The sequence below is a fragment of the Coregonus lavaretus genome, assembly GCF_964263955.1.
Source record: "Coregonus lavaretus genome assembly, chromosome: 17".
NCBI classification, from domain to species: domain Eukaryota; kingdom Metazoa; phylum Chordata; class Actinopteri; order Salmoniformes; family Salmonidae; genus Coregonus; species Coregonus lavaretus.
Genome location: NC_140004.1, coordinates 35,309,301 through 35,435,856, shown reverse-complemented (window position 1 = coordinate 35,435,856; position 126,556 = coordinate 35,309,301). Strand labels below are relative to the sequence as shown.

General features: G+C 43.4%; 3 protein-coding genes and 1 pseudogene across 7 annotated transcripts; 1 reads left to right on the top strand and 3 right to left on the bottom strand.

The window, feature by feature from the left end:
• Positions 1 to 10,845: 10,845 nt before the first annotated feature.
• On the bottom strand, positions 10,846 to 29,493 carry elovl7a (ELOVL fatty acid elongase 7a). Of its 3 annotated transcripts, XM_084180250.1 has the most exons (9): positions 29,346 to 29,439; positions 28,545 to 28,623; positions 14,984 to 15,072; positions 14,422 to 14,612; positions 14,025 to 14,105; positions 13,481 to 13,537; positions 13,180 to 13,285; positions 12,823 to 12,959; positions 10,846 to 12,653 (listed from the first exon to the last, which is right to left on the bottom strand). In XM_084180250.1, the coding sequence occupies exons 3-9, from the start codon at positions 15,045 to 15,047 to the stop codon at positions 12,378 to 12,380; spliced, it is 912 nt and encodes a 303-aa protein (XP_084036376.1). In that variant the 5' UTR covers positions 15,048 to 15,072; positions 28,545 to 28,623; positions 29,346 to 29,439; the 3' UTR covers positions 10,846 to 12,377. The 3 variants fall into 3 exon arrangements, with proteins under 3 accessions (XP_084036376.1, XP_084036378.1, XP_084036377.1); XM_084180252.1 differs by lacking the exon at positions 28,545 to 28,623 and having other exon boundaries at positions 29,346 to 29,493; XM_084180251.1 differs by lacking the exon at positions 29,346 to 29,439 and having other exon boundaries at positions 28,545 to 28,749.
• Positions 29,494 to 33,879: 4,386 nt separating this feature from the next.
• Positions 33,880 to 45,022, bottom strand: ercc8 (excision repair cross-complementation group 8). 2 transcript variants are annotated; one of them, XM_084180222.1, is made up of 12 exons: positions 44,644 to 45,022; positions 44,071 to 44,166; positions 43,714 to 43,815; positions 43,356 to 43,479; positions 42,729 to 42,810; positions 41,472 to 41,540; positions 41,151 to 41,217; positions 40,192 to 40,295; positions 38,830 to 38,954; positions 37,532 to 37,729; positions 35,270 to 35,362; positions 33,880 to 34,512 (listed from the first exon to the last, which is right to left on the bottom strand). In XM_084180222.1, the coding sequence occupies exons 1-12, from the start codon at positions 44,718 to 44,720 to the stop codon at positions 34,450 to 34,452; spliced, it is 1,200 nt and encodes a 399-aa protein (XP_084036348.1). In that variant the 5' UTR covers positions 44,721 to 45,022; the 3' UTR covers positions 33,880 to 34,449. The 2 variants fall into 2 exon arrangements, with proteins under 2 accessions (XP_084036348.1, XP_084036349.1); XM_084180223.1 differs by lacking the exon at positions 37,532 to 37,729 and having other exon boundaries at positions 33,881 to 34,512.
• A 170-nt stretch (positions 45,023 to 45,192) lies between these two features.
• On the top strand, positions 45,193 to 89,682 carry LOC311144466 (NADH dehydrogenase [ubiquinone] 1 alpha subcomplex assembly factor 2-like; annotated as a pseudogene). The gene is made up of 4 exons (XR_014615579.1): positions 45,193 to 45,333; positions 85,916 to 86,005; positions 86,840 to 86,880; positions 88,391 to 89,682. The product of XR_014615579.1 is annotated as an NADH dehydrogenase [ubiquinone] 1 alpha subcomplex assembly factor 2-like (transcript).
• Positions 89,683 to 89,775: 93 nt separating this feature from the next.
• On the bottom strand, positions 89,776 to 91,486 carry LOC311144467 (small integral membrane protein 15-like). The gene is made up of 2 exons (XM_084180492.1): positions 91,265 to 91,486; positions 89,776 to 90,419 (listed from the first exon to the last, which is right to left on the bottom strand). Exon 2 carries the CDS (start codon positions 90,385 to 90,387, stop codon positions 90,163 to 90,165), a length of 225 nt encoding a protein of 74 aa, XP_084036618.1. The 5' UTR covers positions 90,388 to 90,419; positions 91,265 to 91,486; the 3' UTR covers positions 89,776 to 90,162.
• Positions 91,487 to 126,556: the final 35,070 nt, after the last annotated feature.

Below are 126,556 nucleotides of genomic sequence, written 5' to 3'. Positions count from 1 at the left end.
AGAGTAAACACATGTTAATATAGACACATTTTTGTATGGAGTGTAAATAAATTGTTATGTAGTGTAAATAAATTGTTATGGAGTGTAAGAGCGAAAAACCTGTCTGGCAGCTTTCATTCCAAATATCCATCAATCAATCAAAACAGGAAAATTCTCTCACGGCCCCTCTGCCCCAGGCGACCACCTAAGTACTCCAGATCAATTCATAAATCTTTATCAATGCATTTTAAACTATGATGCAATTGAATACAGATGAAAACCTCAGAAAACAAAATACAATCAAAAATGTCCACATTCAGGCTGGTCGACCCATCGGACCCTCCTGTGGATTCTCTCTGTCCCTGCCTAGACCCAATATCCCTAAGCTTCAACGAAATAAACAAAAACATCTGAGGTCCCCACATGTACCCAACAACAGAAAACATCATTCTTCAAAAATTAATACAGAAAGAATAGAACACTGGAATGTAGTCCACTACACTGCAGCTCCTCCACTGTGTCGACTTTCAATGCAACGTCGATGATGGAATCTGAACATTTCCACATCTTTCTTGTTCCACTTCCTCCAGTCCATTCATATTGTCCATGTTTGAGTATTTGAATCCCCTCTACACATTCCCTCATATGCTTCTGGAAGAAAAGAAAAGACCAAACAGTATCTTTTGCAAAACAACACATTCAAATTAAAACATCAATATCAACTAAAAATTATATATAAAATTATATATAAAATGAATCGCATTCCATTTCCCCCTTCGATTCATAAGAAAATACTAAATATCACAATAATATAATTATCCCACAATCAGATAATCAAAATTTCCTTGAGTTATTTCAACCCTAGTTTTCATAACATTTTAGTCTGACTTTTTTTCCCTTTTTTTTTTTTTCAAAAACCATTTCACTGATTTATCCACAAAACTCTTTCCCATTTTCTGAGGATATTAAATCGGGAAATTCCCCACCTGCTTATGACTTCTTTACACAAGAACTTTGCAACCGACTGAGCATCTTTTAGCTTAGTTGGACATCTTATGCACCTCTTGGTGTAGGAATGTAACCAAGAATAACAGTCACACCCCTGCAAACATTATTTTTCAGACAGATTGTCCACCTGCCTATGACATAGTCAATCTGTTCAAGCAAATATGGTGCCCAAAAACCATACTCCTTTGTGATCTTTCTCCTAACCTCCCCTCTTGCAACATGAGCTAACCCATGTGCTTCCTGAATCATCAGACCTAATAGGTCTAGAGGCGCTACTATCAACCCCTCATGGTTTCTCCAAAGGCAACAAAGGATTGTTACTCTGAGGATTTTTTTTTTTCTTCAAACACTTGCTTTCGGAAGTCCTTCAATTTGTGGTTCAATCCCTTGGATTGCTTCATCTTTCAATGGATACTGATTCTTCTAAGGAGATCTGGCTCCTGGTCGAAGTTCAACTTACACAATACATCTCTTCCCAACAATGCAATAGGTGTATGTTCTGATACCAGTATGGGTATTGTAATTTTCTGATTTTCATAGCAGAGCTCAATTGGTTCCGTAAGAGGAATCAGCTGTTTCACTCCCTCAAATCCGATTGTCCTAATTAGTTGATTGGACATAGGGAGATGTGTAGCATCTTCAGGCCGAACACAGGTAAAAGCAGCTCCGCTATCCGCCATCACTTCCAATGGTCGTTTGTTTACTTTCACCTCTTTTTCCGGTCCTGATGCTACCAGCTGACACCCCCCTTTCGGATCTTCTGGGCACCTCTAGAATCCTTGCTCCGGGCCCCTATAAGGGTTCACCGGTCCTCCAGATGATCTTGACTGGCCCCTGTATCTTCCTCTGAAATTCCCTCTGGTGTTTCCTCCTGGCCCATTACACTCACGGGCAAAGTGACCAACCTGTCCACAATTATAACACACTTCTGAAGATTGCTGGAAGTATGGCTTAAATTTTCCTCCTCTTCCTCTTCCTAAGCCTTCTCGTCCTCTTCCTCTCCAATTCTGTCTCTGTCCAGAAACTGGCTGTGGATATGAAACAACTGGTACCGCTATTGGTGGCTGGTACAATTGCGGTTGGAACTGGTTCGGTTGAAGCTGTGGCAGTGATTGTTGATTTGGTGCACACTGATTCTGCATAACCAAAGCTTGTTTCTTCTCCTTCTTATTCTCCACCAGTTGTATTTGATTGAGTTTTCTGAGAGTTTCTTGGTCCTGTTCTTTCTGGTTGTGTTCCTTTTTCCGGTACAGATCCACTTGATGGGCTATATGATCTGTATAGACACCTTTTGTCATGCTTCCAAGTCCAACCACCTCTGCCAGTTTGCTCCTTACTGGTGAGGGCAGTCCCATCTGTAGTTTAGCTCTCAAAAATTGACTGCTCAATTTGACTCATATCTGGATCATTTCCGGTAATATTTCTCCACACTTGATGAACTCTTGACACATAGGCTCTCGGATTTTCTTGTTGTCCTAGTGGGTCAATCAGAATGTTGTCAGGATGCACATTTGTTGGAAACGTATCTTTCAGTGCTCTCCACAGCCGATTTCTACTTGCAGCTAACAATTCAGGGTCATTCACCGCAGTCCCCACATATCGATGAAGTCTAGCTCTCTGAAAAATTTCTTCCATACCTGGAATCCCAAGGAGATTAGCCAGAAGTCTCTTAATGTCTCCTATGGCAGACTGTGTTCCCACCGTAATTTCTTCCAATTTTGAAATCCAAGGATATGCTCCATCTTGAAGAGTAGGCAGCTTCTCAAGTATATCTGACATATCGGTATTCTGCAAAGGCTTACACTCCAGGTTCTGTCCTCGAATTATCACTGGCATCATCTTCTTACTTGTGCTCCCTTGTCTTGGCCTCAATGTATACTTCTTCTCCAATTCTTGGGATCCTTTTTTCAGCAGTTTTTTCTTCTGTATCTTCAGCTTCTTGAGTTGTTCTTCCAGTTCTCTTACTTCTTCTAAATTATTGGCCTTATCCAGGCATGATATGCATCAATCTATATATTTTTCTATTTCTTCTGTGCTAGTCATTGTAGGATAAAATCCTCTTGAATATGAAGCACCTTTAATCTCCAAATCTTCATCGCTGTCTCCATCTTCACTTTCATCAGAACTCGAATCTCTTGTATTCTTCTTCTTCCAACTTCCATCACCCCTTCTTTCCGCTCTGGCCAACCTCTGTCTGATCACAGGGTCATATCCACCCATGATCTCTTCTGAATCACTCTGATCATCATCATCATCATCATCATCTTCAAGTTCCATCCTCCTGAACCTCACTCCACCCTTAGATTCCAGACATCTCGTTTTCTTCTTACTTTTGGATTTTGGATTCATCTTTATGGTCGTTTCTGCTTGTCCTCTCTCTATTATTCGTTCATCTTCATCTCTGATGCAATAATCACCCTCCTGAATGATCACTGGAAGCTGAGGATAGATGTCCTTAAACTCTACTTCTTCCTCGTAAGGTGGGGGTCTTTTTGCTGAATCCATATGTGAGAAAGGTGTATTGACCTCTGCCATTAATTTTTCTGTTACCTTCACCTCTTTTGCCATTTTCTCTATACCTCTGTCTCTTTTATCTTTTCTATCTTTTATCAGTTTTTGTCCTTCATTTTCAAACAGCTTAAGAACACCCAGCTCTCTTTGTCTCTTTTCTTTACGTTGTTCCCCTTTTTTCCCCTTCTTTTGATCTCCCTTATACGTGGATACAAGCACTTGCATTATCTTGATGACGTCTGGGTTAAGAGTCCCTTCCACTGGCCATGGTTGTTCAATGTCAGGCCAACGTTTATTCCATTTTCCAGATAACCTTGCAATACCATTAACTAGAGGATTACTATTTTGTACTACATCATCAGGAGTAATTACTTTTGTAGTTTTGATGTCCTTTTTTCCCATTGTAACAACTCTTTTATATGTTTCCCTCCTCTTTTTTTTTGGGATTAAAATTAATTAATTAATCAATATATCCATTTATTTTACCAAATTATTGATTAGTGGCAATCTTACCACATCCGGTTGTCACGCCCTGGCTCTGGGGACTCTTGAATGTTGAGCCAGGGTGTGGACTTGTTATGTTTAGTTTTCATTGGGTCTGTTCTAGATCGTTCATATCTATGTTGGCCAGGGTGGTTCCCAATCGGAGACAGCTGTAGCTCGTTGTCTCTGATTGGGGACCATACTTAGGCAGCCTTTTGGCACTTTAGTATTACATTTACATTTTAGTCATTTAGCAGACGCTCTTATCCAGAGCGACTTACAGGAGCAATTAGGGTTAAGTGCCTTGCTCAAGGGCACATCGACAGATTTTTCACCTAGTCAGCTCGGGGATTAGAACCAGCGACCTTTCGGGTACTGGCACAACGCTCTTAACCACTAAGCTACCTGCCGCAGTATGGTGGGATCTTGTGCCGTAAGGTTTGTTTTGGTGTGTTAACCTAGGACTTCACGTATCGTTTGGTTTGTTGTTTTGTTAGTGTTGTGTACGAAATAAAAGATGTACGCATATCACGCTGCGCCTTGGTCCGCTTCATCTTATGACGATCGTGACACCGGTCAGGAAAAGTAAAGGAAAGTAGTCAACTTCAGAGCAATCCAAAAAAGAAAGACCTGTAATCCAGCAACACTACAGCACTCACAAACCAATTGCTTAATAATCACCCAATTACCTTAATTTTACAGAATAATGTCAGTGCTGGATTTCCAACACAACTCTAATCAAAACAACTCATTCACAAAAACCCTAATGTGGAATTATCAATTACATCAATTCATCAGTCTGTTGCCAAGTTCCTGTGAAATGGTCACAACATGAAATATTCTATGCATACACAATGTATCTATTATATCCTGTAAGGGAAAGTAGGTTTTGTGGATAGAACAGTACTGGCCTTAATTTGACTTGATCCGTTGCAGCACACACTGTAGCGTGACGCACTTGTCAGCACCTCCTCTCTCTCTCTCTCTCTCTCCTCCTTCTCGTCTCTCACATGACAGAAGAACAAAGGAAACAGACAACAATTTAGTATTTTATGCATACCTATGTTCACATTGGCGCTAAGAAATAAGCAAACAGCTTAACTCAGGAATATTATAAATAGCGCAATAACAATTTTTTTTTTTTTTTTTTTTTAAATCCGTCAACATATCTCTCATTTATCAATTCAATAGATCTCAATCAAATAGTTTCATCGTTAAGCAACAGCCGATTTAACAAACAGAATACTTTAATCGTATGTAAGTCTCCCCCTTTCTACTCTGTCTGCATGTCACAGCAGCTCAGTGCAGGCAGGGGAGTGGCATATTTGCTCTACGTAACTCTAAACTCATAAAATCTCACGCATGCGTAGTTCATTCACCAGTGCGATTTCAGAGCGAAAGGAGCTCTCCCAAGCAGCTCCCCCCAAGCCAAACAACAGAAAGCAGACAGAGCAGCTGTCCCTCCATTTCCAACACAGACAAACAGTAACACTTAACAGAGCTCACAAACCAACACAAAACATAGAACACAAATCCTACTTTGAAGTTTCTTAACTTCACTTATCCTAATCTGCAGATTTATAGTTATTTTCTTATCCATTACAAAACATCTATATACACTCTTAAAAACTCCTCCCTGTAGGATCATGATATTCTAATAGTTAGTAAACGTTCTCTTTTTATAGAGAGTCATAATATTTTTAACCTTAACGTCCTTCCAGGGGGCTCATATATAGTTAACAATTATTAACGTTCTCACCAACGGAGACTCATAAGATTTTTTAACCTTAACTTACATATTTCCTTATAAAAACAAAAAAAACCTGTTCTTAACCAAAACATATATATGTATATATCTCTAACATAAATTGAGTGGCGCAGTGGTCTAAGGCACTGCATCGCAGTGCTAACTGTGCCACTAGAGATCCTGGTTCGAATCCAGGCTCTGTAGCAGTCGGCCACGACCGGGAGACTCATGGGCGGCGCACAATTGGCCCAGCGTCGTCCAGGGTAGAGGAGGGAATGGCCGGCAGGGATGTAGCTCAGTTGATAGAGCATGGCATTTGCAACGCCAGGGTTGTGGGTTCGATTCCCACGGGGGGCCAGTATAAAAAAAAAAATTATTCACTAACTGTAAGTCGCTCTGGATAAGAGCGTCTGCTAAACGACTAAAATGTAAATGTAATAAATCTTATCCTAACATGAGTCGACACACAGTTTAAACACAACAGAGACGTCTTTATTTTATTATTTATACAGTTTAAATTATACAGTTTAAACAAGAATGCATCCGTTCATACAATACACTAAGCATGCTACCGTCGCTCCTTATTTCTCATTGTTCCTTCCTAAATTTGTGCTACCTCGAGTTGCAGATATTCAAATGAGAGGTTACTTCGAACATATACTTCGTCAACTATATTCCGAGAGGTAACGTGCAATTGAATGTATCTTCCACAAACTCACAGTTCCCAGAACTGACCCGAAAGTCAATCTAATGACTCTCCTAGGATTTATGGCCCATCTTAATGATCGCCTCGTTTGAGGGCTTCCTTAAATCAGCGACGTCCTAAAAGTATACTTTTTCCTTATTTCCTGGCCTTATTCCTTCATGCTATTCCTGGACACTCCTTTTAATTTTATTCAAGCCAAATACCGGTGTGCCCAGTGTTAATAATTCCTATAGACACTCCCCCCTGTTTGCGTTGTTTCCAACGCAAACAAATTTAGAAATTTAGAACGGATTCCCATCACACAGCAAATAACAGCAAAGCGCACACACAAGTCCTTTGACGGTACATCTGAACGCACACACATACACAAGCACACGAACCGACCAGCGCCCAAAGCTGTGAGAAATCTCACCTTATTAGCCGGCGTCTTGAGCGGGAGTCACTTCGTAGCCCATGAATGGAATGCTGAGAAAAGACGCAATACGCCCCAAATCTTCGTCGCCATTCTGTGGTGTCTGAGACAACGATGCTGATCATGCTATGATGATAAGAATTCCGCTGACGCTGTACTTTGATTATAAAGGTTTATTATCAAAGATCCCAGTATCAATTTACAGACATCTGCAGATATCTGGAGAATAACCGGACCCAAATCTCTGATATGTTATTTCTCCCCGTCCTTTGTTCAAAACATGGTATTTATCCTATGTAACATAAGATGGGTGGTTTTTGACAGACCAATCCCCGGCTTCCACATATCTCCAAATGTCCTCTATTCCAAGAAGCCTATGTAGTAATGCTTTCCAGATGTTTCAGCAAAGCAGAGTAAAGTTCATCTATTACACCATTTGCAAATGTCAGCAAAATCATAGACCTTCAGACACTACATTGCTAATTAGCTAAAATGCTAAAGTTGTCTGTGATGAGATTCAAACATGCAACCTTTGGGGTTGCTAACTTTAGGGTTAGGAGGAGTGTTAGGACTTAGGTAAATGTTTTGCCTAAATATATTTAAAGATGTGTAACGTACACAATGATGTACCAAATCTTGATTTAGTGCATTATTAAAGGGTAAGCATTAGAATAAGCCTCCTCAATATTTGTAGCCATTGGTGATAATATCGCTCTACGAGCTGGTCCGTCTTCAGTATTGTGGAATAATTCTAAAGTTAAGGTAAGATTTGAAAGGGAAAACGCTGATCCGAGTGCAGCACTGCCTTTCTTTCGATCCTATCAGTATCGACACGTGCCTCAACGAAGCACTTACCGAACGTTCTCTCTGTGTGGTGTTTTGGGATACGCATGTTACATGTTAGGCGGTTGTAGGAAAGATGCATCGTTAAAACCAGGCACAGACACAGACAGGGCTCTACCTATGCCCCTTTTCCCTTCCAGTCTCCAAAATGTTATATATATATATATATATATGTATAAATTTTTTGTCGTTGTTGTGAACTCAAGTCGTCCTTTAATGTTCATCAATGCAAAAAGTTTCGCATCTTGATTGTTAACCAAAGACCTGCATATCGAGATTAGTGACCAGAAAGAACTTGGTTCATTTCTTCCAGTTTTGCCTGGCAAAAACAGAGTAGGCCTGTGTTTATCTGCCATATAAAATACAGTTTAGTAATCTGACTCATCTTTGGCAATTTGATTGATACTTTTCATATTTCCGATAGGCCTAGTTTGGGTGGCTACTGGCTATATGTGTAAAGATAGGCAGCTGTGAGATCGCACTGCCTTTTAATATTATGTAGCCACCCAAACTAGGCCTAGTAGGTTGTATGATTTTGCTTGGTCTGGGCCAAAGAATGTGTGTGGAGCCGAATTGGAGCGAAGCACGCTCAATTTGACTGGAGCGCGGAGCGAGATTCCCAAAGGGTGGAGCGTCAGCCTTCTCCGCAGCTCCAATTTCGCTCCAGTAGTGCTCACTTCACGAGCTCAGGGCATGCCTGGCCCAGCATGCATTTGTAGTCTACTTGTGTGCTGCTATAGCCCCTTGCTATAGCTACTGTCATAGAGTTCGCTAAATATTTTCATAAAAAACTGATAAAACACACAGGTGCGAAATCAAGGTGACTTACAATGATGAGGACCAAGAGAGAGAGAGTGCAGTGATGTAGTGTCCACAACTAAATAATCATTGTGGAATCTGAAAAGACACATATCCTGAAAGCATGATGGTGTACTTACTATGTGCACATGCTAAAAGAAAGAAATGAGGTGGGTAGCTAAAATGCATCACTGTTTATGGCTGTAATGACTGACTACATTTGCGCAGCGATTGTGCGAGCATGTTCGCGTGTGCACACGTGTATGTGCGTGCGTCGCAAGTTTCAGAGGACTGGAGTTGCCCATCCAATAATCAACTAATCATGATCTTCAGTTTAAAATGCAGCTAGTTTAATCAGCTGTGTTTGCTAGGGATGGGAAAAGGGGTAACACCACTCCGGCTAGTAAAGCAGCTAATAGTGCCAAATATGTTTTATAACTAACCCAAGATAGACCACAGCCCGTCGTTTCCAATGGGAACAAATGAGTCATAGTGGGCAGAACCAAGCACAAGCTAGCGAGATCATATTGGCGCGTTCTAGCAAACATTTGCATTTTTCCATTAGGGAACGCCTACCCTGAAGTGCACGTGTGCAATACCGAAATTCGCTTTTGCACTACTTCTAAACAATGCGATTTTGTAAAACTCTGGCAACAAGTCTACAAAACTTAGTCCACTCTGTTCATAACAGATTATAGTTTTAAGAACAGAAAACTGTGTTGAGATCAAATGTTTAATCATTGAGAAAATGTGCATAATGTTGGATATAATTGGCCACCCTGTCTGTCACGCGCTGTCTGACAGCGCCCTTAGTTCCATCACTATCAGGAAACCAGCCCAGGTCTGGACACTGTGTCAACTTGGACACCAGAGACTTGGGACACTGTCTACTAGGCTCCTCCCAGCCTACAATAATATTACTGATATAATACCATTTAATTTAATGGATTTTAAAAAATAGTTCCATTTTTAAAGAGTTTCATTCAATTCATTGATAGTGGATATAATTGAACCAATGTCCTATGCAGGGTCTAAATCTATGAATTCAATGTGCAAGGTTTCTTCAAGCCCTTTCATCATTTCTTTGCATTAAAGCTCAGGCTTTGAACAATTTGAGTTAAGAAATGTTGTGTTTGTAAGACGTAATTCAGATTAATTAAAAACATGAACAAAAACCATGATTGAAATAATTATAGTGAAGTTAGACCACAGCGTAAAACACTGCACTAGCAAAACATACCGTTTCATAGCACCACCCCGTGGACAAAATGCCATATCCTGAATGTGCTGCAGAGGGCAGCTGTGCTGCTTTTTCCTTCTCCTAATTCCTGTGTCTAGCAGGTGCTTTTATGGCCTTGCTATACTACATCCAAAGATTTTTATAACTAAGCCAAGATAGACCAGCCTGTCGTTTCCAATGGGAGCAAATTAATCATAGTGGGAAGCAGTGGAGGCTGCTGAGGGGAGGACGGCTCATAAAAATGGCTGGAACGGAGTTAATGGAATGGCATCAAACACAGGGAAACCATGTGTTTGGTGTATTTAATATAATTCTGCAACAGCCATTACCACGAACCCGTCCTCCCCAATTAAGGTGCCACCAACCTCCTGTGGTGGGCAGAGACAAGCACGAGCTAGCAAGAGCCTATTGGTGTGTTCTAGCAGTGTATTTGCATATTTCCGTTAGGGAATGGCTACTCTGTGAAGTGCAAAGGGTAAAGTCTACAAAATGTGTCCTCTGTCCGTAACATATTCTAGTTTTAGAAACAGAAAACTGTATTGAGATCAAATGTTTCATTGATGAGAAAATTAGCAGAATATTGGCCAAAATCCATCTCGCTCCATCTTCTCCCACTGTAGGCAACTGGGCTTCCTCTCACCACCATCTTTGGTAGTGAGTGGAAACTGCAACTTTATACATCCAGTGAAATATCAGTCTCATTGTTCTATCTGTGCTACAGCCATCAGCCATTGAGAGAACACTCCTTTTGAAATCAGTGAAAGCTTCCCGCGTTGCGTCACGTCCAATGGCAGTGTCCAAACTCAAGGATCGCCGAGGTTAAATTCTCGATGGCTGACGCGCCTTTTCATTCAATCTTGTGAATTGTGTGGTCAATGGTGTGGCAGGTAGAACGTCACATTGACAATGCTGACGGCAACGCGTGTAGTGTAGCTTACTTGTAAGAGGTCAAGCTTCACCCATTTTAATGAGTTCTTACTACTACCACCACTAATATCTGGTCCGATTAATGAATGAATGACAAACAGTTAAATATGCTCAAGCAAATCCTTGAAGGGAATGTATATCCTTGCTAGGAATTATGCCCAAAGAATAGAAAAACAATCACACAGGTGATGTATAATAACAGTATAAAGAGCATTTATTTTTATCATAAATACACAAAAATATTACATTTACACGACTGTTTTTATACAGAATTATTGTGGCATCATGTCTGGAGGACACTCATAACTACATCAAGGAGCTGGAGGGGCTCAGACCAAGGCACTGAATGGTAGGTAACCCATGTGGATTACACGCTCTAGAGCTAACATCAGTGAATAAATTACAGATCAGCTAGATCACTGTTGCTTATTGGACTCAGCCTGCACCCAAGGCACTGGGGTTTTACTACACCTGTGGAGGCCTATCCCACACTCAGCTAATGCCATGTCCTCAATCACCAGTGGAGCAGAGCTCTGAGGGGAGCACCAAATGTGAACACACTCAATGAGAAAGCCTACTTTTAACAGTCGTAAGCATGGCATAACAAGTCATAAGAACTGAACTCAATTTGGAACAGAAGATTTATAACGAATATGCATGCAGTGGTAAACAATGGCTACTCTTTTTAAAATGTTGTGCAATGCTTGTGACAGAGCTAAAGCTAAACTTGTGCTCTGCTCCAGTTCCTGCAAGAACAGCGCTGCACTACCCCCTTTCCCATCTGGCTTCAAAGTCACACCGTAATTTCTGTTTGACATAAATACAGAAAGTAGGCCAACAGCTTTTTAACAGTAGGAGCAGGTTGGCGTTCAAGATTTCTCAGCACCAGTAGTGGCTGTGACTCAAACCAGAGCGAAATGGGTGAGGAATTTACGAAAGAAGGGGTCAGCACATATACACTCCACTCAGTATACATGTAAACATCATTACAGGTGTACTATGGGTATGGCCCAGAGTTTTCCCAGCCATGTGACCAGATCCAGGAAATAATTCAGGCCCATGTACTCACAGACAAAATCCTCCTTAAGGCTAGACTTTCAGTAGCAGAATTACAGAATATGTACATTTTTATAATTAAATGTACAAAATGTATTAAAAGTATAAAAAGTACAGGTATTGAAAGCTAGAAACAAGCTGAAACAAGGTCACATCAAGCTGAATCTTACAGTCAAACCTAGAGAGGTTCAGCACCAATTCTAAATAGCAGAGGAGAACAGGTCATAGGAAGTGTGTGTTATTTGGGCTGGTGGGACAGAACTAGACAAAGCTACTGAACTGCCTCACCATTGGCTAACCTACTATACTACACATATCTAACATTAAAAATCTGTTTATTAAAAACACAGAGTCCACTTGTGCTTTCACCCTGAACAGACAAGAAAAGCACAGGTATAACAATATGTAATACAAAAGTACAGTACAGCTTTGGGTCATAACTTTGAGAGATTGCCTTAGCAGAGAGAAAGGAAGTGATCGGAAGGTCCAGAGGGTTGAGGTTAATTCTCTTTGAATTCAAAAGTGCACTGACTTTTATATTGGAAAACAAAACTCCTGCATACCTAACCAGTAATCTAAATTCTAAGTTCCATGTCTAATTTCAGTTGCTGAATAGGCTGATATTCAAATGAGATCTACCCCCAATCCTGATTTGCTGAACACCCTGTCACTCATCCTTGTTGTGATGGAAACCATTCCCGTTAGTTATTTCACTGTTGTTTTGGCCATTGGTTTTGTTGTAGGGGTGGGCCCAGGTTTTGGCCTGAAGGACCTTGGGCAGCCTCTTGCCCTTGGTGTAGGCGTGGTACCAGAAGTTGAGGAAGAGGAGGAGGAAGACCAGGCCGTAGAGGCCGATGATGTAGATGAAGATGGGGAACTGGTAGGGACAGTCCTTCATGAAGAAGTACTGCCAGATGTGGGTGGTCACGATCACAAACTGGATCTGAGGACAGACAGAGGAAGGTCATATATTACTTGTTTTGAACATATGAGACCATCCCAAGTGGCCCAGTAGAATCATATCCTTGTCCATAAAAACGTATGGGTGGCTTTCTCTTGTATTGGTTCAAATTCAACTCCCCGCTAGTGAAGTAGTGAAGTGCAGTATGTACCAGCTGAATGGTGGTGAGGTACTTCTTCCACCAGAGGTACTTCTGGTAGGCGGGGCCCAGGGCAGACAGGCCATAATAGGAGTACATGATGACATGGACCACACAGTTCAACAGGGCATGGAATGTCCCCTGGCCACCTAGAGGACGAGACAAGCAATTAGCAGTTATGATTTGCTGTTCTATAGGGCAACGCTATCCCTAAATGGGCAGGTTTCTTTGTTCCACTTCCTATAAAAGCTTCTATGGAATAAAGACATTTTTCTGGTACAGACCATCATTACATACATCTGGTAATATGCCCATTTGTGAGTAGTTTAATACAGTGATGGGAGTAACTCAAGTTGTTGTCTACTGTACCTGCAGCGAACCGGACCCCAAACCACCAGGTAAAGGGCATGATGGAGTGATGGTAGACATGGAGGAAAGTAATCTGTCCGTTCTTCTTCCTCAGAACAAAGAAAATCTGACAGGAGGGAGTATTCAGCCATTTAACACTGAACAGAACAACAGTGAAACTGACAGAACTGGGAAGGGGATACCTAGTCAGTTGCATAACTGAATGCATTCAACCAAAATGTGTATTTCGCATTTAACCCAACCCCTCTGAACAAGCGAGACACAGATAGTCAGAAAGTTGTACTCAAGAGAACCAACTTACTGTGTCCAACATCTCTATGAACTTTGACAAGTAGTAGAGCCAACACGTCCCGGCCATCTAAGGAGAGAGAGAGATGAGAGAGGTTATTAGTAACACAGGAATAATTACAATACTTACAGATAAGCAAAACGCGTACCTCTGTATTACTTCTGTCACAGCACTGACCTTTTAAAGTAAAACAAACAATTATTTTCCTGTTTTATATGCATTTCCACAATATGAGGTTGGAATAATATTGTGAAAATTATTATAATGCCCTTTTAGTGTAAGAGCTGTTTAAAAAGACTGCCGGAATACTCAGCCTGTTTTGGTGGGATGGCGGCGACCTAACAGGCCTCACCACACAACTCATGATATTATGCAACACAGGAAACGTGGCCTATGGAATGACCTGCTCTCAATGCTTCTTTGTTCCAACAGCTTGTTAGCATTCTAGAGTCAGTGGCGGATTCCACAGGTGAATTGTTGTTAATGAGAAGAGGGGAACGGCCAGTAGTAGTTCTCTACCTGTCTGTAGCAGGTAGTCACATTCCACAGCTCTTACCCTCACTGCCTGCGGCGAGTCTGAGTAGTCCACTAGGTCACAGTGGAACGTGTAGCCCGTCCCCCAGCCTGACATCACATACTACAGGAAGAGGCAATGAATTAAAAACATACTCCAAATCACAACACACTCGTCGTTGAAAAACATCTCATGCAAATACAAAAGGCTCTGACTATTTTGCGATTATGGTTGTGTTACCGCTGAAAATGTAATGACCAGAAGAAAGTAATTAAGTATGAAATTATGCATCATTGTGATCCTGAAGCATAGCCTTCTTCATATTAACTTGAGAAATCCCAATTGCTTTTTTTTGCCGCTTGCCTCACAAACTGTCCTGCTTGACGAGGCAGTATGAAACTCTAGAGCCTGTCAGAAGTCCATTGAGAAAGAGACCCACCTCATAGCACATGTAGAGGGACAAGGCGACCACGCTGAAGTTGTAGATGATGAGAACTTCTTTGAGGTGGAAGGCCTTGCGTTTCTCCATGAGCCTGGGCCCCAGCCGCGTCACAAAGTAGATGTACGCCACGATTACAATGGTCTGGGGGAGTGGCGATGACATGAGAAACCAGTCTTCGGTCCTGGGGTCTTGACAGCAGAGAAGGGTTGAGTGTATGATTCAATAAAATAAATCAATACATCATGCCATCTAGCCAAGCATTCAACTAAGATGCACCGACAATATGAACATGTTTAAGAGGGTAGGTTAGAGTTGATTCTCATGGCTTGTAATGATGATCAGCGCTATTTCATCAACCCCAGAAGACCAACCTCATCTAGATACACAGCCAGTATCTGTCCGCTTCCACCAAGGAACACATAGGAAGAGAATGTTGCATAATGCTTTCATGCGTTATCCTCTGGCTTCTACTGAAAAAGTATGCTTGCACATTTGCCTTTTTAATACCAAAACTCAAAATATCATCGTTGTTGAACAGCAGTTAGTGATGGATCCTCACCTGCATTTTTCATGAAGTTTTCATACCAGAGTCCGACCCTGGTCATTAGATTCCTGAACTCCATGTATCCCGGAGCTCCTGTAGCTGTCCTGGAATAAACACACAGTTCAGAGGTTAAAGGCCCAATGCAGCAGTTTTTTTTTTTTATCGCAATATGAAATAATTTCTGGGTAACAGAAAACACAGTAAGGTAAACCGTTAACTTGCTGTGTTTTCAATTAAAATAGTCAAAAATAAACAAAAATTGAGATAAATAGGTTCTCATTGTACCAGGACATATTTACAAAAGTAAAGAAAACACTGCTGATATATCACATAATTAACTCACAAGCAGAAAAGTATGTAAGCAAATTATGAGATGAAATTAAGCATTTTGACAACCACCCGGAGCCTGTCTCTTGCAAAACAGTCATCCACTCAGTAGCACTTTGCCCAAGCGTGTCCGACATCGCACAATCATGTCCGACATCGCTCTACCACCACCTCCTGATTTTACTTTTTCTTTTAAACATTTTTAGTCATTTAGCAGACACTCTTATCCAGAGCGACTTACAGGAGCAATTAGGGTTAAGTGCCTTGCTCAAGGGCACAGACAGATTTTTCACCTAGTCGGCTCCGGGATTAGAACCAACAACCTTTCGGTTACTGGCATAATGCTCTTAACCACTAAGCTACCTGCCGCCCCTGATGAGGACGAACACCCTTGTCTGTATCTAAAATAAAAGTTGTATTTTCTCGGAATGAACGATTCATCCTACCGGATGAAATGTCTTATGTTTACCAAAAGTTCAGGAAATACTAGCATTCAAGAACTCGCCTTTGAACCTAAAAAAAAAAACACATTGAGGTAAGCCTACTGTTAGCATGCTAGCTAACATTAGCTAACCTAGCTAGCCCACATATGCTAATGCAACAAGCAGTGTTAGTTGATGCTAGCTAATCCTATATACCTAAATAGTTCACTAGCTAGTAGCTACCTACTTTAGCTGGCTAAAATGTGCCCAGATTTGGAAGCTTTGTTAGCTAACGCAATATAACTAAACTGACACGAGCTAACTAGCTAGCTTGTTACCAAGCTAGCTAACTAGTAGTTTCCGAATCTGGGCACATTTTAGTCAGCTAATGTTAGTCTACCCAAATACCTTTCCTCTAAACACCTGGTCAAGCTAGCTAGCTAACTAATGTTAGCTTTCGGGTGTTAGCTAGCCATTTTATTCCTTGTGTTAGTTGATAGTTGTTCTTACCTAGCTAATTACTGTAGACTTAAGTTATTGACGTAACCTACTAGCTAGATCAATTAACATAGTTCTCTCTCACTTAACTAATGTTTATAGCTTTAAAATTAGGATCCTATAACTTAAGTATTTGGTGATGGTAGTTATGTAGCTAAGTCAGTCTCTCTTTTCCTTTTCTTCATATTTCAGAGAAAGCATGTACACCATCTTAAGAAGTATGGAGAACTGACAGCAAACACACTGAAGAGAAAACATGCCCCTAAAACTCCCTCCACCATCAAGCAGAGCACATTACTGAAGACAGTGTTTCAAAAATCCATCAACAAAGCTGTGGTGAAGTATGTGGTCCAAGGGCTCCAACCATTCGCTGTTGGAGAGTTTGTCCAGGATCTTCAGCCTAACTCAAAGATCTTATCAAGGCCCACACTGCGCTCCAGGATTGATGAAGCCTATGTCTAGACTGCTGGTCTGCAAGAAGATAGAGCTTCATTGGTGTTACAGCTCACTGAATAGACCCTGACAGTCTCAACAGATGCTCTGCAGCCCTGGCCTGTAAACGGTTGAGAGGATTGCACACCTTTGATGTGTTGGCAAACGTCCTAAATGACATCCATTCGGAGTTTGAAATCCGGGGTAAGATTGTGAGAACAACAGACAACGGCTCTAACTTCTTGAAAGCTTTCCACATTTTTGGAGAAGATGAAAACAACGAGGCAGTGGAAGCAGTGGGTGGTGAAGCAGCTCAGCCAACGAGGCAGTGGAAGCAGTGGGTGGTGAAGCAGCTCAGCCAACGAGGCAGTGGAAGCAGTGGGTGGTGAAGCAGCTCAGCCAGGACAGGAAGATGGTGAAGAGGAACAAGCGGAGTGTGAAGAAGTGGAGTTTGTTGATGTGGCAACGATCCTGAATGAAGATTATGGTTTTGAGTACCAGCTGCCGAAGCACCAGCGCTGTGCTTGCCACCTACTCAACTTAGTATCTACAGTCGATGCCCTGAAAGCAACATCCAGTGAGGCTTACAAAAAAGTGTCCCGTTCAACATTGCCAAGCACTCTGGAACAAATGCGGAAGATCCACACTTTCAGCCGAAACGGTTGAAGATGCTTGCAACCTCCTGCTGCTGCGCCCGAATGCTACAAGGTTCATGTAGAAAGACTCCTGAGGATCGTCAAAGACAAAGGAGAGGCGGCCGTCAAGAGTTCTCTGCACAGACTTCGAGGTTCCAATGTAAGTAAGGAATACGTATTATTTTGTCATAATTTAAGGTCTTGAATGTTGTCTAAATCTGTTGCAGTGTTTCCTGACCCTTTGCTTGGGGACTAATAACTGTTTCACATGTAGCCATACACTATCATTGATCCATTTAGTCAACTACTCATCCAGCCATTGATTACTGTAGTTAAATCAGGTGAAATGATTAGTGGTCCCTTTGTATAGGGTTAGGAAATAGTTTTATTATTTTTTTCATATGTTCAATCCAGCTGAACTCGCCTTCCTCACAGAGTATGCTCCCACCATGAGCCCAGATGCAAAGGCCATCAACATCCTGCAGGCAGAAACCAATGTCCAGATGGGGTGGCTACTTCCAACTATCAACCTGCTGTACTGTAAGCCTCCGGTGGATGCGCTACAACTGGGACTGAAGAAGCGCTTCAGCCACGTTTCACGACCCTGAGCTGATCGCAGCTGCAATCCTTCTCCCCAAATTCAAAACAACGTGGACAAAGGATGACGCCACCATTAACCACAAGACAATGTGGTTAATTAACAGTATTTTATTATTCATAAACAACTGTGTATAGTGGACATTGACACTTCATAGATTTGAGAACCACCCATTTAAACTACAATCCTGACTTTGTGGTTCAGTCCAATGGGTAGCCTACTTTGCCCTGTTGCTTGGTTCACATGGGATGGGGATGGATTAATGTAGGCTCATAACGGCATGATTTATATTGTCATCTTCCTTGTATTTCAGGAATGGACTACATCAAGGACCACCTCAAAGAACCCTTGCTGCAGCTAGGTGATGGCACCAATTCATCAGATGAGGACTTCTTCTCTGTGATGAAGACGTCTCAAGCAAAAGAAAGCTCCAAAACAGCTGGACGGATACCTGGCCTGTTCAGCTGATCATATGGAGTTGCTCAAGTCCTTCCCGGCAGTCTGTAAGCTGTCTCTGAGGCTAAACACACCCTTACCTGCATCAGCTGCATGTGAAAGGCTGTTCAGCATTGCAGGACTTGTTTTCAGCCCCAGGAGAGCAAGGCTGGATTCCAGAAACGTTGAAAACCAGCTTTTACTGAAGATGAAACATAAATTCTTCAACTTCAAGTAATGACATGGATGCCTTATGCGTTTTGTTAATTTATGTTTAAAATTCACAAGTTATAGGGGTCCTTATTACAAAGGCATGACCTGACACACTGATTTCAACTACAGTTCTATCAGTGGTGATATGGTATCCACAAGTTCATCTGACTCTGGGGAAGTAGATAAAGGGCCTCATTTAAACTGTCATCAAATGGACATCATGTCCTAGATAATCCATTTGCCTCTAATATACACTGCCCTTCAAAAGTTTGGGGTCACTTAGACATTTCCTTGTTTTTGAAAGAAAATCCTTTTTTTTGTCCATTATAATAACATCACATTTATCAGAAATACAGTGTATACATTGTTAATGTTGTAAATGGCTATTGTAGCTGGAAATGGCTGATTTGTAATGGAATATCTACATAGGCGTACAGAGGCCCATTATCAGCAACCATCAGTCCTGTGCTCCAATGGCACGTTGTGTTTGCTAATCTAAGTTTATGATTTTAAAAGGCTAATTGAACATTAGAAAACCCTTTTGCAATTATGTTAGCACAGCTGAAAACTGTTGTGCTGATTAAAGAAGCAATAAACTGGCCTTCATGAGACTAGTTGAGTATCTGGAGCATCAGCAATTGTGGGTTCGATTACAGGCTCAAAATGGCCAGAAACAAATAACTTTCTTCTGAAACTCGTCAGTCTATTCTTGTTCTGAGAAATTAAGGCTATTCTATGCGTGAAATTGCCAACGCTGTGTACTACTCCCTTCACAGAACAGCGCAAACTGGCTCTAACCAGAAAAGAAAGAGGAGTGGGAGGCCCCGGTGCACAACTTAGCAAGAGGACAAATACATTCAAGTGTCTAGTTTGAGAAACAGCCTCACAGGTCCTCAACTGGCAGCTTCATTAAATAATACCCGCAAAACACCAGTCTCAACGTCAACAGTGAAGAGGCGACTCCGGGATGCTGACCTTCTAGGCAGAGTTGCAAAGAAAAAGCCATATCTCAGACTGCCCATCTTTATCTTTTATTTTTATTGGCCCTACCTTCAAAGTGCCTCTTGCTTGACATCATGTGAAAATCAAAAGAAAATCAGCCAAGACCTCAGAAAAACAATTGTAGACCTCCACAAGTCTGGTTCATCCTTGGGAGCAATTTCCAAACGCCTGAAGGTACCACGTTCATCTGTACAAACAATAGTACGCAAGCATAAACACCATGGGACCACGCATCCGTCATACCGCTCAGGAAGGAGACTCGTTCTGTCTCCTAGAGATGAACGTACTTTGGTGCGAAAAGTGCAAATCAATACCAGAACAACAGCAAAGGACCTTGTGAAGATGCTGGAGGAAACAGTTACAAAAGTATCTATATCCACAGTAAAACGATTCCTATATATATCGACATAACCTGAAAGGCCGCTCAGCAAGGAAGAAGCCACTGCTCCAAAACCGCCATAAAAAAGCCAGACTACGGTTTGCAATTGCACATGGGGACAAAGATCATACTTTTTGGAGAAATGTCCTCTGGTGTGATGAAACAAAAATATAACTGTTTAGCCATAATGACCATCGTTATGTTTGGAGGAAAAAGGTGGTATCTTGCAAGCCGAAGAACACCATCCCAACCGTGAAGCACGGGGGTGGCAGCATCATGCTGTGTGGGTGCTTTGCTGCAGGAGGGACTGGTGCACATCACAAAATAGATGGCATCATGAGGAAGGTAAATTAGGTGGATATATTAGTCAGGAAGTTAAAGCTTGGTCACAAATGAGTCTTCCAAATGGACAATGACCCCAAGCATACTTCCAAAGTTGTGGCAAAATGGCTTAAGGACAACAAAGTCAAGGTATTGGAGTGGCCATCACAAAGCCCTGACCTCAATCCTATAGAAAATGTGTGGGCAGAACTGAAAAAGCGTGTGCGAGCAAGGAGGCCTACAAACCTGACTCAGTTACACCAGCTCTGTCAGGAGGAATGGGCCAAAATTCACCCAACTTATTGTGGGAAGCTTGTGGAAGTCTACCTGAAACGTTTGACCCAAGTTAAACAATTTAAAGGCAATGCTACCAAATACTAATTGAGTCTATGTAAACTTCTGACCCACTGGGAATGTGATGAAATAAATAAAAGCTGAAATAAAATCATTCCCTCTACTATTATTCATTCTTAAAATAAAGTGGTGATCCTAACTGACCTAAGACAGGGACTTTTTAGTAGGATTAAATGTCAGGAATTGTGAAAAACTGAGTTTAAATGTATTTGGCTAAGGTGTATGTAAACTTCCGACTTCAACTGTATTTCCACTCAACATTTTGTCTTCTCATTCAAGATGGCCTGCTTTCTAAATATCAATATACCATTCCCAAGACAACATGCCTGTTGCTAGGTGGGAGGGAAAGGTTACACACATTAGATTTTAGATATTTAGCAAACGCTCTTATCCAGACAGACTTTTCACCTAGTTGGCTCTGGGATTCAAACCAGCTACCTTTCGGTTACTGGCTCACCGCTCTTAACCACTAGGCTACAGACCATAAGGACCAAAACTGGATCGGTCAATTAAAATTGTATTGGTCGCGTACAAATATTTTGCAGATGTTATTGCGGGTGTGGCAAAATGCTTATGTTCTTAGCTCCAACAGTGCAGTAATACCTAACAATACACGCAAATCCCAAGAATGTAATGAAAGGAATTAAGAAATATTAGAACGAGCAATGTCTGAGTATAAATATGTATATGATGGTGTGTATAGACAGTATATTAATAAAAAAAAAGGTGTGTACAGCAGTAGTTCTATAGGATGAGCCTTGACTAGAATCCAGTATATACATATGAAGTGGGTAAATCAAGGATAGGTCCCTCCCGGTTACATGCATTTACAGAGATAACAGCTACATGCGGCGAGCATTACTATCCTGTCACCATCTCTCCATTCAATAAAACCACAGCCTGAAGAAACAGAATGCCAAGCCAGGGAACAAAGCTGCATTGTATAACAATTAGGCCAACACTCAACACAACTGGATTGACATGTACACCAAACAGTCTACTGCAAACTAAACGAGTAGATAGCTAAGCCATCATGCCATACATCTCAAGCAGGAGAGGATGGTTCATTTTATAAACCATGAGATACAATGCTCTTCAAGATTCAGCATAACATGTAGTAGGCCTAAGTAATAGATAATACAACAAGCCAACATTTAGACAACCACGTGAAGCGGTCACTTTAAATTCCTAGAGGGGGAGGGATTTTTGAATAGGAACTTCAGTATTCTTGATATTCCCTAGTACGGGAAATTCCTTCCAGGCCATTCAAATTAATCTGATTTGTGCAAATAAGAGGTGCATCACTGTGTCAATAAGAGAAGACAAACTGAACCCATCACTGGGGACACCAAGAAACCTAACAATTCTAAAGAGCCACACAATGCAAGATCACCAAATCAGCCTGAAACTACACATTCAGTCCTTTGGAAGTATTTGACTTAAAAGTATTCCAAAATACCAACAAACACTCAACTCATTTACTGAATACAGTATTGTGCGCTGCATGTACAGAAGAGACTTATCTCCAACTCAAACCTGTAAATCAACATCACAGTATACAAGGTGGTTATGAAATCTTGGATACACAGTGTTATCTGGCAAAGCCTACCGTGTGAAACTTCACTAAGATAAAGTAAGCTTTAACAATCAAATGCTGTCTGACTGGTTTAAGGGAACAATGTAGAAAAAGGGGAAAGGGCGCAGCTCATAACCCAGGGCCTTCTCACCCAAGCAAGGGGATGCGTGGAACATTCAAAACTAGATTTCCCTTGATAACTTAGATCAGAGTACAAGTAAGTCTACAGGATATGCCTGAACTGGCTTTAAGTGTTCAAGCACCGAGTTTACCTGTATAAAACTCAAATCATTGGAGTTGAGCGGAGGGCAAATAATGTTACTACCGCAAACAGAATAGATCCGAACGCTGAACACACAATATGTAAATCATTACCTAAATGGCAAAAGATCTTAACATAATCAAATACACGACATGACCATAAGTATGTGGAGCATTAATATGGAGTTGGTCCCCCTCTTTGCTGCTATAACAGACTCCGCTCTTTTGGGAGAGGGCCACTAGATGTTGGAACATTGCTGCGGGGACTTGCTTCCATTCAGCCACAAGAGCATTAGAGGTTGGGCACTGATGTTGGGCGATTAGGCCTGCCTCGCAGTCGGCGTTCCAATTCATGCCAAAGATGTTCGATAGGGTTGAGGTCAAGGCTCTGTGCTGGCCAGTCAAGTTCTTCCACACCGATCTCGACAAACCATTTCTGTATGGACCTCACTTTGTGCACGGGGGCATTGTCATGCTGAAACAGGAAAGGGCCTTCCCTAAACTGTTGCCCAAAGTTGGAAGCACAGAATCGTCTAGAATGTCATTTTTTGCTATAGCGTTACGATTTCCCTTCACTGGAACTGAACCATGAAAAACAGCCCCAGGCCATTGTTCCTCCTCCACCAAACTTTACAGTTGGCACTATGCATTGGGGCAGGTAGCGTTCTCCTGGCATCCACCAAAACCAGATTCATCCGTCGGACTGCCAGATGGTGAAGCGTGATTCATCACTCCAGAGAACGAGTTTCCACTGCTACAGAGTCCAATATCGGTGAGCTTTACACCACTCCAGCCGAAGCTTGGCATTGCGCATGGTGATCTTAGGCTTTTGCGGCTGCTCGGCCATGAAAACATGAAGCTCCCGGCGAACAGTTCTTGTGCTGACGTAGCTTCCATTGGCAGTTTGGAACTCGGTAGTGAGTGTTGCGACTGAGGACAGACAATTTTTACACACTACGCGCTTCAGCACTCGGCGATCCCATTCTGTGAGTTTGTGTGGCCTACCACATTGCGGCTGAGCCGTTGTTGCTCCTAGACGTTTCTACTTCACAATAACAGCACTTACAGTTGACCGGGGCAGCTCTAGCAGGGCAGACATTTGACAAACTGACTTGTTGGAAAGGTGGCATCCTGTGCCACGTTGAAAGTCACTGAGCTTTAAGTAAGACCATTCTACTGCCAATGTTTGTCTATGGAGATTGCATGGCGGTGTGCTCGATTTTATACACCCGTCAGCAACAGGTGTGGCTGAAATAGCCGAATGCACTAATTTGAAGGGGTGTCCACATACTTTAGTATATACAGTGCATTCGGAAAGTATTCAGACCCCTTGACTTTTTCCACATTTTATGTTACAGCCTTATTCTAAAATTGATTTTTGTATGTCCTCAATCTACAAACAATACCCCATAATGACAAAGCAAAAACTGGTTTTTAGATATTTTGGCAAATGTTTAAAATAAAATGGAAATATTATATTTACATAAGTATTCAGACCCTTTACTCAGTACTTTGTTGAAGCACCTTTGGCAGCGATTCCAGCCTTGAGTCTTCTTGGGTATGACGCTACAAGCTTGGCACACCTTCTTCTCTGCAGATCCTCTCAAGCTCTGTCAGGTTGGATGGGGAGCGTCGCTGCACAGCTATTTTCAGGTCTCCCAGAGATGTTCGATAGGGTTCAAGTCTGGGCTCTGGCTGGGCCACTCAGAGACTTGTACCGAAGCCACTCCTGCATTGTCTTGGCTGTGTGCTTAGGGTCGTTGTCCTGTTGGAAGGTGAACCTTCACCCCAGTCTGAGGTCCTGAGCGCTCTGGAGTAGGTTTTCATCAAGGATCTCTCTGTACTTCGCTCTGTTCATATTTCCCTCGATCCTGACTAGTCTCCCAGTCCCTGCCGTTGAAAAACATCCCCACAGCATGATGCTGCCACCACCATGCTTCACCGTAGGGATGGTGCCAGGTTTCCTCCAGATGTGACGCTTGGCATTCAGGCTAAAGAGTTCAATCTTGGTTTCATCAGACCAGAGAATCTTGTTTCTCATGGTCTGAGTCCTTTAGGTGCCTTTTTGGCAAACTCCAAGCGGGCTGTCATGTGCCTTTTACTGAGGAGTGGCTTCCATTTGGCCACTCTACCATAAAGGCCTGATTGGTGGAGTGCTGCAGAGATGGTTGTCCTTCTGGAAGGTTCTCCCATCTCCACAGAGGAACTCTGGAGTTCTGTCAGAGTGACCATCGGGTTCCTGATCACCTCCCTGACCAAGGCCCTTCTCCACCGATTGCTCAGTTTGGCCGGGTGGCCAGCTCTAGGAAGAGTCTTGGTGGTTCCAAACGTCTTCTATTTAAGAATGATGGAGGCCACTGTGTTCTTGGGGACCTTCAATGTTGCAGAAATGTTTGGTACCCTTCCCCAGATCTGTGCCTCAACAAAATTGTGTCTCAGAGCTCTACGGACAATTCCTTCGACCACATGGCTTGGTTTTTGCTCTGACGTGCACTGTCGACTGTGGGAACTTATATAGACGTGTGTGCCTTTCCAAATCTTGTCCAATCAATTGAATTTACCACAGGTGGACTCCAATCAAGTTGTAGAAACATCTCAAGGATGATCAAGGGAAACAGGATGTACCCGAGTTCAATTTCGAGTCTCATAGCAAAGGGTCTGAATACTTATGTAAATAAGGTTTAAAAAAAAAAATGTTTTCGCTTTGTCATTATGGGGTACTGTGTGTAGATTTGAGGGTTATTTATTTAATCAATTTTAGAATAAGGCTGTAACGTAACAAAATGTGGAAAAAGTCAAGGGGTCTGAATACTTTTCCGAATGCACTGTAGTAGGTGATTACTTGACATAAGACACCATGCCTTATTAAAGGGAAATGTGCATGACCTGACTTGTAAAGTGCCATGTGTAGATCCACATAGTGCATTGACACCACACAATAGGATAGCACTAAAGTCTGAGTCATTCAAAACCTTGGTTGACATGGTGACACCATTAGACGCACACATACACACGCTTTGACATGTTCGTTTCAGTTTATGCAACTCTGACACACCTTTCCTGTCTGACAGCTCCCACACTGATGAAGCCATCAAACGTACCCAATTAAACTACAGTAGTTCAAATACACAAATGACTACGTCATGGCTGAGAAACACCTTGACTTCTACTGAGCGAAGAAGTTGAAGACCACTCAGAACAGATTTACCATGAGTGCGAGATCTGAATACAGGACTGGGTTGGTGAAAGGGGGAACACTTACTTTCACCTCTCCAGACATGTAAAATCAGTGATTACCTCAAGGGAGAATGCATTTCTTAAGTATTACAATTGGGCCCAGAAGAGCCCATAAATTAGGCTACACAGAAAGGAATTCGGTCAGTCATCCCGGTAGTAACTCATCAGTCAAGACTCAGCGCACATCACCCCCCCCCCCCCCCCCCCCAGTTCACGAGGCGCGCAACAGGTTCGACAAGGTAAAGGTCACCTCCACAATTATTGCCACCCTTGATAAAGATGAGCAACAAATACTGTATAAAATACAAATATTGCGCTATAGTGTATGCTCACAAAAATTGAAAATTGTATTCTTTTATACTAATACAATTGCTCAGAGAACTATTTTTTTAAACAAGTAATATATATATTTCCTTAAAAAGATAGGTGTCAATTATTGGCACCCCGAAAGATTCTTATTAATACAATCAAACAAAATAAAATCTGCATTAACATTCTACTTTAAGTTCTTCTCAGCTTAAAGGAAAATCCCACTCAAAAACTACACTACACAATCATAGGCATTAATATGAAGTTGGTCCCCCCCTTTGCTGCTATAACAGCCTCCACTCTTCTGGGAATGCTTTCCACTAGATGTTGGAACATTGCTGTGGGGACTTGCTTCCATTCAGCCAGAAGAGCATTATTGAGCTCGGACACTGATGTTGGGCGATTAGGCCTGGCTCGCAGTCGGCGTTCCAATTCATCCCAAAGGTGTTCGATGGGGTTGGGGTTGAGGTCAGGGCTCTGTGCCGGCCAGTCAAGTTCTTCCACATCGATCTCGACAAACCATTTCTCTATGGACCTCGCTTTGTGCACGGGGGCATTGTCATGCTGAAACAGGAAAGGGCCTTCCCCAAACTGTTGCCACAAAGTTGGAAGCACAGAATCGTCTAGAATGTCATTGTATGCTGTAGGGTTAAGATTTCCCTTCACTGGAACTAAGGGACCTAGCCCAAACCATGAAAAACAACCCCAGACCATTATTCCTCCTCCACCAAACTTTACAGTTGGCACTATGCATTGGGGCAAGTAGCGTTCTCCTGGCATCCGCCAAAACCAGAATTGTCCGTCGGACTGCCAGATGGTGAAGCGTGATTCATCACTCCAGAGAACGAGTTTCCACTGCTCCAGAGTCCAATGGCGGCGAGCTTTACACCACTCCAGCCGACGCTTGGCATTGCACATGGTGATCTTAGGCTTGTGTGCGGCTGCTCTGCCATGGAAACCCATTTCATGTAGCTCCCGATGAACAGTTCTTGTGCTGACGTTGCTTCCACTACTCTGTAGTGAGTATTGCAACCGAGGACAGACGATTTTACACGCTACGCACTTAAGCACTCGGTGGTCCCGTTCTGTGAGCTTGTGTGGCCTAACACTTTACGGCTGAGCCGTTGTTGCTCCTAGACGTTTGAGGCAGCTCTAGCAGGGCAGAACTGACTTGTTGGAAAGGTGGCATCCTATGACGTGCCACGTTGAAAGTCACTGAGCTCTTCAGTACGGGCCATTCTACTGCCAATGTTTGTCTATGGCGATTGCATGGCTGTGTGCTAGATTTGATACACCTGTTAGCATGGGTGTGGTTGAAATAGCCAAATCCACTAATTTGAAGGTCTGTCCACATACTTTTGGCGATGTAGTGTAGCACGGCTAACAGCTGTATCCAGGCACTCCGCATTGCGTCGTGCTTAAGAACAGCCCTTAGCCATGGTATATTGGCCATATACCACACCCCCTCGTGCCTTATTTCTTAAATATACCACTTACCAATTAATACGTTTAAAACCACTGGAACAGCGGTAAACTTGCCTGGTAGAGGACAAGTGTATCTTGTCCCCACGCACATTGAGGAAGATGGTTCCGAAGGAAAATACAATTCCAAGGGACACAGTTGGAGAATCACAGAACTTGGTCACATCTTGGGGTAACCAAATATGTTAATCTACAATTAGATGCCACCTGCCAATAGGCTCTTTGGAAAGGTTGCCAGAAAAAAAGCCTTTGTTGAGAGGAACCAACAAAGGTAAACGCATGTAGTTTGTTAAACAGCATTGGCACTTGAATTGGAACCAGGTGCTATGGACATATGAGACTAAAATATAGGTATTTGGGGGTAATATCATCCATAAACTGAAGGATATCAAGAATCTGGGAAGATTCTGTATGGAGGAACGGTATTATATATGACCCATCCGAATGTGTTCTCCAATATCATAACATATTATAGAAAAAGGCTGTGCCATTTCCCTTACAAGGGGAGGGTGCACAAAATATTTAAAAATAAACAGGGCTACCAAGAATTGACACCCATCTTTTTGGGAGAAAATGATTACTTTAAAATAGTTCTCTGAACATTTGTATTAGTAAGTCTATAAAATAATTGTCATTGTTTGGAGCATACAATATAGCTCGGCATTTCTATTATAAGCCTACAGTCTTTTTGCTAATCTTTATCAAGGGTGCCAATAATTTGAGGTGACTCCTCTGGAGGATACATTTCAGTGGTAGTCATAACAAAGTAGCTAAAGGGCGGATATATAGTCTCCATTTGTTTCTGCACTAGACATTTAAAAAAATGCGCGTCAAGCAACTAGTCACTAGACAGTAAGGTAAAACTAACAACAGGCGCAACACCTGAATTATAAAATTGACCGGTCGGTTCAGGGAGAAAATAGCAATATAAAAGGCCCACCACTGATCATTTTGAATAACCTTAACGTTTATCAAGCTCCTAATTTCCCTAAAGTACCACAGCAATGTGTTGTGATGTGAGAATTACGAGAAATACTCTCGACATTCCATATCAAAGAAGTTAGGGAAGCGAGATTATAAAAGTATTTAACTTACTTGTAAAATAAGTGTTCTCCCTTATCGCCGGCCCCTGAAGACCAGGTTTGATTCAACAGCCGATTCAAAGGCACGAGACCTGATGAAAACAGGAATCTTTCAGCAGCACAGAATAGGCATCGTAACAGTTGAAAACAGAACACGGACTTCAAACAAATCCCTTCAACCTCAGTTTACACTTGAGAGAAAATGCCGGACAACGTGTGACAACCACATCAAAAAAAAAGGGAGGCGTTTAGCCTACGTTTATATATTTTTTATTTGTATTTATTTAACTAGGCAAGTCAGTTAAGAACAAATTCTTATTTACAATGACTACCAAAAGACAAAAAGGCCTCCTGCGGGGACGGGGGCTGGGATTTAAAAAATATAAATATAGGACTAAACACACATCACCATAAAGAGAGACCTAAGACAACAACATAGCATGGTAGCAACACACGACAACACAGTAAGGTAACAACCCAACATGAAAACAACATGGTACGTTAGCAACACATGGTAGCAGTACAAGACATGGTACACACATTATTGGGCACAGACAACAGCACATAGGGCAAGAAGGTAGAGACAACAATACATCACGCGAATCAGCCACAACTGTCAGTAAGTGTCTCCATGATTGAGTCTTTGAATGAAGAGATGGAGATAAAACTGTCCAGTTTGAGTGTTTTTTGCAGCTTGTTAATGACACTTTTATCCTGCTGAGACTGCGTAGACAAGGCAGAAGTTATTATTCAGTGTATGAATAATCTAGCAACACATAATGTGGTATAGGCTACCGTAACATAATTCACAAACCTCCAATATTGTGAGAGAAGTATCCTAATACTCGGTCTTACGTTACTCCTCCGCCTCGCCTGTGGCGCAGCTGTAAGCAATTGACGAAAGGTGTGTCAAACTCAATTTGCAGAGTCCCGAAGTCCCTTCCCTACTGTGCAACTGCCGTGCAATGAGGGAGCTCTGTTAACCTGAACCGCGGGGCACCGGTCTATGGCCCTTGACGTGAACGGGCAAAAGCAGTGAGGGAGGAACGCTCTTTTGCGCCGCTCGGTCATATTGTCAAGATGGCAGCATAGTGCATATCGTCCAGAAACATAAAACATCAATTTTCCATAAAATGTGTTTGAATTTTCTAATTCGTTTTCATTGGGAGGCAGATCAAGCGTGTTCATCAAAAGCAATGGCTTTTGTATGTGAAAACAGAATTCTACATATTACTCCAAGTGTTTAATATCGTAGACTACGTCACTTTTGTTTTGAGTCGACTTCGCCATTAGCCAGAACAAGAAAGACGACTCATGCCCGGGAGGCAGCCCAGTTCCAAAACAAATGCAATCACTTTCACCCGTTGTAAACTCCTCTCTTCGGGGTAAACTTGGCCAGATAATCGAATCCCTTCATTGATTGGAAAGGAGGGCGGAGACTCAGGTCCAAGAAAAAGGAAGAATACATTCAAACTAGACGTTATCAATGAGAGGATTCTTAATCTGGCACGAGCTCCTGGGTAGGCGACGTTTGCACCAGGTGAAAAGTGATTTAGGAACCGGTCTGCCTCCTAGGCATGAGCTGGGTGTCTCGTTCTGTCTGACGGCGAAATTGGCTAAAATCAAAATATATTTGAGATTCTTCAAATAGCCACCCTTTGCCTTGATGACAGCTTTGCACACTCTTGGCATTCTCTCAACCAGCTTCATGAGGTAGTCACCTGGAATGCATTTCAATTAACAGGTGTGCCTTCTTAAAAGTTAGTTTGTGGAATTTCTTAACTTCTTAATGTGTTTGAGCCAATCAGTTGTGTTGTGACAAGGTAGACAGAAGATAGCCCTATTTGGTAAAAGACCAACTCCATATTATGGCAAGAACAGCTCAAATAAGCAAAGAGAAATGACAGTCCATCATTACTTTAAGACATGAAGGTCAGTCAATACGGAACATTTCAAGAACTTTGAACGTTTCTTCAAGTGCAGTCGCAAAAACTATCAAGCGCTATGATGAAACTGGCTCTCATGAGGACCGCCACAGAAATGGAAGACCCAGAGTTACCTCTGCTGCAGAGGATAAGTTCATTAGATTTACCAGCCTCAGAAATTGCAGCCCAAATAAATGCTTCACAGAGTTCAAGTAACAGACACATCTCAACATCAACTGTTCAGAGGGGACTGTGTGAATCAGGCCTTCATGGTCGAATTGCTGCAAAGAAACCACTACTAAAGGACACCAATAATAAGAAGAGACCTGCTTGGGCCAAGAAACACAAGCAATGGACATGGTGGAAATTTGTCCTTTGGTCTGGAGTCCAAATTATACATTTTTGGTTCCAACCGTGTGAATGGATGATCTCCGCATGTGTGGTTCCCACCGTAAAGCATGGAGGAGGAGGTGTTATGGTGTTGGGGTACTTTGCTGGTGACAATGTCTGTGATTTATTTAGAATTCAAGGCACACTTAACCAGCATGGCTACCACAGAATTCTGCAGCGATAAGCCATCCCATCTGGTTTGGGTTTAGTGGGACTATCATTTGTTTTTCAACAGGACAATGACCCAACACACCTCCAGGCTGTGTAAGGGCTATTTTACCAAGAAGGAGAGTGATGGAGTGCTGCATCAGATGACCTGGCCTCCACAATCCCCTGACCTCAACCCAATTGAGATGGTTTGGGATGAGTCGGACCGCAGAGTGAAGGAAAAGCAGCCAACAAGTGCTCCGCATATGTGGGAACTTCTTCAAGACTGTTGGAAAAGCATTCCAGGTGAAGCTGATTGAGAGAATGCCAAGAGTGTGCAAAGCTGTTGAGGCAAAGGGTAGCTACTTTGAAGAATCTCAAATCTCAAATATATTTTGATTTGTTTAACCCATTTTTAGTTACTACATGATTCCATATTCATAGTTTTGATGTCTTCACTATTATTCTACAATGTAAAAATAAAGAAAAACCTTTGAATGAGTAGGTGTGTCCAAACTTTTGACTGGTTATGTATGTACAGTTGAAGTCGGAAGTTTACATACACATTAGCCAAATACATTTAAACTCAGTTTTTCACAATTCCTGACATTTAATCCTAGTAAAAATTCCCTGTCTTAGGTCAGTTAGGATCACCATTTTATTTTAAGAATGTGAAATGTCAGAATAATAGTAGAGAGAATGATTTATTTCAGCTTTTATTTATTTCATCACATTCCCAGTGGGTCAGAAGTTTACTTACACTCAATTAGTATTTGGTAGCATTGCCTTTAAATTGTTTAACTTGGGTCAAACGTTTCGGGTAGCCTTCCACAAGCTTCCCACAATAAGTTGATTGAATTTTGGCCCATTCCTCCTGACAGAGCTGGTGTAACTGAGTCAGGTTTGTAGGCCTCCTTGCTCGCACACGCTTTTTCAGTTCTGCACACAAATGTTCTATAGGTTTGAGGTCAGGGCTTTGTGATGGCCACTCCAATACATTGACTATGTTGTCCTTAAGCCATTTTTCCACAACTTTGGAAGTACAGTGGGGAAAAAAAGTATTTAGTCAGCCACCAATTGTGCAAGTTCTCCCACTTAAAAAGATGAGAGAGGCCTGTAATTTTCATCATAGGTACACGTCAACTATGACAGACAAATTGAGGAAAAAAATCCAGAAAATCACATTGTAGGATTTTTAATGAATTTATTTGCAAATTATGGTGGAAAATAAGTATTTGGTCAATAACAAAAGTTTCTCAATACTTTGTTATATACCCTGTTGGCAATGACACAGGTCAAACGTTTTCTGTAAGTCTTCACAAGGTTTTCACACACTGTTGCTGGTATTTTGGCCCATTCCTCCATGCAGATCTCCTCTAGAGCAGTGATGTTTTGGGGCTGTCGCTGGGCAACACGGACTTTCAACTCCCTCCAAAGATTTTCTATGGGGTTGAGATCTGGAGACTGGCTAGGCCACTCCAGGACCTTGAAATGCTTCTTACGAAGCCACTCCTTCGTTGCCCGGGCGGTGTGTTTGGGATCATTGTCATGCTGAAAGACCCAGCCACGTTTCATCTTCAATGCCCTTGCTGATGGAAGGAGGTTTTCACTCAAAATCTCACGATACATGGCCCCATTCATTCTTTCCTTTACACGGATCAGTCGTCCTGGTCCCTTTGCAGAAAAACAGCCCCAACACATGATGTTTCCACCCCCATGCTTCACAGTAGGTATGGTGTTCTTTGGATGCAACTCAGCATTCTTTGTCCTCCAAACACAACGAGTTGAGTTTTTACCAAAAAGTTCTATTTTGGTTTTATCTGACCATATGACATTCTCCCAATCCTCTTCTGGATCATCCAAATGCACTCTAGCAAACTTCAGACGGGCCTGGACATGTACTGGCTTAAGCAGGGGGACACGTCTGGCACTGCAGGATTTGAGTCCCTGGCGGCGTAGTGTGTTACCTGATGGTAGGCTTTGTTACTTTGGTCCCAGCTCTCTGCAGGTCATTCACTAGGTCCCCCCGTGTGGTTCTGGGATTTTTGCTCACCGTTCTTGTGATCATTTTGACCCCACGGGGTGAGATCTTGCGTGGAGCCCCAGATCGAGGGAGATAATCAGTGTCTTCCATTTCCTAATAATTGCTCCCACAGTTGATTTCTTCAAACCAAGCTGCTTACCTATTGCAGATTCAGTCTTCCCAGCCTGGTGCAGGTCTACAATTTTGTTTCTAATGTCCTTTGACAGCTCTTTGGTCTTGGCCATAGTGGAGTTTGGAGTGTGACTGTTTGAGGTTGTGGACAGGTGTCTTTTATACTGATAACAAGTTCAAACAGGTGCCATTAATACAGGTAACGAGTGGAGGACAGAGGAGCCTCTTAAAGAAGAAGTTACAGGTCTGTCAGAGCCAGAAATCTTGCTTGTTTGTAGGTGACCAAATACTTATTTTCCACCATAATTTGCAAATAAATTCATTAAAAATCCTACAATGTGATTTTCTGGAGAAAAAAAAACTCAATTTGTCTGTCATAGTTGACGTGTACCTATGATGAAAATTACAGGCCTCTCTCATCTTTTTAAGTGGGAGAACTTGCACAATTGGTGGCTGACTAAATACTTTTTTTCCCCACTGTAGTGTTCTTCAACAAACACCTCTGGGTGTGTCTCAAGCAGTGAAATGATATTATACATGCATGAGGAAAAAAATGTCAAATGTTCTACATAGAAGAGCATACCAAATCCCAGGACAGTGTTTACAATACTGTAATAAGCTTACATAATTGCTGTCACAAACTCCAAACAGTTGTCACTGACTGGTTGGATATTCATATTCATTTCCTAGTGAGCAAACCATTTCTGTACTTACAGCATTCATATAAATTTAGGTTGATGGATGTTTTTTTTATTGACACGTCAATATAAAACCGTTTATGTCAAATTGTTTACATTTACAGTCATTTAGCAGACGCTCTTATCCAGAGCGACTTACAGTTAGTGAGTGCATACATTATTTTATTTTTTTCATACTGGCCCCCCGTGGGAATCGAACCCACAACCCTGGCGTTGCAAACGCCATGCTCTACCAATTGAGCTACATCCCTGCCGGCCATTCCCGCCCCTACCCTGGACGACGCTGGGCCAATTGTGCGCCGCTGGGTTTTCACACTCAACAGTTTCCCATGTGTATCAAGAATGGTCCACCACCCAAAGGACATCCAACCAACTTGACAACTGTGGGTTGGAGTCAACATGGGCCAGCATCCCTGTGGAACGCTTTCGCCACCTTGTAGAGTCCACGTCCCGACGAATTTAGGCTGTTCTGAGGGCAAAAGGTGGTGCAACTCAATATTAGGAAAGTGTTCCTAATGTTTCGTACACTTAGCTTTTTATACAAAATGGAAATATACACTATGTCCGATGGAGTAGGGCTGTACAGGTGGTTGTGTTTATGCATCAGTCCTCATCACTGCTCCATGCGTCTTCAAAAGCATGGTTCACCATAGCCTGGCTCCCACCCTGGGATGGAGAAACACATTCAGTAAAATACTCTCTACTCTCGTGTTGTTTTGAGTTAAAGCGATTAAGTAATCAGGAAAGCATTACAAACATTTCCCAAGTGCAAGCAAGCAATTATTATTCTGTTTCCAAAACTAAATATAACTGGTGACACTGCATTGGGAGCTGGCTGAAGATGCCTATAGACATAATTTCATCAGCACCTGGGGAATGTAGCCAAGTTGAGGCTGTGTGTGTGTGTGTGTGTGTGTACCGAGTTACCCTAGTAAGGTGCTGCATAAGCCACAACCCCTATGATCTAATTTCTGTGTGCACAAAGGCGAAGTTTGTTTGCATTGTCGTGACTGGTCCCAGAGCCGACTAGGTGAAACATCTGCCGATGTGCCCTTGAGCAAGGCACTTACCCCTAATTGTTCCTGTAAGTCGCTCTGGATAAGAGCATCTGCTAAATGACTAAAATGTAAATGGACTGGTATCAAATAATAAGGTCCTACTAGATGCCTGTCTATTAGTCTGGCTAATGTGACAGCATTTTAGAATGAGAACAGGGACCTGCGTATTATTACATTTACATTTTAGTCATTTAGCAGACGCTCTTATCCAGAGTGACTTACAGTTAGTGAGTGCATATATTTTTCATAATGGCCCCCCGTGGGAATCGAACCCACAACACTGGCGTTGCAAGCGCCATGCTCTACCAACTGAGCTACAGGAGGGCCGAGCATTCTTTCATTTTTCCTGCTGTGTAGCCTCCTACCTTGGCGGCTGTCCCTTCTCCTTCCATGTCTGGGGGTCGTAGAACAGGAACCCAGGCTAGGATGTTACAGTCTTTACCTCCGCTGTACAGCTCCTGGAAACACGCAGAAGAGAGGAGTGCTTTAGCCTGGGTCTCAATACTCTGTGCTCTTTACGTCCCGGCCAGAGCCATATATTTATCTAAATATATGGCTCTGGTCCTGGCTGCTCTTGTACCCATTTTGTCTGCACCTCAACTCCCATTTGGTTTAATCTCTGTGTCCCATATACACATGTTAGCATTTGGTCCTAAATTAGCCAAGTTTGTCAAGTGGAAAGAAACATGTTGGGGAAGTATCCTGTCCAGAGTTATTACAGCAGTGTCTACCTTATGAAACACTAGACTCAAAACAATGACATAATCATCATCCAGGAAAACAACCAATAGAAGTTCATCAAGTCCAAACCTGCCAATCATTTGAAGAGGTGTATTTGTGGGTGGCAGGTAGCTAGCGGTTAAGAGTGTTGGGCCAGTAACCGAAAGGTCGCTTGTTTGAATCCCTAAGTCGACTAGGTGAAAAATCGGTCGATCTGCCCTTGAGCAAGGCACTCAACCCTAATTGCTCCTTTAAGTCACTCTGGATAAAAGTATCTGGTAAATGACTAAAATGTAAAATGTGGCATTAGCCTACTTCAACTAAAAAAGACAAGAAGCAAAAAATAAATTCCAGAACTATGTGTTCTTTCCAAATAAACAAACACTAGTTGCTCCGCCACATTCTTACAGCTTTAGTAAGTAGGACGTTAGGCGGATATACTCTGACACCATAACTAATGTCTAACACAAATACTACTGTGATGAGATATGAAATGTGATGTGCATGAGTAGGATATGCATAACACTGAGATACTAAGGAAACTGTATAATCATGTATACTGCCCTACCAAGCAAAAAGACTAACTGCAAATTTGGTCCAAAATGAGTTAATGTCATTTTTGCTACATTAAATACATGCTTAATCATGTGGACAAGTATCCTGCCTCTATTGTATTGTGTTTTGGAGAAAATGGGGGTCATGTTAGCAGTAACTGCATAAGGTTACTGTGAAACCAAGGTAAATAAAAGCCGTTTTCCTCAGTTCCACGCTATGAGCAGTTACTGCCTTTTTGCTTGGTAGGGCAGTATAAGGGAATTTATGCGCCATTACGTGGTATAGCAGTTGGAGTAAAGAAAGGAAAGACATGCCTTGGCAAAAGGAGATGTTATCGGATGATATGACATAGCACTACCCCGTTCTTCAACAAACCTCCCATTGCAGTACTTTGACAAGTAAACAAAACTCTCCATAAAAGAGAACAAACTGATTTCTGGCCTTCACCTTTATAATATAATAATAATATGCCATTTAGCAGACGCTTTTATCCAAAGCGACTTACAGTCATGTGCGCATACATTTTTACGTATGGGTGGTCCCGGGGATCGAACCCACTACCCTGGCGTTACAAGCGCCATGCTCTACCAATTAAGCTACAGAGGACCACCTTTATAATCATTAAGGCCCAATTGTTTTTCATACCCCTGTGACTAGGCCATGGCTAATGGCTTTACATGAGGATGTTGACTTTAATATGTAATCTATTCAAGGGTAAGTTACCTACTGTAGCCTACCTCAAACACTCCCCCACTACACCTCACAGATCTTGTCCTGCTAACCTTAACCATTAACAGGAAAATGCAAAAGAGGTGAGGCCGTCTCAATTCAGTATTTTCTCTGATTAACATTAGTGAATGGCCACAGTGTTCCGTACCTTCCATGGCAGGTTATCATATCATCTGTGACGACTGTACCATAACAAACTGACAATGCGTCAGCTATCTACGCGCAGGATCCTGATAATGTGGGTAGAATATGAATTTGTTATGATTCTCTGTGAGGTACAGGAGGCCTTCAAGGCCTCTGGTCTGCTAGGGTTGTATTCATTAGGAACCAAACAGAAGCAAATGGGTAGAAACAGGGAGGGACCTACCAGGTTTTCCAATGCAAAACATTTTGCTATGGTTTGCTCCAGTGTGCACTAATGAATATGACCCACGTCTCAGAGACCTTGGCTCAACTTAGGAACAATATGATGGCACATGAGCTGATTTACATGAACATGCGTAAGGTATTGATAATGAACAAACATAATGACGTTAATAACACTGTCATTTCTTATTAGTCTATAGCCATAAAGGATGGACAGATGCACCGACAGACAGACAGGCAGACAGTCAGTCAGTCACCTGGTAGTCGGGGTGGAACTGGCAGCAGTCCACGTTGTTGTAGTGTCCCCTCAGCATGGTCACAAGTTCCCCGGTGTGTAGAGCGTACACAACCACCGAGCTGCCACAAGGTACAAACACAAACTCCGGGCTGCAGCCACGAGACACCGTGATCTTTAACCCCTTACGGCTTTCGTTACTCACCTTCCCATAGTTCACCTGAGAGACAGAGAGCAGTTGGGAAGGTCAGTTGGATGGATGACCAAGCTAACAGTAGAACAGCACTTCAACTATCAAACTGCTACAGTACATTATGTAGAGTGGTCATAAGCATGGAGGAATTCAGAAACCAGGTTAAATATAGACCTCAACATGTGTTGTACTGATACGGACTACGCCAGCTAAAGTGGGCTTCCCTCGGATTCGTCGAGTTCAATGTTTAAAGATGTACTGTATAACCCATTTCAGACAGAAGATGTGGTATGTTACCTGTAAAAAATAAGGCAATGTTTATATGACCCCCTTTCATACAGCCCCTTACTTACCACTTATTTCAGTGGGTAACTGTCTAATTGGGGAGGGATGGGGGGTGTTGTTAAACCATGGAGGCTGTTTGCAGTTCAAATTAGGGAGGTGTTAAACAATGGAAGTGTTAATGAATTTACCTGCAAAAAGCAGAGCACCATTCACACAGACCTGATTCCTGTATTTTGGTTACAGGGTCTGTGAAAATACAGGAATCATGACTAGGTCTTTAGGTGGCTTTTATTCAATTTTTCCATGTTTTACCCCCTACCCCTTTCAGATATACGAAAAAGCTGGTATAAAAATGCAGGCATGGTATATTAGTGGGATTTTGGTCTGTGTATGAAAGGGATATATGTCTTCAAGTCATCATGCAGGCAACCTGTTTCTCCTAACCTAAAGCAGCACAGGACCTTTATGTGAAGGCTTGAGGCCTTCACCTGCAGACCCAGTTAGTGAGGGGAAGTTTATGTATGGGAGGTAATGGGGTTAGAGGCACAAGGCACACTGATGTCCCTTAGTGCCGAGGCCGCTGTCGCAGAGAGGGATGGCTACTGATCATTTAGGGTAAGGCCTGGAAGAGCCACACGCGCTATGTAATGTGTTACAGACAAGGCCTCCAGGGATGGGCAGGAAACGTGCACGCACGCACGCACACAAACACACACAGGGCATCAGGGGTAGAGCCTTGTCCTCACCCTCATCCATTGGATCCCCGCCAGACAACTTTTCCACCCTCTCTTTCTTTCTCTCTCTCTCTCTCTGTATCTCTCACACACACACACATAACCTACCAGTGTGTTCTTTCCATTGGCGCTGTTCCACAGTCTCATGCGGTCGTCTGTTCCCGTGGTGAGAAGGTAGAGGCCGTCCACCGTGAAGCAGAGGCCATTTACCCTTCCATTATGGGCTGTGTTCACTGGCAAACACACACGCGTCATTAAACGCCAATGAGATAATGTAACTATTATTTAAGGGGAAAGGACACAGTTTTATCTGGGAAGAGCGTTTGGTAATCATGTCACTCAACCCTTTATCGCTTCTCTTTACCCCATTAAATTATTTTATTTTTTTTTTATTTTTTTTCACCAGGTAAGCCAGTTGAGAACAAGTTCTCATTTACAACTGCGACCTGGCCAAGATAAAGCAAAGCAGTGCGATAAAAACAACACAGAGTTACATATGGGGTAAAAAACATAAAGTCAAAAATACAACAGAAAATATATATACAGTGTGTGCAAATGTAGCAAGTTATGGAGGTAAGGCAATAAATAGGCTATAGTGCAAAATAATTACAATAGTATTAACACTGGAATGCTAGATGTGCAAGAGATTATGTGCAAATAGAGATACTGGGGTGCAAAAGAGCAAAATAAATAACAATATAGGGATGAGGTAGTTGGGTGGGCTAATTTCAGATGGGCTGTGTACAGGTGCAGTGATCGGTAAGGTGCTCTGACAACTGATGCTTAAAGTTAGTGAGGGAGATAAGAGTCTCCAGCTTCAGAGATTTTTGCAATTCGTTCCAGTCATTGGCAGCAGAGAACTGGAAGGAATGGCGGCCAAAGGAGGTGTTGTCACCACTCTTTCACTATCACGTAGACATCTCTCCATCCAGCTCTTTTCTCTCTACCCATCTCTCACCCTTAAATGGTTTCTCTCTCTTTGTATCAGTTTTCTTTCCATCAATAGCAAACAGCAATCAGCAAGCAAAAGCATTTGCTCCCGGGCTAGTAGAGTAGAAACTGGTTTCCCCCCATAGCTAGGAGCTGTTCTCTCATAGCCAGGGGGTCAGGGAGCAGGGAGAGGACAGACAGACATCTCGAGAATGTAGCCTACAGCTCGCCTCCAGTGAGACACCTTGTTATTACAACTAAGCTTTGCTGATGACAAATGGATAAGTGAATTTTGTGAATTTCACAATGTTGCATCAGATAGATGCACTGGCTATGCAGGTCTGTTCAGTGTGTGTGTGTGTGTGTGTGTGTGTGTGTGTGTGTGTGCGCAGTACTAATAGGTGTCATAACACCAGCATTGTTCCAATGAGGTAAACTGGAGGTGTATACATTAGTGGTCCTCTGCTTGAGATGTCTGATGTGTTGTGTGGCTGTGGGGGGAGTCAGGGAGAGGGGGGAAGTGTGACAGTTTGTTCCTACCTGCGTCTGACGAGGTCTTGGACTTGTCCCCGTTGTGTTGGTCCAGAGAGAACAGACTCCCTGAGGCCCGACGCACATCCCATACCAACACCCTGCTGTCAGTACTGAGAGAGAAAGACAGAGACAGAGCGAGAGAGAGAGACAGAGCAACAGAGAGAGAGAGAAATAGAGAGACAGCAACAGAGAGAGAGAGATAGAGAAATAGAGAGACAGAGCAACAGAAAGAGAGTGAGAGAGAGAGAGAGAGAGAGAGAGAGACATGAGAACCCTAAATCAACAGCCTTCCATCCCTCACCTATCCCTCAGGGGACATGTGTCAGCCCCTTAGGGCCCTATAGGGATATAATGTAGAAATGTCCCCTAACTGGTCTGCAGATGAAGGTTCACATCACTGGGCATCAACAACGTAACACTACAACAAGGCAACACAGTCCCTTAAATTGTCCAGCTATAGTGCCTCACATTTCCTCAAAACAGCCCTCCGTATAAAAAAAGAATCTCACTCCATACAACATTTCCAAAGACAGTGTGCTTCACTGTCCAATTGCCCATGTTATCAGTAGCAGTTGAAATGCTGCTCAGTTGTTTTTCAAATCACTTACAGCCCAAAGGGACAGTGATTTGATCCCAATGGTTTAATTAGCTGATCTAATTTGGCGTAAACCAGCGGAGTACTCTCTCCCTGCCATATGCTGCGTTGTTATTCCCAGGGAATAGAGGCTGGTACAGTCTCTCTGTGTGCCAATGCTTCCAGATAGCAATGAGCTCAGGTAAATCCCTTTCACACTTTCACTAGCTACATTGGCATTTCTATGATACTTGGGCGTGAAATGAGGGAGGGACATTTATCTAAAGGCCCTTTAAGGTAGTTGTATCTGTGGTTGTATCAATAAAATATTGATATTGACCAATACAATTTGATTTGATCATCTCTCCAGGTGTGGTGTAAGTTGGCCTACCTGGCTGTAGCTAAAATGTGCTCATATCTTGGCGACCACCGGACAGATAGGACCTCACCTCTGTGACCTGTGGGATAGAAAGGACAGTCAGTGGAAGTGTGTATGTGTGTACACGTTTTACTATATTTGTGAGTACCAGAAGTCCTCACAAGTATAGTAGACTAAAATTCTGAGAAGTGAGGACATTTTGCCAGTTTTAGGCTTAGGGGTTAAGTTTAGGGAAAATAGGATTTTGAATGGGAATCAATTGTTGGTCCCCAAAAAGTCCTCACAAGTATAGTAAGACATAGGGGTGGGTGGGTGGGTGGGTGTGGCTCTCACCCTGCAGAACCTGGATGCGTGAGCCAGACTTCAGGTCACAGAGCTGTACTTTCTGGTCTTTGGTACCCACTGAGAACACACAGATCAAGGGATTAATTGAGAGGTTACATACAGTACATGACTAAGACAAAGAAAAACATCTACTTTCACTGTGTGTGTTAACGCTTCGTGACAGAGGAGAAACTGAAGGCCCTGGTTCTCTCAGATGAGATAGGAGTGTATATAAAGAGAGCAGTTCTACTCTTGGATAAACATGAGCTAATAACACACATAATTCACATAGGGGATGAGAGCTGTCAGGGAGCTAGTGTTGACAGGGATGGACACAAAATAACCAGGGTTGGGTCCATCTGTTTGAAACCCGTTAGAAATAAAATGATAATTCTGGTCCGCCTGTCAAATTCTGATAATTCTAGCACCACCAGAACTTTCCAGAAAAAGGTTGATTGCTCCATCAGTAAAATGTGTAATTGAAAGACTTCATGGCATTTTGTTTTGAGTTCGGGGAAAATCTCAGAGAGACAAAGAACAACAGAGCGAGAGAGAGCAGTGTGGGCATTGGGAAGGTATGTGTACCCAGTCTGTCCTGCTCTGTCAGCAGGGAGGCAGAGCCTGGATTCCTGTCATGTCTCCAGAACAGCACGTCTCTCTAAACTGTTCCTGAGTCAGTTTCAACCCCTGACACCCCTAGGGGCATACACTCTGTACCACACAGCTGTTTCACAATCAACATTTTATTTTATTTTGTTTGATTTACTGAGGCCTCATATGTTCATTCTTAGATTATATCAGTAAGACATAGACAGTAAATAATATTTTAAGCGCATGACACACAAACACACATACACAAACAAGTCAGTATTCGACGTCCATCCATGTCTGAGGACGTCGGGAGATGATGTGGAAACCGGCCACTAGGGGCAACAGTGAGCGCTGTTACCTTCAAGTAGGTTTCGGTTTTGCTAGGGCATTCTGGACTGAGATGAGGGATGGTGGATGGGCGTAAGCATCTGCCTCTAGTGCCAAAGGTTGCATGTTCGAAATCCAGCGATAGAAAGTAGTTTTTTTAGATGTTTATTTTAAGCCAAACCTTAACCCTTACCTTAGGCATTAACTCAAAATAGTTAACCATAAACACTTAAAAATGTGACTTTTGGAACAACTTTGAAATTTGATGTTTAAGAAACATGGATGAACGTCTAATTCTGACGTGAGACTGTGAGAGCTTGTTGCACACACACACACTATCACACACACCTGCGATGAGGCTGTGTTTCATGGCAATGGGGGACATGTGGTGACTGTAGACGTTTCCTTCAAACTGGAACACTTCAGCGGGCTACAGACACACAGGAAGGAGAGGGAACTATCAGCTTTAGTTCAACCTGAACATAAACTTGATATCTCTGTGCTGTAGAGAGACAACACTACCAGATGGGAAGAGCAAAAATGTATAGAAAACCACTGTTCAGTCAGTCGGTCAGCCGGCCAGTCAGCCAGTACAATTGGAAAGAACACTCGTGACTGACTGACTCAATGGGACCAGGAGACAGAAATGAGGGATACAGCTGTGAGACTGGGAGAGGAATGGAGGGGGGTGGAGGAGAGAAATGGAGGGGAATGGAGGAGAGGAATGGAGGGGAGTGGAGGAGAGCAGAGAAGGACATGGCAGTGTGGGAGAGCAGGGCATGGGACTAGGAAGCTGGAGGAGGGGATTAGAGCGACAGTTACAATGCAAATCCCTCTGCAAACAAGTGTTGGTGTCTCCTAGCTGACTCTGAGGTAACCATGGCACAGCGTAATTCTAGCTCATCACAGAGAGCACCATATGGGCATATGAGGCAGAGAGAGAGAGAGACAAAGAGTAAGGTATGTAAGGTATACCTTTAGTGTTTCAGTGTCCCAGATCTTCATGGTTTTGTCAAAGGAGCTGGAGACAAACATGCCTGTGTCGTGCGGGTACCACTGCACTGTCTCTACACTGAACCTGTGGACATACCGACTGGACCTGCAACATAAACACACTCACAGTGACCACCAGAGCTATTATCTCTCTCTCTCACACACACACACACACACACACACACACACAAGAGCCTTTCTCTCTCACACACACACACACACACACACAGCACACCAGAGCCTTTCTCTCTCACACACACGTCCACAAATATTTTGTGAAGTACACTATCATAGTGATACTGCCATCTAGTGGATGCTACCAGGTATGTGAGCCACACACCTGCCTACAGTGCAGACTGCTTTACAGGTGTACTGGGGTTTCCTGCTGTTGTTCTCCAGGTCATACACCACAATCACACCATCTGCTCCTCCAGATAGCATGCTACAGAACAGACACGAGGAGAGGGTTATCTCCCAATGAAATAGCACCAGAAGGATTCTAAAGATGTGCTATATAGGCAACACATGTCTATGTTGAGTTGTAGGAGGTTGCTCATGTATCAAGTTATGTTGAACTCAGGTGATGACGGAAGTATGCAGCATTAGGTTACATGTTATAGGCCTAGGCTATATGGTAATCATAACAAATAATGTCCTCAATTGACATATTGTCAGACCTACTACCAATGATACTTACTATCTGCCCTCAATGACTTCAATGTCTATGGTGTTTATGCCGTTGCTATGGATTCGAGCCACATCTCTGTCATGATTCAGCTCTAAATTGAGGACCCTTAAGAGAAAACAAAGGAGACAGAGTCATGACGTCAGGTCGGAAAGTAGGATATGCCCGAAAGATACCCGAGTTCCCAACATGGAATTCTAAGTAGGATGATCGTGCAAAACGATTTTTCCCAGTCGGAGCTCGTTTATTTACCGAGTTCTTAGTTGCCATGAACGCACTAAAGTCGGAGATTTCCGAGTTCCCAGTTGTTTTGAATGCGGCATAAGCCCCACACCCCAACAGGGAAACCTAGTTAATTACCACAGCCAGTCACAAACCCCGCCTTTTTATACAATGTATCTTCATAAAATGTGACTTTAAACCTAGCCACACTGTTAACCTTATGCCTAACCTTAAATTAAGTCCAAAAAGCAAATTGTTGTTTTCATGAATTTGTACCATATGGCCAATTTTGACTGTGACAACGACAAACAATGGTAACAATAGTGTTCCCATGCATGATATGGCCAACATTCCCTCACTCACCTCCGTGTTGACTCTGCCCGTCTCAGACGAAGTGGGTCGTCAAGTCCAGCCTGTCTTGCTGTTAGAAAACCCAACATCTTCCCACAATAAATTAATCTTTAAATTACTTAGCTAGCTAGTCTTGCTGGAATGTTTATGGTTGTTCTCAAGCTAGCATAGCTAGCTAATTGTTAGCTAGCGGGTTGGTTACCCATCTACACGTTCAATATCGTTAGCCACTAAACTAGCTTTGCAAACGCTTTGTGTGTACAATACATATTTGTGATCTGGGATTGATACAAATCCGATCGAATAATTTTATGTCATTATTTAACACCCTTTAGCTAGCTAGCTAACATCCAGTCAACAAGGGATGTGTGGGTGGCCATATTGTTACGTCAGGATTTTTGGAACCGCTCTGGGATAACAAGCGCACTCATTGGTTACTCTGATTCAGTCATCTAATCAAAAAATATCTTACTGTTATCTATTTTTAGATTGCATAAACAACAAATCCAATTGAACATGAGTTGATAGGTCTGGTTGTATGGTGAAGTATACGAGCACGATAGCTGCCTATATCATATTTTCTCAATATGAGCAGGATCGGAGGTCTATTACGCCGGACCTTTGGGGTGATAAAAGAACATGTGGGCAGCGACCATTTAGGAAATAAATACTACTGGCAGCCAGAGCAAAAGACTTGGACGGGTAAGTGGCTAACGTTACCTCATCCCCTCTATAAACTTTGACCTAGACGGACACCTCTGTCTTGTCCTACATAGCTACTTGTAGCTACGCAGGTATCTTCTAGAACTGTGCGATTTTATTACTGTAACGAGAAGCTATGCATTTTCGCTACGTAGCTAAGGTTACAGTAAATGTGTGCAGACTGTACAGAGCAATATTTGGTATAGGCTACAGTATCATATGTAACAGTAGCTAGCTAATATGAATTTCAATATTATAAATATAGTTAAAACTGTGACCAAACGTCCTATACAATTATGTTTTTAATCGGGATGATCACATTAGTTGTATTTTGAATTCTGATCTGTTTGTTACAACGTTATTGAGATCTTGGCTGTCACTTTTTGCTTTGTAAGATATGACCACTAGATGGAGTGCATGTACCTGTTTTGATATAATATACACTACATGCCCAAAAGTATGTGGACACCCCTTCAAATGAGTGGATTTGGCTATTTCAGCCACACCCGTTGCTGACAGGTGTATAAAATCGAGGACACCGCCATGCAATCTCCATAGACAAACATTGGCAGTAGAATGGCACGTACTGAAGGGCTCAGTGACTTTCAATGTGGCACTGTCATAGAATGCCACCTTTCTAACAAATCAGTTCCTCAAATTTCTGCCCTGCTAGAGCTGCCCCAGTCAACTGTAAGTGCTGTTATTGTGAAGTGGAAACGTCTAGGAGCAACAACGGCTCAGCAGCGAAGTGGTAGGCCACACAAGCTCACAGAACAGGACCACTGAAGCGCGTAGCGCATAAAAATAGTCTGTCCTCGGTTGCAACACTCACTACCAAGTTCCAAACTGCCTCTGGAAGCAATGTCAGCACAATAACTGTTAGTCGGGAGCTTTGTGAAATGGGTTTCCATGGCCGAGCAGACACACACAAGCCTAAGATCACCATGCGCAATGCCAAGCGTCGGCTGGAGTGGAACTACCTGCCCGTATGCATAGTGCCAACTGTAAAGTTTGGTGGAGGAGGAGTAATGGTCTGGGGCTGATTTACATGGTTCAGGCTAGTCCCCCTAGTTCCAGTGAAGGGAAATCTTAACGATACAGCATACAATTACATTCTAGACAATTCTGTGCTTCCAACTTGGTGGCAACAGTTTGGGGAAGGCCCTTTCCTGTTTCAGCATGACAATGCCCCCGTGTACAAAGCGAGGTCCATCCCGAAATGGTTTGTCGAGATCGGTGTGGAAGAACTTGACTGGCCTGCACAGAGCCCTGACCTCAACCCCATCGAACACCTTTGGGATGAATTGGAACCCCAACTGAGAGCCAGGCCTAATCGCCCAACATCAGTGCCCGACCTCACTAATGCTCTTATGGCTGAATGGATGTTCCAACATCTAGTGGAAAGCCTTCCCAAAAGAGTGGAGGCTGTTATAGCAGCAAAGGGGAGACAAACTCCATATTAATGCCCATGATTCTGGAGTGAGATGTTCGACAAGTAAGTGTCCACATACTTTTGGCCATGTAGTGTATCTAACAAACTACATCAGCTTCTTCAACAAATGTCTCACTCTCCACTTCCTTGTCTGTTAATTGCAGCATATTTGACACGTCAAAGCTCACTGAAGCCCATCTCTGTTTAAACATCTCATTCAAGCCATTATATAATATGACACTGCAACCATGTCACATAATTACAATCAGTTAATCTCCCTCTACTCTTCAGACACACACATTCCATTCAACCTGTGTATGAGGATGTAGAACGAGGTCAGATCTCCCCAGTTGAGACATGAAGAAGATCTCAATTGCATCCTCTTGCCCAGTGGTGTAGTGGTCCCTGGAGAAGTGGGTATACTCTCAGTATTCACCTTTTTTTTTTTTAAGTAGTCCAGAAAAAAGCCCTGTTTTAGAAACAGTGACATGTAAGACTATGATTTAGTTTACCCAAAAATATGTAATTTCTACTTGCACACTATTATAAAATGATCATGACTTGATTAGGAGCAGTTTGTAGTTACTACTGGTCACAAGAGCAGCCTGGATGAATGTAAAATGTATTTATCATGAGGCAAACAGGAAATGGTGTTTCGATTATTTTTTGCACATTTATTTAAATAAAATACTTCAAATCTGAAGGTGACAATGCATCCTTGTTCATATTGCTATATGCTTTGTTTTGAACATGTTCATTTACCGGTAAATCATTCAACAAAATATGTTACAACAATATTTAGTTAACAATTAACAAAAATATATGCATTAACAACACATCAACAGTGATATACTCTCTCAACCCAGCACTGGGTTTCTGACCTTTGCTCATACTACAGTATATTCCAGACAAATTTGCTTTCTGCAGGAGCTTTCACACTGCACTGTCTAGAACGCACCGAAGAGGCAGCACGATGGCTCTTCAACCAGGTCCTTGTATATTTTCTAGGATCAAACTTGGAAGTTGGTGGGCCGTTGATATTAATCATCATCAAGTTTGATATGTTTGAGATCAGAAGGACAGCCCTCTTGTCTGAGCTTATATTGTTCATAAGGCTAAAATTCCTCTCACACTCTGCTGTACCGACAGGGAATGTTTTCATACAGTTCATAAGTGGTTTTAGGTCCTTGGGCTCACTACTGGGCTCTTCCAGTAGGTCCCGCATCCCATTCAGTGCTTGGTCTGTGCACAAGTTAAATCGCTTGCACAGTCGCTTAACTTGTTCTTCACCATGGCGGATGCTGGGCTTTGATGGCCACTTACTCTGATCAAGGATGCTGAGGTCCATGATGGTCTCATCTTCAAAAGACAAGCGTTTCTCCAGATTGTTCACAAGGCTTTGTAAGAACTGGCCTGGATTGATAGACTTCAGCTTTGCATTTGTTTTCAGGGCTATAGACCGATACTCCCCAGTCTGTTTTGCTTCTAAAGCCTCACTATATTTCTCACCTGGACTCTCTTTGAATGACTGGATCACTCTGATTGAGCGTTTCAGCAGATGCTCTGCTCTGAGGAGCGTTATAGAACGAGACTGAAGCTCCTGTGACAGGAGACTTAGTTCATGGAGAGTGTCGTACATGAGGCCAAGGTCACAAATGAATTCTGGACTTTGAACACGGTCTAACAAACCTCTGTACATCTGCCTCTCTTTGGTGGACCTCATCTCATCACTGCAAGCATTTTTAAAGTGCTGCACAAGAGCTCCCAGGGATGTCCAAACAGCACGAACAGTCCGAAAGCTACTGGCCACCCAGCGTACATCCAAGATTCTGCCAATGCGAAGAAGTTGTGAGCCTACTTCAGCTGCTGCATTAACAAGTTCACGTTCATTTTTGTTTGACACACTATACAGAGAGTATAGCTTCTGGATAAAAGTTTTAAAGTGATTGACAGAGTTTACCTCATCAACTGCATCTGACACAGCAAGTTCAAGTCTATGGTTCATGCAGTGCCATACAAAAAGCTTTGGGAATCTCAAAGTCAGTCTGGTTGCTACTCCTGACTTCTTTCCTAGCATGACACTGGCTCCATCAGATAAAAATGTTACCCAGTTTTCATGAAGCCACTCTTCTGTAAAGCCAGCATTAGTTAAACAGGTGAGTAACGCCTGTAATATGCCATCTGCTCTCTGATTTTCCAGTTCAACAAGTTCCAGGAATATGAACTCAGGGCTTTCTTCTTGAATTGATGCTTTAATAGAAACTGTCATGACAGCTTTGTGACTTAAAGAAGATGCCTCGTCAATTAGGACAGCTAACTTACTGGATGATGCTATAATGCTACTGATGATTTTGCTCTGCATCTCACTAGCAACATGTTGTATTATTTGTGTTGCACTGTAACGTGAATGAAGTATTGAGCCCATTTTTACACCATTCAGTTCCTGCAGCTCAATGAGGCTCTCATGGTCAGAAAAGGGTCGGTTCTTTTTGGCCAGATGGTAGGCTGTTCGAAACACAGCTTCAGTTTCCTTCATGTAGGACTCAGTCATAGTCTCCACTGCATTCTCAATGGCAGCTTCTTTCTGTTGCTCTGCCACCTTCACAGCCTGAGTGTGGGCCTTGGACAACGCATGTTTCCTCACCTTATTTCTCAAGATTGACAAACTTGTTGTTCTACTTCCCTGGCCAGACACTTGAATTTCAAAGTTCATCCATTCTCTTGAGAGCGATACACCTTGTCCTTGCTCCTTGTCGATCCCAATGGAGTTCACACTGCTACAGACCAGACATCCTGCGAAGCATAAACAAACAATGTAACTACTCCTGTATCCACAGCTGTACGTGTGCATGGTCCTTTACACACACACACACACACACACACACACACACACAAAGTTATCTGTGCCCACTGTTTCAGAAGTTACCCAAACTAGCAATCTACCTAAACTTACCCAATTTTTTGTTTTTGGATCCCAACCAGGGGTTCTTGGATTTGAAGTCTTCTGTTTGTTTAGCACTCCACAGGTCTGGCCAGTCATTATTGATGTCTACAGACAACAACAAAACTAATTATGCATCTCCCTGTCTCTCTCTCTCTCACACACTTACACACACACACACACACACACACACACACACACTACTGTGATCACAATAGTCATCAGCAAGACATGGGTCCCCCTCTTTACATTAACAATCTGCATAACCAAGTGGAAATATTTTCAGCAAGTGAAGCTGAAGCATACAGGAGATTAGTGAGTGAAATACTTGGGAGAGTTTATTTAACAAAAAAACAACAAATTTAACACAAAATGTACAAAATGTTATATAACAGTAGCATTGTAAAAAACAAACATGGATACAGACAAAATAAATAGAAGGGCAATAAAATAAATAACATCACACAGAAATTCAAAATGAGGCTTAATCTGTCAAAATCACCTTTTGTTACAGTGTGAGGCTTCACTTTTCAATAAACTGGAGATGCAATTTACTGCCTGTGTGTTCTGACCTGGTGGTGGTAGACTGGATCCTTCTCTATGCTCACACTGACTTGCCTGGCTAGCTCCCGGTTGAGAGCTGCCAGGGCTGCTGGTTTTAGGGGTGGGGTCTGCCTGGGCCTGATCTGGGCCTGATTTGTGCCTCTTTACAAAAAAGTCTGCAATATCTCCCTTCCTTTTCATGGTTACCTGTCCCTATACAAAATAAGACAGCCTGATTAGACCTCAATATTGTTTTAGGCTGAATCTTAAACTATTTGTCCCCATTCTTGTGTTTTAACTTACTTAAAAATCAACTACCAGCTTAGCTACTATGCAATTAAACTAGATCATATAGGTTAGTTAGGGCTAAGTAACTTGGCTAATGTTATAATTTAGGGCTTAGTAACTTGGCTAACGTTATAATTTAGACCTTTACAATAATAAACAAGCTTCATAAACATTGAGATAATCAGTTTCATCAGTCTGGTATGAAATTCTTATGAACTGGGTTGATTAAACACTTACTGAAAACCAACAATGCCCCGGTTTCCCCACATTATCCCAATCTACGTAGCTAGCTTCATAACGTTAGCCGACTCGCACTAACTATTGGCGGCAACATCTCTTCTCCTCTAAATGTGCAGTCACTGGCAATTTGCCAGTAGTTTAAAATAATGATTCATTTGGAAACCACCTTAAAACTTACCTCAGAATGATGTCTTCCATCAACTGGGGTGGCACACCGCCGCTTGTGTCCTTTCTTCATCCGTTGTTTGGTCTGCTGCCGTTATCGTAGTCAAGTGGCACCGGCACCTGAGTTTTTTTTTTTTTTTTTTTCACTGGCACCTGAGGTATTAGCGATATTTTCCTCGGCATGACCCGCCCTACTCTGCCTCTGATTGGCTCATCAGTCCTCATGCCTAAAGTTAACCAATCTAATCAGTGAAAGCAGCGAGTACCAGCCAATTAGAGGCAGAGGAGGGTGGGTCATGGCTTCACTATCCCCGAGGAAGAAAATAGGCAATCTGACTCACAGATATTACTGAATGATGCGCATCAGGGGGGATTTAGAAGTGGGTATACGCAATGCTGACTGAAAAATAAGTAGGTATACGCCGTATACCAGCGTATACCCTGGACTACACCTCTGCTCTTGCCTCTCTCCTCGTCTCCTTTTCAAAAACCCATTGGATCTTTCGGGCATATCCTACTTTCCGACCTGACGTCATGACTCTGTCTCCTTTGTTTTCTCTTAAGGGTCCTCAATTTAGAGCTGAATCATGACAGAGATGTGGCTCGAATCCATAGCAACGGTATGTAACATAACGTATCAGCCAGGCCTCGGATATGAGTCAGCAGGCTAATCCGTGGTGAGTAGGCACTGTTGTCATTTAACAAGGTCGAGGACATACAGGCTGTTCACCTGTAGACTGAATTAGCTTCTTTACCTCGTCTCCTCTCCTTCACATGACCAATGACTTGACACGGCTCCTTGTCAGAGGTCAGGGGTCATATGCCAAAGGGTGAGGAGGACTCCGCCCCTGGACATGACACTGTTAGTTAACCTGCCATATTCTGTTGGATAGCACAAGGACACAAAGAAATAGGCCTACATGACTGGATATATTTAGACCAGATTCAAGTGGTTTGACTAGGACTGCATTATCAGTCTATAAAACCATATTAGCTTTATTCATTTACCAGATAATCTCCCTCTCGTGGTGTAGGATTTAGCGAGGAGATATTGGCCTGTTACCCGTTCACTTACTAACTGTACTGAGACTGATGTTGTTGATGTCATTGTCATCTGCATGTTTCTTTGGGAGACCTCTGCCCACCTCATACTCATTACTAATGTCAGGTTACCGTTCAGCTGTTTCTAAGCATGTAGGTGGCTGGGTATTCAAACATCACAGAGGCCTGTGTTCAGCACAATATACTGTAGGTCTAGGCCTAGGCTACTGCGCAGTGCTGCTGCTGCTGCTACCAGTATTGGGACCTCCTTTGTTATTCATTAATTAGGCCTATGTGATTTCTCGATAGGACCTTCCGTGCATTAATAGGCTAGGCATCAATTTCCAGTCAATCAATCTTACATGCACACTTATGCCATCACATATTTGGCTGTGTAATGGCACCGGTCATAATGGTCGTTTTTTCCCACTCACTCTTCCTCAGGAAGGCCAGAGCTTTCATCAGCTACGCACGCTCTCTCTTTCTCCTCTTTCTTTCTATCTTTCTCTCACGCCAACCTAGTGAAAATGAAGGGGATGTATTATTCAGTCCATATGTCTTGCTTAAGTGAGCTCTTTTTCATCTTAAACTGATTGGCCAAACGTGGGCTGAGGCCCTGAGGCACAGACAGACTGCAGGCTGGCTCTCTACAACAGCAGCACAGGTGGGGGAGGTAACAAGAGAAAGCTGTTCTCTCTCTCTCTCTCTCTCTCTCTCTCTTTCTCTCTCTCTCTCTGTCTCTCTGTCTCTCTATCTCTCTCACTCTCTCTCTCTCTCTCTCTCTGTCTCTCTGTCTCTCTGTCTCTCTCTCTCTCTCTGTCTCTCTGTCTCTCTCTCTCTCTCTCTCTCTCTCTCTCTGTCTCTCTCTGTCTCCCTCTCTCTCTCTCTCTGTCTCTCTCTCTGTCTCTCTGTCTCTCTCTCTCTCTCTCTCTCTCTCTCTCTCTCTCTAGTAGATGCATAGGTAGCTCTCTCTCTCTTTCTCTCCCTCTCTCAACAATCTATCTGCCCAATCTATTCATCTGCCCTATATTGGGCTATACCTTTTTTGTGCTTTACTGCTCCTATTTTCTATCCCTCTCAATCTGTTGCGCTGTAGAAAACTGGAGCGTAAGTAGAAAACTGGGGCGTAAGTAATGATGTGTGTTGTGTTCGGTTCGGTTGCCCAGGACAGAATTGGTTGCTAAGCTCTAATGGACAAAAGCAGAGGGAAAAGTATTCCAGTGTTGTTATTTTGTTCAAGCTATCTCTATCCTCTCCCTTCTATCTCTATCCTCTCCCTTCTATCTCTATCCTCTCCCTTCATTCGCAGGAGAAAGAGACAGAGATATCGTGGACGTAAGTCGGGGTGCCTCGTAAGGATCCGACGGCGAGCGAGTAAACTGCCTCTTCCATCATTCCTATTAACCAATGTTAAATCATTTGAGAATAAATTAGATGACCTAAGAGTACGATTATCCTACCAACGGGACATTAAAAACTGTAATATCTTATGTTTCACTGAGTCGTGGCTGAACGACGACATGGACAACATACAGCTAGCGGGCTATACGCTACATCGGCAGTATAGAACGGCTGACTCCGGTAAGACCACGGGTGGCGGTCTGTGTATATTTGTAAACAACAGCTGGTGCACAAAATCAAATACTAAGGAAGTCTTATGATAAGCTGTAGACCACACTATTTACCAAGAGAGTTTTCATCTGTATTTTTCATAGCTGTCTATTTACCACCACAAACCAATGCTGGCATTAAGATTGCACTCAATGAGCTGTATAAGGCCATAACTAAACAGGAAAAGCTCATCCAGAGGCAGCGCTCCTAGTGGCCGGGGACTTTAATGCAGGGAAACTCAAATCCGTTCTACCTAATTTCTACCAGCATGTTAAATGTGCAACCAGAGGAAAAAATACTCTAGACCACCTTTACTCCACACACAGAGACGCATACAAAGCTCTCCCTCGCCCTCCATTTGGCAAATCTGACCATAACTCTATCCTCCTGATTTCTGCTTATAAGCAAAAACTAAAGCAGGAAGCACCAGTGACTCGGTTAATAACAAAGTGGTCAGATGACGCAGATGCTAAGCTACAGGACTGTTTTGCTAGCACAGACTGGAACATGTTCCGGGATTCTTCAGATAGCATTGAGGAGTACACCACATCAGTCACTGGCTTCATCAATAAGGGCATCGATGACATCGTCCCCACAGTGACCGTACGTACATACCCCAACCAGAAGCCATGGATTACAGGCAACATCCGCACTGAGCTAAAGGGTAGAGCTTCTGCTTTCAAGAAGCGGGACTCTAACCCGTACGCTTATAAGAAATCCCGCTATGCCCTCCGACAAACCATCAAACAGGCAAAGCGTCAATACAGGACTAAGATTGAATCGTACTACACTGACTATGATGCTCGTTGGATGTGGCAGGGCTTGAAAACTATTACAGACTACAAAGGGAAGCACAGCCGCGAGCTGCCCAGTGACACAAGCCACTTCTATGCTCACTTCGAGGCAAGCAACACTGAAGCATGCATGAGAGCACCAGCTGTTCCGGATGACTATGTGATCACGCTCTCCGTAGCCGATGTGAGTAAGACTTTTAAGCAGGTCAACATTCACAAGGCTGCAGGGCCAGACGGATTGCCAGGACGTGTACTCCGAGCATGTGCTGACCAACTGGCAAGTGTCTTCACCGACATTTTCAACATGTCCTTGACTGAGACTGTAATACCAACATGTTTCAAGCAGACCACCATAGTCCCCGTGCCCAAGGACACTAAGATAACCTGCCTAAATGACTACCGACCCGTAGCACTGACGTCTATAGCCATGAAGTGGTTTGAAAGGCTGGTCATGGCTCACATCAACACCATTATCCCAGAAACCCTAGACCCACTCCAATTTGCATACCACCCCAACAGATCCACAGATGATGCAATCTCTATTGCACTCCACACTGCCCTTTCCCACCTGGACAACAGGAACACCTACATGAGAATGCTATTCATTGACTACAGCTCAGCGTTCAACACCATAGTGCCCTCAAAGCTCATCACTAAGCTAAGGATCCTGGGACTAAACACCTCCCTCTGCAATTGGATCCTGGACTTCCTGACGGGCCGCCCCCAGGTGGTAAGGATAGGTAACAACACATCTGCCACGCTGATCCTCAACACGGTGGCCCCTCAGGGGTGCGTGCTCAGTCCCCTCCTGTACTCCCTGTTCACCCATGACTGCATGGCCAGGCACGACTCCAACACCATCATTAAGTTTGCCGACGACACAACAGTGGTAGGCCTGATCACCGACAATGATGAGAAAGCCTATAGGGAGGAGGTCAGAGACCTGGCCATGTGGTGCCAGGATAACATCCTCTCCCTCAACGTGACAAAGACAAAGGAGATGATTGTGGACTACAGGAAAGAAAAGAGGACTGAGCACGCCCCCATTCTCATCGACGGGGCTGTAGTAGAACAGGTTGAGAGCTTCAAGTTCCTTGGTGTCCACATCACCAACGAACTATCATGGTCCAAACACACCAAGACAGTCGTGAAGAGGGCATGACAAAGCCTATTCCCCCTCAGGAGACTGAAAATATTTGGCATGGGTCCTCAGATCCTCAGTGCGTACGGCCCAGTACATCACTGGGGCCAAGCTTCCTGCCATCCAGGACCTCTATACCAGGCGGTGTCAGAGGAAGGCCCTCAAAATTGTCAAAGACTCCAGCCACCCTAGTCATAGACTGTTCTCTCTGCTACCGCACGGCAAGTGGTACTTTTTATCTCCCTCCCTCTTCCTTCCTCAGCTGCACTGTCGGGTGCAATGTCAAACAAGCCCAATTTTGGTCCCCATAATGCAACACACTTTGAAAGGCGGCAATCAACGATGGTCACCAACTTGACAAACGTAATCCGCTCGAACACACCCAATGGGCCGTGTTCGAGAGCATCAAATCCATGATGCATTGTGGGTAAATGGTGACTGACTAACTGATCTACAAATAATAATGAGTAGTTATTAATGATGCAAGTTGATTTGTAGATCAGCAAGCAGTGGTGGAAAAAGTATCCAATTGTCATACTTGAGTAAAAGTAAAGATATCTTAATAGAAAATGACTTAAGTGAAAGTCACCCAGTAAAATACTACTTCAGTCTAAAAGTATTTGGTTTTAAATATACTTAAGTATCAAAAGTAAAAGTATAAATCATTTCAAATTCCTTATATTAAGAAAACCAGACGGCACAACTTTCATTTTTTTTTTTTTTTTTTACAGATAGCCAGGGGCACACTCCAACACATAATACAAACTAAGCATTTGTGTTTAGTTAGTCCACCAGATCAGACGCAGTAAAGATGACCAGGGATGTTCTCTTGATAAGTGTATGAATTTGACAATTTTCCTGTCCTGCTAAGCATTGAAAATGTAACGAGTACTTTTGGGTGTCAGGGGAAATGTATGGAGTTAAAAGTACATTATTTTCTTTAGGAATGTAGTGAAGTAAAAGTTGTCAAAAATATAAATAGGAAAGTACAGATACCCTCAAACTACTTAAATTGTACTTTCAAGTATTTTTACTTAAGTACTTTACACCACTGCACGTCCTCCATCTCTTTCCTTTCTCTGTACTCCAGCTCTTTTTGAAGCCTGTCCAGAGCTGTGTAGAATATCAGAGTGGTTGTGTTACTGTGTGAAAGGCTGGGTCCAGCAGCATATTACAGTACTCTGCCCTGCCCTGCTGCTGGGGATCCTGCCTCTGCCTGTACACTACAGAAAGCCTTTTAGCCTGGTTGCCAGTCCAATCTAGCTTTAGCTAACTCCTTTGCCATATTCATACTAAAGGAGAAACATACTGGCTATCTGAGAAACATAATGAGTACACAGAACCTCTATCTATGCCTTAGAAATGAATAGAAGGCCTACCTCCATGCCCCTAGCCTGGACTGCCTGGTGGTTACTGGTTAGCCAGATCTGTTTCCAAACATGACAATGACAAAGGAGTTGGCTGAAGGCAAACTTAGCCTAGATCTGGCTACCAGGCTACAATGCCTCTGTCAATATGAACACAGAGCCTATAAGCCTATGCCTCTCTGTGTCTCTCTGTGTCTCTCTGTGTGTCTCTGTGTGCCTCTCTGTGCCTCCCTGTGCCTCCCTGTGCCTGTCTGTGTCTCTCTGTGATTATGTGTGCCCCTCTGTGTCTCTCTGTGTCTCTGTGTGTCCCCAGACTGGTTCAGCCTCACACCGCCAGGACGCCTTATCACACTGCCTGGATGAAAGCAAGGCATTCTGGGGATTGGCCCATTTGTCTTAATGGCAGGGCTGCAGCACTGACACCTTCCCCTTCTTTCATTTAGGGAGAGGAGAGCTGACATTATCGCCCGCTGCAGGCGGATTGTAAAATAATTGCCTGTATGATTGCTCTTTTTTTCTTGCCTCTTTGAGGAGGTGTAGCTTTTGTCTTGGAATCAATGGCTGCTCAATAGTGGACAGGGGAAAGGCAGCCTCCTTTCATGTGGCAGTGAAAATGATGTATTTTTAGTGCTCTTCACTTAGCGCTGTATGCTATTCAGTTGTAATCTATTGGTCCCTGCGCTGTGTGAGGAGGAATCCGATCTGGAATACCTCACCATCAAATGCCGACCGCATTACCTCCCAAGATCATTTTCTTCGGTTATAGTCACTGCCGTGTACATCCCTCCACAAGCCGACACCGCGACGGCTCTCAAGGAACTACACTGGACTTTGTGCAAACTGTAAACTGCAGATCCTGAGGCCGCATTTATTGTAGATGTGGACTTTAATAAAGGAAATTGGAGTAAAACGCTCCCAAAATTCAATCAGCTTTCTCCTTTGCTACTCACGGCAAAAACATTCTTTACCATTGCTACTCTCCCTTCCGGGACGGCTACAAGGCCCTCCATCCCCCTCCCTTCAGGAAATCTAACCACACCTCCATCCTGATCCTCCTCGCCCATAGGCAGAAACTTAAAAGGTGCACTATGCAGAAATCGCTCCGCCATTTCCTGGTTGCTAAAATTATAATAGGTTGCCTAATTTCAGTTTATGTGACAAAACATGCAACTATAGTGTAGAGAATGGTTGTACCATCTAAACCACTGTGAATTATTTTTTCCATAACGGAAAATATTTTCAGCTGTTTGAAGCTGGTGTACAAAACCGAAAGTGAAAGACGCAAAAACAAAACTTAAGATAGGAAGCATAGAAATAGTGCACATAGAACACTTCTTAGACTTTCTTTTAATGAGAATGACAGATATATAACTCACATTTCTATGCGAATTTGGTCGGGTCACCCAAAAAGTTACATATTGCAGCTTTAAGCAGGAAGCACCCATGGTATGGACTGTTCAATGTTGGTCTGACCAATCGGTATCTATGCTTCTAGATTGTTTTGATCACGCGGACTGGGATATGTTCCAGGTCGGTTCTGGGAATAATATCGACGTATACACTGGATCGGTGACTGGGTTCATCAGGAAGTGCATAGGGGACGTTGTTCCTACTGTGACGGTTAGAAACCATGGATAGATGGCAGCCTTCGCGCAAAACTGAAAGCGCGAACCACTGCATTTAAACGTGGTGACTGGGAACATGGATGTGTACAAACAGAACAACTATGACCTCCATAAGGCAATCAGTGGAGTTGCAATTCAACGGCTTAGATACGAGACAGATTATAAAGGGAAAGCCAGCCACATCGAGGACACCGATGCCTCACTTCCGGACAAGCTAAACACCTTTGCCCGCTTTGAGGAAAGCGACACCAAGCCACCGACGTGGGCCCCCGCTCACGAGGACTGTGTTCTCCAGGTCTCCGTGGCTGACGTGAGTAAAACATTTAAGCGTGTTAACCCTTGCAAGGCTGCCGGCCTAGACAACATCCCAAGCCGCATCCTCAGAGCATAAACTGACCAGCTGTCTGGAGTGTTTACAGACATATTCAATGTCTCACTATCCCAGTCTGTTGTCCCAACTTGCTTCAAGATGTCCACCATCGATCATGCACCCAATAAATCGAAGGTAACTGAACTAAATGACTATCGCCCCGGAGCATTCGCTTCTGTAATCATGAAGTGCTTTGAGAGGCTAGTTAAGGTCCTTATTTTTACCTGACACCCTAGACCCACTACAATTTGCATAACGCCCCAACAGATCCACAGACGACACAATTGCCTTTGCACTGCACACTGCCCTATCCCAACTGGACAAGTGGAATACCTATGTAAGAATGATGTTCATCGATTACAGCTCAGCGTTTTTACATTTTAGTCATTTTAGCAGATGCTTATCCAGAGCGATTTACAGTAGTGACTGCATACATTTTTGTACTGGTCCCTCGTGGGAATTTAACCCACAACCCTGGCGTTGCAAGCGCTATGCTCTACCAACTGAGCCACATGGGAACTTCAACACCATAGTGCCCTCCGAGCTCATAACTAAGCCCTGGGTCTGAACCCCTCCCTGTCCTGGAATTCCTGACGGTCCTCAACATGGGGGACCCACAGGGGTGCGTGGTCAGCCCCCTCCTGTACTCCCTGTTCACCCATGACTGCATGGCCACGCATGTCTTCAACTCAATCATCAAGTTTGCTGACGACACAACAGTAGTAGGCCTGATTACCAACAACAACAAGACGGCCTACAGGGAGGAGGTGAGTGCCTTGGCGGAGTGGAGCCAGGAAAATAACCTCTCCTTCAACGTCAACAAAACGAAAGAGCTGATCGTGGACTACAGGAGACAGCAGATGGAGCACACCCCCATCCACATAGACGGGGACGCAGAGGGTCAAAAGCTTGAAGTTCTTCAGAATGCACATAACTTACGACCTGAAATGGTCCCTTCACACAGACAGCGTGGTGAAGAAGGCGCAACAGCGCCTCTTCAACCTCAGGAGGCTAAATACATTTGGCTTGGCCCCTAAGACCCTCACAAACTTTTACAGTTGCACCACTGAGAGCATCTTGTCGGGCTGAATCACCACCTGGTACGGCAATTGCATCGTCCGCAACCGCAGGGCTCTCCAGAGGGTGATGCGGTAAGCCCAACATGTCATTGGGGGTACACTGCCTGCCCTCCAGGACTCTACAGCACCCAGTGTCACAGGAAGGCCAAGAAGATCATCAAGGACCCCAGCCACCCAAGCCACGACCTGTTCACCCCGCTACCATTTGGAAGGCGGAGACAGTACAAGTGCATCAAAGCTAGGACCGAGAGACTGATAAAAATCTTACATCTCCAGGCCATCAGACTGTTAAACAGTCACCACTAAATTACAGCTAGACAAGATGGCGTATTGAATAGAAAGCGGTACAAACCACCTCAAGATAAAAACATAATATTCAAAATCAGTAAGTTAGACTATTTCATATATTCGCAGTAAATAAAATTCAATCTGGATAATAACACAAAACAAATCATAAGGCTAGAGAAATATATCGACAAATATTACAACAACACGCAACACCCAAACATGTCGGAAGATAAACGAGGAGAACCAATCCCCAAGAGAAAACGCGACTCGTCGACTGATACAGATGATATATGCTTTTCATCACTGGGTCTGGTAAGTGTAGAAAGCGACCTGTTGAAGTCGATAAATGACAAATTGGGCATACTAGAATTGGTCAGTAAGGACGTAAAAGAGTTGAAAGCGAGTCTTGAAATTAGTGACGGAAAAGCAGCGATAATGGAAACAGAAACCAAAAAATTAAAAGTGACAATAACTAAGATGGAAACGGACGTTAGGGAACTTAAAAAGGAGAACAACCTACTGAGAGAAGCCTTACTAGACATCAAAACTAGATCGATGAGAGAAAATCTAGTACTTACGGGTATTCAGGAAAAGGAGGGAGAAATAACCGAGAATATTATGAAGGATTTCCTGCTTACAGCGCTTCAAATACCACTCGAGGCTGTCGATAAAATCCAACTCGAACATGTACACCGTTTCGGACAAAGAGGACATAAATATGATCACCCAATCGTTGCCAAATTTGCATTTGTTAAGGATAAAGCTATGGTTAAAAGCCTAGGAAAAATACTTGCTGGCACGAAAATAGGCAAGAATGATCAGTTCCCGATGGAGATTGCAGAAAGGCGCAAAGTTCTGTATCCAATCTTCAAGGAAAATAGATTAAAAGGGAAACGTGTGGCACTTGTGGTCGATAAACTATATATTGACAACCAAATGTTCAGAGACACAAAGACTACTCCATGGCTATTCTAAAAGTTGTAATAGAGGAGTTGAATAATGGAACACCCAATACTAGCAATGATGGGATTGGAATATTAAATAACATTTATAGTAAGTATAGTATTTAAAAAAGGATAAAACTTTATAACAAGAAAAGATAACAAGCAGAATAATACATCTTCAAATACAACTAATTAGAACATGGCTTTTTTGGCGGGCAATTGTTGTTTTGGTGGACGGTTGTTGGGGTTGGTCCTGTGTTCTCCCTGGCGTCCTTTCCCCCTTGCTGCAGGTGTGGGATGTGGGTGCGTTTGCACGCTCGGCCCATTTCCTTCGCAGTCAACCATGTGGTGTGCATTTTTGTGTTTGGAAAGGTGCGGTGTTAATTGAGTGAGAGGGGAAATGGTTGCATATCCTAGAGCCGACGGGTGTCTATGAGCAGGGGTAGTGAGAAAGAGCTTTCAATTTTGTGTAGATGAGGGATATACATTTTTAAATATAGTATACATCTAATCTAATTTTTTATTGTCCTATCATGATGGAAAGATCCCCAACCCTATATTCTGGACACCCACCTGAGTGACCCATACACCAAAGAGAAGTTCCCATCTCTTTTATGGACCTGCTGTGAGTATGCAGCCTAAACAGAGAAATAAATGAGACCTACTTGAGCAGCACCGCCCCCTCAAGATTCTGAGCCTGCCTGGCAGGGTTGGTCCTACAAAGCCAGAGCCCCCTGATGGGAGAGCATTATATACAAGTAAATTCTCAAAGCTGCTAATGAGAACCTTGACGACCTTTTACCTAGCCGGTGGGGATTCCGGTGGGGTACCCCCACCCAGGTAGTGGCAGTGCTGGCAACACTGACTGCAGTAACCCATGGGGAGGGGGTCACACTCGGACAATCAGAGAGGGGGTTTATCATTGTGGCCAAGGTGGCACAAAATAATCAAAGGTCTGACTGCACGGAGATGTTTGGGAAAAATGGTTACAACGGGGGACCAGAGTGTTTGTGTCTCAGGTGAAGAGGGTGGATCTGATCTCCATCACCTAGGACTTGACATAGATTAAGTAGATTAATCAAATCTGACATTGTTGTCAATTTCTCCTCAATCTTGCATGCTTTCTCAATCAGCTGTAACTGTATGTGCACTCGTAAATCAGGTCCTTTCTTGAGTTGGGCTCTGGGATATAACAACTGTTGAGTATCTGATTTTATGGTGGATTGTGGAGGAGGGGGGATGAGTGTGTTGGAGTATGTGAGTATGTGCGTGTGTGTTTGTCCGGCATCTGTTGTGGGGGGGTGGGGATGTATGGGATGGACCACAGTAATTATTTGCTAGGATAATAATTGCTTGTCAATAAATGTAATGTAATACCGCAATCCGGGTTATATGTTAAAATCCTACGTATGAACTGCCAACATTATTACGCATATTAATTGATAATGATGGAAAATAAGATATGCAAGATATTTGAATAGATATATATTTTTAAAATAGTTATATATAGAGGTGACAGCATTGGAAATGCTTTTGGCAGTTAATCTGCTTCTGTTTTGTGCGTGGCACTGTGTGCTGTTTTCGATGGATGGGTCCTGGCCTCTCGGGGCCCTAGGGATCCGGAGGGATGTGGGTGGGATGCCGATCACTGGGATGACAGCTCAACTTCGGATGGGGAGGGGCTTTAGCAGGGGAATTAGTGGAGAACAATTGAAGGGATACGTAGTAGCAATGCAAATATCATGGTACAGCTATATGGACACTCAATCATTACGGTATTTTTTAATGGTAAATTTACAAACATATATAATGATAAATAGACTTGAAACTTGTATCTCATTATGGTGTATGGTGAAATAAGTATAGCCAGTTATAATTGTAATGGCTTAGCTGATAATAACAAAAGAAGAACAATATTTACATGTCTCAAAGAGAAGGAATATAATATCTATTATATACAGGAAACTCATTCAACAATTCTAGATGAAGTTGCGTGTAAAAAGGAATGGGGGGGCGAAATATACTTCTCCCATGGGCAAAAAAATTCAAAAGGGGTGATGATATTAATTAATAGTAATTTCGATCCGAATGTGCAAATTGTCCAAATAGATACGCAAGGTAGATGGATTATTTTAAATATGTTATTGGACAATAAACAGATATGGCTCATTAACATTTACGGACCAAATAATGATGATCCACACTTCTTTGACAATATATATAATAAATTATCAACCCTGCAAGCAATTCAAGACAATATTATTATGGTGGGGGATTATAATACTGTTTTAAATAGCTCAATGGACCGTAAAGGAAATCACACCACAAACAATCACCCACATGCTCTTAAGGAAATCGTGAATGTCATGGATACATTAGAACTAGTAGATACAGTGGGGAAAAAAAGTATTTAGTCAGCCACCAATTGTGCAAGTTCTCCCACTTAAAAAGATGAGAGAGGCCTGTAATTTTCATCATAGGTACACGTCAACTATGACAGAAAAAAGGAGGGAAAAAAATCCAGAAAATCACATTGTAGGATTTTTAATGAATTTATTTGCAAATTATGGTGGAAAATAAGGATTTGGTCAATAACAAACGTTTCTCAATACTTTGTTATATACCCTTTGTTGGCAATGACACAGGTCAAACGTTTTCTGTAAGTCTTCACAAGGTTTTCACACACTGTTGCTGGTATTTTGGCCCATTCCTCCATGCAGATCTCCTCTAGAGCAGTGATGTTTTGGGGCTATCGCTGGGCAACACGGACTTTCAACTCCCTCCAAAGATTTTCTATGGGGTTGAGATCTGGAGACTGGCTAGGCCACTCCAGGACCTTGAAATGCTTCTTATGAAGCCACTCCTTCGTTGCCCGGGCGGTGTGTTTGGGATCATTGTCATGCTGAAAGACCCAGCCACGTTTCATCTTCAATGCCCTTGCTGATGGAAGGAGGTTTTCACTCAAAATCTCACGATACATGGCCCCATTCATTCTTTCCTTTACACGGATCAGTCGTCCTGGTCCCTTTGCAGAAAAACAGCCCCAAAGCATGATGTTTCCACCCCCATGCTTCACAGTAGGTATGGTGTTCTTTGGATGCAACTCAGCATTCTTTGTCCTCCAAACACGACGAGTTGAGTTTTTACCAAAAAGTTATATTTTGGTTTCATCTGACCATATGACATTCTCCCAATCCTCTTCTGGATCATCCAAATGCACTCTAGCAAACTTCAGACGGGCCTGGACATGTACTGGCTTAAGCAGGGGGACATGTCTGGCACTGCAGGATTTGAGTCCCTGGCGGCGTAGTGTGTTACTGATGGTAGGCTTTGTTACTTTGGTCCCAGCTCTCTGCAGGCTATTCACTAGGTCCCCCCGTGTGGTTCTGGGATTTTTGCTCACCGTTCTTGTGATCATTTTGACCCCACGGGGTGAGATCTTGCGTGGAGCCCCAGATCGAGGGAGATTATCAGTGGTCTTGTATGTCTTCCATTTCCTAATAATTGCTCCCACAGTTGATTTCTTCAAACCAAGCTGCTTACCTATTGCAGATTCAGTCTTCCCAGCCTGGTGCAGGTCTACAATTTTGTTTCTGGTGTCCTTTGACAGCTCTTTGGTCTTGGCCATAGTGGAGTTTGGAGTGTGACTGTTTGAGGTTGTGGACAGGTGTCTTTTATACTGATAACAAGTTCAAACAGGTGCCATTAATTCAGGTAACGAGTGGAGGACAGAGGAGCCTCTTAAAGAAGAAGTTACAGGTCTGTGAGAGCCAGAAATCTTGCTTGTTTGTAGGTGACCAAATACTTATTTTCCACCATAATTTGCAAATAAATTCATAAAAAATCCTACAATGTGATTTTCTGGAGAAAAAAATTCTCAATTTGTCTGTCATAGTTGACGTGTACCTATGATGAAAATTACAGGCCTCTCTCATCTTTTTAAGTGGGAGAACTTGCACAATTGGTGGCTGACTAAATACTTTTTTCCCCCACTGTATATGGAGGCTTAAATATCCTGATCTAGTGAGATATACATGGCGGAGACTCAATCAAGCTAGTCGTCTTGACTTCTTTCTTATCTCATTCTCGTTGGCACCAAAAGTTTAAAAAGTGTTGATAGGGGACAGAATGCGGTCGGACCATCATATAATTGGCATATACATTACCCTTACTGAATTTCCACGTGGGCGAGGATATTGGAAATGTAATCAAAGCCTATTGGATGATAATTTATTTTTAACTAGGACAAAGGAATTTATTACTGACTTTTTCAGACATAACATAGGTACAGCAAATCCCCTTATTGTATGGGACACCTTTAAATGTGCATTTAGAGGCCGTGCAATTCAGTACTCATCTCGAAAACAAAAGCAATTTAGGTCAAAAGAGTTTATACTAACAAAGGAAATAGAAAGTCTAACAGAACAGATAGATGGCAATAAAAACTGTAACATAGAGGCTCAGAATAAATGAGAGGAAAAACAAAAAGAAATGGAGAAACTTATTCAAGAAAGATCAAGTGTAATATATTATAAAAATAAAGCAAACTGGATGGAATATGGGGAAAAATGCACCAAATTCTTTTTTAATCTTCAACATAGGAATGCTACCAAAAATAATTTAATGAAACTGGTTACAATTGATGGAGTAACCCATGATTCACCAAATGATATTTTGAAGGAGGATATGTTTTCATTTCAGTCGCCTCCATCTCCTCTAACTGAAGCTAATTGTAGAGATTTTTTTTCTATTGATAATGTAAAATTAACAGCCAAACAGAAAGACTCATGTGAAGGTCAAATTACAGAGGAGGAACTTCTGTATGCAATTAAAGACTTTAAGTCTGGGAAAACTCCAGGGTTGGATGGCATACCAGTCGAAGTATACCAAACCTTTTTTGATATACTAAGAGGACCGTTATTAGCATGTTTGAACCACTCCTATGTAAATGGTAGATTATCTGACACTCAAGAAGTTCTGATCTCATTATTACTGAAACAGGATACAAGTGGAAAATATAAAGATCCAGTCCATTTAAAAAATTGGAGGCCCCTTACACTTCAGTGTTGTGATGCAAATATTCTAGCAAAATGTATAGCGCATAGAATTAAAAAGGTATTGTCGGATATTATTCATTCTAATCAGACAGGTTTTTTACATGGAAGATACATTGGAGATAATACAAGGCAAGTATTGGAAACAATAGAACATTATGGAAAATCGGAGAAACCAGGCCTGCTATTCATAGCAGACTTCAAAAAGGCATTTGATAAAGTACGACTGGGGTTTATATATAAATGCCTGGAGCATTTCAATTTTGGTGAATCTCTTATAAAATGGGTCAAAATCATGTAGAGTAACCCTAGGTGTAAAATAGTAAATAATGGCTATTTCTCAGAAAGTTTTAAACAGTCAAGAGGAGTGAAACAAGGTTGTCCACTATCGGCATATCTATTTATTGTGGCCATCGAGATGTTAGCTATTAAAATCAGATCCAACAATAATATCAGGGGATTAGAAATCCAGGGCTTAAAAACAAAGGTGTCATTGTACGCTGATGATTCATGTTTTAGAATCACTCCACAGCCTCATAGAGGATCTAGATACATTTTCTAACCTCTCTGGATTACAACCAAATTATGACAAATGTACTATATTACGTATTGGATCAATAAAAAATACAATTTTTACATTGCCATGTAGTTTACCAATAAAATGGTCTGATGGTGATGTGGATATACTCGGAATACATATCCCAAAGGAAATAAATGATCTCACTTCAATAAATTATAATAGAAAGTTAGCAAAAATAGATAAGATCTTGCTAACATGGAAAGGTGGGTGCCTGTCAATTTGTGGAAATATCACCCTGATTAACTCTTTAGTATTATCCCAGTTGACCTATTTGCTTATGGTCTTGCCTACGCCTAGCGAACAGTTTTTTAAAATTATATGAGAAAAAAATATTCCATTTTATTTTGAACGGCAAGCCAGACAAAATTAAACAGGCCTATTTATATAATGAATATGAATTCGGAGGACAGAAATGATTAAATATTAAAGCATTAGACCTATCACTAAAAGCTTCAGTCATACAAAAGTTATACTTACATCCAAACTGGTTCACTAGCAAATTAGTAAGATTGTCTCACCCAATGTTCAAGAATGGCCTTTTTCCCTTTATTCAGATTACAACCACTCACTTTCAGTTATTTGAAAAGGAAATCATCTCCCAGATATCACAATTTCTAAAACAAGCCATAGAAAGTTGGTTGCAATTTCAATTTAATCCTCCAGAAACGACAGAACAAATAATGCAACAAATATTGTGGTTAAACTCAAATATACTAATTGACAAAAAAACTTGTTTTTTTTGACAAAATTTTAAAAAAAGGTATAATCTTTGTAAATGATATCATCGGTAGGACTGGTGGAGTTATGTCGCACATGCAGCTAACAAAAACATATGGAAATGTCTGCTCTACCCAAAATTACAACCAAATAATTGCAGCCTTACCGCAAAAATGGAAGAGGAAAGTGGAAGGAGGAGAAAGTAAGGAACTTGGTTAAGGAAAACTGTGATAAATAAAAAAGTATATCAGTTTCATTTAAGGACCAAAGGATTGACAGCCGTCCCATATAGATTGCAAAATAGTTGGGTAGAGATTTTTGACGTACCGATCCCATGGCATAGTGTTTATGAACTGATATGCAAAACGACACCGGATTCAAAACTTAGAATCTTTCAATTTAAATTATTATATAAAATTCTTGCTACCAATAGAATGTTATTTATATGGGGGATACAATCTTCCCAGCTCTGCATATTTTGCTGCGAAGAGACAGAATCATTAGATCATTTGTTTTGGTACTGTCCATTTGTAGCCTGTTTTTGGACACAGGTCCAGGAATGGCTAAAGGATTGCAATATTTACCTGGAGCTAACCCTGCAGATAGCACTACTAGGTGATCTGAAAAGTCATAGTTAATCGATCAATAACATAATAATACTATTAGCAAAAATGTTTATTTTCAATTCACAATATGTAGAAACAATGAGAATAGAAAGGTTCAGAACTTTTGTAAGACATCACAGTACAGTTGAAAAATATATGGCAAATAGAAATCCTATATGGATGGTGTTAAAAAATAGATGGGAGGTGTTGAATGGAATTGAAAGATGGGACTAATAACAACTAACAACAAACAATAACAAGATAACTAATAATGTAGGCACGCTGTGTCCATAATAACTGTATGGGTTGTAGGTTGGGAGCTTTTGTGAAGGAGCACAGTTAGAAAGATATGGCATATAGAAGCAAACCGGATGGACATCATGAAAATGATCGGAGAGGTTGAGAGTAGAAGAAGTTCAGGAGAAAGAACAAACAAAATGTAATTACTGTAAAATTGACTGTGTCCATAAAATGTAGATAGTGGGTATGGGCTGGAAGTAGAGGCCTAGGCGTTGTTGTTCACTAGTTTACTCCAAGTGGGGAAAGGGTGGCGGGGTTGGAAAGTAATAAAGGGGAATATATATATGTTTTAAAAGGATATGTATGTATGTATGTATGTGTGTGTGTATGTGTGTATATGTGTATGTATGTGTGTATGTGTATATATATACATATATGTATATGTATGTATGTGTGTATGTATATATATATATATATATATATATATATATATATATATAAACATGGGGGATTGGAAGTGATGCAGACAATTACATTGATGGAAGTTACAATCTATCTGCAATATTAAGCTGATCTACCCCCTCCAAAAAATTAAAATAAAATAAAAACAGTCACCACTAGCTCAGACACTGTCACTAGCCGGCTACCACCCGGTACTCTACCCTGCACCTTAGAGACCGCTGCCCTATGTACATAGTCATTGAACACTGGTCACTTACATACTGTTTTACCTATGTATATACTGTATTCTAGTCATGGCTCATCCTATATAACTACTGCTATACACACCTTTTCTATTCACATACTGTCCATACTGTCTATACACACTATTTACATACATATTATTTATATTCTCAGGTCCGAAAGCTAATTTAATGCAATTCTATCCATTTTGCTAAGGGGTTTATACTGTGTATTTATATACTGGATTCTTGACATGGCTCACTCTAATATATCTACTGCTGTACATATCATTCCTAGTATATCTTGTGTAAATTCATCCGGTGTAGATACGTATAGATTGCATTTGGATTACTGTTACAGTGCTATTTGGGTTGTTAATTGGATTACTGTTACAGTGCTATTTGGGTTGTTAATTGGATTCTTTCCGACATTTCTTGTTGTTCTTTCAGTTTTTTGTTTTTTTAATTGATTATTTGTGTACCTGTTTGACATTTCACTGCAGTGTTAGGAGCTTATAAAATAAGCATTTCGCTGCACTATAACATCTGCTAAACTGTGTACGCGACCAATAAACTTTGATTTGGATCTGAGGGCTTGAGGTATTGACTTGTCGTCCTATCACGATCCTCCTCTCCCTTTGTCTCTCTATTATTTATTTGATTCTGAGGCCCTGTTCCAGGAAGTAAGTGTGTGTTTTATGCTTCCAGTTGTGATATTCTTTGGTTGTTGTTGTGTGACTGTGTGTGCGTGCGTGCAAACGAGAAAGCGAGCTAGTGAATTCTCAACACTTCATGCCTTAGCACACTTAACACAACAACAGATGGCTGTGTGTCATCAGAGCATTCATTCAGGCTGCACATACAGTATGCATGGAAGAAGTCACAGCAGAGAGAGGCTGTTTACTCCACGACAAGCTGTCCCTAGGGGTAGATGAAGGAAGATGTAGGCCTCTTTTCAGCACTGGGTTTATCATGGAGGCCTATGGCCAGAGCTGCCTGGCTGCTGGGACATTAAATCATCTTTATTGATTAGCAACGTTGCCATGCATGGGCTTTCAATTAAGGTTGTTTACCCAATACCCATCATCATGCCAAGTTCAATCGAGTACAGGCTTAACTGAATGAACAACAAAGATGAAATATGACATTTTATTAAATCGTTTGGGGAATGGCCTCGTCCCCAAGGGAAGATCCTCGGAGCCAGATGATGTGATGGCAGGTAGCCCTATGCAGGGCTGCTGGTATCGAAACCCCCCCACTGGGGGAAAAGAGTTCCAATGACGGGCCTTAAGGTTATTATAGCTGGTGGTGGTGGGGAGGTGGATGGTTGTCAAAAACTGTTGCTGAAAAACAGCAAGTGAGAGAACGAGGGTAAGTTGACATATGAATACATCTCAAGATGTACATAAAAAATTGTGTATTATTAGCTAGCTTGCTACAGAAACTTAGTGTGCAGGCTAACTCAAATGAGCTCCTAAGATAATGTTTGCTACTGTAGTTAGCTAACTTTACATACTGTTTAACTAGCTAAGTGAATTAAATATCACCAGCTCGCTAACTTCATATTATCTAGTTAGCTAGCTATCTTGATGTATTTATCATTGTAACTAAATGCATTTGTAGCTAGGTAGGTCGCTAGCTAACAACCATGGAAGATGGTGAAAGGATTAGCTAGCAGTTCCAGCTGTCAGAGAAGGGAGAGTAGGCTACTCTGGATAGAGCAGGTACCTTTGTGGGAGGGCATTATGAAAATATTCTCCAGTTCCAGTCCCTAGCGAGAAAAACTGAGGACAGAGAGATATAGCAACATAATATTCAGTGCTGTCCACTTTTAGTATAATGCAGCCTGTTTCTTTGTGATGTTTTCTGTCCTCAGATAGAGAGCCGTGAAACCCTGTCTGCAGATGAAGAGGTCCCATTGAATGTCCCAAGAAAATAAGGGTACATCCTTGTATACCATGGATTATATGTGTACCTATGTTGGCAAATTTTGTGAACAAAAATACAGTTTAAAAGTCACACAATGTATAAACCTATTACAACTGGAGCAGGCCACCCCTGCTTTGTGTGCAGGCTTCTGTTCCAGCCCAGCACTAACACACCTGATTCAATGTATCAAACCTAATTAGTTAATAATCAAGTGTGCTACAGTGCCTTGCAAAAGTATTCATCCCCCTTGGCATTTTTCCTATATTGTTGCATTACAACCTGTAATTTAAATGGATTTTTATTTGGATTTCATGTAATGGACACACACAAAATAGTCAAAATTGGTGAAGTGAAATTAAAAAAATAACTTGTTTCAAGAAAATCAAAAAAATACATTACGGAAAAGTGGTGCGTGCATATGTATTCACCCCCTTTGCTATGAAGCCCCTAAATAAGATCTGGTGCAACCAATTACCTTCAGAAGTCACATAAGTAGTTAAATAAAGTCCACCTGTGTGCAATCTAAGTGTCACATGATCTGTCACATGATCTCAGTATATATACACCTGTTCTGAAAGGCCCCAGAGTCTGCAACACCATTAAGCAAGGGGCACCACCAAGCAAGCGGCACCATGAAGACCAAGGAGCTCTCCAAACAGGTCAGGGACAAAGTTGTGGAGAAGTACAAATCAGGGTTGGGTTATAAAAAAATATCCGACACTTTGAACATCCCACGGAGCACCATTAAATCCATTATTAAAAAATGGAAAGAATATGGCACCACAACAAACCTGCCAAGAGAGGGCTGCCCACCAAAACTCACAGACCAGGCAAGGAGGGCATTAATCAGAGAGGCAACAAAGAGACCAAAGATAACCCTGAAGGAGCTGCAAAGCTCAACAGCAGAGATTGGAGTATCTGTCTATAGGACCACTTTAAGCCATACACTCCACAGAGCTCGGCTTTACGGAAGAGTGGCCAGAAAAAAGCCATGGCTTAAAGAAAAAAATAAGCAAAAAGGTTTGGTGTTCACCAAAAGGCATGTGGGAGACTCCCCAAACATATGGAAGAAGGTACTCTGGTCAGATGAGACTAAAATTGAGCTTTTTGGCCATCAAGGAAAATGCTATGTCTGGCGCAAACCCAACACCTCTCATCACCCCGAGAACACCATCCCCACAGTGAAGCATGGTGTTGGCAGCATCATGCTGTGGGGATGTTTTTCATCAGCACGGACTGGGAAACTGGTCAGAATTTAAGGAATGATGGATGGCGCTAAATACAGGGAAATTCTTGAGGGAAACCTGTTTCAGTCTTCCAGAGATTTGAGACTGGGACGGAGGTTCACCTTCCAGCAGGACAATGACCCTAAGCATACTGCTAAAGCAACACTCGAGTGGTTTAAGGGGAAACATTAAAATTTCTTGGAATGGCTTAGTCAAAGCCCAGACCTCAATCCAATTGAGAATCTGTGGTATGACTTAAAGATTGCTGTACACCAGCGGAACCCATCCAACTTGAAGGAGCTGGAGCAGATCTGCCTTGAAGAATGGGCAAAAATCCCAGTGGCTAGATGTGCCAAGCTTATAGAGACATACCCCAAGAGACTTGCAGCTGTAATTGCTGCAAAAGGTGGCTCTACAAAGTATTGACTTTGGGGGGAGGGTGAATAGTTATGCACGCTCCAGTTTTCACAAGAAAAAATATTTTGCATCTTCAAAGTGGTAGGCATATTGTGTAAATCAAATGATACAAACCCCCGCAAAATCCATTTTAATTCCAGGTTGTAAGGCAACAAAATAGGAAAAATGCCAAGGGGGGTGAATACTTTCGCAAGCCACTGTATTGCTGGGCTGGAATGGAAGTCTGCTTACCCAGTAGATCAGGGATCAGTGGAGCGAGGTTGGCCACCTCTGGTATTTACTTTTTTTTTGTTCTCCTGAAATGATGCTTTAGTAGTAATAGCCTACTTGTTACTAAAATGTTTAACCTTTACATATGAGTTAACTTACTTGTACACTTTGAAATGACATGAAATAGGGTTGATTCTTTGTGTTTAAACTTGTTTTAATTGTTAACTTAACTATTATTCAAGATGAACTAGTGTCGATGTTGATTAATCACAGATCACAATCCTGCAATAAAGAGGGGAAGGGAATCTGTCTCTAATTTGTCTGTGTTTCTGTGTTGTATTCTCAATTGAACATTATCCTTTTGTTCAGTCATAAGCTGTCTAATTCGTTTTATTTGATTGTCACTATTTTTTCAGGATATCAGCCATGTGAACCCATTTTGCAGCTGATAATGGCATGCAACGCCAATGCAGCCATAGGCCTACAGCAGTGGTTCCCAACTCCAGTCCTCCAGTACCCCCAACAGCAAAATAAATTGTTGTAGCCCCGGACAAACATACCTGATTCAACTCATTGAGGGCCTGATGATTAGTTAAGAAGTTGAATCAGTTGTGTGTTTGTCCGGGGCTACAATAAACTGTACTGTTGGCGGTACTCTAGGACCGGAGTTGGGAACCACTGGCCTACAGTATGATGGCATTAGCCTTATGGGCATTTGCAATGCACCCCTTGACATTGTGCATCTGAAGCAGAGAATAGCTTAACTCACACATTGTTTACATTGTTCAGCTATATGTCCTCAATTTATAAACGATACCAGTAGACAATGTATGAGGCTAATCATTATACTCGATTTTGTACATGCCATGTGCTGACATTAAATTGTTTAGTGCAAATCCAACCCTTGTAATCTAGGTGGTGAAATGTCTGGAAGCAGGAGATGATGGGGTCCTTAGCTTAAAACAAACAACTACTACTACCAAGTTCAATGCCAGATACTTTTTTTCCCAGATGGTCTGAGTGGCACTTGGAGGTGCTACTGTGATAATGAAGATGGTTTGCTTAAAACTACCACAACAATTACATTGTCTATGCTAAATGTGTTTAAATTGTAAAAGAAAGACAATAGTGGGCTATAATAAATACTTTTTATTCAATGGGGCTAGGCAAAGCAGAGATTACAAAATACTTTTCATTTCACCCATACTACAATATAGCCTATTATTAAAGGACAGTATGTTTACAATATCAACAATAGTCTTTTACACGTTCCAAATTACATTATATATATTCATACAGTTTAAGGGGGCACTTTTGTCATGATGACAAGGTGACGGTGCTCTCTACGTAAATGGCACAACAATATCTAAAGCACAGCATATGACAACCATATCTGGAAAAGGACAAAGTAGAAGTAGAAACTGATGCTGCTGCAGCATTGCTCATCTTCACAGTGGGAATCCAGTCAACATGGGTGTCTTGATAGAGGTCAGCTGGTGAACCTACAGTACATAAACAAATGAGATGCACACCTGATGTTAGAATATCCCTTCTTCAGGTCACCTATACCATCAGGGCTCTTAAGTGTTTGGTTGTGTTTTAATCCATTCAGGTGTTTTAGTGTCATATAAAGATTAAATCTATTGTTGGGCTGGAACAACCATTAGTCAACACATCAAGTTGTCCTACCCCATTGAGGCCTTTGTCCTATGCTGTAATGTCCATACATTTCCCCTTCTCTTATGAATAAAGTTATCAAATTATCATTGGGTTGGATTTTTTTTTTGACAATAATGTCCTCCAGGCTATATGGACGTCATATTGTACAATTTGCATCTCCCCTTTTCATGGTCATTGCTAGAAGGAATCCAGCTTTTGTCAAATTAACTTAATATTTGACATTTCATAGCAGATTAGGAGAATTTACGCAGCAGGTTAGGAGAATTAGGTTAAGGTTAGGAAAAAAGTTAGTGTTAGCTTAAATACAAAAATAAAAACGTTTTACGTTAATTTGACAAAAGCTGGATCCCTTTTAGCCAGGACCCCTTTTCCTAGATTACATGGTTGCTTTCAAGACGAGGTCGTTTTTATTGATTTGTTGTCATTGTCTGTAGAATAGGCCTAGACTACCATCGTATAAAAAAATATTCTGCTAATGTCTCCAGTCATATAAAGTGTAGTAGAATTGCATGAAATGTTTATCGAAGGCCATATTTTTCCTGTGCAAAGGAAAGAAACGTCTCTGATATAGCCTATAAACCTATGCCACTACACGCTTATTAATAGCCTAAATTATCACTATCCAATCTACTCATCACATTAGTGATAGTAGGCTTACATTAGTCAGCAAATGCTATGTTAGAGGCATACAATAATTTGTTATAAAGGGGAATTTTTATGGTGAAGAAATTGCTTCCCAAAATTTGAAACTCACGCAACACTTGCTAAAATAGCTAGACTACAAGCTATCGAGCTAGCTAATTTAGGCTAATTTAGTGTTGTTGTTAACGCCTGGTTAGCATAACCGCGAAACTAAACTCGAAATCGATCAGACTTGACTTACCAGTGATGAAATGATCATAGCAAACCCTGTATTGACAGCTGCCTGGGTTCAGGTCTTGACGGGCAAAATGTTTATTCGCTTTTCTGACAGTTTTTGAGTCTTATCTCATTGGTGTCACCAATGGTGTTTCATTATTGCGGGGAATCTGTAAACATATTTTCCCCCCGTTGTATTTCCTGCCTTGTTAGAGCAGCCAAATACACCACAGAAAATGACTGTGGTGATGTATCAACTAGTTTTAGGCACTGTTATCATGCAGCTTGGGGTAGCCAATCGGCTGTTGTTGTCAGAAGAATTAATGCGGTGGTCTTCCAACATGGCCGCCAGGAGGCGTCCTACGTCAACTGCAAGCCCTCTATAGGTTAAACAGCAAGCGTCAGGAATGTGCATTATTGTGCGGTGCTTATAGGTTATGAGGTAAATAGGAAAGAGGAGAAGAAACAAGACGCTATGCTGACGATGATCCGTTTGTATTCAGTCCAACTATGTCCGTAAGTGTTATTTTATAGGAACTGGCTCTGAGTTAATAACTTGTCTGTATTAGAAATGCATAAGGAGTAGGCCTACATTATGACCATAGAAGTAGAATGGAGTTAATATATTTGACTGAACCTTGTGTATTTCCTGTGAAGCCAGTTCTGATGAGCATCTCTCATTGGTTTGCCCTCCCCTTTGGTCCTGTGCCAAAAGGACATGATTGACAGAACAGAGCTATATTAGCCAGGCCTGTGTGAGTGTGGCTCAGTAGAGGTGGTAGCATGTAGGCTACGTAGGCTATGCTGTAGGCTGGCCTTAATGGTTATTTCTTTTCACCCCTAGGCATGACCTAGTCTAACCCAGGAGTACACTATTTCAACGGGGGATCGAAGATGGAGAGATGTTTGTGTGGAAGAGAGAAGAAAGCAAAGAAGGCTATTTAGATTATGTTTGCTGCATGGAGCTGGCTGGCTTCACTCTGTTGTCAGTTCAATTAGTGCTGGACTGATAGGGCTTTACGCTTCTGTCTGTCAGAATAGGTCAGACGGAAAAGACAGACAGCCTCCTCCCCTCCTCAAACCTCTGCTTATTGAATTCACAGTATTCTCATAAAACAGACGGGCTGAGAGATTCAGGGAGGGAGATACACAGGGAATTCTAACAGAGAGGGTGAAATGAGACGGTAGGGGGAGAGAGGGAGGATTACTGACAGAAAGGATGAAATTATGATGTGGGGGAAGAGAGGGAGAGGGAGAAATAGAGAGAAGGGGGGATACTGACAGAAAGAGGGTGAAATAAGAGGTTGGAGGACACGGATGAGTACAGAGAGAGAGGGGGCATGCTGACAGATAGAGAGGTGGAGGAAGCAGAAAGAGAGGGGTTAGTTGAATGGTGTGATGGATGGAGGAGAACAGAAAGGGGTGGACAGCTCTCTTCATGGACATCATTTGCTGGGAGGGAGAAGCAACATACAGCTCAGAGAGAGAAAGAGGTCAGCAACCATACAAAGACTGGCTTCACTACCTGCTGTATAGCCTATGTTCCACAACAACATAACAGTAAGATGCAGTGGTTTGAGGGGTGAATGATACCGACAGCCCTTTAGAGTTTGTTATTAGGTGGTGGCCAAGCTTGAAATGAACGTCTAGAACAATGACACTACAGGTTGCTCTGAGTGGAGCTCACTGCTACAGATTACATGGGAAGGTTACATCATAATCTAGGCTATTTATCTGACTGAAAAGTATGTGTGTGTGCTTCCTTGTAAACCATGTCTTAAACACTTATACGCCAATGATGAGTGTGCAAGCAGTAGTGTCTGTGCGTTTGTGCTTTTCTGACATTCTCTAGCCTCGTGAAACCAGCCTGAGGTCACGATAGTTTACACCGTGAGTTCAAATATGAACACAGACAGCGGTCAGTCTGCTTGACCAAGCTAATCATTCTCTAGTCATAAAACTGACCTACCTCTAAAAACAATGTCTTATTTTCCCTGCTTTTCATTGTTGTCCTGATCACATCACTGTTACAATTGATGCAAAAGAGTCTGGAGGATTTCCATCAAAAACTCATCCTGTCAGGGCAAAGCGGTAACCATGGCAACTGCCCCTTGTAGCATCTTTTTCCAGGGAGGTTATTGAGGGGAAGGTGTGGGTAGGGTAGGGTACTAGGGAGTAGGGTAGGGTACACTATACTACACTACACTAGCTGGCAGGCTGGGCGGGTGAGGTGGGGCGGCACCCGTATCTCTTCTCCTTATCAGATCACTGTCTTCATAAAGCTGTCCATTGCCATGCAGAGGGTTTAGACAGGACAGGACTACAGCTAAGCACACAGCTAAGGCAGGAGAAAGGTCCTGGTCAAGGTTTCTGAATGTTATTTTTTTTAAATAAACATTTGGTGACAATTTTTGTGTCTTTAAAATTCTAGATTTGGAGTGCTGCCTGGATGGATGGATAGATGTTAATAATAAAAATTATAATAATTGGGAACTCAGTTGGGGTCTCAAATAACTGTTAGGAGTTAGAATAGTAGGATATACAAGGTGCAATTTAGAAATGTTGTTTTGCTATCTAAACTTTGTAGTAATCATGGCCGAGTACCGACCGGGCACGCAGGGCACTTGCCCAGGAAAGAATGGCGCTGGAATGGATAGCTGCCGTTATACTGGCTTCTGACCAATTCTGATATTTTGTGTTTTTTTACACCGATCTTAGCTTTTTTTGTAGATAATGTTTCCGCCATCGTTTCCTATGGCCGAACATTTGGATGAAGATTTCTACTTCGAGTCGGCGGCGCAGGACATACTGCTCAACCCGGACCAGGCCCTAATCTCAGAGACTTGAAAGAGACAGTGCAAGAGAGGCCGTCGTGCCCTCAGCTGCCATTCCTACTGCCACAGCAACCCCTCATCCATCCGTTCCCCTCCTCCCTCCTCCCCTCTGCTCCTCCCTCCTCCCCCTGGTCTCATCGCAGCCTGGCAGATGAATCGCTCAGACAGGTGAGATGGCTCATCAATATTCATGAGGAGGGATTTCATCTGACTGTACGTGGCCCCTCCCCCTCTCCTCTCTTCTCCGCTGCGCTGCGTTCGTCCTTCATGGTGAGCAGCACTGTGTCCTCCCTCCCATCCTGCAGGTTAATCTGGGCCTTTAGCTGTGTGTGTGTGATGGGTGACTGTGTGCCCCCCTGGTGAGTGAGGGTGAGGTAGGCCTGTCATAGGGTCCCGCTGAGAGAATGAGCCCCTCACACCCCCTCCCCCACTCACCAGGTTGGTTAAATCAAAAACATGAAGTGCCTGCGGCACTCCAGGACCAGGGTTGACTACCCCATGGGCTAAGGTATATAGGCTATTCACTAAAGGTAGGCATACCGAGTGGCGCAGTGGTCTAAGGCACTGCATCGCAGTGCTAGCTGTGCCACTAGAGATCCTGGTTCGAATCCAGGCTCTGTCGTAGCCGGCCGCGACCGGGAGACCCATGGGGCAGTGCACAATTGGTCCAGGGTAGGGGAGGGAATGGCCGGCAGGGATGTAGCTCAGTTGGTAGAGCATGGCGTTTGCAACGCCAGGGTTGTGGGTTCGATTCCCACGGGGGGCCAGTATGAAAAAAAATAATAATAATAATAATAAAAAAAGAATAATGTATGCACTCACTAACTGTAAGTCGCTCTGGATAAGAGCGTCTGCTAAATGACTAAAATGTAAATGTAAAATACTCAGTGTGTAGCCTGCCTGCATGCTTTGTTGAGACTGATAGCTCCGCTCTGAGGTGGTTGTGATCTGGGACGGCTGACAGAAATACTGTGGGGGATTTTTCATGTTATTGTCTCAGAATGCTCCTTTCTTAAAACTGGCGTAGATCCATTTGTCATGTGATGATGGGTTCACTCTCTTCTCCGGTGAAGCACAATAACATGTAACGGTGTGTGACTAGTCTATACCTCCTCTGTGAGCCTGTTTGGGTAGTCTTGTTGTGCATTATTATATTATTATATTATAATATATTAAAGCCTGTATTATGTATTATTAGAAGCAGTATTTGCCTGACAACAAGGTCAATGTTCATAAGCGACGACCTTATTAAATCTAACCAGACCACTGTCTCATTACTTCCAACATAGAAGAAACATTGGTTGTTACCGTAGCTTTCATTATAGTATTTAGGATGATCTGTTTTGATTGTGGGTTCTGTTGCAGCTGTAATTGGATGGAGTGTATAATAAAATATGTTTATAAGTTTATCTTACCCTGAAACAGACAGTGGAGAGGGGAGAGAGGTTTACCCTTCACAGACGGACGGACGGAACTCCCTTGTGTGCGTGTGTTTGCGTGTGTGCGTGTGTTTGCGTGTGTGTGTCTGTGTTTGCGTGTGTGTGCGTGTGTTTGCGTGTGTGTGCGTGTGTTTGCGTGTGTGTGTCTGTGTTTGCGTGTGTGCGTGTGTTTGCGTGTGTGTGTCTGTGTTTGCGTGTGTGCACGGGTTTGAGTGTGGTGGGAGGAATGGGCTTGTTTCATAAATATATATGTACATATTTATTATTCAAATCCAAGGATAAAAGCCATGGTGGAAGGATTTAGTCATGCCTGCAATCCAAGGCAAGACGAGGGAAGCCTAGAGCGGCAGATAGCCTAGCGGTTAAGAGCATTGGGCCGGTAACCGAATCTCAGAGCCAACTAGGTGAAAGATCAGTCTATGTGCCCAAGAGCAAGGCACTTAACCCTAATTGCTCCTGTAAGTCACTCTGGATAAGAGTGTCTGCTAAATGAGTAAAATGTCAAATGTACATGTAAGCCATGTTAGAGGAAGAGAGAGAGGGAGGGAGGGAGTTGGTGAAAGAGAGAGAGGGAAGTAAATCTGTTAGAGAAAGAGGGGGTGATTGCTTCTCTTTATGCTTATTAGCTAAGCGCTAGCTAAATAGAATGCTTGTACGGACTGTAGTAAAGTTCAACCATATACACTGCTCAAAAAAATAAAGGGAACACTTAAACAACACAATGTAACTCCAAGTCAATCACACTTCTGTGAAATCAAACTGGCCACTTAGGAAGCAACACTGATTGACAATAAATGTCACATGCTGTTGTGCAAATGGAATAGACAACAGGTGGAAATTATAGGCAATTAGCAAGACACCCCCCAATAAAGGACTGGTTTTGCAGGTGGTGACCACAGACCACTTCTCAGTTCCTATGCTTCCTGGCTGATGTTTTGGTCACTTTTGAATGCTGGCGGTGCTTTCACTCTAGTGGTAGCATGAGACGGAGTCTACAACCCATACAAGTGGCTCAGGTAGTGCAGCTCATCCAGGATGGCACATCAATGCGAGCTGTGGCAAGAAGGTTTGCTGTGTCTGTCAGCGTAGTGTCCAGAGCATGGAGGCGCTACCAGGAGACAGGCCAGTACATCAGGAGACGTGGAGGAGGCCGTAGCAGGGCAACAACCCAGCAGCAGGACTGCTACCTCCGCCTTTGTGCAAGGAGGAGCAGGAGGAGCACTGCCAGAGCCCTGCAAAATGACCTCCAGCAGGCCACAAATGTGCATGTGTCTGCTCAAACGATCAGAAACAGACTCCATGAGGGTGGTATGAGGGCCCGACGTCCACAGGTGGGGGTTGTGCTTACAGCCCAACACCGTGCAGGATGTTTGGCATTTGCCAGAGAACACCAAGATTGGAAAAATCGCCACTGGCGCCCTGTGCTCTTCACAGATGAAAGCAGGTTCACACTGAGCACGTGACAGACGTGACAGAGTCTGGAGACGCCATGGAGAATGTTCTGCTGCCTGCAACGTCCTCCAGCATGACCGGTTTGGCGGTGGGTCAGTCATGGTGTGGGGTGGCATTTCTTTGGGGGGCCGCACAGCCCTCCATGTGCTCGCCAGAGGTAGCCTGACTGCCATTAGGTACCGAGATGAGATCCTCAGACCCCTTGTGAGACCATATGCTGGTGCGGTTGGCCCTGGGTTCCTCCTAATGCAAGACAATGCTAGACCTCATGTGGCTGGAGTGTGTCAGCAGTTCCTGCAAGAGGAAGGCATTGATGCTATGGACTGGCCCGCCCGTTCCCCAGACCTGAATCCAATTGAGCACATCTGGGACATCATGTCTCGCTCCATCCACCAACGCCACGTTGCACCACAGACTGTCCAGGAGTTGGCGGATGCTTTAGTCCAGGTCTGGGAGGAGATCCCTCAGGAGACCATCCGCCACCTCATCAGGAGCATGCCCAGGCGTTGTAGGGAGGTCATACAGGCACGTGGAGGCCACACACACTACTGAGCCTCATTTTGACTTGTTTTAAGGACATTACATCAAAGTTGGATCAGCCTGTAGTGTGGTTTTCCACTTTAATTTTGAGGGTGACTCCAAATCCAGACCTCCATGGGTTGATAAATTTGATTTCCATTGATAATTTTTGTGTGATTTTGTTGTCAGCACATTCAACTATGTAAAGAAAAAAGTATTTAATAAGATTATTTCATTCATTCAGATCTAGGATGTGATATTTTAGTGTTCCCTTTATTTTTTTGAGCAGTGTATTTATCCTCCACAGCACACACCCAATGCAAATGTGGATAAGACCTGTTTATAATTAGCTTACTACCTGTTTTAATGTATTTGTTGGTATTGCCTAGAGATGCAGGCTTATGTTTGAATTGTATGTCCTGGCGGTTTTTCAATGAAGCTGCTCTAAGCTGAATGATAAAGACATGCATGTAAACAAATAGAACGATTATACAATCTCTTTTCTCATAGGCTGAACCAATTGATAGGCCTAGCTACTATGTAGGCTACCATGCAGTGGGTCTATATAGCTTAGTAACTACTGTAGCATAGCTGCCTTTACACTAGTCATTAGTCTAGACTATAGCTAAGAACTAAAGAGAGGTAGGCTATTTAGCCTGATTACTGTGGGTGTATCTCAATAGCTTAAAGGGCTTTCCTCTCCTCGTCTCGTTCCTTTCCTCGTCTCCTCGTCTCCTTCCTTTCCTCGTCTCCTTTTCTTCATCTGCACTGATGTGATGGAAAATGTGACGGGTGAAATACAGTGGGGAAAAAAGTATTTAGTCAGCCACCAATTGTGCAAGTTCTCCCACTTAAAAAGATGAGAGAGGCTTGTAATTTTCATCATAGGTACACGTCAACTATGACAGACAAAATGATTAAAAAAAATTCCTGAATGAGGAAAAAATGAGGGGAAAAAATCCAGAAAATCACATTGTAGGATTTTTTATGAATTTATTTGCAAATTATGGTGGAAAATAAGTATTTGGTCAATAACAAAAGTTTCTCAATACGTTGTTATATACCCTTTGTTGGCAATGACACAGGTCAAACGTTTTCTGTAAGTCTTCACAAGGTTTTCACACACTGTTGCTGGTATTTTGGCCCATTCCTCCATGCAGATCTCCTCTAGAGCAGTGATGTTTTGGGGCTGTCACTGGGCAACACGGACTTTCAACTCCCTCCAAAGATTTTCTATGGGGTTGAGATCTGGAGACTGGCTAGGCCACTCCAGGACCTTGAAATGCTTTTTACGAAGCCACTCCTTCGTTGCCCGGGTGGTGTGTTTGGGATCATTGTCATGCTGAAAGACCCAGCCACGTTTCATCTTCAATGCCCTTGCTGATGGAAGGAGGTTTTCACTCAAAATCTCACGATACATGGCCCCATTCATTCTTTCCTTTACACGGATCAGTCGTCCTGGTCCCTTTGCAGAAAAACAGCCCCAAAGCATGATGTTTCCACCCCCATGCTTCACAGTAGGTATGGTGTTCTTTGGATGCAACTCAGCATTCTTTGTCCTCCAAACACGACGAGTTGAGTTTTTACCAAAAAGTTATATTTTGGTTTCATCTGACCATATGACATTCTCCCAATCCTCTTCTGGATCATCCAAATGCACTCTAGCAAACTTCAGACGGGCCTGGACATGTACTGGCTTAAGCAGGGGGACACGTCTGGCACTGCAGGATTTGAGTCCCTGGCGGTGTAGTGTGTTACTGATGGTAGGCTTTGTTACTTTGGTCCCAGCTCTCTGCAGGTCATTCACTAGGTCCCCCCGTGTGGTTCTGGGATTTTTGCTCACCGTTCTTGTGATCATTTTGACCCCACGGGGTGAGATCTTGCGTGGAGCCCCAGATCGAGGGAGATTATCAGTGGTCTTGTATGTCTTCCATTTCCTAATAATTGCTCCCACAGTTGATTTCTTCAAACCAAGCTGCTTACCTATTGCAGATTCAGTCTTCCCAGCCTGGTGCAGGTCTACAATTTTGTTTCTGGTGTCCTTTGACAGCTCTTTGGTCTTGGCCATAGTGGAGTTTGGAGTGTGACTGTTTGAGGTTGTGGACAGGTGTCTTTTATACTGATAACAAGTTCAAACAGGTGCCATTAATTCAGGTAACGAGTGGAGGACAGAGGAGCCTCTTAAAGAAGAAGTTACAGGTCTGTGAGAGCCAGAAATCTTGCTTGTTTGTAGGTGACCAAATACTTATTTTCCACCATAATTTGCAAATAAATTCATAAAAAATCCTACAATGTGATTTTCTGGATTTTTCCCCCTAAATGTATCAGTCATAGTTGACGTGTACCTATGATGAAAATTACAGGCCTCTCTCATCTTTTTAAGTGGGAGAACTTGCACAATTGGTGGCTGACTAAATACTTTTTCCCCCACTGTAAATAGGCCTACCTGGCATACATCTTATTGCTTTCACCGGTGCTGTGTCTTAAGATCCGTGCAAACGAAGGAAAGGAGAGGAGGAGAGGAGGCCATGTATGCTGGACATAGTCTACTGCCTCATCCATCCACATGTCACATCTATCTGTTATCCTTGGACCAACAGCAGGCTCATCAGTCTGATCTCTCTCTCTCTCTCTCTCTCTCTCTCTCTCTCTCTCTCTCTCTCTCTCTCTCTCTCTCTCTCTCTCTCTCTCTCTGTGTGTGTAGTGGTGCCATTTGTCCATGTCCACTGGTCTTCAGCTCTGTGAGGTTTAATGGATTCGGCTGGAGTGGAATGGTGATGGAATGTTGACAGATTGATGTTGCTTGAAGCTTGTCCATCCAATCATCCTTCACAACAGCTAATGTGTATTACATTCGCCACAGATCATCTCACTAGCTGCTACATTCATAATGTAGAGAACAAACGCCCTCTCTCCTTCTCTCTCGCTCTCTCTCTCTACCTCTCTCTCTCTCTCTCTCTCTCTCTCTCTCTCTCTCTCTCTCTCTCTCTCTCTCTACCCTCTCTCTCACTCTCTCTCTCGCTCCTTCTCTCTCTCTACCCTCTCTCTCTCTCTCACACTCTCTCTCTCTCGCTCTCTCACTCTCTCTCTCTCTCTCTCGCTCCTCTCTCTCTCTCTACCCTCTCTCTCTCTACCCTCTCTCTCTCTCTCTTGCTCTCTCTCTCTACCCTCTCTCTCTCTCTCTCTACCCTCTCTCTCACTCTCTCTCGCTCCTTCTCTCTCTACCCTCTCTCTCTCTCACTCACTCTCTCTCTCTCGCTCCTTCTCTCTCTCTACCCTCTCTCTCTCTCTCACACTCTCTCTCTCTCGCTCTCTCACTCTCTCTCTCTCTCTCTCGCTCCTCTCTCTCTCTCTACCCTCTCTCTCTCTACCCTCTCTCTCTCTCTCTCGCTCTCTCTCTCTACCCTCTCTCTCTCTCTCTACCCTCTCTCTCACTCTCTCTCGCTCCTTCTCTCTCTACCCTCTCTCTCTCTCACTCACTATCGCTCTCTCCCTCTCCCTCTCTCCCTCTCTCTCTCCCTCTCTCCCTCTCTCTCTCTCTCACACGTACTTCTGGGAATGTGAAAAAGACATCATTAGGGAATGTTGTGAGAATCTTTACTGCTCAATATCTTTCTCTTCATCCCTTCATCCCTCTCTCTCTCTGCATGTCTCTCTGGATGTCACTGTGCATGTCACTGTGCATGTCTCTCTGCATGACACTGTGCATGTCACTCTGCATGTCACTGTGCATGACACTGTGCATGACACTGTGCTCCACTTGTTTAATCAGCAGTTTTCCCAAAAAATAATTGGTGGTGGCCTTGCTGCTAGCGCTGTAGAATACAGAATGGGAGAGAGTGTTTTAGTATTCCTCTCAGCTCATCTCTCTTGTGTTGCCTGTCATATCTGACCTCTTTTGTCTCCTGTACGGCTTGACGTTGATTTGGAGGGCATTGTTAGCGGAGGGCTGCGATTGGATGAGGGTGTCAGTGAGGGGGGCTGTGGTTGGTGGGTTAGGAGGGCTGATTTACATAAGGCTTAGCCCAGATTTGGACACACTCTGAGAGATCTGAGGAGCAGGCCTGAGGGCCACAAGCTAATCATCCATGGACTGTCAGAACACTGTCACCCCTCTGTGTGTGTGTGTGTTTTGCGTACGTGCGTGCATGTCTCAAATGTGTTTGTCTGTTTGTGTCGGGATTTTTTTTATGCGCTTGATTACGTGTCTATTTTCCTGCATTGATGTTTTTAAAATAATCTCTCTTTCTCTCTCTCATTGTTTTCTTAGGGAGGATTGTCCGGACCAAGCGGATGGTGGTGGTGGTTAATCCTACAGAGTTTGAGTAACTGGAAGGCAGCATACCCTCAGAGTGGGATGGTAATGTGGGGACATCGCTGGGCGGGGTACTGATACTTTAGCTGTATGCTATATGGACGCTTGCTAGTCTCCACGGTATGGTCTAAGTCATGGACCCTGTGAATCTGGGGCTCTGAATACCACTATAGTACAGATTACATAATAGTACTAGACAAAAATAACTGTACTAGAACTAACATTAATCACCTATTTATTCAGAAATGTATTCATGAATGTATCAAAGGCACCCTATCTGCCATTCTCAAAAACGGTTTCCATTTTCCATACAACTACATAGAAAATGTTCTCTGTCTTTGACTTGCTTTAGAGAAGGAGGGAGCGATAGATGGAGAGAGAGAGGTTTATGCAAGGATCGGAGGAGAAGAGATCTGCTGTCTCTTGCTTTATGCTGTACAGTAGTTTAAATGCATACACTGGGCCTCCCGAGTGGCACAGTGGTCTAAGGCACTGCATCGCAATGATTGAGGCGTCACTACAGACCTGGGTTCGATCCCAGGTTGTGTCACAACCGGCCGTGATCGGGAGTCCCTTAGGGCGGCGCACAATTGGCCCAGCATCGTTTCGGGTTAGGGGAGGGTTTGGCCGGGGGGGGCTTTACTTAACTACACAATTAAACAACTGATTCTATGCTGTTACATTGGATATGAAGTTTAACGGGCCGTTTACACTAGAAAGCGGCATCGTGCAGTGAAACATCGGAAGCTATTCACTTTCAATGGAGGCTAGCGTGGCTAGGCAAGTGCTGCTTGTATAGTGTAAATGGCCGGTAACTGTTCATTTTGTTTGTGCAGTGTGTGGGTGTTCTAACTCTCGTCTGTCTGTTCCCTTCTCCAGCTTGGATCCGAGGCAGACGGAAGCAGGCCCCCTCCATCAAAGTGCGTACCCCTGCTGTGTTTGTGGGGGGCTCTGGGGGACTGGGTACGGGGAGGGAAGAGACTAGGAGAAACACTTTGTTTAGCTTTTTCTCCGTTTTCAACAGAGCCAGGAAATGTTGGGGGACGGGTGTTAAAAATAAACTATAGCTTGAGGGTGCTAGTGAGTGTAGACAGTCACAGTAATATGTCCTAGTTTACTTCCTTTATGTTTGTATAAATATCTTTGTCTTTCTGTGTCCATCTGTCTGTTTAGCAGAGGATGGGACAGGTTGTGGGTGGTGGGGGTAAATCATAGCGAATGATAGAGGCCTCTAGTGGCCAAAAGGCCATATTAGCATGGGCAGTGCCGTTGAGGGCTTCCACCATTTTAATGTAGTCAACTGGGTGGGACTTCCAACTTCATTGGCTGATCCATCCTGGTGACCCTGTTGGAGTCATGTTCAACTGGGTCATCAGGAGGGATCAGCCAATCATGAAGAAGAAAATTGACGTCTTCAAAATGGAGATTGCCTCAATGGTGCTGCCCATGCTGTCACAGACCCTATAATGGCACAGATATAAAGATGAGCCCTCTATCTATCTCTATGGGCTAAACCGTCACACTTCTCATTTTGGTGGTGTCCCAAATGGCACCCTATTCCCTATGTAGTGCGCTACTTTAGACCAAGGCCCATAGCTAGACGTCAAGGGCTAGGCCTACATCACAGAACAGGATCAAAGAGTTAGCCTGCTAACTTTCCTATTCTCAAACAACTCCATTTTTCATAGAGAACAATTTACTTGGAATTGAAGTGATAGAACTGCCTCTATATTCTCAATAACTCATATTCAGCTTCTAGATGTACAAGGTTTATGTTATCGACTATAGCAGAATGCTTATTTGTCCAGTGAAATGGAGGCTATGGGAAAGCCTCTACAAGGCTAATGCCCAGGCAGCCCCTCTCTGTGTACTCCATGCCAATGGCCAATGCCGTTCCTACCTCAGTGTCGCCAGAACATTCTATTCCAATTTTCTGCATACTGTCTGCCCAGTGCAGTTGTCCACAGCTGGACAGTGGTGTAGCCAAAACCGCTCCCCCGGTACTTTATGCCCTCCCTCCCTTAACGTTTCATTTCGTCCCTGTCCAAGTTTACATAATTTGATTGGATTAAATCCTGTCATTAACAGGCTGGAAAAGCGGTTCAATATGCTCGCCTCGCTCCCCAAAGCAGGGCTGTTTGGCCCTGGTCTCCCCTCTTCCTTCACAGCCTGCTAGTTCTGCTGCCAACACACAACAGCAAGAAGTCCAGGCTTCCCTCCCTGGCCATGGCTCTCTGGCTCTGCCAAGGCAAAACTAACACCACGGACTGGACACTAGCTTTAGCTGCCGCTGATGTGTGATGTTCAGGGTTGAGCACTTATGGATGAGTTAGGAGGACTCCTAACTATCCCCTCAAAAGGACTGAGTCTGTTCAAAAGCCTTGGTTTTACCTCTGATATTAAATCTGTGAGTGTGTGTACCCTTCACAGGAGCTGGTGAGGAACCAGAACTACAGGGAGCACATAAAAGGCAAGGCGAGGGAGGTGGAGGAGAGAGAGCTGCTTCTGCAGGCTAAGGAGTATGAGGAGGGGCTGGTGGCTTGGCCTGCTCAGACCATAGCCAAGGGCCACGCCGCCGCTTCCAGCTTCGGCCAGCCAGAGACCAGCGAGGAGCCTGTCAGTACAGCCAACACATTCCAGCCTGGCTCCTGGACACCCGCAGTCAAGAAATAGATACACACACACAAACTGGGTCACGATAACAGTATTGCGATACCGCGATACTGGATTTTCCAGGGTAAAAAATAAAACACGAAGCAGACTGAACTATATAGTCCTGTGATATAGCTTGGGGGGAGCGGGAATGAAGGCTAGTACAGGGAACTTGGGGCTGGAAGGTGGACTGGGTCGTATTCATTAGTGCACACTTTAGCAAAATGCTTGGCAATGGAAACAGGTCATTCCAAACAAACTTGACGTAAGCGGTTTCCGCTGCAACCGCGTTGTATTACTGTTTGCAGTAATGAATACAACACTGGACATGATGTAAACTAATGGGAGCGCTCAACGCTCTTATATGAAAAAGCTTTTATTGCGTTGAATTAGGGAATACTTGACATAGTACATGGCATTCATGGGGTGTGGAAGACACATTTTATCTGATCTCCCCAACTATACTGTAAAGGCTTTGTATATAAAGTTCTGTTGTAGGTAATCAAGGTATATTTGATGATTTTTTTGTGGATTGTAAATGAAACTGCCAGGCTTGAGCAAACTGGGATGTGATGTAAGTGCTGGCAAGTAGGTGGTACTGTGTTTTTCAGTTGGTAGATCATGGTGTTTGCAATGTCATAATGGTGGGTTCGATTCCCGCTGGGGCCACCCATACAAAAAGGTATGAACGCACTATTGTAAATTGATTTGGATGAAGTGTCTGCTAAATGGCATACATATTATATTAAGTTCTTTTTTTTTTTATGGCTTTACGTATTTGGTATGATTATACACCCCCAACACACACTCACCTGACACTACAAACCTTTTAAACACATTTTTTTGCATGAAAACGACCTGGATCACATCTTGGTCGAGTTCCTGCCCGACTCCATAGCAGACTCCTGTCAGATCTCAAAACGCTTGGACAGGTGTTTAATTATCAGCTAAACACATATGATATAGCAATCTATGTCCGACTGAACAGTTGATGACATGGCATGCAACCATTGGTTGATGCAGTGCAACGCCTGCGCATCAAGTCGGGCAGGAACTCAACCCTTTTCAGTTAAACATCATACAGGCAGGGTTACGGGGAGTTATGTTTTGCAAGAAGAAAATACAAGCCTATTTGATTTAGAACTTAATTTAATAAAAACAAGCAAATTATTCGGATATTTAATAAGTAATTTAAAATGCAGAAAAACAATCAAAGTAGTTAATGAAATCATTGAAGTGAGGTTGTTACAAATGGAATGCTAAGTACTGCAACACCACCATAATCAGACAGTGGATCTCCACATTGTGAATTACGCAGACAATCCTGGTTTACACGCTGATGATAGCCCAATCAAATGAGCCTCCTCTGTCTATACAGTTCCCTCTCAGCACCGTAAGGCCTACAATCCTTCCTAGACTGGACAGGAGTGATGGTCTGTGGTCCTGCACTGGACTGGGTTGAGGAGGCGAGGGGGAGCGGTGTTGCAAGTGAAGAGAGCGTTGAGCATAGCTGTGTACTGTAGCTATTCTTCCTCCTCTCGCTCTACAGCTCAGTCTTTCTTGGTCCTCTTGGCCTTGGCGATATTCTCCTGGCGTTTCTGCTTCTTCTTCTGTTCGCGGTCGCGCACCTCAATCATCTTTGCCAGTTTCCACGACAACAGGGCGCTGGCGATGAAGAGGGGTGTAAGCGCCAGGATGACTGTGGTCAGAAAGCCGTAGGGGTCCTTGGCCGCCCACTCCACCAGGTACTCCGCCCACGCCTGCACGTCAATCATCCTGATCGCCAACAGCAACTCCAATCCCAAACCTGGAACATGGGAATGAGGAGAAGGTTTATTATTTAAACAAATCAGAAGCTTGAGGCAAAACACTGCCGCTGACTGGCTACAATTGACTCACCACCAACAGGTGCTGCTACTCCCCAAAAAATAACACTTGTCTTTTCCTACTAACACTGACTTTGATAAATTGATGAGGGGAAATGTACTTAATACGAATGTGATGTGTTGTTTTCTCACCTAACGTTAGCTATCTTAAGATGAATGCACTAATTGTAGTTCACTCTGGATAAGAGCGTCTGCTAAATGATTTAAAATGGAAAATGGAAGTAGCCTAGGCTCTGTTGCTACAGCCACAGACAGCTTCAGAATCTGGTGACATCTTTTAATTTCAAATCTAACCAATGTTAGATTTACATTGGATGTCTTTTATGTTAGACTTTATACCTACCGAGTACTGGTATACAAGTGAAGAAAAAAAAAAAAAGGCCACTAGTCAAACTGCCTCTGTAATTTTAAAGTCTCAACCACAGATAGTTCCACGCCCAAAATAGGTATTCCATGAGCATAAAATAGCCTATCCACAACGCACTGAACTGAACAGACAAATTACTTTAGTACTGGAGAAGCAAAAGACAGATTGCCTCTTTACAACTAACATTAGCTTAGCCACTAACCGTTAGCTACATGAACTCAGTAACGTTAGGTTAGCGTCTGTAATCAATCAAGCTAACGTTAGGTAGCTAGCTAGCTTATTTGCATTGTAAAACAGCCTCATCGCCCTAGTAACTTTACTCTAGTTTCGCAGTAGACACAGCGACAACAATTTAAATCAAGGTTATATAACAGTGGTATAATTAAATGAAACACTCACCTAACAGAGCTTTTTATTTTTATCCCACGTTGATCTGGCACTACCGCCAGGAATTGGGTTCTTGCAATTGGTTATGACGTGTACAACCTGGCATGTATGGAATTGTAGTTTTACTGTGATAGAAGGTCGTCAGTGACCAAACGTTGGTACATTCTAGACTCAGACTCAAGACAAATTCAAGAAAGTTAATGGGTGCGTTTGAGCGGATCACTTTTGTCAAGCCGCCTTTCAAAGTGTGTTGCATTATGGGACCAAAATTGCGCTCGTTCGACATTGCAGCCGACTGACTGATCTACAAATCACCTCGCATTATAAATAACTACTCATTATTATTTGTAGATCAGTCAGTCAGTCAATCACCATTTACCCACAATGCATAATAGATTTGATGCTCCTGAACAAGTCAGTGACAATCGTTGGTCACCACCATTCAAAAGTGTCTTGCGTTATGCTTACCAAAATTGGGCTTGTTCGACATTGAAGCCGATAGTACAGGCGACTGCCGACTGACTGACAGTGGTGTAAAGTACTTAACTAAAAACACTTTAGGCTACTACTTAAGTAGTTTTTTGGGGTATCTGTACCTTACTTTACTATTTATGTTTTTGACTACTTTTAGTTTTACTCCACTGCATTCCTAAAGAAAATAATGTACTTTTTACTCCATACATTTTCACTGATACCCAAAAGTACTCGTTACATTACGAATGCTTAGCAGGACAGGAAAATTGTCCAATTCACACACTTATCAAGAGAACATCCCTGGTCATCCCTACTGCCTCTGATCTGGCGGATTCACTAAATACAAATGCTTTGTTTGTAAATTATGTCTGAGGGTTGGAGTGTGCCCTTGGCTATCTGTAATATATATATATATATATATATATATATATATATATATATATATATATATTGTGCTGTCTACTACTCAAATCGTGCTACTCATTATTATTTGTAGATCAGTCAGTCAGTCAGTCATTATTTACCAACAATACATCATGGATTCGAGTGGATCATTTTTGTCAAGTTGGTGACCATCGTTGCATTATGGGGATAAAAATTGTCAGACTTGCGCCTAAATTTCGATTGCATGAACTTTACAAAAATCATGTGATCAAAGGTCATGAAGTTTTGACTGCAAGTTTCTGCAATTGCTCTTCACCAACTTCATGCTGCAGCCATCACTTGCATTGTGGGAGGCTCTATTGTCAACCAATCATTAGGGTGTTTTAGTTTGACTCACACAAAAATGACCAAAGACATGACTGAAACAGGAACCAACTTTGCGGCCATTCATATATAGCAGTCTACAGTGGATATACACATTTTATGACTAATTGATTGTACAATGTACACACACCACAGGAGGTTGGTGGCACCTTAATTGGGGAGGACGGGCTCGTTGTAATGGCTGGAGCGGAAATAGTGGAATGGTATCAAATACACCAAACACATGGCTTCTTCCATGTGTTTGATGCCATTCCATTTGCGCCGTTCCAGCCATTATTATGAGTCGTCCTCCCAATGACACACACATATTTTTCAGTTTGTGAGTGTGTGATATTGGGGTTGGAGACATGTTTATTTCGACATTATAAGGAAAAACTTTTATAAACAATGGCAACACTGGCATGTTGATCTAAGGCTTTCTGTTGGAAAAACATATTAGTGTCTGACTTTCGACTGTCACAGATGCACCTCCCCTGACTTCACTCCTCAACTTTAGTCTACAGTCGGTTGCTTTAGCCTTACCACTCAAACGTGGCCATTTCCTAGTGTGACATGGTAGGAACTATAGTTTTTGTACATGTTTCCCAGGATACCCTAATTTGTGGTGAACAGGTAGAAATTTATAAAACCACCCCTAGACCTTTTCAGGTGAGAGTTTTGTGGCTTTATTTTGAATGTCGTGTGTCATAAGCAGTGTTGGGGAAGCTGCTCTGAAAAGAGACAGTAGTTTACCACACTACCAAGTTAAGCTACACTAAAGCTACCCTTAAGAGAAATATAGTTGACTTAACTAAAGTTACTTTGAAAAAGTAGTTCACTACATCCAAATTACTTTGTAAAATATGTTCATATGTAAATCTGAAATGTCAATGATTACAAATTGTAAGAACAAATCACTTTGCGGTCATATGTTAACATGATGTGTAATTTAGCCTATTAAACACAAAAACTAAATTTCAAATGAGAATTAGGCATGTCTGATGCGAAAGGAAATCATTGGCTACTTCACCCATATTTTATATTTGGAAAAAGAGTAGTGTGTAGTTCCAGTAGTTAGCTACACCGCTACATGGCAAAACATTTATTAACTACTGAAAACACTACCTAGATTTGAATTTAGTTAAACTACCACCAAGCTACTGCAAAATGTAGTTAACTTACTGGTGGAACTACATGTAGTTCATTACTCCCCAACAATGGTCACAAGTGTGTTTCTTTGAAGGCAACCATTTTGGCCAATGGTGGAAAGTGTTCAAAAGGCAGGCCTATGTAACTTTATCTGCATCAGTGTTTGTTTATTTGTGTTTAAACCGAAGAAGGCAGTGTTAAATGTCATTCGAATCGATGGTCAAAAGTTTTGGTCACCAGTTTTTTTTTACATTTAATGACAAAATAAAAAGTTGAATAACACAACAAAGGAGCATCAGGCTGTCTGAACTTCCTGTGTGGAAGTATTGAAACCAAATCAGGTTTGGTCACACCTGCAGTTCAAAGGCCTCTGCACACAGGGGAAGGAGAGGGGGTCAGACTGAAACACATGCAGGACAACCAGACAGGCAAATGCACATACCATTTTAGTCATTTAGCAGACACTCTTATCCAGAGTGACTTACAGTTAGTGAGTGCATACATTTTATTATTTTTTCATACTAGCCCCCCATGGGAATCGAACCCACAACCCTTGCGTTGCAAGCGCCATGTTCTACCAACTGAGCTACACGGGACTGTGTACCAAGCAGAGGGCTTGCTTTTAGTTGGGATTTTTAATGCTCATTATTAGACTGGGCAAGGTTTTTCTTTCCTGTTCAGTGAACGAGTCTCTGTATTTTTGTGATGGCAAATTTGTAAAATAGAAAATAAAATAAAAATCACAGCATGCAAAAGACCATAGGTTTATACTAGATCAAATTATGATTTGCCTACTTGGAATGTGCACCTTTCTGGACCTAAGCTTTATTGCCTTTATAAATTATATGTAATGGGTCTGTAAGAGGTGAAGTCGTTTATAGAATATGCCTTATTTAATCAGTAATACAACGTTTTGTTTATTCAGAAATGTTGGTGCTTGAGCTGTGAGATGGCTGAAATGGCTGCTATGAACTGGGTTCACTGGATAAATATGAATATTTATTGTTCCATTTCTAAATCAGCCTACTGTTTCTACATTGCATGTTATTCTATCAGGCTATACCAAAAGTCAAGGCCTATAGGCTAGTTATAACGTATTCTATTCACAAACCCTTTATGAACATGGGCATTCATAAAAAGTGACCCCAGTTTTTAACTTACAACACAGGAAAAGAAAATGAAGGCACTTTTGTCAAACGTGTGTGTGAGAGAGAGAGAGCTTGATGAGATAGAAAGCAATGTTGGAATTTATTCTTGGTATTTATTTTTGTTCATTCGACAGAATGAGGGAGAGATAGGCCATTGTTAATTGAATAAGACCCGTATTGATAAAATGACTAGAGAATGGACGAGCCTTCCATATCCTCACTTTCCTCCCACGCCCTCTCCTTCACTGACAGTTGAGCCCTCTGAACTTGGTAAGAAAACAACCCAGTCACTCGTGAGGTTATTGAGAGGAGAGAGCCTACGGTTGTTGAAGTCTTCAATACCAAAAATGCGTCATCAACTCTTGCCCCTTTTACCCCTGTGGCAGTGGTGTAGTGGTCCCTGGAGAAGTGGGTATACTCTCAGTATTCACCTTTTTTTTTTTTAAGTAGTCCAGAAAAAAGCCCTGTTTTAGAAACAGTGACATGTAAGACTATGATTTAGTTTACCCAAAAATATGTAATTTCTACTTGCACACTATTATAAAATGATCATGACTTGATTAGGAGCAGTTTGTAGTTACTACTGGTCACAAGAGCAGCCTGGATGAATGTAAAATGTATTTATCATGAGGCAAACAGGAAATGGTGTTTCGATTATTTTTTGCACATTTATTTAAATAAAATACTTCAAATCTGAAGGTGACAATGCATCCTTGTTCATATTGCTATATGCTTTGTTTTGAACATGTTCATTTACCGGTAAATCATTCAACAAAATATGTTACAACAATATTTAGTTAACAATTAACAAAAATATATGCATTAACAACACATCAACAGTGATATACTCTCTCAACCCAGCACTGGGTTTCTGACCTTTGCTCATACTACAGTATATTCCAGACAAATTTGCTTTCTGCAGGAGCTTTCACACTGCACTGTCTAGAACGCACCGAAGAGGCAGCACGATGGCTCTTCAACCAGGTCCTTGTATATTTTCTAGGATCAAACTTGGAAGTTGGTGGGCCGTTGATATTAATCATCATCAAGTTTGATATGTTTGAGATCAGAAGGACAGCCCTCTTGTCTGAGCTTATATTGTTCATAAGGCTAAAATTCCTCTCACACTCTGCTGTACCGACAGGGAATGTTTTCATACAGTTCATAAGTGGTTTTAGGTCCTTGGGCTCACTACTGGGCTCTTCCAGTAGGTCCCGCATCCCATTCAGTGCTTGGTCTGTGCACAAGTTAAATCGCTTGCACAGTCGCTTAACTTGTTCTTCACCATGGCGGATGCTGGGCTTTGATGGCCACTTACTCTGATCAAGGATGCTGAGGTCCATGATGGTCTCATCTTCAAAAGACAAGCGTTTCTCCAGATTGTTCACAAGGCTTTGTAAGAACTGGCCTGGATTGATAGACTTCAGCTTTGCATTTGTTTTCAGGGCTATAGACCGATACTCCCCAGTCTGTTTTGCTTCTAAAGCCTCACTATATTTCTCACCTGGACTCTCTTTGAATGACTGGATCACTCTGATTGAGCGTTTCAGCAGATGCTCTGCTCTGAGGAGCGTTATAGAACGAGACTGAAGCTCCTGTGACAGGAGACTTAGTTCATGGAGAGTGTCGTACATGAGGCCAAGGTCACAAATGAATTCTGGACTTTGAACACGGTCTAACAAACCTCTGTACATCTGCCTCTCTTTGGTGGACCTCATCTCATCACTGCAAGCATTTTTAAAGTGCTGCACAAGAGCTCCCAGGGATGTCCAAACAGCACGAACAGTCCGAAAGCTACTGGCCACCCAGCGTACATCCAAGATTCTGCCAATGCGAAGAAGTTGTGAGCCTACTTCAGCTGCTGCATTAACAAGTTCACGTTCATTTTTGTTTGACACACTATACAGAGAGTATAGCTTCTGGATAAAAGTTTTAAAGTGATTGACAGAGTTTACCTCATCAACTGCATCTGACACAGCAAGTTCAAGTCTATGGTTCATGCAGTGCCATACAAAAAGCTTTGGGAATCTCAAAGTCAGTCTGGTTGCTACTCCTGACTTCTTTCCTAGCATGACACTGGCTCCATCAGATAAAAATGTTACCCAGTTTTCATGAAGCCACTCTTCTGTAAAGCCAGCATTAGTTAAACAGGTGAGTAACGCCTGTAATATGCCATCTGCTCTCTGATTTTCCAGTTCAACAAGTTCCAGGAATATGAACTCAGGGCTTTCTTCTTGAATTGATGCTTTAATAGAAACTGTCATGACAGCTTTGTGACTTAAAGAAGATGCCTCGTCAATTAGGACAGCTAACTTACTGGATGATGCTATAATGCTACTGATGATTTTGCTCTGCATCTCACTAGCAACATGTTGTATTATTTGTGTTGCACTGTAACGTGAATGAAGTATTGAGCCCATTTTTACACCATTCAGTTCCTGCAGCTCAATGAGGCTCTCATGGTCAGAAAAGGGTCGGTTCTTTTTGGCCAGATGGTAGGCTGTTCGAAACACAGCTTCAGTTTCCTTCATGTAGGACTCAGTCATAGTCTCCACTGCATTCTCAATGGCAGCTTCTTTCTGTTGCTCTGCCACCTTCACAGCCTGAGTGTGGGCCTTGGACAACGCATGTTTCCTCACCTTATTTCTCAAGATTGACAAACTTGTTGTTCTACTTCCCTGGCCAGACACTTGAATTTCAAAGTTCATCCATTCTCTTGAGAGCGATACACCTTGTCCTTGCTCCTTGTCGATCCCAATGGAGTTCACACTGCTACAGACCAGACATCCTGCGAAGCATAAACAAACAATGTAACTACTCCTGTATCCACAGCTGTACGTGTGCATGGTCCTTTACACACACACACACACACACACACACACACACACAAAGTTATCTGTGCCCACTGTTTCAGAAGTTACCCAAACTAGCAATCTACCTAAACTTACCCAATTTTTTGTTTTTGGATCCCAACCAGGGGTTCTTGGATTTGAAGTCTTCTGTTTGTTTAGCACTCCACAGGTCTGGCCAGTCATTATTGATGTCTACAGACAACAACAAAACTAATTATGCATCTCCCTGTCTCTCTCTCTCTCACACACTTACACACACACACACACACACACACACACACACACTACTGTGATCACAATAGTCATCAGCAAGACATGGGTCCCCCTCTTTACATTAACAATCTGCATAACCAAGTGGAAATATTTTCAGCAAGTGAAGCTGAAGCATACAGGAGATTAGTGAGTGAAATACTTGGGAGAGTTTATTTAACAAAAAAACAACAAATTTAACACAAAATGTACAAAATGTTATATAACAGTAGCATTGTAAAAAACAAACATGGATACAGACAAAATAAATAGAAGGGCAATAAAATAAATAACATCACACAGAAATTCAAAATGAGGCTTAATCTGTCAAAATCACCTTTTGTTACAGTGTGAGGCTTCACTTTTCAATAAACTGGAGATGCAATTTACTGCCTGTGTGTTCTGACCTGGTGGTGGTAGACTGGATCCTTCTCTATGCTCACACTGACTTGCCTGGCTAGCTCCCGGTTGAGAGCTGCCAGGGCTGCTGGTTTTAGGGGTGGGGTCTGCCTGGGCCTGATCTGGGCCTGATTTGTGCCTCTTTACAAAAAAGTCTGCAATATCTCCCTTCCTTTTCATGGTTACCTGTCCCTATACAAAATAAGACAGCCTGATTAGACCTCAATATTGTTTTAGGCTGAATCTTAAACTATTTGTCCCCATTCTTGTGTTTTAACTTACTTAAAAATCAACTACCAGCTTAGCTACTATGCAATTAAACTAGATCATATAGGTTAGTTAGGGCTAAGTAACTTGGCTAATGTTATAATTTAGGGCTTAGTAACTTGGCTAACGTTATAATTTAGACCTTTACAATAATAAACAAGCTTCATAAACATTGAGATAATCAGTTTCATCAGTCTGGTATGAAATTCTTATGAACTGGGTTGATTAAACACTTACTGAAAACCAACAATGCCCCGGTTTCCCCACATTATCCCAATCTACGTAGCTAGCTTCATAACGTTAGCCGACTCGCACTAACTATTGGCGGCAACATCTCTTCTCCTCTAAATGTGCAGTCACTGGCAATTTGCCAGTAGTTTAAAATAATGATTCATTTGGAAACCACCTTAAAACTTACCTCAGAATGATGTCTTCCATCAACTGGGGTGGCACACCGCCGCTTGTGTCCTTTCTTCATCCGTTGTTTGGTCTGCTGCCGTTATCGTAGTCAAGTGGCACCGGCACCTGAGTTTTTTTTTTTTTTTTTTTCACTGGCACCTGAGGTATTAGCGATATTTTCCTCGGCATGACCCGCCCTACTCTGCCTCTGATTGGCTCATCAGTCCTCATGCCTAAAGTTAACCAATCTAATCAGTGAAAGCAGCGAGTACCAGCCAATTAGAGGCAGAGGAGGGTGGGTCATGGCTTCACTATCCCCGAGGAAGAAAATAGGCAATCTGACTCACAGATATTACTGAATGATGCGCATCAGGGGGGATTTAGAAGTGGGTATACGCAATGCTGACTGAAAAATAAGTAGGTATACGCCGTATACCAGCGTATACCCTGGACTACACCTCTGCCCTGTGGGAAACTATAAGACCGCCCTTGGATAAGACCCCGCCTTTAAACTCAAACACTAACAAACTTCAAAGTGTTTTCGGCCCCCAGGTCCCCGCCCACTGGGGCACCGCCCTCTCGCTCCCGAATGGCTTCACAAAGGATTTGCCGACGTTCGGGAATTCCGCCTATAGCTCCTTTTTTAGCGCTACTCGTGCGCTGGAATCGGTCCAGGATGACCAAGGATTCCACCCATCTCCGTTAATTTGACAACACAAAGGACTTCACCGAACCCAAAGAAACCGCCTACTATTCCAAATAAGGCTTGTCTCTCCATGTACGGCAAACAATCGGCTAGAGTGTCCTTTTCTCTTCCTTATCCCGTTTATATGATCCGGGAGACCGTGCTGCAAGTTACAGCGGTGCAATCATGGCGGAGCGAGTCCAGCAGCCCCCGGCCAAGCGGCTCTGCTGCAGGCTCGGCTACAACCCGGCATGCAGGCAGGGGCAGCGGGCTGGAGGAGTACTGTGTGGCGGTCCGGGGTCTGCTCCAGGGGGATCGGGAAAAACACACAACCCCGAATCGCTGCTCGACATCGCGGCGCGGAGAGTCGCGGAGAAGTGGCCCTTCCAAAGGGTGGAGGAACGGTTCGAACGGATTCCAGAACCCGTCCAGAGAAGGATCGTGTACTGGTCCTTTCCGAGGAGCGAAAAGGAGATCTGCATGTATTCGTCGTTCAACGCCGGGGGAGAGGAGAGTGGAACTAGCGGGGAAAACAGTGAAGAGACCCAGCTGCCTTTCCTACGGGGTGTCACTCTGCTGGAGGGCGGCTGGGTGGACAACGTACTGCAAGTCGGTGAGTATCTATCGCTAGGCTACTAGGAAATATGATGCTGGCCGGGGAATAACTAACACAGCTAACCCACATTGCTATCTCAGTTATTTTACGTTCTCAACCCGCATTCATTCCATGCGATTCTGTAATTTCCAGTGAAGGGGGTAGGGTAACCAACAGTTTTCCCCTTGTTTTTGCCCAGTGCGCATATAAAATTGCCCTGAGCCATTACCAATTGAAAGCTTAGCACTTTGTTCCTATTTTCGTGATCGTTTGTGTCTTTTCAGCTTTCTGTCCACTTCCAATGGGTAACCAAACAAAAGCCCCTATATCTTTTCACCACTGGATAAATAGAACACATTTAGAAAGGTTGGGAGGGACCTGGATTTAAAGCCACAGCATTTCTATTTTGTTTGCCAAACACCTTTTGTGAGATTTAAGCATTTTCTCTGCTGCTTTTTCAGCATTCATGAGAGATTTTTCCAAGCACGAGAAAAAGGAGTAGGCTATGAGATGGCACGAGCTAGTGTAGGCAATGCCATTGCCAACATCGCACAATCATGGGTGCTATTCCATAATGCATTATTTGTGGGATATCTGAGTCAAAATAAATACAGGCATTTAGACTGCTATGGCCTCAACCCTCCTGCCTCCCTTTACCAGAGCATAATATTCCTGCATTCATCAGTGCAATAGGCTCAGCTGTCACTCTCTGCCTCCCCACCCTTGGAAACTCTTCAGCATTTTAATCCCATTACCCTCCCCAGTTCATCTGAATTCTAATGCAATCTGCAAACATGATTTTATATGCATGATCTTTCCCCGTCCCTCCTCCCCTGGTTCTCTCCCTTCAGAAGGATCTGTAGTTCTCCAGCTCTTTGGGGCTTGGATAATTTGTTGCGCACAACAGTATCCCTCCACCAGCTCCTAGCTGTTTACCAGATTCCTCAGCATTAGTGCTTATTTGTGTGCTGCCTGCCATGTTGGCTTCTTTGGGAGCCCAGATTGTCAGTGCTAGCAAGTGAGTGTTGGCTCAGATTTGGTGAGGCACTAATACGGGTGTGTGTGTGTGTGTGTGAGAGAGAAAGGGAGAGGGAAAGGAGACTGTAAAAGAGGGAGATGGATGGAAAGAGGAGTTTGTGTGTTGTCTGTCTCATTCTGTGTTGTCTGTCTCATTCTGCATGCTAGCAGGGAGAGGGAGGATGACAGGTGAACCCACAGCAGGAGGAGGGCCTTCTGTGCTGATTGCAATTTTCTCCCCAGAATTGTTGCTGGGAAAATAAAGCCAAGGAAAGGAGTGATAAATAAAAGATGCAATCTTCTCCAGGGGATAGGCTGCCGCTGGAGGAACGGCTTAAAAGCAGGGCGACATGGGAGGGAGGGGGCTGTCAACCACATCACAACCACCGCATGTATGGACCCATCAAACACAGGAGGATTTGTTGTTAAGTGTGTGTGTGTGTGTGTGTGTGTGTGTGTGTGTATACTATTGGGTGTTGATGAAAGTCAGTACAGGAACAGAGAGAGAAGGCAGAGGTTGTTGTGTGTAAAAGCTAATATACTTGAATGAGTATGTATCTGTACTCCTCCCCCTCTCCCCTCTCCCTGGTGAACAGCTATAAAACTCTCCATATTTACTCCCCTAAGGCCAACTACCAGCCCGCCGGTCTCCTGTGATTATTTATGTTTCTCAAAGACATTAATCACCCCCCTCTCCCCCTGTACATCAATGCTGGGTTTGAAGAATAGAACAGGATGGGGGATGCAGTATAAGGGGAGGATGGAGAATGGGTAGAAGAGATGGAAGGATAGTGGAGAAAGATGTAGAGACGCAAAAGATGGAGAGAGAGAGAGCGAGCCCCAGGACACCAACACAATTAGACCTAACCAAATCATGAGAAAACAAAAAGATAATTACTTGACACAATGCTATTTGGCAGAATACCTGACCACTGTGACTGACCCAAAATTAAGGAAGGCTTTGACTATGTACAGACTCCCCAAAACGCCTGGCCCTAATTATGAGCTATGGAGTGGATTATGTCATCATGTTGCAGTTATCTGAAAGCAGTTGACTCCAGGCTTTTGCTGTGTGCACGTGTTTGTGCCTCCTAGTAAACAATGTTTTAAGCACTTATATGCCAATAATGAGTGTGCAAGCAGTAGTGCCACCAGTTCGTATTTCATCCCACTTTAAGCCTTCATTTTGACTTCATATCGCCTATAAATCACCTTTATTTATCAGCAGCAGTGAGCTGAATGTTGGGCACAGCACGGGGTAAATCACTCCAGAGAGAAAGATGGAGGGAGGAAGGGGGGGAAAAGGAGAGAGGGAAAGGAGGGAGAGGACTATCCTCATTATCAGGTGAAAAAACAGAGTGACCTCTTAAGGCGTACGCATACTTCCCAGCCGAAACAGTTCAGAAGAGTTTTTGCATATATTATGATTACATTTTGTGACGTTTTTGTTAGTTTTGGACTTTGGTATGGTTTTTTTGGGGCTGTTCCGGCACACAACATTTTTTCTTGAGGCAAGCAGAAGTTCGGAGCTGAAGTCTACACCCCTTCATCGGTGATTGGTCAACAGTAGGATTCTTCAATAAAGTCTTTGTTGTGCATGAAAACGAGTCGTCTCTCGTTGAATGACATGTTTTCATTGGGAAATACTGCACCAAACATCTTAGTTAGATGTAAAATTACGGTACTAAGATCTCCTCTACAAAAACGTCAAAATGAATGCCAGATTTCATGAGTTATCTTAGATTAATTCAGACTATTTTGAGGAAGTGGCTACTGTGTCTCAAAATGGACAAACAGTACTATTGCTGCATTTTTCATGTTGTTCATGTGAAGGTCTTATAAGGGAGTATGTGAGCACACTCGTTCGGTTCGGCTAGCCGAGTTCGGCTAGGCGCCAGCTGAACTGAAGCATGCTGACGCCTTTACTTTCCTCACAAACTGGAAAGGTGCGTGTGTGTGCCTACTCACATGTGCGTGAGAGGACGAGAATTAGCGTACGTGTTCGTGGGTTTAAATGTCTCTGCCTGTGACTAAGAGACCGTGACATTGAACATGTGTGTATTGAGAACACACACACTCACTTCTCTGCTTCAGTTCTTCAGCAAAAGCCACATTTTCAGGGGCCTGCTTTGACATTTCAAGCATTGTCAAATTTAAATACACTTTTATCCGTCACATGCTTTGTAAACAACAGGTGTAGACTAACAGTGAAATGTTTACATACGGGCCCTTCCCAACAATGCAGAGAAAAAGAAAATAGAGAAATAATAGAAAAGTAATAACATGTGATAATAAAAGTAATTAGCTCATCATGGCGCTGGAGGAGATGGCTGCCATTTTACAGGCTCCTAACCAATTGTGCTATTGTGTGTGTTTTTCGCGTTATTTGTAACTTATTTTGTACATAATGTTTCTGCCACCGTCTCTTATGACCGAAGAGAGCTTCTGGATATCAGGACAGCGATTACTCACCTCGTACTGGACAAATATTTTTACTTCAGACACCCGACAAGGCCCAAATCCCCGTCATTCCCAGGAGAAAGAGACAGAGATATTGGGGACGTAGGTCGGGGTGCCTTGTAAGGATCCGGCGGCGAGGGGGTAATCTGCCTCTACCATCAGTCCTATTAGCCAACGTACAATCATTGGAAAACAAAATAGATGAGCTACGATCATGAATATCCTACGAATGGGATATTAAAAACTGTATTATCTTATGTTTCACCGAGTCGTGGCTGAACAACGACATGGATAACATACAGTTGAAGTCGGAAGTTTACATACACTTAGGTTGGAGTCATTAAAACTCATTTTTCAACCACTCCACAAATTTCTTGTTAACAAACTATAGTTTTGGGAAGTCGGTTAGGATATCTACTTTGTGCATGACACAAGTAATTTTTCCAACAATTGTTTACAGACAGATTATTTCACTTATAATTCACTGTATCACAATTGCAGTGGGTCAGAAGTTTACATACACTAAGTTGACTGTGACTTTAAACAGCTTGGAAAATTCCAGAAAATGATGTCATGGCTTTAGTCTTCTGATAGGCTAATTGACATCATTTGAGTCAATTGGAGGTGTACCTGCGGATGAATTTCAAGGCCTACCTTCAAACTCAGTGCCTCTTTGCTTGACATCATGGGAAAATAAAAAGAAATCCGCCAAGACCTCAGAAAAATAATTGTAGACCTCCACAAGTCTGGTTCATCCTTGGGAGCAATTTTCAAACGCCTGAAGGTACCACGTTCATCTGTACGAACAATAGTACGCAAGTATAAACACCATGGGACCACGCAGCCGTCATACCGCTGAGGAAGGAGACGCGTTCTGTCTCCTAGAGATGAACGTACTTTGGTGCGAATAGTGCAAATCAATCCCAGAACAACAGCAAATGACCTTGTGAAGATGCTGGAGGAAACAGGTACAAAAGTATCTATATAAAGGCAAAATAAACACACACCTATTTAGGCGAGGTGCTGGCTGACGGCGTAAAACACTTCAAAAGGAAAGCCGCACACTCTAGGAGCTCAGATGCAATAATTTAATATCCTAATAACCAAAGTTTCGACAGACAAGCTGTCTTCATCAGGGTATAATGACAAACACTGCGGGTCACTAGTTTATATAGTGTGAAAGGACACACGCAGGTGTCTGTAATCATGGCCGGGTGTGTCCTAATAGCTTTGGCCAATTCACAGATAAAAACAACATACAAAAAACATGGATAGCATATGATCATAGATACTTGGCTACATAGGCCCACAACATTTACAATGAATAGCAAAATCACAAGAATGGCTTCAAATCAAAGTCTACGTTGAGACCGAAGGGAGCAGGGGTCTTTAAATATAATGTTTGTATGTTGTTTTTATCTGTGAATTGGCCAATACTATTAGGCCACACCCGGCCATGATTACAGACACCTGCGTGTGTCCTTTCACACTATATAAACTAGTGACCCGCAGTGTTTGTCATTATACCCTGATGAAGACAGCTTGTCTGTCGAAACGTTGGTTATTAGGATATTACATTATTGCATCTGAGCTCCTAGAGTGTGAGGCTTTCCTTTTCTTTTACAAAAGTATCTATATCCACAGTAAAACAAGTGCTATATCGACATAACCTGAAAGGCCGCTCAACAAGGAAGAAGCCACTGCTCCAAAACCGCCATAAAAAAGCCAGACTACGGTTTGCAACTGCACATGGGGACGAAGATCGTACTTTTTGGAGAAATGTCCTCTGGTCTGATGAAACAAAAATAGAACTGTTTGGCCATAATGACCATCGTTATGTTTGGGAAGACAGGGAATTTTTACTAGGATTAAATGTCAGGAATTGTGAAAAACTGAGTTTAAATGTATTTGGCTAAGGTGTATGTAAACGACTTCAACTGTACAGCTGGCGGGGTTTATGCTGAATCGGCAAGATAGAACAGCTGCCTCCGGTAAGACAAGGGTGGCGGTCTGTGTATATTTGTAAACAACAGCTGGTGCACGAAATCTAATATTTAAGGAAGTCTCAAGGTTTTGCTCGCCTGAGGTAGAGTATCTCATGATAAGCTGTAGACCACACTATTTACCAAGAGAATTTTCATCTATATTTTTTGTAGCTGTCTATTTACCACCACAAACCGATGCTGGCACTAAGACCGCACTCAATGAGCTGTATAAGGCCATAAGCAAACAGGAAAACGCTCATCCAGAGGCGGCGCTCCTAGTGGCTGGAGACTTTAATGCAGGGAAACTTAAATCCGTTTTACCTAATTTCTACCAGCATGTTAAATGTGCAACTAGAGGAAAAATAACTCTTGACCACCTTTACTCCACACATAGAGACGCGTACAAAGCTCCCCCTCACCCTCCATTTGGCAAATCTGACCATAATTCTATCCTCCTGATTCCTGCTTACAAGCAAAAACTAAAGCAGAAAGCACCAGTGACTCAGTCAATAAAGAAGTAGTCAGATGACGCAGATGTTAAGCTACAGGACTGTTTTGCTAGCACAGACTGGAATATGTTCCGGGATTCTTCCGATGGCATTGAGGATAACACCACATCAGTCACTAGCTTCATCAATAACTGCATCGATGACGTCATCCCCACAGTGACCGTACGTACCCCAACCAGAAGCCATGGATTACAGGCAACATCCGGACTGAGCTAAAGGGTAGAGCTTCCGCTTTCAAGGAGAGGGACTCTAACCCGGACGCTTATAAGAAATCCCGCTATGCCCTCCGACGAACCATCAAACAGGCAAAGCGTCAATACAGGACTAAGATTGAATCGTACTACTCCGGCTCTGACGCTCGTCGGATGTGGCAGGGCCTGCAAACTATTACGGACTACAAAGGGAAGCACAGCCACGAGCTGCCCAGTAACACCAGCCTACCAGACAAGCTAAATTACTTCTATGCTTGCTTCGAGGCAAGCAACACTGAAGCATGCATGAGAGCATCAGCTGTTCCGGACGACTGTGTGATCACGCTCTCCGTAGCCTATGTGAGTAAGACCTTTAAACAGGTCAACATTCACAAGGCCGCAGGGCCAGACGGATTACCAGGACGTGTACTCCGATCATGCGCTGACCAACTGGCAAGTGTCTTCACTGACATTTTGAACCTGTCCCTGACTAAGTCTGTAATACCAAGATGTTTCAAGCAGACCACCATAGTCCCTGTGCCCAAGAACACTAAGGTAACCTGCCTAAATGACTACAGACCCGTAACACTCACGTCTGTAGCCATGAAGTTCTTTGAAAGGCTGGTCATGGCTCACATCAACACCATTATCCCAGAAACGCTAGACCCACTCTAATTTGCATACCGCCCCAACAGATCCACAGATGATGCAATTTCTATTGCACTACACACTGCCCTTTCCCATCTGGACAAAAGGAACACGTATGTGAGAATGCTATTCATTGGCCACAGCTCAGCGTTCAACACCATAGTGCCCTCAAAGCGCATCACTAAGCTAAGGACCCTGGGACTAAACACCTCCCTCTGCAACTGGATCCTGGCTGCCCCCAGGTGGTAAGGGTAGGTAACAACACATCTGCCACGCTGATCCTCAACACAGGGCTCTTCAGGGGTGCGTGCTCAGTCCCCTCCTGTACTCCCTGTTCACCCATGACTGCATGGTCAGGCACGACTCCAACACCATCATTAAGTTTTCCGACGACACAACAGTGGTCGGCCTGATCACCGACAACGATGACACAGCCTATAGGGAGGAGGTCAGAGACCTGGCCATGTGGTGCCAGGACAACAACCTCTCCCTCAATGTGATCAAGACTAAGGAGATGATTGTGGACTACAGGAAAAGGAGGACCGAGCACGCCGCTATTCTCATCGACAGGGCTGTAGTGGAGAAGGTTGAGAGCTTCAAGTTCCTTGATGTCCACATCACCAACAAACTATCATGGTCCAAACACACCAAGACAGTCGTGAGGAGGGCACGACAAAGCCTCTTCCCCCTCAGGAGACTGAAAAGATTTGGCATGGGTCCTCAGATCCTCAAGAAGTTATACAGCTGCACCATCGAGAGCATCCTGACTGGTTGCATCACTGCCTGTTAAGCCAACTGCTCGGCCTCCGACCGCAAGGCACTACAGAGGGTAGTGCGTACGGCCCAGTACATCACTGGGGCCAAGCTTCCTGCCATCCAGGACCTCTATACCATGCGGTGTCAGAGGAAGACCCTAAAAATTGTCAAAGACTCCAGCCACCCTAGTTATAGACTGTTCTCTCTGCTACCGTATGGCAAGCGGTACCGGAGCGCCAAGTCTAGTTCCAAAAGGCTTCTTAACAGCTTCTACCACCAAGCCATAAGACTCCTGAACAGCTAATCAAATGGCTACCCGGACTATTTCCGTTTTCGTCCCCCCCCTTTACACTGCTGCTACTCTCTGTTTATTATCTATGCATAGTCACCTTAACTCTACCTACATGTACACTATTGTTCAAAAGTTTGGGGTCACTTAGAAATTTATTAAAATTGATCATTAATACAGTGTAGACATTGTTAATGTTGTAAATGGCTATTGTAGCTGGAAACGGCTGATTTTTAATGGAATGTCTACATAGCCGTACAGAGGCCCATTATCAGCTACCATCAGTCCTGTGTTCCAATGGCACGTTGTTTGCTAATCCAAGTTTATCATTTTAAAAGGCTAATTGATCATTAGAAAACCCTTTTGCAATTATGTTAGCACAGCTGAAAACTGTTGTGCTGATTAAAGAAGCAAAAAAACAGGCCTTCTTGAGACTAGTTAAGTATCAGCAATTGTGGGTTTGATTACAGGCTCAAAATGTCCAGAAACAAATAACTTTCTTCTGAAACTTGTCAGTCTATTCTTGTTCTGAGAAATGAAGGCTATTCCATGCGAGAAATTGCCAAGAAACTGAAGATCTCGTACAACGCTGTGTACTACTCCCTTCACAGAACAGCGCAAACTGGCTCTAACCAGAATAGAAAGAGGAGTGGGAGGCCCCGGTGCACAACATGGCTTGGTTTTTGCTCTGACATGCACTGTCAACTGTGGGACCTTATATAGACAGGTGTGTGCCTTTCCAAATCATGTCCAATCAATTTAATTTACCACAGGTGGACTCCAATCAAGTTGTAGAAACATCTCAAGGATGATCAATGGAAACAGGATGCACCTGAGCTCAATTTCAAGTCTCATAGCAAAAGGACTGAATACTTATATAAATAAGGTATGTAGAGCATGGCGTTTGCAACGCCAGGGTTGTGGGTTCGATTCCCACGGGGGGCCAGTATGAAAATGTATGCACTCACTAACTGTAAGTCGCTCTGGATAAGAGCGTCTGCTAAATGACTAAAATGTAAATGTAAATGTAAATGTATTTCAGTTTTTTATTTTTAATACATTTGCTAAAATGTTGCTTTGTCATTATGGGGTATTGTGTGTAGATTGAGGAAAAAAATTATTTATTCAATTTTAGAATAAGGCTGTAACGTAACAAAATGTGGAAAAAGTCAAGGGTCTAAATACTTTCCGAATGCACTGTAACTAGGAATAAAGTGACTAGGCAACAGGATAGACAATAAAAAGCAGCAGCAGCGTATGTGATGAGTAAAATAAAAGTTAGTCCAAAAGGGGTCAATGCAGATTGTCCGGGTAGCTATTTGTTTAACTATCTAACTAACTATTTAGCTGTGTTATGGCTTGGAGGTAGTAGCTGTTCAGGGTCCTGTTGGTTCCAGACTTAGTGCATCGGTACCGGTTGCTGTGTGGTAGCAGAGAGAACATCTATGGCTTGGGTGGCTGGAGTCTTTGATCATTTTTAGGGCCTTCGTCTGACTTCGCCTAGTATAGAGGTCCTGGATGACAGGGAGCTCGGCCCCAGTGATGTACTGGGCCGTATGCACTACCCTCTGTATCGCCTTGCGGTCGGAAGCCAAGCATTTGCCATACCAAGCGGTGATGCAGCCAGTCAACATGCTCTCAATGGTGCAGCTGTATAACTTTTTGAGGATCTGAGGGCCCATGCCCAATCTTTTCAGCCTCCTGAGGGGGAAGAGGCATTGTCATGCCCTGTTCACGACTGTGTTGGTGGGGGTGGACCATGATAGATCCTTAGTGATGTGGACGCTGAGGAACTAGAAGCTCTCAACCCGCTCCACTACAGCCCCGTCGATGTGAATGGGGGCGTACTCGGCCTTCCGTCTTGCTGACATTGTGGAAGAGGTTGTTGTCCTGGCACCACACTGCCAGGTCTCTGACCTCATCTCTATAGGCTGTCTCATTGTCGTTGGTGATCCGGCCTACTACCATGTCGTCAGCAAACTTAATGATGGTGTTGGAGTCGTGCGCAGCCACGCAGTCGTGGGTGAACAGGGAGTACAGGAGGGGACTAAGTACGCACCCCTAAGGGGCTCCTGTGTTGAGGGTCAGTGTCGCGGATGTGTTGTTGCCTACCCTCACCACCTGGGGGCGGCCCGTCAGGAAGTCCAGGATCAAGTTGCAGAGGGAGGTGTTCAGTCCCAGGGTCCTTAGCTTAGTGCCCTCCAAGCTCATCACTATGGTGTTGAACGCTGAGCTGTAGTCAATTAACAGCATTGTCACATAGGTGTTCCTCTTGTCCAGGTGGGAGAGGGCAGTGTGGAGTGCAATAGAGATTGTGTCATCTGTTGGGGCGTTATGCGAATGGGGATGGGTTCAGGGTGTCTGGGATGATATGAGCCTTTCAAAGCATTTCATGGCTACAGATGTGAGCGCTACGGGCCGACTATGTCGTCGATGCACTTACTAATGAAGCCGGTGACTGATGTGGTAAACTCCTCAATGCCATCGGATGAATCCAGGAACATATTCCAGTCTGTGTTAACGAAACAGTCCTGTAGCTTAGCATCCTCTTCATCGGACCACTTCCGTATTGGATGCGTCACTGGTACTTCCTGTTTGAGTTTTTGCTTGTAAGCAGGAATCAGGAGGATAGAGTTTTGGTCAGATTTGCCAAATGGAGGGAGAGCTTTGTATGCATTTCTGGGTGTGGAGTAAAGGTGACCTAGAGTTTTTTTTAGCCTCTAGTTGCACAGATGCTGGTAGAAATTAGGTAAAATATTTCAGTTTTCCTGCATTAAAATCACGGCCACTAGGAGCGCCGCCTCTGGATGAGCATTTTCTTGTTTGCTTATGGCCCTATACAGCTCCTTGAGTGTGCTCTTTGTCCCAGCAATGGATTGTGGTAGTAAATAGACCGCTACGGAAAATATAGATGAACTCTCTGTAAATAGTATGGTCTACAGCTTATCATGAGTTATTCTAACTCAGGCGAGCTCTACCTCAAGACTTCCTTAATATAAGAGATCACGCACCAGCTGTTGTTAACAAAGAGACACCTCCCCCTTGAGCTTATCCGAAGCTGCCGTTCTGTCCTGCTGATGCATAGAAAAACCAGCTAGATGTAGGCTATATTGTCCATGTCCTTGTTCAGCCACGACTCCGAGAAACATAGGATATTACAGTTCTTCAGGTCCAGTTGATAGGATAGTCTCAAACAGAGCTTGTCCAGTTTGTTCTCCAGTGATTAAACAAAGGCTATTTTGTTCACAGAAGTGCATAATTTAAGATCGGGAACTTAAATCTTGCATGACCATGTTGTCTTTGAGTCTCTCTGTGGCTCCATTTGGGCACTAAGCAAGCAGAATGTTCTAGGCCTCTACACTCTCCTGTTACAGAGGAGCCTTTATTTCCTTATGGTTGGCTCCTTTATTTTACCAGGTTAGTTATCTGAGCAAACGGTTTCTTTTTAAACAACAACCACCTGGCCGAAGGGTTGTTTACATGTATCTCCTTCATGGCCACCTCTTGAAGTATGCTAACTGTCCAGTGAAATATTCTGTTAACTCATACCCAAATAATGTTGTTGACTCATCCTATACTCATATTTGTGGCCAAAGCATAAATTGGAGAAAACCTCCCCACCTCAAACTTGTATCTCAAACAGACCATTTCAAAAATGTTTGCTGTTTTCTCATAGAGGAGGATGTCATCTTGCTGAGGAGGATGAGCTGGCCAATCAGCGGTCTACTCACATGAATATTTTTAATGACATAAGAACCATTATGTTGTTGAGGTACGCCAACACCATTCCAACACAGAAAAGCTGCTTTTTAACATACTTAATTACCATTTTTTGGAAGGAAAACCATTTCACTCATATTGTAATTAATTATAGATCATATTTTATAGAAATATGGAAATGCTGGATAGCTACTTTAAAGGAGACTTGGAAGGCATTTAGACATTGCTACTCTAATATGTTTTACTGTGTGAAATAGAAAATAAACTCAAGCACGTAACCTTTCAGACATAGGCCTACTCTGGTGTTATTTTTACCTTAACCCAGCAACCTGGTTAGCTTGTTGTGATTGAATTGGGCCCTGAGACTCCCTTTTCCCCTTGCCATGTGACCGACCCAGGGATCCTATCGTCATAGAAACACGGCTGGGCCTGGGCTAGTGTAAACAACTGGCTTTCCAAAGGGAACAGGAGCACCAGAGACGGAAGAGGAAGCGAGACACCCCACTCGCTTTTTTGTGTGTTTCTTTTCCTTTTTTCTGGTTTATTAATAGTAAATGAACTAAGTAGACCAGACCCAGCTGCTATAGCATTGTTGTCTAATGGATACACACCCAGTTAAGTAGACCTGAACAGACCATTTCTTCATTGGGAAACGGTGTGAACTATCTTCATTTATCCATCATCTTTGGCAGCACCATCCAAGGGTAAGGAGTGTTTTAGGGAGAACTGAGTGTTTTTTTCCTCCTGGTATCCTGCCACACACTTTCATTAGTATGGCTGACTGGATACAAGATAGTCTTCATTTCAGCTGCTTTGCCATGGAAACACATTAACCTAGGTGGGAGCTTAAAGATAGGCAGAGGATACACAAAGGGTGTAGCCTAGTTCTGAAGAAGCTTTGGGATACTTCAGCTGTATTCCAGCTTCCAGTTCCCAGCTCCTGTTCCCCTCCCCACCTTCCAGTAAAATCTATGCACTCATAACTGTAAGTCGCTTTGGATAGAAGCGTCTGCTAAATGGCATTTATTATTATTATTATTATTATTATTATTATTATTATTATTATTATTACTTTCCAGCCCTCAGCCCCTGTTCCCCTACCCACCTTCCAGCCCGCAGCCCCTGTTCCCCTACCCACCTTCCAGCCCGCAGCCCCTGTTCCCCTACCCACCTTCCATGTTCCAGCCCTCAGCTCCTCACCCTATAGCCCCAGGCCCAACTGCTATTTCCAGGTGGATCCTCCAGACCCAGCCCTAACCACCAGTCATACAGTCCCAAACCCAGTCTCTAGCCCAGTCTCCAGCTGCAAGCCCCCTGCCCAGTCTCCAGACCTATCCCCCTTCCCCAGTCTCCATCCCCCTTCCCCAGTCTCCATCCCCCTTCCCCAGTCTCCATCCCCCTTCCCCAGTCTCCAGCTCCCTGCCCCAGTCTACAGCCCCCTGCCCCAGTCTCCAGCCCCTTCTCCAGTTCCAGTCTCCAGCCCCAGTCTCCAAGAATCCAGTCTTCCCCAGAATGGCACTCGTATGCTCTCACCTCAAACCAGAGGAGAGAGGGAGAGGACAAAGAGAAAGGAGAGGAGAGATGGCTACAGCACTAAGTCCACCAATGACTAGGCACCATTAAATGTTGTTCTCAATTTCATTTCATTACTTTTATTACCAGCCCTCTCTTCTTTCGATTTGGCAATAATAACAGCAGAGGAATGCCACGCTCAGCATTCTGCTCTATCTGATTCTATCTTACATTTTTTCTTGATAATTAATTCCTCCTTGCACCAATGGGCTGCTGCTGAAATAAGCACTAAGCTCTCCGTGCCAATGCTGACTGTGGGAGGAAGGTTATCCAGTCGTGTGTGTGTGTGTGTGCGCAGCGTATATGTGTGTGTGTGTACTAACCATGTTATACACATGCTTTCATTATGACCATAGAACAGTGCTTCTCTGTGTTGTGTAGTCAACAGCTGGTTCTGCCCTCACACACCCAGAAGCTGAAGGCCGCATCTCAAAGGTGTGTGTGTGTGTGTGTGTGTGTGTGTGTGTGTGTGTGTGTGTGTGTGTGTGTGTGTGTGCGTGTGTGCGTGTGTATGTGAAAGAGTTGTCTGTATTTTCAGCTCCACAGCACCTGATAAACGGGTCCCTGGATCCTGTTTCTGTGTGTGTGTGTGCGCACCCTCCCCCATCCAGTGCCTCAGTCTGTAAGCCTGGAGTAAAGAGGTTGTTGGTTGTCCTACCTGCTGTCGTTACTGATTGAGAACAAACGTCTCTATCTGCCCAAAACAAACATGGTGAGCGACCACAGGGGACACTGGAGGGCTGGGTGATGGGAAGGCTGCTTCCTGTCCCTATCTGAACCACGACTGGTTTGGGGTGTTTACGGCTCAGCGGTTACTGTTGTGTTTGGAAAATTAAATGCTAATCTGAAATAATTTGATATGTTGTTAAAGGTACGCAAAATTGTAGATTTGTAGTCGGGGGTGTGTGTGTTTCAGCCTGGATACAGTTGAGGCATTCTAAAGATAAAAGGGTGGATGTCATTCCTGTCAATCAGCGCTCTCACCCTGTCTTGTTTCCATTCACACACACACACACACACACACACACACACACACACACATCCGCACACACACACACCCGCACACACACACACACACACACACCCGCACACACACACACCCCCGCACACACACTTGTCTCATAGCCTTGGGGTGCCAGGCACCTCAGAATAAACAATAACAGACAGGATGAGGGTTTACCTGGCGATGACCCCTCACACACACTCCTCAGTGGGTGGAGGTGTTCACTCAACGGCTCCGCTTTCCTCCTCCACGGAGCTGGCCTCAGTTTGACCTCATCACTTGACCCCTCAGGGACTAGGAGGTCAAAGGTCAGAATGGTCAGACTGTCCTTCCAGCTGTGTCGTTCCGCTCCAGGGACTGCCCACAGTCACATTACTGTTTTCTAATTAACATATCCTAACTGACGGAAGAGCTGTTAATAGAAGCTCATATTTTCCAGTTTCCCTCCTGTAAGCATGTTAATAGAAGCTCATATCTTTCTCTATTTACATTTGACATTTTATTCATTTACGAGACGCACATATCACAGTCAGTGATATACAGTTTCCTCAATAAAGTAGCAATCAGCAAAGTCCGAGCTAGTTTCCCTCCTGTAATGTTAATAGAAGCTCATATCTTATTTACGCTCGTCCATCTAGATAGGCCTACAGTGTATTTCCATTCTACTTCCTGTGTCCGTGAGGCTCCCACAGGAAACTCTGCTCTAGTACCATGAGCCAGACCTGACCTGGGGCTCTATGCTGTCTGAACCACACCATTCCTATCCAAAGCAACATTCAGTGGTGGGGAGTGGGGGACACCAGTGGCCATATTTGTTGTAGGCTATCATTTGGAGTGCTTGATTAGCAGAATTGATGCATGTATCTAGATGTGGGCTGTGTCTGTCTGATGTGGCCCATTCTGGCCTGCATGTTCCCCTAAGCAGCAGAACCCAGTCAGGCCCTCCTCCCAGCCTCAGCAGGGCTCTGTACTGAGACACATGGGTAATCCAGGGAGAGATTGGTAATGACCTTCTCTCTGATTTACAGTCAGAGTCTATTGGACTGGATGGATGGCAGACACGCCTATAAAAACAAAAGAAAGCAAAGGGAGAGAGGGAGCGGTCGATGGATAGAGTAGGAACACGTCTCCTAATAAAGATGTATTCCTTTTTTCATTCTCTCCATTCGCCCTGGCCGGGAGGGGGAGGAGAGAATGTGATTAACGGCCTGGTTTTCCCAGGATGCCCCTGGTGTGAGTGTGCACTTTGCAGTTCACATGTCTCTGTGTGTATTGTTTGGGCCTGTGTGTGCCTGCCGGTGTGTGTTGCGTTTGCATGTGAGCATCTCTCTCTCTCTTTCTTTCTCTCTCCTTCAGTGAATATGGAGGATAAAAGCATTTTCCATAGTCCTACAGGCAGCAGCAGTAGCAGCAGCTGTGTCTGTCCCCTGTGTTTGTGTCAGCTAATATTTAGTTCATCTCTGGTCTGGGACCTGCGGGATCGACCAGCACTCTTGGTCCACCGTCCATCTCTCACTGATCTATATTCCACACTGTCTCCCTCCGCCATCAACCCTCACATAGAGAGAGGGGGAGAGGAGAGGACCAGGGGAGATGAGAGGGGGAGAGAGGAGTGGAGACGAGAGGGCTTTATTTGTGGAGGAAGGGGGATGGAAAGGAAAGGGGATTGAGAGACAGGGATGGAGTGGGAGGAGAGTTGGAATGAGGGAGGAGTTAGATGGTGAAGGAGTTAGGAGGGGTTAGTTTGTGAATTAGAGGGGGAGGAGGGGTTAGTTTGTCAAGGAGAGGGGGGAGGGGTTAGTTTGTGAAGGAGAGGGGGAGGAGGGGTTAGTTTGTGAAGGATTGGTTGAGGAGGGGTTAGTTTGTGAAGGAGTAGTGGAGGAGGGGTTAGTTTGTGAAGGAGTGGGGGAGGATGGGTTAGTTTGTGAAGGAGAGGGGGAGGAGGGGTTAGTTTGAAGGAGTGGTGGAGGAGGGGTTAGTTTGTGAAGGAGAGGGGGAGGAGGGGTTAGTTTGTGAAGGAGAGGGGGAGGAGGGGTTAGTTTGTGAAGGAGAGGGGGAGGAGGGGTTAGTTTGTGAAGGAGAGGGGGAGGAGGGTTAGGAGATGGAGAAGGAAGAGGGTCTGTGTGCACCCTCTGTGTATGCCAATCAAGCACAGCTAGGGTTGGGGTGTGTGTGTGTGTGTCCTTCCCTCGTGCACTGTGTCCCCCTCACTAAAGCCTGCAGCTCATTGATATGCAGTGTGTAGTTATGACTGTCCACCTGCAGCGGCTCAAAACTGCTGACTCATTTGAACACACAGACAAATGCTTTTATCACAGAGTGACTGGCTCATCTGAATGGATATATAATAGCTTGGAAAGTGATGTTCTACCAGCAGCAGCTTGTCCTGTGGCAAAGCCTCACCCACACTCTTCCTTGTCTTCAAATCTCATCTCAACACTTTCATAGAAATAAGTCCGTTATACGTGCTGCTCGGCCTTCATTACGTTTCTCTCACTTTCAACACTTTCTCCTCTCTCTGCCTCTCTCTCAAAACACTAATTCCATCCCGTCACATGCGTCTTCAGCAGGGATGGGTTTTCAGCACTGTGGGCACCGGTTAGGGAGCTCAGTGTGTCATGACTACAGGCCTAATGAATAGCTTGACTGCTGCAGAGACACAACTGGTAGGGAGGGAGGTAGAGAATACAGCAGGGAGGGAGGGTTGGATGGAGAGAGAGGCTTGGAGAGAGGGAGGGTTGGATGGAGAGAGAGGCTTGGAGAGAGGGAGGGAAGGAGAAGGAGTGAAAGAGGAAGGGAAGAGTTGTTGCAACATAGTGAGCCTTAACCACCCTCTCTGTCTGTCTGTTTTCTCTCTCTCTCATAGGCCTTTAATGGGTTTTCCACTGTCCCGCTTCTAAACCTCTCTCACCGTCTCTTTCTCTCTCTCCCCTCTGCCTATCCCCTCTTTTCATCTTCTCTCGTTCTCCTCCCTCTCCCTCCAGCAGCTGGCCAGGAGAACAGCTGACTAAATCTGGAGCTTGGGGCCTCTGGCCCTTGTTCAGCCCCAGCCTCCTCCCGTTCTCAGCCCCAGCCTCCTCCCGTTCCCGTTCCCAGCCTCCTCCCGTTCCCAGCCCCCCTCCCTCCTCCCCTGGCCCCTAGCCCTGGCTCCAGCCCCAGTCCTGTCTCAGCTGAGCTTTGGCTCTATAGCTCTGGTTCTCTCTGGCCCCCACTTTTAGCCCTCAACCACACACTAGCTCCCTTACACACACATGAATGCATGCTGCACGTACTCATGCACGTATATGGTCATTTCCATGTAAAAGGACCCATGAGCACCAACATGTGAAGTTCATAGGAGCATATCAAATTGGGTGTCAAATGAAAGTTACGAATAAATAAATTAATATATATATATATAAACATTTCAACAATTTTCCATCCTAAAAATTTTGAATATACAAAGGCTTTGATTTCTTGTCAAACAGATGGAAAAGGGGTCTTAGAAAACATCTGCCAGAAAGTCTTAAATGTATTAGAAATGCTTCAAAATGCAATAAGTCAAGACCCCTGCCAACAAATATCAACACTTATATTTTGTAGAAATGATTTGCCTCCTGTAAGTTTAAGAAACATTGCATTGTGCCTTAATTCCATTTCCAAAAACCCACATATCTTTAAGATATTTTCAAATGTCTTTCCCTCATGAGGAGGGAGGATAATGAAAGTTCACAGAAGTAACAAGTAAAGGTAGACCTATCAATTAGTTATAGCAAGGGTCGGCAACAGGCGGCTTGTGGGCCAAAATTGCCCCACAAGTGTAAAAACATTTATATGTGTATATAAATCTGTTCCCTAGTATTTTTTTCAACATATGTGATTGTGTCTCAATGTAATCAAGGTATGAAATTATTGTTATTTTCAAATACAATCTATTTTTGGGCTTAGTTGTGGTCAATTTGCAGTGTATAAATTATTAAAATTATGTTCCGACCATCCGCTCCGACACAAATCGGCCCGCGGCTGAATGTAGTTGCCTACCCCTGAGTTTTTTGTTTATTAATTATTAAGTGATTAAAACTCAAAATGATGTTACCAAATTGGTATCTGAATTTCTGCAATTGAATTTGCTATAAAGGGAAATCATAGTATTCACAAACAGTTGGGTCACCTGCTACTGTCCTCCCTTCCACTAGCAGACTGTTTGGTTCAGCTGATAACCGTTTACTTTCTCTTTCTGTCGTCTGGTGTTCAAAGCAAGCGTGTGGAAAGTCTGGACAACCCCTCCCTCTCTCTTCTCTCTCTTTCTCTCCAATGAATGTCACCTCTCCCAGCTGTTACTGACACTGACCGATCGACACCGGACGTCCGTGGATGTTGAAATTTGGTCAGTCTGCCCATGCCTTGATTTCAACGTCCAAAGGTGTCGGGACCGGCCTTCATTTGGCCCAAACATAGACGCCAATGATTGGTTCAGAAGTTTGGATAGCACAGTACATTACAGTACAGTACCGTAAAGAAAAGTGGAGTATAGTCAGCGCAATTCTGTTATCGTGGAATTGCCCATACACACACACACACCACCTCTCCCTGGCCCTTGCTTTGCCCCTGCCATAGCCCCAGCCCTGGCTCTCTCTCTGGCTGGCTTCTATCTCTAGCCCTGGCCATGCCTCAACTACAGCCTCCCTTTGCTTTGCTCCCAGACCCTGTCCTGCTCTAGCCCTAGCCCTATCCTATAGAGCAGGGGTTCCTAATCTTTTTCACTCAGCATTGGGGAACATCTCGCGCCCCACATCTATTTCTATGGGCACAAGCACTGTTCATGACACAAACTGTTCACACCCTTCTTGTTGGCGAAGAGAAAATGCTGCAGGTTTAAAGCTTATTTCCTGCAATTCTATACATGACTCAAACATTACAACAAAATGTATAGGCAAAAAAACCTAGCTAAACATTTTTTCCTGGGCTAGTTGATCTGGACATTTCTAACAAGTTATAGATAGCTCTCTAAGGTATGCAATGGCTGACATGATGAGGAAAACTGATGATGCACTACCCAATTTTGAAATTGCACCTTGTGCATTCTACTATTACAACTTTCAAGAGTAAGTTGAAAGCCGGACTGAGTTCCTTAAAAAACAAAAATCCCCTACAGAGTATTTTACTTTGACTTGTCTCCATAACACCATGTTGGTGTACTGTAGCGTACAGGTCTGAAATACCACAAACCCTCTCTCTCTAGTATCTAGTGGGCTGTTTCTCTAGTCTAAACCCCTGACTGAGCTAACTTGGGATGGTTTGGCGTTACTGATGGACAGTTAGCGTCACCCAAACCCACTTTGGTCTTCCTACCTGTTTTACATTCATGTCTTTCTTTCCATCTGTTGTTTAGGTCCTCCCTCCGTCTCAGTAAGAACAGGTAGCAGACACCCGTCTGCATTGTGAAGTGAAAAATACATGTCTCCTCTGTCGCTGTAGTGTGTTTCTGTGTGTTTGGGCTTAGTCCCAGACTGTTATTTTTTCATCCACTGATTGTTGTGTTGAAGCAGAGAGGCTCAATTGGAAGATTGGGGCCGGGGTTTGATCCCTGGTCGAGTCATACCGAAGACTCTAAAAATGGGACCTGATGCCTCTGCTTGGCACTCAACATTAAAGAGATGGATTGGGGGTAAGACCCTGCGACTAGCGTCCTGTCCAGGGGGTGCACTTGTACAAGCTGCCTCACGCTGGCCTACATAAACAGGAGATGGGCTCCTGCCCTATGGGCCGTTCTGGCTGGGACTTACCAGAGAAGCAGGGTTGAACCCAGATTGATTGCTTTCTGTAATTGTCACTCAGCTGTATGAACAGCATGGTAAATCATGCTTTATGGGCTCAGTTCTACCTGTCTCACAACCATAACCAATATAGACAACCGTCCCCCAACCCCCCACCCCGACCCTACACACAGCCTGTTCTGCCTGTCTCACCACCATAACCAATATAGACAACTGTCCCCCAACCCCCCACCCCGACCCTACACACAGCCTGTTCTGCCTGTCTCACCACCATAACCAATATAGACAACTGTCCCCCACCCCCCCCACCCCGACCCTACACACAGGCTGTTCTGCCTGTCTCACCACCATAACCAATATAGACAACTGTCCCCCAACCCCCCACCCCGACCCTACACACAGCCTGTTCTGCCTGTCTCACCACCATAACCAATATAGACAACTGTCCCCCACCCCCCCCACCCCGACCCTACACATAGGCTGGGCACACACTAACACACAGAGAGAATAATACATATGATTGACGACGGGGGAGGTTTGGAAACGCACGCACACACACACACACTCTCTGAGAATAAAACTTGAAATATGATTGGCGGTGGGGGAGGTAGGGAAACACAATGGCCAGGAATAGTGGGCATTGTCACGTCCCGAGGCAAGCCAGACCAGGGGGCTTGAGTTTGATGGTTGCCCAGGAGGGAGTGCCTTTATTCCCCATCCCTGTCTGTCAGACTGGAGGATGCTGTGATGAGGCCCAACCAGGCCTCGGGTCCATCACACATCAGTGGGAGATGTGGACCACGTCAGACACCTGTCAGTGTTTCTCTGTGTGTTTGACAGCCCACTGTAATACTCGTCAATGGCAGCAGGACACAACAAACCGTATTGCTGACACAGGAAGGAAGGTTCAGAGAGACTCATAGCTGTAGCACACAGGAAGTTGGTGGCACCTTAATTGAGGATGACGGGCTCATGGTAATGGCTGGAGCAGAATGAGTGGAATGGTATCAAATACATCAAACACATGGCTGTGTAACATATGGATGTGTAACATATGGATGTGTAACATATGGATGTGTAGCATATGGATGTGTATGATGTGTAACATATGGATGTGTAGCATATGGTTGTGTAGCATATGGTTGTGTAGCATATGGATGTGTAGCATATGGTTGTTATAGGATGTGTAGCATATGGATGTGTACCATATGGTTGTGTAGCATATGGATGTGTAGCATATGGATGTGTAGGATGTGTACCATATGGTTGTGTAGCATATGGATGTGCAGCATATGGTTATGTAGCATATGGATGTGTAGCATATGGTTGTGTAGCATATGGTTGTGTAGCATATGGTTGTGTAGCATATGGTTGTGTAGCATATGGATGTGTAGCATATGGTTGTGTACCATATGGATGTGTAGCATATGGTTGTTATAGGATGTGTAGCATATGGTTGTGTACCATATGGATGTGTAGCATATGGTTGTGCAGCATATGGTTGTGTAGCATATGGATGTGTAGCATATGATTGTGCAGCATATCGTTGTGTACCAAATGGATGTGCAGCATATGGTTGTGTACCATATGGATGTGTAGCATATGGTTGTGTAGCATATGGTTGTGTAGCATATGGTTGTGTAGCATATGGTTGTTATAGGATGTGTAGCATATGGATGTGTAGCATATGGATGTGTAGCATATGGTTGTGTACCATATGGATGTGTAGCATATGGTTGTGTAGCATATGGATGTGTAGCATATGGATGTGTAGCATATGGTTGTGTAGCATATGGATGTGTAGCATATGGTTGTGTACCATATGGATGTGTACCATATGGATGTGTAGCATATGCCAAACTTTATAGCCTATTGTTTTATTGGTTTTTACTTTCCTAAAATAATAATTGTCCACCTCACGGTTCAGCTGTCTGAGATTTGAGCACTAAATGCATCAGGGAATTGCATGAGTAGGCTTAGGCGTCCACTGTATGATATTAATATTTAAAAAATAAATACAAAGGAAGAGAAGCTGGGCCTAGCCCCATAGAGAGGTAGAGATATGCCGGTGGCATGCTACGACACCGACATGCATTTTTTAAAATCCTTGTCAGATAGGCTACTGCGTCTGATATACAGATATAGGCGTGCAGAAGGAGGCTAATTCATACATTTTCAATCCGAATATTTATTATAAAGATAAGCATTATGTTGTTAGTTTATAGGAGTAACTCTGGTAGGCCTGAAACAGTCTTCCTCACCTCATGTTCAACTGTCGGAGTCAGTTGGCGCACCAGTGCGCGTGCCTTCATATCATAGGCCTGCAGTTTGCATTTTTTTTATGTCTGTGTCCATATTGTCCATGAGTTTCTAGTAGATGGACCATATGGTTCAAGACAAAATAGTATCATAATTGAAATTGCATTATTTTCAATTAACTCTGCAACTCTTCCAACTATTTACTTTTTTCACAACTACCACCAATTTGGCGACAAAACATTTACAAAAGAGGGATGGGAAGAGGGAGGGATGGGAAGAGGGAGGGGGGAGGGATGGGAAGAGGGAGGGATGGGAAGAGAGAGGGAGGGAGGGGGGAGGGGGGAGGGATGGGAAGAGGGAGGGATGGGAAGAGGGAGGGGGGAGGGAGGGAGGGATGGGAAGGGGGAGGAGGGAGGGATGGGAAGGGGGAGGAGGGATAGGGAGATTGGGGAGGGGAGGGAAGGGAGAGGAGGGGAGGGATGGGAAGGGAGAGGAAGGGAGAGGAGGGGAGGGATGGGAGAGGAGGGATGGGAGAGGAGGGATGGGATGGGAGGGGAGGGAAGGGGGAGGGGAGGGAAGGGAGAGGGGAGGGGAGGGAAGGGAGAGAGGAGGGGAGGGAAGGGAAGGGAGAGGGGAAGGAGGGATGGGAGAGGGGAGGGATGGTTTCGGGGGTTTCGACATAGCAATTAGGATCTGGCAAAAAATACTTGAATCAGTTATAGAACCCATTGCCCTTTATGGTTGTGAGGTCTGGGGTCCGCTCACCAACCAAGAATTCACAGAATGGGACAAACACCAAATTGAGACTCTGCATGCAGAATTCTGCAAAAAAATCCTCAGTGTACAACGAAAAAGACCAAATAATGCATGCAGAGCAGAATTAGGCCGATATCCGCTAATTATCAAAATCCAGAAAAGAGCCATTAAATTCTATAACCACTTAAAAGGAAGCGATTCCCAAACCTTCCATAACAAAGCCATCACCTACAGAGAGATTAACTTGGAGAAGAGTCCCCTTAGCAAGCTGGTCCTGGGGCTCTGTTCACAAACAGACCCCACAGAGCCCCAGGACAACAACACATTTAGACCCAACCAAATCATGAGAAAACAAAAAGAGAATTACTTGACACATTGGAAAGAATTAACAAAAAAACAGAGTGTACTAGAATGATATTTGGCCCTAAACAGAGAGTACACAGTGGCAGAATGCCTGACCACTTGACTGACCCACACTTAAGGAAAGCTTTGACTATGTACATACTCGGTGAGCCTTGCTATTGAGAGAGGCTGCCGTAGGCAGACCTGGCTCTCAAGAGAAGACGCTATGTGCACAATGCCCACAAAATGAGGTGGAAACTGAGCTGCACTTCCTAACCTCCTGCCAAATGTATGACCATATTAGTGACACATACAGTGGGGAGAACAAGTATTTAATACACTACCAATTTTGCAGGTTTTCCTACTTACAAAGCATGTAGAGGTCTGTAATTTTTATCATAGGTACACTTCAACTGTGAGAGACGGAATCTTAAACAAAAATCCAGAAAATCACATTGTATGATTTTTAAGTAATTAATTTGCATTTTATTGCATGACATAAGTATTTGATACATCAGAAAAGCAGAACTTAATATTTGGTACAGAAACCTTTGTTTGCAATTACAGAGATCATACGTTTCCTGTAGGTCTTGACCAGGTTTGCACACACTGCAGCAGGGATTTTGGCCCACTCCTCCATACAGACCTTCTCCAGATCCTTCAGGTTTCGGGGCTGTCGCTGGGCAATACGGACTTTCAGCTCCCTCCAAAGATTTTCTATTGGGTTCAGGTCTGGAGACTGGCTAGGCCACTCCAGGACCTTGAGATGCTTCTTACGGAGCCACTCCTTAGTTGCACTGGCTGTGTGTTTCGGGTCGTTGTCATGCTGGAAGACCCAGCCACGACCCATCTTCAATGCTCTTACTGAGGGAAGGAGGTTGTTGGCCAAGATCTCGCGATACATGGCCCCATCCATCCTCCCCTCAATACGGTGCAGTCGTCCTGTCCCCTTTGCAGAAAAGCATCCCCAAAGAATGATGTTTCCACCTCCATGCTTCATGGTTGGGATGGTGTTCTTGGGGTTGTACTCATCCTTCTTCTTCCTCCAAACACAGCGAGTGGAGTTTAGACCAAAAAGCTATATTTTTGTCTCATCAGACCACATGACCTTCTCCCATTCCTCCTCTGGATCATCCAGATGGTCATTGGCAAACTTCAGACGGGCCTGGACATGCGCTGGCTTGAGCAGGGGGACCTTGCGTGCGCTGCAGGATTTTAATCCATGACGGCGTAGTGTGTTACTAATGGTTTTCTATGAGACTGTGGTCCCAGCTCTCTTCAGGTCATTGACCAGGTCCTGCTGTGTAGTTCTGGGCTGATCCCTCACCTTCCTCATGATCATTGATGCCCCACGAGGTGAGATCTTGCATGGAGCCCCAGACCGAGGGTGATTGACCGTCATCTTGAACTTCTTCCATTTTCTAATAATTGCGCCAACAGTTGTTGCCTTCTCACCAAGCTGCTTGCCTATTGTCCTGTAGCCCATCCCAGCCTTGTGCAGGTCTACAATTTTATCCCTGATGTCCTTACACAGCTCTCTGGTCTTGGCCATTGTGGAGAGGTTGGAGTCTGATTGATTGAGTGTGTGGACAGGTGTCTTTTATACAGGTAACGAGTTCAAACAGGTGCAGTTAATACAGGTAATGAGTGGAGAACAGGAGGGCTTCTTAATGAAAAACGAACCGGTCTGTGAGAGCCGGAATTCTTACTGGTTGGTAGGTGATCAAATACTTATGTCATGCAATAAAATGCAAATTAATTACTGAAAAATCATACAATGTGATTTTCTGGATTTTTGTTTTAGATTCCGTCTCTCACAGTTGAAGTGTACATATTATACAAATTACAGACCTCTATATGCTTTGTAAGTAGGAAAACCTGCAAAATCGGCAGTGTATCAAATACTTGTTCTCCCCACTGTATATTGTGAATCGCCCTTAAGTTATAAAATATGGAGATATGATGTTTAGGCCATATCGCCCAGCCCTATTGTGTGAGAGAGTGTGTGTGTGTTTCCACGTGTAAGTGTATTGGCCTGTAGCAGTAATTAGCTATCTAAACCAATGTGATGAATATGATGAACTCAGTTTAAATCAGCTGCTTGGTTCTGCTCCCATAACCCCATTAGTCCAGAGACTCTGTCTCTCTCTCTCTCTACCTCACTCTCTCTCTCTCCCTCTCCTCTTATCCCTGTCCATCTCTCCCTCCTTCTCCCTCTCTGGCTGTCTGTCCAGGACTGCTATTGACCTCATTTTGACAAACTCATTGACCTAATTCAAGGATATATGCCATCTTGATCAGCAGGGGGGTCTCTGAACCCCCATTATCTCTTGCTAAGGTCATTGGTTGTAACCCCATTCACCCCCCAACCCCACCCAATCCCCGCCCTGTGTAGCTACTGTACCATCTCAAATGGAGCTAATGACGATCTCCAAACACACAACAACAGATGAACATTGCATTAATATTATTAGTCAGAGGTAGCATTTTTACAGATGGTGCTGTAATAGGCCTGATTCAAGCAGTCAATAACATATTGTTGAATACTGTGTTGTTGTCTACTAATAGAATAGAATAGAATTTAATCTAATAGAATAGACACCAGCTAGATGTGTGAATCATTGGAGGGCTGACCTGACAGACTGTGTGTTGTGGCTGCCTACCTGGTGATGGTCAAATACCACTCACTGTGGGGGATCACTTACACACAGTTACAGAGGCCTGCTAGCCATGATGAACACACACACAGACATACACACACACACACACACACACAGACAGACAGATAGACAGCGTTATCATGGCAACTCGCATGTCAACAAATGGCTCTAGGGGAAATATTCCCTTCACTCTAGTAGTGGGCAATTTCTCTCAATCGTCCGTCAATAAAGGGTAGCTATTTACATGTAATGAGAGCCATTTCAGGAGAATAGGGTTCTGAAAGGGTTTTGATAATATCAGCTGTCTGCATTTAGCTGGAGAGACGAAACCAAAAGTGGCTGCAGACCTATTCAGAGTCCTTAGTTCCCTATTCTAGGAACAGCTCTTATGCAAGTTATTGATGCATTCAGTAGGCC

What these genes read in the sequence shown, in the direction of transcription:
- elovl7a (XM_084180252.1), bottom strand. Translation starts at nt 15,047, where the DNA reads ATGGAGTTCAGGAATCTAATGACCAGGGTCGGACTCTGGTATGAAAAC. An exon ending in CCCTCTACATGTGCTATGAG is followed by an intron (nt 14,106 to 14,421) that starts GTGGGTCTCTTT and finishes CTCTTCCTGTAG; the next exon opens with TATGTGATGTCAGGCTGGGG. An exon ending in TGGGGTCCGGTTCGCTGCAG is followed by an intron (nt 12,960 to 13,179) that starts GTACAGTAGACA and finishes CTCGTCCTCTAG; the next exon opens with GTGGCCAGGGGACATTCCAT.
- ercc8 (XM_084180222.1), bottom strand. Translation starts at nt 44,720, where the DNA reads ATGTTGGGTTTTCTAACAGCAAGACAGGCTGGACTTGACGACCCACTT. An exon ending in CGGGCAGAGTCAACACGGAG is followed by an intron (nt 44,167 to 44,643) that starts GTGAGTGAGGGA and finishes TTTTCTCTTAAG; the next exon opens with GGTCCTCAATTTAGAGCTGA. An exon ending in CCAATGGAAAGAACACACTG is followed by an intron (nt 37,730 to 38,829) that starts GTAGGTTATGTG and finishes TCTGTCTCTCAG; the next exon opens with GTGAACTATGGGAAGGTGAG.
- LOC311144467 (XM_084180492.1), bottom strand. Translation starts at nt 90,387, where the DNA reads ATGATTGACGTGCAGGCGTGGGCGGAGTACCTGGTGGAGTGGGCGGCC.